Below are 144,179 nucleotides of genomic sequence, written 5' to 3' on the forward strand. Positions count from 1 at the left end.
TAGCAAGCGGGAAACATAAATAACAAGTGGGAAACATAAATAGCAAGTGGGAAACATAAATAGCAAGCAGGACACATAAATAGCAAGTGGGACACATAAATAGCAAGCGGGAAACATAAATAACAAGTGGGAAACATAAATAGCAAGCAGGACACATAAATAACAAGTGGGAAACATAAATAGCAAGCAGGACACATAAATAGCAAGTGGGAAACATAAATAGCAAGCGGGAAACATAAATAGAAAGTGGGACACATAAATAGCAAGTGGGAAACATAATTAGCAAGTGGGAAACATAAATAGCAAGCAGGACACATAAATAGCAAGTGGGATACATAAATAGCAAGTGGGACACATAAATAGCAAGTGGGACACATAAATAGCAAGTGGGACACATAGATAGCAAGTGGGAAACATAAATAGCAAGTGGGAAACATAAATAGCAAGTGGGAAACATAAATAGCAAGCAGGACACATAAATAGCAAGTGGGACACATAGATAGCAAGTGGGAAACATAAATAACAAGTGGGAAACATAAATAGCAAGTGGGAAACATAAATAGCAAGCAGGACACATAAATAGCAAGTGGGACACATAAATAGCAAGTGGGTCACATAGATAGCAAGTGGGACACATAAATAGCAAGTTGGTCACATAGATAGCAAGTGGGAAACATAAATAGCAAGTGGGAAACATAAATAGCAAGCGGGAAACATAAATAGCAAGTGGGACACATGAACAGTAAGCGGGAAACATAATAGCAAGTGGGACACATAAATAGCAAGTGGGACACATAAATAGCAAGTGGGACACATGAACAGTAAGCGGGAAACATAAATAGCAAGTGGGACACATAAATAGCAAGTGGGACACATGAACAGTAAGCGGGAAACATAATAGCATGTGGGACACATAAATAGCAAGTGGGACACATAAATAGCAAGTGGGAAACATAAATAGCAAGTGGGACACATAAATAGCAAGTGGGACACATAAATAGCAAGTGGGACACATAAATAGCAAGTGGGAAACATAAATAGCAAGTGGGACACATAAATAGCAAGTGGGACACATGAACAGTAAGCGGGAAACATAATAGCATGTGGGACACATAAATAGCAAGTGGGACACATAAATAGCAAGTGGGATACATAAATAGCAAGTGGGACACATAAATAGCAAGTGGGACACATAAATAGCAAGTGGGACACATAAATAGTAAGTGGGACACATAAATAGCAAGTGGGACACATAAATAGCAAGTGGGACACATAAATAGCAAGTGGGACACATAAATAGCAAGTGGGATACATAAATAGCAAGTGGGACACATAAATCGCAAGTGGGAAACATAAATAGCAAGTGGGACACATAAATAGCAAGTGGGACACATAAATAGCAAGTGGGACACATAAATAACAAGTGGGACACATAAATAGCAAGTGGGACACATAAATAGCAAGTGGGACACATAAATAGCAAGTGGGACACATAAATAGCAAGTGGGACACATAAATAGCAAGTGGGATACATAAATAGCAAGTGGGACACATAAATCGCAAGTGGGAAACATAAATAGCAAGTGGGACACATAAATAGCAAGTGGGACACATAAATAGCAAGTGGGACACATAAATAACAAGTGGGACACATAAATCGCAAGTGGGAAACATAAATAGCAAGTGGGACACATAAATCGCAAGTGGGACACATAAATAGCAAGTGGGACACATAAATAGCAAGTGGGACACATAAATAACAAGTGGGACACATAAATAACAAGTGGGACACATAAATCGCAAGTGGGAAACATAAATAGCAAGTGGGACACATAAATCGCAAGTGGGACACATAAATAGCAAGTGGGACACATAAATCGCAAGTGGGACACATAAATAGCAAGTGGGACACATAAATAGCAAGTGGGACACATAAATAACAAGTGGGACACATAAATAGCAAGTGGGACACATAAATAGCAAGTGGGACACATAAATAGCAAGTGGGAAACAGAAATAGCAAGTGGGACACATAATAGCAAGTGGGACACATAAATAGCAAGTGGGAAACAGAAATAGCAAGTGGGAAACATAAATAGCAAGTGGGAAACATAAATAACAAGTGGGACACATAATTAGCAAGTGGGAAACATAAATAGCAAGCAGGACACATAAATAGCAAGTGGGACACATAAATAGCAAGTGGGACACATAAATAGCAAGTGGGAAACATAATTAGCAAGTGGGAAACATAAATAGCAAGCAGGACACATAAATAGCAAGTGGGACACATAAATAGCAAGCGGGAAACATAAATAGCAAGTGGGACACATAAATAGCAAGTGGGACACATAAATAGCAAGTGGGACACATAGATAGCAAGTGGGAAACATAAATAGCAAGTGGGACACATAAATCGCAAGTGGGACACATAAATAGCAAGTGGGACACATAAATAGCAAGTGGGACACAACAAATAGCAAGTGGGACACATAAATAGCAAGCGGGAAACATAAATAGCAAGTGGGACACATAAATAGCAAGTGGGACACATAATAGCAAGTGGGAAACATAAATAGCAAGTGGGACACATAATAGCAAGTGGGAAACATAAATAGCAAGTGGGAAACATAAATAGCAAGTGGAAAACAGAAATAGCAAGTGGGAAACATAATAGCAAGTGGAAAACATAATAGCAAGTGGGAAACATAATAGCAAGTGGAAAACATAAATAGCAAGTGGGACACATAAATAGCAAGTGGAAAACATAAATAGCAAGCGGGAAACATAAATAGCAAGCTGGACACATAAATAGCAAGTGGGACACATAAATAGCAAGCGGGACACATAAGTAGCAAGTGGGACACATAAATAGCAAGTGGGAAACATAAATAGCAAGTGGGACACATAAATAGCAAGTGGGACACATAAATAGCAAGTGGGACACATAAATAGCAAGCGGGAAACATAAATAGCAAGTGGGACACATAAATAGCAAGTGGGACACATAATAGCAAGTGGGAAACATAAATAGCAAGTGGGAAACATAAATAGCAAGTGGGAAACATAAATAGCAAGTGGGACACATAAATAGCAAGTGGGAAACATAAATAGCAAGTGGGACACATAATAGCAAGTGGGAAACATAAATAGCAAGTGGGAAACATAAATAGCAAGCAGGAAACATAAATAGCAAGTGGGACACATAATAGCAAGTGGGAAACATAAATAGCAAGTGGGAAACATAAATAGCAAGTGGGAAACATAAATAGCAAGTGGGACACATAAATAGCAAGCGGGACACATAAATAGCAAGTGGGACACATAAATAGCAAGTGGGAAACATAAATAGCAAGCGGGAAACATAAATAGCAAGCGGGACACATAAATAGCAAGCGGGACACATAAATAGCAAGTGGGACACATAAATAGCAAGTGGGACACATAATAGCAAGTGGGAAACATAAATAGCAAGTGGGACACATAATAGCAAGTGGGAAACATAAATAGCAAGTGGGACACATAAATAGCAAGTGGGAAACATAAATAGCAAGTGGGAAACATAAATAGCAAGTGGGACACATAAATAGCAAGTGGGACACATAAATAGCAAGTGGGAAACAGAAATAGCAAGTGGGACACATAAATAGCAAGCGGGACACATAAATAGCAAGTGGGACACATAAATAGCAAGTGGGACACATAATAGCAAGTGGGAAACATAAATAGCAAGTGGGACACATAATAGCAAGTGGGAAACATAAATAGCAAGTGGGACACATAAATAGCAAGTGGGAAACATAAACAGCAAGTGGGAAACATAAATAGCAAGTGGGACACATAAATAGCAAGTGGGAAACAGAAATAGCAAGTGGGACACATAAATAGCAAGTGGGACACATAAATAGCAAGTGGGACACATAAATAGCAAGTGGGACACATAAATAGCAAGTGGGAAACAGAAATAGCAAGTGGGACACATAAATAGCAAGTGGGACACATAAATAGCAAGTGGGACACATAAATAGCAAGTGGGACACATAAATAGCAAGCGGGAAACATAAATAGCAAGTGGGACACATAAATAGCAAGTGGGACACATAAATAGCAAGCGGGACACATAAATAGCAAGTGGGACACATAAATAGCAAGTGGGAAACAGAAATAGCAAGTGGGACACATAAATAGCAAGTGGGACACAGAAATAGCAAGTGGGACACATAAATAGCAAGTGGGACACATAAATAGCAAGCGGGAAACATAAATAGCAAGTGGGACACATAAATAGCAAGTGGGACACATAAATAGCAAGCGGGACACATAAATAGCAAGCGGGAAACATAAATAGCAAGTGGGAAACATAAATAGCAAGTGGGACACATAAATAGCAAGCGGGACACATAAATAGCAAGTGGGACACATAAATAGCAAGTGGGAAACATAAATAGCAAGTGGGCCACATAAATAGCAAGTGGGAAACATAAATAGCAAGTGGGAAACATAAATAGCAAGTGGGACACATAAATAGCAAGTGGGACACATAAATAGCAAGTGGGAAACAGAAATAGCAAGTGGGACACATAAATAGCAAGTGGGACACATAAATAGCAAGTGGGACACATAAATAGCAAGTGGGACACATAAATAGCAAGCGGAAAACATAAATAGCAAGTGGGACACATAAATAGCAAGTGGGACACATAAATAGCAAGTGGGACACATAAATAGCAAGTGGGACACATAAATAGCAAGTGGGAAACATAAATAGCAAGCGGGACACATAAATAGCAAGTGGGAAACATAAATAGCAAGCAGGACACATAAATAGCAAGTGGTACACATAAATAGCAAGTGGGACACATAAATAGCAAGTGGGACACATAAATAGCAAGCGGGAAACATAAATAGCAAGCGGGACACATAAATAGCAAGTGGGACACATAAATAGCAAGCGGGACACATAAATAGCAAGTGGGACACATAAATAGCAAGTGGGACACATAAATAGCAAGCGGGAAACATAAATAGCAAGTGGGACACATAAATAGCAAGTGGGAAACATAAATAGCAAGCGGGACACATAAATAGCAAGTGGGACACATAAATAGCAAGTGGGACACATAAATAGCAAGTGGGACACATAAATAGCAAGCGGGAAACATAAATAGCAAGTGGGACACATAAATAGCAAGTGGAAAACATAAATAGCAAGTGGGAAACATAAATAGCAAGTGGGAAACATAAATAGCAAGCGGGACACATAAATAGCAAGTGGGACACATAAATAGCAAGTGGGACACATAAATAGCAAGTGGGACACATAAATAGCAAGTGGGACACATAAATAGCAAGTGGGAAACATAAATAGCAAGTGGGACACATAAATAACAAGTGGGAAACATAAATAGCAAGCGGGAAACATAAATAGCAAGTGGGACACAAAAATAGCAAGTGGGACACATAAATAACAAGTGGGACACATAAATAGCAAGCGGGAAACATAAATAGCAAGTGGGACACATAAATAGCAAGTGGGACACATAAATAACAAGTGGGACACATAAATAGCAAGCGGGAAACATAAATAGCAAGTGGGACACATAAATAGCAAGTGGGACACATAAATAACAAGTGGGACACATAAATAGCAAGCGGGAAACATAAATAGCAAGCGGGACACATAAATAGCAAATGGGACACATAAATAGCAAGTCGGACACATAAATAGCAAGCGGGACACATAAATAGCAAATGGGACACATAAATAGCAAGCGGGACACATAAATAGCAAGTGGGACACATAAATAGCAAGTGGGACACATAGATTGCAAGTGGGACACATAAATAGCAAGTGGGACACATAAATAGCAAGTGGGACACATAGATAGCAAGTGGGACACATAAATAGCAAGTGGGACACATAAATAGCAAGTGGGACACATAAATAGCAAGTGGGAAAAATAAATAGCAAGTGGGACACATAAATAGCAAGTGGGACACATAAATAACAAGTGGGAAACATAAATAGCAAGTGGGAAACATAAATAACAAGTGGGAAACATAAATGGCAAGTGGGAAACATAAATAACAAGTGGGAAACATAAATAGCAAGTGGGAAACATAAATAGCAAGTGGGAAACATAAATAGCAAGTGGGAAACATAAATAACAAGTGGGAAACATAAATAGCAAGTGGGAAACATAAATAGCAAGTGGGAAACATAAATAACAAGTGGGAAACATAAATAGCAAGCAGGACACATAAATAGCAAGTGGGACACATAAATAGCAAGTGGGAAACATAAATAGCAAGTGGGACACATAAATAGCAAGCGGGAAACATAAATAGCAAGCGGGAAACATAAATAGCAAGTGGGAAACATAAATAACAAGTGGGAAACATAAATAGCAAGCAGGACACATAAATAGCAAGTGGGACACATAAATAACAAGTGGGAAACATAAATAGCAAGTGGGACACATAAATAGCAAGCGGGAAACATAAATAACAAGCAGGACACATAAATAGCAAGTGGGACACATAAATAGCAAGTGGGAAACATAATTAGCAAGTGGGAAACATAAATAGCAAGCAGGACACATAAATAGCAAGTGGGACACATAAATAGCAAGCGGGAAACATAAATAACAAGTGGGAAACATAAATAGCAAGCGGGACACATAAATAGCAAGTGGGACACATAAATAGCAAGTGGGAAACATAATTAGCAAGTGGGAAACATAAATAGCAAGCAGGACACATAAATAGCAAGTGGGACACATAAATAGCAAGCGGGAAACATAAATAACAAGTGGGAAACATAAATAGCAAGCAGGACACATAAATAGCAAGTGGGAAACATAATTAGCAAGTGGGAAACATAAATAGCAAGCAGGACACATAAATAACAAGTGGGAAACATAAATAGCAAGCAGGACACATAAATAGCAAGTGGGAAACATAAATAGCAAGCGGGAAACATAAATAACAAGTGGGAAACATAAATAGCAAGTGGGAAACATAAATAGCAAGCAGGACACATAAATAGCAAGTGGGACACATAAATAGCAAGCGGGAAACATAAATAACAAGTGGGAAACATAAATAGCAAGCAGGACACATAAATAACAAGTGGGAAACATAAATAGCAAGCAGGACACATAAATAGCAAGTGGGAAACATAAATAGCAAGCGGGAAACATAAATAGAAAGTGGGACACATAAATAGCAAGTGGGAAACATAATTAGCAAGTGGGAAACATAAATAGCAAGCAGGACACATAAATAGCAAGTGGGATACATAAATAGCAAGTGGGACACATAAATAGCAAGTGGGACACATAAATAGCAAGTGGGACACATAGATAGCAAGTGGGAAACATAAATAGCAAGTGGGAAACATAAATAGCAAGTGGGAAACATAAATAGCAAGCAGGACACATAAATAGCAAGTGGGACACATAGATAGCAAGTGGGAAACATAAATAACAAGTGGGAAACATAAATAGCAAGTGGGAAACATAAATAGCAAGCAGGACACATAAATAGCAAGTGGGACACATAGATAGCAAGTGGGAAACATAAATAACAAGTGGGAAACATAAATAGCAAGTGGGAAACATAAATAGCAAGTGGGAAACATAAATAGCAAGCAGGACACATAAATAGCAAGTGGGACACATAAATAGCAAGCGGGAAACATAAATAGCAAGTGGGACACATAAATAGCAAGTGGGAAACATAATTAGCAAGTGGGAAACATAAATAGCAAGCAGGACACATAAATAGCAAGCGGGAAACATAAATAGCAAGTGGGACACATAAATAGCAAGTGGGACACATAAATAGCAAGTGGGACACATAGATAGCAAGTGGGAAACATAAATAGCAAGTGGGACACATAAATAGCAAGTGGGTCACATAGATAGCAAGTGGGAAACATAAATAGCAAGTGGGTCACATAGATAGCAAGTGGGACACAAAAATAGCAAGTGGGTCACATAGATAGCAAGTGGGACACATAAATAGCAAGTGGGTCACATAGATAGCAAGTGGGACACATAAATAGCAAGTGGGTCACATAGATAGCAAGTGGGAAACATAAATAGCAAGTGGGAAACATAAATAGCAAGCGGGAAACATAAATAGCAAGTGGGACACATGAACAGTAAGCGGGAAACATAATAGCAAGTGGGACACATAAATAGCAAGTGGGACACATAAATAGCAAGTGGGACACATGAACAGTAAGCGGGAAACATAAATAGCAAGTGGGACACATAAATAGCAAGTGGGACACATGAACAGTAAGCGGGAAACATAATAGCATGTGGGACACATAAATAGCAAGTGGGACACATAAATAGCAAGTGGGAAACATAAATAGCAAGTGGGACACATAAATAGCAAGTGGGACACATAAATAGCAAGTGGGACACATAAATAGCAAGTGGGAAACATAAATAGCAAGTGGGACACATAAATAGCAAGTGGGACACATGAACAGTAAGCGGGAAACATAATAGCATGTGGGACACATAAATAGCAAGTGGGACACATAAATAGCAAGTGGGAAACATAAATAGCAAGTGGGAAACATAAATAGCAAGCGGGACACATAAATAGCAAGTGGGACACATAAATAGCAAGTGGGACACATAAATAGCAAGTGGGACACATAAATAGCAAGCGGGACACATAAATAGCAAGTGGGACACATAAATAGCAAGTGGGACACATAAATAGCAAGTGGGAAACATAAATAGCAAGTGGGACACATAAATAACAAGTGGGAAACATAAATAGCAAGCGGGAAACATAAATAGCAAGTGGGACACATAAATAGCAAGTGGGACACATAAATAACAAGTGGGACACATAAATAGCAAGCGGGAAACATAAATAGCAAGTGGGACACATAAATAGCAAGTGGGACACATAAATAACAAGTGGGACACATAAATAGCAAGCGGGAAACATAAATAGCAAGTGGGACACATAAATAGCAAGTGGGACACATAAATAACAAGTGGGACACATAAATAGCAAGCGGGAAACATAAATAGCAAGCGGGACACATAAATAGCAAATGGGACACATAAATAGCAAGTCGGACACATAAATAGCAAGCGGGACACATAAATAGCAAATGGGACACATAAATAGCAAGCGGGACACATAAATAGCAAGTGGGACACATAAATAGCAAGTGGGACACATAGATTGCAAGTGGGACACATAAATAGCAAGTGGGACACATAAATAGCTAGTGGGACACATAGATAGCAAGTGGGACACATAAATAGCAAGTGGGACACATAAATAGCAAGTGGGACACATAAATAGCAAGTGGGAAACATAAATAGCAAGTGGGACACATAAATAGCAAGTGGGACACAAAATAACAAGTGGGAAACATAAATAGCAAGTGGGAAACATAAATAACAAGTGGGAAACATAAATGGCAAGTGGGAAACATAAATAACAAGTGGGAAACATAAATAGCAAGTGGGAAACATAAATAGCAAGTGGGAAACATAAATAGCAAGTGGGAAACATAAATAACAAGTGGGAAACATAAATAACAAGTGGGAAACATAAATAGCAAGTGGGAAACATAAATAACAAGTGGGAAACATAAATAGCAAGCAGGACACATAAATAGCAAGTGGGACACATAAATAGCAAGTGGGAAACATAAATAGCAAGTGGGAAACATAAATAACAAGTGGGAAACATAAATAGCAAGCAGGACACATAAATAGCAAGTGGGACACATAAATAGCAAGTGGGAAACATAAATAGCAAGTGGGAAACATAAATAACAAGTGGGAAACATAAATGGCAAGTGGGAAACATAAATAACAAGTGGGAAACATAAATAGCAAGTGGGAAACATAAATAGCAAGTGGGACACATAAATAGCAAGTGGGAAACATAAATAGCAAGTGGGACACATAAATAGCAAGCGGGAAACATAAATAGCAAGTGGGAAACATAAATAGCAAGCAGGACACATAAATAGCAAGTGGGACACATAAATAGCAAGTGGGAAACATAAATAGCAAGTGGGAAACATAAATAACAAGTGGGAAACATAAATAGCAAGCAGGACACATAAATAGCAAGTGGGACACATAAATAACAAGTGGGAAACATAAATAGCAAGTGGGACACATAAATAGCAAGCGGGAAACATAAATAACAAGCAGGACACATAAATAGCAAGTGGGACACATAAATAGCAAGTGGGAAACATAATTAGCAAGTGGGAAACATAAATAGCAAGCAGGACACATAAATAGCAAGTGGGACACATAAATAGCAAGCGGGAAACATAAATAACAAGTGGGAAACATAAATAGCAAGTGGGAAACATAAATAGCAAGCAGGACACATAAATAGCAAGTGGGACACATAAATAGCAAGCGGGAAACATAAATAGCAAGTGGGACACATAAATAGCAAGTGGGAAACATAATTAGCAAGTGGGAAACATAAATAGCAAGCAGGACACATAAATAGCAAGTGGGATACATAAATAGCAAGTGGGACACATAAATAGCAAGTGGGACACATAAATAGCAAGTGGGACACATAGATAGCAAGTGGGAAACATAAATAGCAAGTGGGAAACATAAATAGCAAGTGGGACACATAAATAGCAAGTGGGACACATAGATAGCAAGTGGGAAACATAAATAGCAAGTGGGAAACATAAATAGCAAGCAGGACACATAAATAGCAAGTGGGACACATAGATATCAAGTGGGAAACATAAATAACAAGTGGGAAACATAAATAGCAAGTGGGAAACATAAATAGCAAGCAGGACACATAAATAGCAAGTGGGACACATAAATAGCAAGCGGGAAACATAAATAGCAAGTGGGACACATAAATAGCAAGTGGGAAACATAATTAGCAAGTGGGAAACATAAATAGCAAGCAGGACACATAAATAGCAAGCGGGAAACATAAATAGCAAGTGGGACACATAAATAGCAAGTGGGACACATAAATAGCAAGTGGGACACATAGATAGCAAGTGGGAAACATAAATAGCAAGTGGGACACATAAATAGCAAATGGGTCACATAGATAGCAAGTGGGAAACATAAATAGCAAGTGGGTCACATAGATAGCAAGTGGGACACATAAATAGCAAGTGGGTCACATAGATAGCAAGTGGGACACATAAATAGCAAGTGGGTCACATAGATAGCAAGTGGGACACATAAATAGCAAGTGGGTCACATAGATAGCAAGTGGGAAACATAAATAGCAAGTGGGAAACATAAATAGCAAGCGGGAAACATAAATAGCAAGTGGGACACATGAACAGTAAGCGGGAAACATAATAGCAAGTGGGACACATAAATAGCAAGTGGGACACATAAATAGCAAGTGGGACACATGAACAGTAAGCGGGAAACATAAATAGCAAGTGGGACACATAAATAGCAAGTGGGACACATGAACAGTAAGCGGGAAACATAATAGCATGTGGGACACATAAATAGCAAGTGGGACACATAAATAGCAAGTGGGAAACATAAATAGCAAGTGGGACACATAAATAGCAAGTGGGACACATAAATAGCAAGTGGGAAACATAAATAGCAAGTGGGACACATAAATAGCAAGTGGGACACATGAACAGTAAGCGGGAAACATAATAGCATGTGGGACACATAAATAGCAAGTGGGACACATAAATAGCAAGTGGGAAACATAAATAGCAAGTGGGAAACATAAATAGCAAGTGGGACACATAAATAGCAAGTGGGACACATGAACAGTAAGCGGGAAACATAATAGCATGTGGGACACATAAATAGCAAGTGGGACACATAAATAGCAAGTGGGAAACATAAATAGCAAGTGGGAAACATAAATAGCAAGTGGGACACATGAACAGTAAGCGGGAAACATAATAGCAAGCGGGACACATAAATAGCAAGTGGGAAACATAAATAGCAAGTGGGACACATAAATAGCAAGTGGGACACATGAACAGTAAGCGGGACACATAAATAGCAAGTGGGAAACATAAATAGCAAGTGGAAAACATAAATAGCAAGCGGGACACAGAAATAGCAAGCGGGACACATGAACAGCAAGCGGGAAACATAAATAGCAAGTGGGAAACATAAACAGCAAGTGGGACACATAAATAGCAAGCAGGACACATAAATAACAAGCGGAACCGAACACAATGCTTTGCCAGAGGCTCACTGACAATGTTACCTAGAACAGTAACGAAACATTTGTGAACAAACTTACCTGCTCAATGAGCAACTCAACCACCTGATCCACAACCTGAGCTACAAATCTTTACAAAAGCTTTAAGCTATTTTCATTGATACATTGCTGAAGTTTAGGGATGTCAGCTTGCTCTGCAGAAGCCGAGTTACAGCGAACTCTGTTAGAAATGATAGGCAAGTTCCAATTGTTTAAGATGCAAATTCCAGAACCTGTTTAAAGTTGCTGCCCTGAGCTAATTGAACATTCCCGCCTGTGTCGAACATCCCAGACTTCAAACAAGTAGAGCAACTGGAATATACAAAAGGGGCCATTTCAGTCAGCTCCTGATGGGGAGGTGGGAGCTTCGTTCAGGATCTGTCTCAGAAATTTAACCTGGAGTCAGGTTTGCTGTATCCCAGAAACGGGAATGTACAACCTGTCACACTGTCCTACTGTGGTCTCAAGGCGTGTGATGTCCAAAAATAATAAAAAAAACACCAGCAGTCAATCAGACCTCCTGGATGGAATGATTCACCCCATAGATGTGTGTGTGGGTGTGTGTGTGAAAGAGAGGGAGTGTGTGTGTGAGAGAGGGAGTGTGTGTGCGTGTGAGAGAGGGAGTGTGTGTGTGTGAGAGAGGGCGGGTGTGTGTGTGAGAGAGAGAAAGGGAGGGAGTGTGTATGTATGAGAGAGGGAGGGTGTGTGTGTGAGAGAGAGGGAGTGTATGTGTGAGAGAGGGAGTGTGTGTGCGTGTGAGAGAGGGAGTGTGTGTGTGTGAGAAAGAGAGGGAGAGGGTATGTGTGTGAGAGAGAGAAAGGGAGGGAGTGTGTATATATGAGAGAGGGCGGGTGTGTGTGTGAGAGAGAGGGAGTGTGTGTGAGAGAGGGAGTGTGTGTGCGTGTGAGAGAGGGAGTGTGTGTGTGTGAGAAAGAGAGGGAGAGGGTATGTGTGTGAGAGAGAGAAAGGGAGGGAGTGTGTGTGTGTGAGAGAGGGAGAGGGAGTGTTTGTGTGTGAGAAAGAGAAAGGGAGGGAGTGTGTGTGTGAGAGAAAGGGAGAGGGAGTGTGTGTGTGTGAGAGAGGGAGAGGGAGTGTGTGTGTGTGAGAAAGAGAAAGGGAGGGAGTGTGTGTGTGAGAGAAAGGGAGAGGGAGTGTGTGTGTGTGAGAAAGAGAGGGAGAGGGTATGTGTGTGAGAGAGAGAAAGGGAGAGAGAGCGTGTGTGTAAGAGAGGGAGTGCGTGTGTGTGTTAGCGGGAGAGGGTATGTGGGTGTGTGTGAGAGAAAGGGAGAGGGTATGTGTGTGTGTTAGAGAGAGTGTGTGTGTGAGAGTGTGTGTGTTAGAGGGAGAGGGTATGGGAGAGGGTATGTGGGTGCGTGTGAGAGAGAGTGTGTGTGTGAGAGTGTGTGTTAGAGGGAGAGGGTATGTGAGAGGGTATGTGTGTGTGTGTGTTAGAGAGAGAGTGTGTGTGTGTGTGGGTGGGTGTAAGAGAGGGAAGGAGTTTGTGTGTGTGTGTGTGGTTAGGCCATTTTTGGAATATTGTGGTCAATCCCGGTCTCCCCGCTACAGGAAGGATGCTGTGAAAGGGTTTGGAAAAGATTGACAAGGATGTTGGAGGGTTTGAGCTACAGGGAGAGGCTGGACATGCTGGGGCTATTTTCCCTGGAGCGTCGGAGGCTGAGGGATGACCTTATGATTAGATTAGATTCCCTCCAGTGTCGAAACAAGCCCTTCGGCCCAGCAAGTCCACACCGACCCTCTGAAGTGTGACTCATTTCCCTGCACTTACCCCTGACTGATGCAGTGACACTACGGGCAATTTAGCACGGCCAATTCACCCTAACCTGCACATCTTTTGGACTGTAGGAGGAAACCGGAGCACCCGGAGGGAACCCACACAGACAGTTGCCCGAGGCTGCAATCGAACCACCCATTGTGCTCGTATAGAGATTTATAAAATCACGAGGGGCATCGATAAGGTGAATAGATAAGGTCAGGCATGTTGGCGTGTGTCTCCACATGTGTGTCTCTGTCTATTTGTGTCTCTGGGTCTATCTCTGGCTGCAGTGGGACTCACTGAAGGGAAGTTTGAATGAATGAATCAGTCTCTCTCTCTCTCTCTCTGTCCCTCTTGTGATACAATGCCACCCTCTGGTGGTCTCTCCACGCCACTACATCAGCAACAAGTTTTCTGTTGGATTAAAAATCACACAACACCAGGTTATAGTCCGACAGATTTATTTGGAAGCACTAGCTTTCGGAGCGCTGCTCCTTCATCAGGTGGTTGTGGTGTATCAGATCATAAGACACAGAACTTATAGCAAAAGTTTACAATGTGATGTACCTGAAATTATATATTGAAAAAGACCTGGGTTGTTTAAGTTTCTCATCTTTTAGAATGACCATGTTGGTTTCAGTTCTTTCATGTGTAAAATCCAGAACTTTCTTTAAAAGTTACATTCTCAGGTGAACTTGAACACTTGGTGTCATGTCAGCCCAGGTAAAATGACCAGTGCTGAATCGGTGCTGGGTCCACTACTTTTCATCATTTATATAAACGATTTGGATGTGAGCATAAGAGGTACAGTTAGTAAGTTTGCAGATTACCCCAGAATTGGAGGTGTAGTGGACAGCGAAGAGGGTTACCTCAGATTACAACAGGATCTGGACCAGATGGGCCAATGGGCTGAGAAGTGGCGGATGGAGTTTAATTCAGATAAATGCGAGGGGCTGCATTTTGGGAAAGCAAATCTTAGCAGGACTTATACACTTAATGGGAAGGTGCTGGGGAGTGTTGCTGAACAAAGAGACCTTGGAGTGCAGGTTCATAGCTCCTTGAAAGTGGAGTTGCAGGTCAATAGGAGAGTGAAGGAGGCATTTGGTCTGCTTTCCTTTATTGGTCAGAGTATTGAGTACAGGAGTTGGGAGATCATGTTGCGGCTGTACAGGACATTGGTTAAGGGCCCCTGTTGGAATATTGTGTTCAATCCCCGTCTCCCCGCTACAGGAAGGATGTTGTGAAAGGGTTCGGAAAAGATTGACAAAGATGTTGGAGGGTTTGAGCAACAGGGAGAGGCTGGATAGGCTAGGGCTGTTTTCCCTGGAGCGTCGGAGGCTGAGGGGTGACCTTATAGAGGTTTATAACATCATGAGGGGGCTTAGATGGGATAAATAGACAAGGTCTTTTCCACCTGGAGAGGGGGAGTCCAGAACTAGAGGGGGGTAGGTTTAAGGTGAGAGGGGGAAAGGGACCTGAGGGGTAACTTTTTCCCCCCAGAGGGTGGTGCGTGTGTGGGAGGAGCTGTCAGAGGAAGTGGTGGGGGCTGGTACAATGACAACATTTAAAAGGCACCTGGATGGGGGACAGGAACAGGAAGGGTTTAGAGGGAGATGGGCCGAGTGCTGGGGAATGGGGACTGGATTAGGTTAGGGATATCTGGGTCAGCATGGACGGGTCGGGCCGAAGGGTCTGTCTCTGTGCTGTACATCTCTGTGACTCTATCCCTCGTTTTCTCTTGAGTTTAAAGTGATACAATGCCACCCTCCGGTGGTCTCCCCACGTCACTGCACAAGCGACAGATTTTATTTCTTGGAGGAAGCTGTAAAGGCTGGGAATCTATCAGGCTGCATAATCGTTTCCCTCTTCAAAACAATGTCTTCGGAGACACAGAGCAGTTTTCTCTGATTGATGTTGCCCCTGAGACATGAGCAGAAGCAGATGAACTAACCCAGGGCTGGTTGCCACCCCCCAATCTTCAATTTGTTTCTCAATTCGAGTCTAAGAGAGTCCGTTGCAAAACATTAGAAATTGCAGAAAGTGCCTTAAAGTTGACCCTGTCAGGACGATTCACTCAGAGGTGCCTGGATACTCTATTCAATGTGGATAATGTCCGGAAAATTGTCCAAAGACAATTCATTTCCCTCATTTCAGAGGGGACACTTACATTTCCTGAACACGGTTAAAAATCTTTAACTTTGTCCACCCCAGTCCTACACCAACACCTCCAAGTCATGGCTATTTCTGAACATGAACACGTTTCACTCTGAGGAGCCTCAGTACAATTACAATCCTCTCCAAACTAGCATATGTGTGTGAGTGACTGTGTGTGTGTGTGTGTGAGTGTGTGTGTGTGTGAGTGTGTGTGTGTGTGTGAGTGTGTGTGTGTGAGCGTTTGTGTGTGTGTGTGTGTGTTTGTGTGACTGTGTGTGTGAGTGACTGTGTGTGTGAGTGTTTGTGTGTGAGTGCTTGTGTGTGTGTGAGCGTTTGTGTGTGTGTGTTTGTGTGTGTGTGTGAGTGAGCGAGTGTGTGTGCACGCTTGTGTGCATGCTTGTTTGAGTGAGTTTGTGTGTACGTGTGTGAGTGAGTGTGTGTTTGTGCACTTGTGTGATTGAGTGTGTGTGTATGTGTGTGAGTGAGCGAGAGAATGTGTGTTTGTGTGTGTGTGCGCTTGTGTGAGTGAATGTGTATGAATGTGTGTGTGTGAGTGAGAGAGTGTGTTGTTTGTGCGTGCGCATGTGTCTGCGCTTGTGTGAGTGAGTGAGTGACTGAGTGAGTGAGATTGTGTCTGTGTGTGATCGAGAGAGTGAGTGAGAGTGAGTGCGTGTGTGTGTGTGAGAGTGTATGTGTGTGTGAGTGAATGTGCGTGTGTGAGTGAGTGAGAGTTTGTGTGTGTGAATGAGTGTGTGTGTGAGAGAGTAAGTGTATGTGTGTGAGTGTCTGAGTGAGTAAGTGTATGTGTGAGTGAGTGTGTGTCTGTGAGGGAGAGTGAGTGAAAGTGTGTGTGTGTGTGAGTAAGTGTGTGTATGAGTGAGAGTGTGTGTATGTGCACGTGTGTGTTTGTGTAAGTGTGTCTGTGCATGCCTGTGTGTGTGCATGTGGTATTGTATCGCTTTAAACATAGAAGGGGGCAATTGGGAGGGAGACCTAGGACCTTTCTCTCTGCATGTCTCTCTCTCTCTCTTCCTCAATGTGTATGTATCTGTCTGGAAGGTTAATTTTCAGATGTATCATCCGAGATCCTAGAGGAATGGCATCCAAACTGAAACTAATTCAACAAACTCATTTACCACCCACTGAGAAAAATAACAGGAATTGACGTCACCATAGGAAATGATGTCACCGGCCAATGAAACCTAAACACATAAATAGAAAGTGGGCCATACCACCAGTGCTTCATCCGGAGGCTCACTGAAGATGTTACTTAGTAGTGTGACGAAACGTCTGAAGACGAATCTTCCAGCTCAGTGAGCAAACCTACATCTAGAACCTCAACCTGAGCCACAAGTCTTCGCAATCTATGAGGTGGAACCTTACCAAAGGCCTTACTGAAATCCATATAGACTACATCTACGGCTCTGCCCTCATCAACCTTCCTGGTCACTTCATCAATGAACTCTATCCAGCTCTAAAAATTATCTTTCATTTATTGAAATGAAACTCCATCTGTCACTCCTCAGCCCAGTGGATGATATGACCGCTCCCCCCCATGCCCCTTCAGTGTTAAGAGACACTCCCTCCTCTAGGAGGCCTACTTACTCCCACCTTGATTTTCACAAAACCCTGACTGAGCAAGAGAGAGAAGGAATTGGATGCAGAACCAATCAGTGAGGAGGAGGGGCAGACAATTCATCAGCTGCCTTGTAGTGTTTAATGATTTTCCAAACAGAGCAGTCATACAAAGGACAAGGAACATTACAGCACAGGAACAGGCCCTTCGGCCCTCCAAGCCTATGCCGACCCAGATCCTCTATCTAAACCTGCTGCCTATTTTCTAAGGGTCTGTATCCCTTTGCTTCCTGTCCATCCATGTATCTGTCTAAATACATCTTATTTTATGCTATTGTTCCCACCCCGACCACCTCCGCTGGCAACATGACCTGGCAACACACTCACCACCCTCTGCATAGAGAACCTTCCACACATTTCTCCCCCAACCATTTCCCCTGTCACTTTGAACTCGTGACCCCGAGTAATTGAGTTCCCCACCATGGGAAAAGGCTTCTTGCTATCCACCCTGCCTATACCTCTCACGATTTTGTAGGACTCAATCAGCCCCACCCCCCCCAAACCTCCTTCTTTCCAATGAAAATAATCCTAACCTACTCAACCTTTCCTCATAGCTAGCGCCCTCCATACTAGGCAATGTACGGGCAAACCTCCTCTGCACTCTCTCCAAAACATCCGCATCCTTTTGGTAATGTGGCAACCTGAACTGTACGCAGTATTCCAAATGTGGCTGAACCAAAGTCTTATACAAGTGTAACATGACCTATTAACTCTTGTACTCAATACCCCGTCCGACGAAGGAAAGTATGCCATGTGCCTTCTTGACCACTCTACTGACCTGTGTTGCCATCTTCAGGGAACAATGGCCCTGAACACCCAGATCTCTCTGTACATCAATTTTCCAGGGACTTTTCCATTTACTGTATAGTTCACTCTTGAATTGGATCTTCCAAAATGCATCTCCTCAAATTTGTCTGGCTTGAATTCCATCTGCAATTTCTCTGCATGACTCTTCAATCTATCCTTATTCTGCTGTATTCTCTGACAGTCCCCTTCACTATCTGCAAACTTGCTAATGAGACATCTATACCTTTCTGGAAATCATTTTGTATATCACAAAGAACAGTGGTCCCAATACGGATCCCTGTGGAACCACTGTCACATATCTCCATTTTCAGGAAGTCCCTTCCAACTGCTACTCTCTGTCTCCTGTTGCCCGGCCAGTTCTCTACCGATTTAGCTCAAGCACCCTGGACTCCATGTGACTTCACCTTCTCCATCTGCGTACTTTATCAAAAGCCTGGCTAAAGTTCATGCATTCTTCCCCTCATCAATCAACTTTGTCACCTTTTCAAAAAATTCTATTCGGTTTGTAAGACATGACCTTCCCTGCACAAAACCATGTTGCCTCTCACTGATTAGCCCATTTTCTTCCAAATGGAAATATATCCTAATCCTCAGTATCTTCTCCAGTAACTTCCCTGTCACTGACAACAGACTCACAGGTCTGTAATTACTGGATTATTCCTGCTAACCTGCTTAAACAAGGGGAAATCATTAGCAATTCTCCAGTACTCCAGGTCCTCACCCGTGTTCAATGATGTTGGAAAGGTATTTGTTAAAACCTCGGTTATTTCCTCTCTCACTTCCCTCAGAAACCTGGGATAGATCCGATCCAGACCTGGAGACTAACCCACCTTTCTGCCTTTTTGAATACCCAACACTTCCTCCCTCCTTATGCCAGCTTGACCTAGAGTAATAAAACATCTATCCCTAACTTTTACATCCACCATATCCCTATCCTTGGTGAACAGCAATGCCAGGTACTCAATAAGAATTTCACCCATTTTCCCTGACTGCACGCAACAGGTTCCTCCTTTGTCCTGAGTGGGCCAATACTTTGTCTAGTACCCTCTTGCTCATTATATCTGAATGAAGGCACTTTCCTTAACCCTGCTCACTGAGGATATCTCATGACCCCTTTTAGGCCTCTTAACTCATCGTTTCAGATTGGCAGTACATTCCTGATGTTCTTTCAAAAGTTTGTCTGTCTTCAGTTACCTGGACCTTAAGTACGCATCCCTTTTCCTCTTAGCTAGGCTGGCATTTCACCTGGCAGCCATGGTTCCCTGGTCTTTCCATTTCTATCGCTCATTTTCCAGGAACATCCTCTCTCCTGAACGCTAATCAACCTTTCTTTAAAAACCACCCACATATTGAATATGGATATACGTTCAAAACACCTGTTCCCAGTCTGCATTCCCCAGCTACAGCCTAATGTTGACATAGTTGGCCTTCCACCAATTTAGCCCTCTTCCTTTCGGACCACTCTTGTCTTTCGTGAGAAGTCGACCAAATCTGTCGCATTTACTCTCAATGAAACTGCTTCTGCATTTTTATTTTTGATCTTTTCATCTGAAGAGTAGTTTCTACTTGCATTCGAGCATTCACAGAGTGCAAAAAGACCTTTCAGCCCATCATTCAGTGCGGCTCATCAGGCATCCATCTAGACTAGTCCCAGATACCAGCTTTGACACATAACCTTGTGTGTTCTGATGCTCCCAGTGTAAATGTCAATGTGATTCTCCTTGTCATCTTAAATGACACAGAAATGGAACCGACGTTTGGCCTGTTCACACTGTGTTGTAACCCCATTGACGAACACATCTCCTTTTTCACCCACAGAGGGAGACAAACAGACACGTTCCCTGTGAGGGTCAAAGGTTTCAGGATTATATCCGCTCTTTGTGCTTCACTTGAGCCCTTTGTCTTCACAGACAAGGTTCTCTGACAAAAGGCAGCTTTAGGTGGAACACAAGCCAGTTGCACAGTCAATGAGAGACGTTGAGGTGAGCTGGAATTGAAAATGGGCAATGGGTCCAGGTGCAACTTTCAAATTCAAAAGCACAGTGATCCAATCGCTGCAGCTCCTCAGAACCTGACATAACATCACCTGTCACAAACCTCTCTGACAATGAGCTGCAATGGACCCAAAGGCAACATTCAAATTCAAAAACACTTGGATGGAATCCGTGCAGCTCCTCAGAACCAGGCAAATCAGGACGTGTTACACCTCTCTGGCAATGAGCTGCAATGGACCCAACTGCAATTTTCAAATTCAAAAAAAAAACCCACTGATCCCATTCCTACAGATCCTCAGAAGCTGACATAACAGGACCTACCATCCACTTACCTGGCAATGAAATGCAATGGGCCCAAATGCAACTTCCAATTTCAAAAGCACGCCAATGAATCCCTGCACCTCCTGGAGAACACAGACAAGGTAAGGGCATGCAACAGGGTAAAAACAATGACTGCAGATGCTGGAAACTAGACGGTAGATCAGAGTGGTACTGGAAAAGCACAACAGTTCAGGCTGCATCCGAGGAGCAGGAAAAATCGACGTGTCGGGCAAAAGTCTTTCATCAGGAATACAGGCAGAGTGCCTGAAGGGGTGGAGAGGTGAGACATGCCACAGGGAACCCGCACAACTCGAGCCGACAACTTCCTGATCCGAAGTCAGGGCGCGTTATCCATTACGCCACTAGACCAATGAACGTGCAATGAGCCCACAGCTTGTCAACATGGAATGTAAACACGGACATTGGGGAGAGAAAGCATTCACAAGGTGAACAACCCGCTGAGATAATCCCCGTCACTGCTTCACTTGGAAGTCCCCACTTTGTGAAGCAGTGCCTTTCAGTGCAAAAGGAAAGACATCTGTTCACAGGCGCCTACTTCGGGGTCGCCTGCTCCTCTGCTGGACGTTTCCAGCGTTTTATTCACAAGTCACTGCGCGATTTCACGATCCACTCCAGTGAAATGTACTTTCATACTTGGCGTCATGGTCTCTTCCAGTCGTGAAGAAATTCCGCGAGAAAGCTCCAGTTATTTCTAGCCCCGGGATCTGGAATCAGACGAGTTGAATGACGCGTTTATAGATGGCGCCACTTCACCCCCACCCATCGCCTGAGAACGAGCCCTTGTTCTGTACCTTCCGTCAGTGCTACTCCTGAACAACACCAATTTATCAAAATCCACTTTCCTCACGTTGAAACCCAGGGCGATAACATGAACTGTTTGGAAACTTGGAGAGAGAAGCATTGCTGCCGAAGGTGGGTATAACCCAAAGGACAGAGACAGGGTGCTCCAGTTTCCTCCCACAATCTAAAGATGTGCAGGTCAGGTGAATTGGCAGTGCTAACTTTCACACAGTGTTAGGTGCGTTAGGCAGGTGTAAATATAGGGTAGGGGAATGGGTTTGGGAGGGTTTCTCTTCGGAGGGGCAGTGTGGACTTGTTGGGCCGAAGGGCATGTTTCCACACTGTAGGGAATCTAAACTAAAAAAAAGACTGTGTGTAAGTCAGGTCAGAAAGGTTACAGTAAGCAGCACGGGGGTGGGGTGGGGTGGGGTGGGGTGGTGGGTGCGGTGGGGTGGGGGGTGGGGGGGATCCCTGCTTAAGAGTCCGAATTTGCATCGCCCAGACTTGGATACGATTCCCAGTCAGGGAAGGAACATTTATCTCTCTTTGTGTGAATTACCTGAATGAGAATGCGTTCCTCGTTGCGCATAGAAGACGCATGTGGTTTCTGCCAGAATCAGTCCAGTGATTGTTTGCATCGATCTATAGAACATAGAACATAGAAAAATACAGCGCAGTACAGGCCCTTTGGCCCTCGATGTTGCGCCGATCCAAGCCCACCTAACCTACACCAGCCCACTATCCTCCATATGACTATCCAATGCCCGTTTAAATGCCCATAATGAGGGAGAGTCCACCACTGCTACTGGCAGGGCATTCCATGAACTCACGACTCGCTGAGTAAAGAATCCACCCCTAACATCTGTCCTATACCTACCCCCCCACCTTAATTTAAAGCTATGCCCCCTCGTAATAGCTGACTCCATACATGGAAAAAGGTTCTCATTGTCAACCCTATCTAAACCCCTAATCATCTTGTACACCTCTATCAAGTCACCCCTAAACCTTCTTTTCTCCAATGAAAACAGCCTCAAGTGCCTCAGCCTTTCCTCATACGATCTTCCCACCATACCAGGCAACATCCTGGTAAACCTCCTCTGCACCCGTTCCAGATGCCTCCACATCCTTCCGAAAGTGTGGCGACCAAAACTGCACACAATACTCCAGATGCGGCCGCACCAGAGTCTTATACAACTGCAACATGACCTCAGGGCTCCGGAACTCAATTCCTCTACCAATAAAAGCCAGTACGCCATATGCTTTCTTCATCGCACTATTTACCTGGGTGGCAACTTTCAGAGATCTGTGTACATGGACACCAAGATCCCTCTGCTCATCCACACTACCAAGTCTCCGACCATTAGCCCAGTACCCCGTCTTTTTGTTACTCTTACCAAAGTGAATCACCTCATACTTACTTACATTGAACTCCATTTGCCAATTTTCTGCCCAGCTCTGCAACTTATCTATATCCTGCTGTAACTTGACACATCCTTCCTCACTGTCAACAACTCCACTGACTTTCGTATCATCCGCAAACTTGCTCAGCCAACCTTCTAGCCCCTCCTCCAGGTCATTTATAAAAATGACAAACAGCAATGGTCCCAAAACAGATCATTGCGGAACACCGCTAGTAACTGCACTCCAAGATGAACCTTTACCATCAACTACTACCCTCTGTCTTCTTCCAGCCGGCCAATTCCTAATCCAAACCTCCAACTCACCCTCAATGCCATACCTCCGTATTTTGTGCAGTAGCCAACCATGGGGAACCTTATCAAACGCCTTACTAAAATCCATATACACCACATCTACCGCTTTACCCTCGTCTACCTCCTTAGTCACCTTCTCAAAGAATTCAATAAGGTTTGTGAGGCACGACCTGCCCTTCACAAAACCATGCTGACTATCCTTGATCACATTATTCCTATCCAGATGTTCATAAATCCTATCCCTTACAATTCTCTCTAAGACTTTGCCCACAACAGAAGTGAGACACACCGGCCTATAGTTACTAGGGTTATCCTTACTCCCCTTCTTGAACAAGGGAACCACATTTGCTATCCTCCAGTCTACTGGCATTATTCCTGTAGACAATGAGGACATAAAAATCGAGGCCAATGGCTCTGCAATCTCCTCCTTTGCTTCCCAGAGAATCCTAGGATAAATGCCATCAGGCCCAGGGGACTTATCTATTTTCACCCTTTCCAGAATTTCCAACACCTCTTCCCTACATACCTCAAAGCCATCCATTCTAATTAATTGTGACTCAGTATTCACATCGGCAACAATGTCCTGTTCCTGAGTGAATACTGACGAAAAGTATTCATTCAGTGTCTCCCCAATCTCTTCAGCCTCCACACGCAACTTCCCCCTACTATCCTTGACTGGACCTATTCCTACCCTAGTCATTCTTTTATTCCTGACATACCTATAGAAAGCCTTAGGGTTTTGCCTAATCCTACCAACTAAGGACCTTGCTGCTCTTAGCTCTCTCTTCAGTTCCTTCCTGGCTACCTTATAACTCTCAATTGCCCCAACTGAACCTTCACGCCTCATCTTTACATAGGCCGCCCTCTTCCCTTTAACAAGGGATTCCAATTCCTTATTAAACCACGGCTCCCTCACACGACCCTTTCCTCCCTGCCTGACAGGTACATACTTATCAAGGACACTCAATAGTTGCTCCTTGAACAAGCTCCACATATCAATTACGCCCTTGTCTTGAAGCCTACTTTTCCAAGCCACGCATCCTAGGTCGTGCCTCACAGCATCATAATTTCCCTGCCCCCAGCTATAACTCTTGCCCTGCAGTGCACACTTATCCCTCTCCATCACTAGAGTAAAACTCACAGAATTGTGGTCACTGTCCCCAAAGTGCTCACCTACCTCCAATTCTAACACCTGGCCTGGAATCTCGAAGGACACTGGCAGCAGATACAGGGGGAACCTATCACCGGAAGCCCCCTTCCAATCATCTCACCGTTCTGAGTTGGAAATGTACCGATGTCCCTTCAGTGTCGCTGGTTCTAAATCCTGGACCTCCCTCCCTCCCGAGCGGTATCATGGCTGCACAACCCCGCTGAGGAATTCAAGTGTTCGGGAAAGTAAGGCATTACCTGCATCTCTGGAGTAATTAGGGATGGGCAGTGAGTCCCATCCCATTGAGTGACAGCGATATCCCAGGAATGCGTTTCTAATAGTGATAGGGTCTATTTGGACACCTGCAATCGGCCGGGTTTAAGTTGAGAAGTGGAGTGGGGAAGTGAAATAAAAATGCACCGTGCTATGGACTAGGCCAGACTGCTCAAAACGTTCTTAAGCAGGCAGCCCAGTCCATAACTTTGCAATTTGTATCGGTAAGTGTACAGTTACAATTACCCAGATTAAGTTAGCGAAGTTGACTACCAGGTTTAAATCAGAGAATCAAATAATTCTCAAAATTACACAATGAAACACGAACAACACAATTAGGAACCCCTACAGAACTCAGTGTATTCCAAATTTGACCTAAGTGTGCAGTTCCGAATATCCACAACAGTCCCAATAAGCAGACCCCCTTTACAACAGAGTACACAAAAAGGTCAAATGCTTCCAGGTTGAGGTTAGAAGGGCAGAAGAGAGAGTTTCCACTCAGCTCACTGTTGAACTTCCAACCAGTTCTGGACTGCACTGTACTGCTCAGCGAGAACTCACCACATCCACGGATGACTTCTCAGACATGACCACTTTGGCCTGAAGTCTCATCTGTTTATATATAAACAAATGGCTTCTCAAAACCCTTTAAATCCCTATACCAACCCGGTCTCATCGTAAGCCTGACCTGCTTTGTTATCCATCTGAAAAAATAAATCATGGACAGGGTATGCTTGAGAGAAGGAACAACTTTTGGCAAAAAAGGGACCAGGTTTATGACAACAGCAAAGATGACTGGGAGGCATGAGGCAGGATGGGAGGTGGAGCTGGTGGTACAAGGCTCAGTGTCTGTGTTCATGGGTCAGCCTTCACTGCACACTGTTTACACTGACTCAAACACCAGCCCTGGCCAATTCACCTCAATGACCCTGTTCCTCTTGGTGTGAGGTTCCTGAGTGTGTATTAATATGATTAAGGGAGGCCAAGAGGTTGAAGACATCCTCTTTCCCCTATCAGTTTAGACAGATCGAAAGAATCATGTTGAAGCCAATGCAAAAGGAGATTGTCTTTTTTTCTGTCCATTTTCAGTGGAGAATGTTCAGCTGTGAACTGTTTTTGCAAAAGTGGAGGTTGATTGCAATTCTCACTGAGCAACATTGATACAGAAAACACATTTCGGAGTTAGTGACCAGGTGGTTACAGGACTGCACATATCGGTAAGTGAAGCTGCTCACGTCCCGGTGCTGTGATTTAGTTGGTTAATGCACCTGCGAAGTAGATAGGGGGGTTTTTCCGTTCAGATCTGCGTGGTGATTGCTTATTGTGTTAATGGGTCGCTGTGTCAACTTGTTGCAAGTGTGTGATCTCCGATCACAAACAATTCCGCATCCTGTTTGAGTCGGTGATCCGGCTTATGTTTCCTGGTTTAATTCAACGAGTGAATTTTATTTCTCTCGAACTATTAATTCAACCTGGAGTTTATTTCAGTTGTTTCACAAGCATTTCTGCTTCCGCTCCTCTTTTCCTCCGCCCCACCCCCAGCCCCGCTTCATTCCCAGTTTGGTGGAAATGACGAGGTGAGGCAGGAGACACTGCAGACTTGCTGGGGAATGATCTGGTAATGGCACAAACACCTCCAGCCGATCCCCCCGATTCTCTGCTGTCACCGTTCATTCATTTCACACCCACAGTAAATACATCATTGTGCTCCGATAGTTGGCCTGTAATTATGCTCGTTTTCCTGATAGATTACGAATTCTATTTTGATTTCGAAAGGGTCATAAGATATTGAGGAGGAAATGTCTCCTGACCTCAGGTCGGCGGGACAGACATATTAATCGGAGAACGTGAGTTCAGTTCTACACAGTCCAGCTAGGGTGGGGAAAGACACTCAGCAGCTCCACTCTCAAACTGTCTCCTAATGTCAGGCTTGTGAAGAACAGAGATGGGAAATGAGGGATATGGACAGACAGAGAGTCGGAGAATGTGGAAGAGGGTCAGGTGGATACACAGAGGAAGAGACACAAATGGAGACACATGTTGACGTAAACCATGAAGGGACTAATTCTCCTTTTGACATAGTTAAAAATCACACAACACCAGGTTATAGTCCAACAAGTTTAATTAGAAGCACTAGCTTTCGGAGCGACGCTCTTTCATCAGGTGACATGGCTGCGAACTGACAGAAACGAAACGACAAAAAAGGTAAACATTTAAGCACAATCTTTCAGCAGCTCAGGGCAATGGAAACAGCATTACAGCCGATAGAGTCCTTTTGAATTTGTAACGCTGTAAGCTCATGAGAGATTTTGATAAACATTCTGACAGATAAATCTGATCATTTTCCCGGCAATATTACATAGAAATGTAAAACTAACCTGGTTCTGTCGGCTCTGAAACACTAACCCTGCTTCTCTCCACAGATGTTGCCGGGCCTGCTGAGTTTCTCTATCATTTCTTGTTTTTTTTTATTTCGGATTTCCAGCATCTGCAGCTCTTTGTTTTATGTTAACCTTATTAACGTTTCGGACAAATCCAATGAACTTGCAGGTTTGGAAAATTGGTCAGAAATACTGTTACCACGATATGTTTACGGAACAAAACACCCATTCCCTGACAGGGAATAGAACCGGTGCTGCGGCGGTGAGAGCACCGAATCTGAACCAAGAGGTGACATGAGAAGGTGGGAGAAGCATTCGCATTTATTCTCAGTGAAACCGCTTTTGTCTTTTTCTTTATGATTTTTTTTATCTGCCCATTAGTTTAAATTTGTCTTTGAACTTTTGCAGAATGGGAAACGACCATTCAGTCCATCGAGCAGTGCGGCTCAAAGACATCAATCTATTCTGGCCCCAGTTTCCAGGTCTTGACCCATAACATTGCTGTGATCTTACATGGCACAACAATGGGACTGAAGTTTGAAATGGTCACACTGTGTTGTGCCCCCCTTGACGAACACTTACTTATTTTCACCCACAGAGAGAGACACACAAACTCATACCCTGGGGGGTGGGGCAAAGATGTCAGGATTATACTCGCCCCTTGTGCTTCACTGTTGTCCTCCAACCCCACATACATGCTTCTCCACTTTTAGGTGTAACTCAAGCCAGTTGGACAGACAATGAGAGATGCTGCGGTGAGCTGGAATTTAAAACGGTCAACAGACTCAGTTGCAGCTTTTAAATATCAAAACGTACTGTTCCAATCCCTGCAGCTCCACAGACCCTGACATAACAGGAGCTGTCATACATCGGTCTGACAATGAGCTGCATCGGGATGAAATGCAACTTTCAAATTCAAAAAAGCAAGAATATAATCCCAGCCCCTCCAAACAACTCAGAAACGGAAATGCAACAGGAAACATGCGCTCGAGCCAGGTAGGACTCGAACCTACAATCTTCTGATCCGAAGTCAGACGCGTTATCCATTACGCCACTGGCCCAACACACAACACGCAAAGGAGGAGATTCTGGAAAGGGTGAAAATAGATAAGTCCCCTGGGCCTGATGGCATTTATCCTAGGATTCTCTGGGAAGCAAAGGAGGAGATTGCAGAGCCATTGGCCTTGATTTTTATGTCCTCCTTGTCTACAGGAATAGTGCCAGTAGACTGGAGGATAGCAAATGTGGTTCCCTTGTTCAAGAAGGGGAGTAGGAATAACCCTAGTAACTATAGGCCGGTGTGTCTCACTTCTGTTGTGGGCAAAGTCTTAGAGAGAATTGTAATGGATAGGATTTATGAACATCTGGATAGGAATAATGTGATCAAGGATAGTCAGCATGGTTTTGTGAAGGGCAGGTCGTGCCTCACAAACCTTATTGAATTCTTTGAGAAGGTGACTAAGGAGGTAGACGAGGGTAAAGCGGTAGATGTGGTGTATATGGATTTTAGTAAGGCGTTTGATAAGGTTCCCCATGGTTGGCTACTGCACAAAATACGGAGGTATGGCATTGAGGGTGAGTTGGAGGTTTGGATTAGGAATTGGCCGGCTGGAAGAAGACAGAGGGTAGTAGTTCATGGTAAAGTTTCATCTTGGAGTGCAGTTACTAGCGGACACATAAATAACAGAAGTCTCATCTGTTTATATATAAACAAAAGGCTTCTCAAAACCCTTTTCATCCCTGTAACAACCGGGTCTCATCGTAAGCCTGACCTGCTTTGTTATCCATCTGAAAAAATAAATCATGGACAGGGTATGCTTGAGAGAAGGAACAACTTTTGGCAAAAAAGGGACCAGGTTTATGACAACAGCAAAGATGACTGGGAGGCATGAGGCAGGATGTGAGGTGGAGCTGGTGGTACAAGGCTCAGTGTCGGTGTTCATGGGACAGCCTTCACTGCACACTGTTTACACTGACTCAAACACCACCCCTGGCCAATTCACCTCAATGACCCTGTTCCTCTTGGTGTGAGGTTCCTGAGTGTGTATTAATATGATTAAGGGAGGCCAAGAGGTTGAACACATCCTCTTTACCCTGTCAGTTTAGACAGTTGGAAACAATCATGTTGAAGCCAATGCAAAAGGAGATTGTCTTTTTTTCTGTCCATTTTCAGTGGAGAATGTTCAGCTGTGAACTGTTTTTTGCAAAAGTGTAGGTTGATTGCAATTCTCACTGAGCAACATTGATACAGAAAACACATTTCGGAGTTAGTGACCAGGTGGTTACAGGACTGCACCTATCGGTAAGTGAAGCTGCTCACGTCCCGGTGCTGTGATTTAGTTGGTTAATGCACCTGCGAAGTAGATAGGGGGGTTTTTCCGTTCAGATCTGCGTGGTGATTGCTTATTGTGTTAATGGGTCGCTGTGTCAACTTGTTGCAAGTGTGTGATCTCCGATCACAAACAATTCCGCATCCTGTTTGAGTCGGTGATCCGGCTTATGTTTCCTGGTTTAATTCAACGAGTGAATTTTATTTCTCTCGAACTATTAATTCAACCTGGAGTTTATTTCAGTTGTTTCACAAGCATTTCTGCTTCCGCTCCTCTTTTACTCCGCCCCACCCCCAGCCCCGCTTCATTCCCAGTTTGGTGGAAATGACGAGGTGAGGCTGGAGACACTGCAGACTTGCTGGGGAATGATCTGGTAATGGCACAGACACCTCCAGCCGATCCCCCCGATTCTCTGCTGTCACCGTTCATTCATTTCACACCCACAGTAAATACATCATTGTGCTCCCATAGTTGGCCTGTAATTATGCTCGTTTTCCTGATAGATTACGAATTCTATTTTGATTTCGAAAGGGTCATAAGATATTGAGGAGGAAATGTCTCCTGACCTCAGGTCGGCGGGACAGACATATTAATCGGAGAACGTGAGTTCAGTTCTACACAGTCCAGCTAGGGTGGGGAAAGACACTCAGCAGCTCCACTCTCAAACTGTCTCCTAATGTCAGGCTTGTGAAGAACAGAGATGGGAAATGAGGGATATGGACAGACAGAGAGTCGGAGAATGTGGAAGAGAGTCAGGTGGATACACAGAGAAAGAGACACAAATGGAGACACATGTTGACGTAAACCATGAAGGGACTAATTCTCCTTTTGACATAGTTAAAAATCACACAACACCTGGTTATAGTCCAACAAGTTTAATTAGAAGCACTAGCTTTCGGAGCGACGCTCTTTCATCAGGTGACATGGCTGCGAACTGACAGAAACGAAACGACAAAAAAGGTAAACATTTAAGCACAATCTTTCAGCAGCTCAGGGCAATGGAAACAGCATTACAGCCGATAGAGTCCTTTTGAATTTGTAACGCTGTAAGCTCATGAGAGATTTTGATAAACATTCTGACAGATAAATCTGATCATTTTCCCGGCAATATTACATAGAAATGTAAAACTAACCTGGTTCTGTCGGCTCTGAAACACTAACCCTGCTTCTCTCCACAGATGTTGCCGGGCCTGCTGAGTTTCTCTATCATTTCTTGTTTTTTTTTATTTCGGATTTCCAGCATCTGCAGCTCTTTGTTTTATGTTAACCTTATTAACGTTTCGGACAAATCCAATGAACTTGCAGGTTTGGAAAATTGGTCAGAAATACTGTTACCACGATATGTTTACGGAACAAAACACCCATTCCCTGACAGGGAATAGAACCGGTGCTGCGGCGGTGAGAGCACCGAATCTGAACCAAGAGGTGACATGAGAAGGTGGGAGAAGCATTCGCATTTATTCTCAGTGAAACCGCTTTTGTCTTTTTCTTTATGATTTTTTTTATCTGCCCATTAGTTTAAATTTGTCTTTGAACTTTTGCAGAATGGGAAACGACCATTCAGTCCATCGAGCAGTGCGGCTCAAAGACATCAATCTATTCTGGCCCCAGTTTCCAGGTCTTGACCCATAACATTGCTGTGATCTTACATGGCACAACAATGGGACTGAAGTTTGAAATGGTCACACTGTGTTGTGCCCCCCTTGACGAACACTTACTTATTTTCACCCACAGAGAGAGACACACAAACTCATACCCTGGGGGGTGGGGCAAAGATGTCAGGATTATACTCGCCCCTTGTGCTTCACTGTTGTCCTCCAACCCCACATACATGCTTCTCCACTTTTAGGTGTAACTCAAGCCAGTTGGACAGACAATGAGAGATGCTGCGGTGAGCTGGAATTTAAAACGGTCAACAGACTCAGTTGCAGCTTTTAAATATCAAAACGTACTGTTCCAATCCCTGCAGCTCCACAGACCCTGACATAACAGGAGCTGTCATACATCGGTCTGACAATGAGCTGCATCGGGATGAAATGCAACTTTCAAATTCAAAAAAGCAAGAATATAATCCCAGCCCCTCCAAACAACTCAGAAACGGAAATGCAACAGGAAACATGCGCTCGAGCCAGGTAGGACTCGAACCTACAATCTTCTGATCCGAAGTCAGACGCGTTATCCATTACGCCACTGGCCCAACACACAACACGCAAAGGAGGAGATTCTGGAAAGGGTGAAAATAGATAAGTCCCCTGGGCCTGATGGCATTTATCCTAGGATTCTCTGGGAAGCAAAGGAGGAGATTGCAGAGCCATTGGCCTTGATTTTTATGTCCTCCTTGTCTACAGGAATAGTGCCAGTAGACTGGAGGATAGCAAATGTGGTTCCCTTGTTCAAGAAGGGGAGTAGGAATAACCCTAGTAACTATAGGCCGGTGTGTCTCACTTCTGTTGTGGGCAAAGTCTTAGAGAGAATTGTAATGGATAGGATTTATGAACATCTGGATAGGAATAATGTGATCAAGGATAGTCAGCATGGTTTTGTGAAGGGCAGGTCGTGCCTCACAAACCTTATTGAATTCTTTGAGAAGGTGACTAAGGAGGTAGACGAGGGTAAAGCGGTAGATGTGGTGTATATGGATTTTAGTAAGGCGTTTGATAAGGTTCCCCATGGTTGGCTACTGCACAAAATACGGAGGTATGGCATTGAGGGTGAGTTGGAGGTTTGGATTAGGAATTGGCCGGCTGGAAGAAGACAGAGGGTAGTAGTTCATGGTAAAGTTTCATCTTGGAGTGCAGTTACTAGCGGACACATAAATAACAGAAGTCTCATCTGTTTATATATAAACAAAAGGCTTCTCAAAACCCTTTTCATCCCTGTAACAACCGGGTCTCATCGTAAGCCTGACCTGCTTTGTTATCCATCTGAAAAAATAAATCATGGACAGGGTATGCTTGAGAGAAGGAACAACTTTTGGCAAAAAAGGGACCAGGTTTATGACAACAGCAAAGATGACTGGGAGGCATGAGGCAGGATGTGAGGTGGAGCTGGTGGTACAAGGCTCAGTGTCGGTGTTCATGGGACAGCCTTCACTGCACACTGTTTACACTGACTCAAACACCACCCCTGGCCAATTCACCTCAATGACCCTGTTCCTCTTGGTGTGAGGTTCCTGAGTGTGTATTAATATGATTAAGGGAGGCCAAGAGGTTGAACACATCCTCTTTACCCTGTCAGTTTAGACAGTTGGAAACAATCATGTTGAAGCCAATGCAAAAGGAGATTGTCTTTTTTTCTGTCCATTTTCAGTGGAGAATGTTCAGCTGTGAACTGTTTTTTGCAAAAGTGTAGGTTGATTGCAATTCTCACTGAGCAACATTGATACAGAAAACACATTTCGGAGTTAGTGACCAGGTGGTTACAGGACTGCACCTATCGGTAAGTGAAGCTGCTCACGTCCCGGTGCTGTGATTTAGTTGGTTAATGCACCTGCGAAGTAGATAGGGGGGTTTTTCCGTTCAGATCTGCGTGGTGATTGCTTATTGTGTTAATGGGTCGCTGTGTCAACTTGTTGCAAGTGTGTGATCTCCGATCACAAACAATTCCGCATCCTGTTTGAGTCGGTGATCCGGCTTATGTTTCCTGGTTTAATTCAACGAGTGAATTTTATTTCTCTCGAACTATTAATTCAACCTGGAGTTTATTTCAGTTGTTTCACAAGCATTTCTGCTTCCGCTCCTCTTTTACTCCGCCCCACCCCCAGCCCCGCTTCATTCCCAGTTTGGTGGAAATGACGAGGTGAGGCAGGAGACACTGCAGACTTGCTGGGGAATGATCTGGTAATGGCACAGACACCTCCAGCCGATCCCCCCGATTCTCTGCTGTCACCGTTCATTCATTTCACACCCACAGTAAATACATCATTGTGCTCCCATAGTTGGCCTGTAATTATGCTCGTTTTCCTGATAGATTACGAATTCTATTTTGATTTCGAAAGGGTCATAAGATATTGAGGAGGAAATGTCTCCTGACCTCAGGTCGGCGGGACAGACATATTAATCGGAGAACGTGAGTTCAGTTCTACACAGTCCAGCTAGGGTGGGGAAAGACACTCAGCAGCTCCACTCTCAAACTGTCTCCTAATGTCAGGCTTGTGAAGAACAGAGATGGGAAATGAGGGATATGGACAGACAGAGAGTCGGAGAATGTGGAAGAGGGTCAGGTGGATACACAGAGAAAGAGACACAAATGGATGCACATGTTGACGTAAACACTGAAAGGACTAATTCTCCTTTTGACATAGTTAAAAATCACACAACACCAGGTTATAGTCCAACAAGTTTAATTAGAAGCACACCAGCTTTCGGAACGACGCTCTTTCATCAGGTGACATGGCTGCGAACTGACAGAAACGAAACGACAAAAAAGGTAAACATTTAAGCACAATCTTTCAGCAGCTCAGGGCAATGGAAACAGCATTACAGCCGATAGAGTCCTTTTGAATTTGTAACGCTGTAAGCTCATGAGAGATTTTGATAAACATTCTGACAGATAAATCTGATCATTTTCCCGGCAATATTACATAGAAATGTAAAACTAATCTGGTTCTGTCGGCTCTGAAACACTAACCCTGCTTCTCTCCACAGATGTTGCCGGGCCTGCTGAGTTTCTCTATCATTTCTTGTTTTTTTTTATTTCGGATTTCCAGCATCTGCAGCTCTTTGTTTTATGTTAACCTTATTAACGTTTGGGACAAATCCAATGAACTTGCAGGTTTGGAAAATTGGTCAGAAATACTGTTACCACGATATGTTTACGGAACAAAACACCCATTCCCTGACAGGGATTAGAACCGGTGCTGCGGCGGTGAGAGCACCGAATCTGAACCAGGAGGTAACATGAGAAGGTGAGAGAAGCATTCGCATTTATTCTCAGTGAAACCGCTTTTGTCTTTTTCTTTATGATTTTTTTTATCTGCCCATTAGTTTAAATTTGTCTTTGAACTTTTGCAGAATGGGAAACGACCATTCAGTGCATCGTGCAGTGCGGCTCAAAGACATCCATCTATTCTGGCCCCAGTTTCCAGGTCTTGACCCATAACATTGCTGTGATCTTACATGGCACAACAATGGGACTGAAGTTTGAAATGGTCACACTGTGTTGTGCCCCCCTTGACGAACACTTACTTATTTTCACCCACAGAGAGAGACACACAAACTCATACCCTGGGGGGTGGGGCAAAGATGTCAGGATTATAACCGCCCCTTGTGCTTCACTGTTGTCCTCCAACCCCACATACATGCTTCTAGACTTTTAGGTGTAACTCAAACCAGTTGGACAGACAATGAGAGATGCTGCGGTGAGCTGGAATTTAAAACGGTCAACAGACCCAGTTGCAGCTTTTAAATATCAAAACGTACTGATCCAATCCCTGCAGCTCCACAGACCCTGACATAACAGGAGCTGTCATACATCGGTCTGACAATGAGCTGCATCGGGATGAAATGCAACTTTCAAATTCAAAAAAGCAAGAATATAATCCCAGCCCCTCCAAACAACTCAGAAACGGAAACATGCGCTCGAGCCAGGTAGGACTCGAACCTACAATCTTCTGATCCGAAGTCAGACGCGTTATCCATTACGCCACTGGCCCAACACGCACTCACTGCCCTCCCAGGTTGTCAGTATGTAATGTAAACATGGACTTCGGGCGGAAAGGGCATTCCCAAGCAGAAAGATGTGAAACAACCTCCATCTTACCCTGCCCTTAGCCGTAGTCAGCAGGATTCGGAACCCCAAATATAAACGCCCCAGGATGTCAAGTTCCTGAAGAAGGGCTCATGCTCGAAACGTCGATTCTCCTGCTCCTTGGATGCTGCCTGACCTGCTCTGCTTTTCCAGCGACACATTTTCAGCATCGATGTAATCACTCAGCTACGACTATCGTACCACGTCACGTGGTTGCCTTTCCGGGTCGCTCTGTCTGTGGAGCTGAGGGACAGTGAAAAATTATTGCATGTGTTTGAATTCAATGACCTAAGCTTCCAAAAGGTGTAAATATCGATGCATTGTGTGTGTGAGTGTATCATCCTGATAGATGGAATATACATTCAGATAAAAACCAAATCATAAGTAGCAGGAAAAATTCAGCAGGTCTGGCAGCATCTGCACAGATTGAACCAGAGACATGGGTTCGGAATTTCGCCAGAACTTTCCGAGAATTCCGTTTTCTCCCACAGTTTCTCCCACACCTGCTGAGTTTCCTCAGCATTTCCTGTTATTGTTTCAGATTCCCAACATCCACAGTCATTTGCGTTAGCCATAAAAACAACACACAAACACATATTTTTCTGGCCCCATTAAAAACCCGGCGTTGTGCAGGAAAGTGAGAGCAGTGACAGCTTCGACCGTGAGGGATCTGCGCAGCAAACGTACGAATCCAATCCCTGCACCTCCGCGCAAATGAAAATGCCGCACAAGCCAGAGAATGCCAAGCGAGCCAGGTAGGACTCGAACCTACAATCTTCTGATCCGAAGTCAGACGCGTTATCCATTACGCCACTGGCCCAATACGCTTAATCGTGCTCAACAGCTTGTGAACAATCAGTAGAGATTATCACATTCACTGCTTCACTTCGTTGGCTCCCCTTTGGGAAGCAGTGCCTTTCACTGACAAAGGAAAGATATTTGTCCTCACGTGTCTGCTTCAGGGTCTCTTGCTCCTGTGCTGGAAGTTTCCACTGTTTTATTCACAGTCACTGTGCGGGTTTCGGTTCCACCCCAGTGAAATGTACTTTCATACATTGAATCATGGTCTATTCCAGTCGAGGCATTGACCAAATTCAGCGAGAAAGCTCTGGCCAGGGATCTGGAAACACACGAGATCCCTCTGCTCATCCACACTACCAAGTATCCGACCATTAGCCCAGTACCCCGTCTTTTTGTTACTCTTACCAAAGTGAATCACCTCACACTTACCTACATTGAACTCCATTTGCCACCTTTCTGCCCAGCTCTGCAACTTATCTATATCCTGCTGTAACCTGACACATCCTTCCTCACTGTCAACAACTCCACTGACTTTCGTATCATCCGCAAACTTGCTCACCCAACATTCTAGCCCCTCCTCCAGGTCATTTATAAAAATGACAAACAGCAATGGTCCCAAAACAGATCCTTGCGGAACACCGCTAGTAACTGCACTCCAAGATGAACCTTTACCATCAACTACTACCCTCTGTCTTCTTCCAGCCAGCCAATTCCTAATCCAAACCTCCAATTCACCCTCAATGCCATACCTGCGCATTTTTTGCAGTAGCCTACCATGGGGAACCTGATCAAACGCCTTACTAAAATCCATATACACCACATCCACTGCTTTACCCTCGTCTACCTCCTTAGTCACCTTCTCAAAGAATTCAATAAGGTTTGTGAGGCACGACCTGCCCTTCACAAAACCATGCTGACTATCCTTGATCACATTATTCCTATCCAGATGTTCATAAATCCTATCCCTTACAATTCTCTCTAAGACTTTGCCCACAACAGAAGTGAGACTCACCGGCCTATAGTTACTAGGGTTATCCCTACTCCTCTTCTTGAACAAGGGAACCACATTTGCTATCCTCCAGTCTTCCGGCACTGTTCCTGTAGACAATGAGGACATAAAAATCAAGGCCAATGGCTCTGCAATCTCCTCCTTTGCTTCCCAGAGAATCCTAGGATAAATGCCATCAGGCCCAGGGGACTTATCTATTTTCACCCTTTCCAGAATTTCCAACACCTCAAAGCCGTCCATTCTAATTAATTCTGACTCAATATTCACATCGGCAACAATGTCCTGTTCCTGAGTGAATACTGACGAAAAGTATTCATTCAGTGTCTCCCCAATCTCTTCAGCCTCCACACGCAACTTCTCACTACTATCCTTGACTAAACCTATTCCTACCCTAGTCATTCTTTTATTCCTGACATACCTATAGAAATCCTTAGGGTTTTGCCTAATCCTACCAACTAAGGACCTTGCTGCTCTTAGCTCTCTCTTCAGGTCCTTCCTGGCTACCTTATAACTCTCAATCGCCCCAACTGAACCTTCACGCCTCATCTTTACATAGGCCGCCCTCTTCCATTTAACAAGGGATTCCAATTCCTTATTAAACCATGGCTCCCTCACACGACCCTTTCTTCCCTGCCTGACAGGTACATACTTATCAAGGACACTCAATAATTGTTCCTTGAACAAGCTCCACATATCAATTGTGCCCTTGTCTTGAAGCCTACTTTTCCAAGCCACGCATCCTAGGTCGTGCCTCACCGCATCATAATTTCCCTGCCCCCAGCTATAACTCTTGCCCTGCAGTGCACACTTATCCCTCTCCATCACTAGAGTAAAACTCACCGAATTGTGGTCACTGTCCCCAAAGTGCTCACCTACCTCCAATTCTAACACCTGGCCTGGAATCTCGAAGGACACTGGCAGCAGATACAGGGGGAACCTATCAGTGGAAACCCCCTTCCAATCATCTCACCGTTCTGAGTTGGAAATGTATCGATGTCCCTTCAGTGTCGCTGGTTCTATATCCTGGACCTCCCTCCCTCCCGAGCGGTATCATGGCTGCACAACCCCGCTGAGGAATTCAAGTGTTCGGGAAAGTAAGGCATTACCTGCATCCCTGGGGTAACTAGGGATGGGCAGTGAGTCCCATCCCATTGAGTGACAGCGACATCCCAGGAATGTGTTTCTAATAGTGATCGGGTCTATTTGGACACCTGCAATCGGCCGGGTTTAAGTTGAGAAGTGGAGCGGGGAAGTGAAATAAAAATGCACCGTGCTATGGACTAGGCCAGACTGCTCAAAACGTTCTTAAGCAGGCAGCCCAGTCCATAACTTTGCAATTTGTATCGGTAAGTGTACAGTTACAATTACCCAGATTAAGTTAGCGAAGTTGACTACCAGGTTTAATTCACAAAATTACGCAATGAAACACGAACAACACAATTAGGAACCCCTACAGAACTCAGTGTATTCCAAATTTGACCGAAGTGTGCAGTTCCGAATATCCACAACAGTCCTAATAAGCAGACCCCCTTTAAAACAGAGTACAAAAACAGGTCAAATGCTTCCAGGTTGAGGTTAGAAGGGCAGAAGAGAGAGTTTCCACACAGCTCACTGTTGAACTTCCAACCAGTTCTGGACTGCACTGTACTGCTCAGCGAGAACTCACCACATCCACGGATGACTTCTCAGACATGACCACTTTGGCCTGAAGTCTCATCTGTGTATATATAAACAAATGGCTTCTCAAAACCCTTTAAATCCCTATACCAACCCGGTCTCATCGTAAGCCTGACCTGCTTTGTTATCCATCTGAAAAAAAATCAAGGACAGAGTATGCTTGAGAGAAGGAACAACTTTTGGCAAAAAAGGGACCAGGTTTATGACAACAGCAAAGATGACTGGGAGGCATGAGGCAGGATGTGAGGTGGAGCTGGTGGTACAAGGCTCAGTGTCGGTGTTCATGGGACAGCCTTCACTGCACACTGTTTACACTGACTCAAACACCACCCCTGGCCAATTCACCTCAATGACCCTGTTCCTCTTGGTGTGAGGTTCCTGAGTGTGTATTAATATGATTAAGGGAGGCCAAGAGGTTGAACACATCCTCTTTCCCCTGTCAGTTTAGACAGTTGGAAACAATCATGTTGAAGCCAATGCAAAAGGAGATTGTCTTTTTTTCTGTCCATTTTCAGTGGAGAATGTTCAGCTGTGAACTGTTTTTTGCAAAAGTGTAGGTTGATTGCAATTCTCACTGAGCAACATTGATACAGAAAACACATTTCGGAGTTAGTGACCAGGTGGTTACAGGACTGCACCTATCGGTAAGTGAAGCTGCTCACGTCCCGGTGCTGTGATTTAGTTGGTTAATGCACCTGCGAAGTAGATAGGGGGGTTTTTCCGTTCAGATCTGCGTGGTGATTGCTTATTGTGTTAATGGGTCGCTGTGTCAACTTGTTGCAAGTGTGTGATCTCCGATCACAAACAATTCCGCATCCTGTTTGAGTCGGTGATCCGGCTTATGTTTCCTGGTTTAATTCAACGAGTGAATTTTATTTCTCTCGAACTATTAATTCAACCTGGAGTTTATTTCAGTTGTTTCACAAGCATTTCTGCTTCCGCTCCTCTTTTACTCCGCCTCCCCCCCCTTCATTCCCAGTTTGGTGGAAATGACGAGGTGAGGCAGGAGACACTGCAGACTTGCTGGGGAATGATCTGGTAATGGCACAGACACCTCCAGCCGATCCCCCCGATTCTCTGCTGTCACCGTTCATTCATTTCACACCCACAGTAAATACATCATTGTGCTCCCATAGTTGGCCTGTAATTATGCTCGTTTTCCTGATAGATTACGAATTCTATTTTGATTTCGAAAGGGTCATAAGATATTGAGGAGGAAATGTCTCCTGACCTCAGGTCGGCGGGACAGACATATTAATCGGAGAACGTGAGTTCAGTTCTACACAGTCCAGCTAGGGTGGGGAAAGACACTCAGCAGCTCCACTCTCAAACTGTCTCCTAATGTCAGGCTTGTGAAGAACAGAGATGGGAAATGAGGGATATGGACAGACAGAGAGTCGGAGAATGTGGAAGAGGGTCAGGTGGATACACAGAGGAAGAGACACAAATGGAGACACATGTTGACGTAAACCATGAAGGGACTAATTCTCCTTTTGACATAGTTAAAAATCACACAACACCAGGTTATAGTCCAACAAGTTTAATTAGAAGCACACCAGCTTTCGGAACGACGCTCTTTCATCAGGTGACATGGCTGCGAACTGACAGAAACGAAACGACAAAAAAGGTAAACATTTAAGCACAATCTTTCAGCAGCTCAGGGCAATGGAAACAGCATTACAGCCGATAGAGTCCTTTTGAATTTGTAACGCTGTAAGCTCATGAGAGATTTTGATAAACATTCTGACAGATAAATCTGATCATTTTCCCGGCAATATTACATAGAAATGTAAAACTAACCTGGTTCTGTCGGCTCTGAAACACTAACCCTGCTTCTCTCCACTGATGTTGCCGGGCCTGCTGAGTTTCTCTATCATTTCTTGTTTTTTTTTATTTCGGATTTCCAGCATCTGCAGCTCTTTGTTTTATGTTAACCTTATTAACGTTTCGGACAAATCCAATGAACTTGCAGGTTTGGAAAATTGGTCAGAAATACTGTTACCACGATATGTTTACGGAACAAAACACCCATTCCCTGACAGGGATTAGAACCGGTGCGGCGGTGAGAGCACCGAATCTGAACCAGGAGGTAACATGAGAAGGTGGGAGAAGCATTCGCATTTATTCTCAGTGAAACCGCTTTTGTCTTTTTCTTTATGATTTTTTTTGTCTGCCCATTAGTTTAAATTTGTCTTTGAACTTTTGCAGAATGGGAAACGACCATTCAGTCCATCGTGCAGTGCGGCTCAAAGACATCCATCTATTCTGGCCCCAGTTTCCAGGTCTTGACCCATAACATTGCTGTGATCTTACATGGCACAACAATGGGACTGAAGTTTGAAATGGTCACACTGTGTTGTGCCCCCCTTGACGAACACTTACTTATTTTCACCCACAGAGAGAGACACACAGACTCATACCCTGGGGGGTGGGGCAAAGATGTCAGGATTATACTCGCCCCTTGTGCTTCACTGTTGTCCTCCAACCCCACATACATGCTTCTCCACTTTTAGGTGTAACTCAAACCAGTTGGACAGACAATGAGAGATGCTGCGGTGAGCTGGAATTTAAAACGGTCAACAGACTCAGTTGCAGCTTTTAAATATCAAAACGTACTGTTCCAATCCCTGCAGCTCCACAGACCCTGACATAACAGGAGCTGGCATACATCGGTCTGACAATGAGCTGCATCGGGATGAAATGCAACTTTCAAATTCAAAAAAGCAAGAATATAATCCCAGCCCCTCCAAACAACTCAGAAACGGAAATGCAACAGGAAACATGTGCTCGAGCCAGGTAGGACTCGAACCTACAATCTTCTGATCCGAAGTCAGACGCGTTATCCATTACGCCACTGGCCCAACACACACACTTTGCCCTCCCAGGTTGTCAGTATGTAATGTAAACATGGACTTCGGGCGGAAAGGGCATTCCCAAGCAGAAAGATGTGAAACAACCTCCATCTTCCCCTGCCCTTAGCCGTAGTCAGCAGGATTCGGAACCCCAAATATAAACGCCCCAGGATGTCAAGTTCCTGAAGAAGGGCTCATGCCCGAAACGTCGATTCTCCTGCTCCTTGGATGCTGCCTGACCTGCTGTGCTTTTCCAGCGACACATTTTCAACATCGATGTAATCACTCAGCTACGACTATCGTACCACGTCACGTGGTTGCCTTTCCGGGTCGCTCTGTCTGTGGAGCTGAGGAACAGTGAAAAATTATTGCATGTGTTTGAATTCAATGACCTAAGCTTCCAAAAGGTGTAAATATCGATGCATTGTGTGTGTGAGTGTATCATCCTGATAGATGGAATATACATTCAGATAAAAACCAAATCATAAGTAGCAGGAAAAATTCAGCAGGTCTGGCAGCATCTGCACAGATTGAAACAGAGACATGGGTTCGGAATTTCGCCAGAACTTTCCGAGAATTCCGTTTTCTCCCACAGTTTCTCCCACACCTGCTGAGTTTCCTCAGCATTTCCTGTTATTGTTTCAGATTCCCAACATCCACAGTCATTTGCGTTAGCCATAAAAACAACACACAAACACATATTTTTCTGGCCCCATTAAAAACCCGGCGCTGTGCAGGAAAGTGAGAGCAGTGACAGCTTCGACCGTGAGGAATCTGCGCAGCAAACGTACGAATCCAATCCCTGCACCTCCGCACAAATGAAAATGAGTGCACAAGCCAGAGAATGCCAAAGCGAGCCAGGTAGGACTCGAACCTACAATCTTCTGATCCGAAGTCAGACGCGTTATCCATTACGCCACTGGCCCAATCCACTTAAACGTGCTCAACAGCTTGTGAACAATCAGTAGAGGTTATCACATTCACTTCTTCACTTCGATGGCTCCCCTTTGGGAAGCAGTGCCTTTCACTGACAAAGGAAAGATATTTGTCCTCACGTGTCTGCTTCAGGGTCTCTTGCTCCTGTGCTGGAAGTTTCCACTGTTTTATTCACAGTCACTGTGCGGGTTTCGGTTCCACCCCAGTGAAATGTACTTTCAGACATTGAATCATGGTCGATTCCAGTCGAGGCGTTGACCAAATTCAGCGAGAAAGCTCCAGCCAGGGATCTGGAAACACACGGATATAACCTGGTGTTGTGTGATTGTTAACTTTATACACTCCAGTTCAACACCGGCATCTCCAAATCATGAGTTCAAACAAAGTTGGCAAAGCAAGTGTGAATCCGAGCTGTTCAGTGAGTGTATCGAAGATTGACACCACTTCTGACCTGAAAGAAGTGTTTCCCCGCCGGGATTAGAATTCCAAACAAAGAGATACGAAACAAACTCCCTCTTGCTCTGCCTTCAGCCAGAGGCAGCAGGATTCGAAACCGCAAAGAGAAACCGGAGCTCCCGGTGAGGGGTGCAATCACTCAGCTATACCTATAGAACCATGTCCCGCCGCTGCTTTTCTGAGTTTCGCTGTCTGCGGAGCGGAGGGAAGTGCATCGTTCTGCATTTGTTTGAATTCAATTACCTAAGCCTTTGAAAGATTTAAATATCGGTACAAGGTGTGTCTGGGTGTATCATTCCGGTCAATGGAATAGACATTCAGCTAAAAGCAAAAGCAGAAACTGCAGGAAAAAAATCATCCGGTCTGGCAGCATCTGTGGAGAGAGAATCAGAGACACCGTTTCAGAATTTCTCCAGAGTTCAGACGGATGAGGAGGGAGTCTCATAGAGACTTATGAAATCTTAACAGGACTAGACAGGATAGATAACACATTCCTCAGAAAAGGAGACCAAAACTGCACACAATATTCTAGGTGTGGCCTCACCAAGGCGACAACGCATCCCTGCTCCTGGACTCAACCTCTCACAATGAAGGCTAATATACCATCTCTTCATCAAGCAGTAAAGCTACATTGCATGAAAGCACATTACCTGAAATGCACTTGAGCATCTTCCAACGACCAGAGCATGCTGGTGACCTCTGACAACCAAAGTGGTTTCAAGGCAATGTGATGCGCTTCCATGGCAATAGACGCAGAAATGTATATGCAGTTACATAATTAAACACACGCGCTGCTGTAGAAAATCACTGCAAGCAGACCGCGAGCATTAATCAGTTTATTGCACGATGCACCGTGGGGACACACTCCGTCCGAAGAGAGGCTCAGTAGAACTCCGGACATACCGCAGGAAATTACAGGATTATAGAGAAAACAAAGACAATGTCTCCAATTTTGAATATTCGAGTGATATCAGCTGCTCTCCAGTCTGCAGGGACTGTATCGGAATGTTTACAATCCTGACAGTGAATGCATTCTCTCCTGCTGGAACCACTTTGTGAAGTACGCTTGGATGTAGATTATCAGGCTCTGGAGGTTGATCCACCGTCCATCCCCGCAATTTTCAAAGCAACATTTCTTTACTAATATTGATCAGCCTCAGTTCTCCCACTCAGTAAAATTTGCATTCTCCAACATTTCTGGTATCTGATTTGTGTCCGAGAGGGTTAGAGTTGCACATCACAGAGACAGGGCTTTGGCCCAAACTGATCCATGCCAAACAAATTATCCTTCCACGATAATCTTATTTCCCTGCACTTGACCCTTTATCCTTCTGAACCATTCCTGTGCATGTATTTGTCCAAATACCTTTTAAATATGGTTAATGTTTCTCCCTCAAACACTTCCACTGGCAGCTCATTCCATATGCTTAACAGTCTTAGTGTATAAAAGTTGGCCCTCAGGTTCCCTTATATTATTACCATCCTAACCTTAGACTGATTCCTTCCAGTCCTGGATTACCCAACGCTGGGAAACTACTGAGTGCATGCCTCTCATGGTCGTTTACATTTCTATAAGATACCCCGTAAATCTCCTACCCTTTAAATGTAAATTTAAAGTTTCAGCAACCGAGTCTCCACATCAACGATCTCACTCCCAATTTTGATTAAAAAGTTCTAGCGTGTCCTGGTTGCTCGTCCCCAAGGGATCTGCTCCAGTTAGATTAGCAATGATTAACTTCCCATTACACAGCATCCAGTATAAGATGGCCTGCTTTCTAGTTGGTTTCCACATGTATTGGTCAAGGAAACCATCCCACATACAATCCAGAAATTCCTCCTCTCCACCATTGTAACTACATTGATTAGTCCAGTCGATGTGCATTTAACATCATGCATGATCTCCAAAATACCCGCATCACATGCATCTCTAATTTCCTGTTTACTGCCATTCCCAACATCACTCCTGCAGTTTGGGGGTGTGCATGTGACAGAGCTGGTATCTTTAAAAGAGATGAGCATATCTACACGACAAGGAATGGAGACATTTCGCTCAAATGTTGACCTTGATTTGATGCTAATTAGTCTTATCCGCTTTCAATGAGTTGTTTCATAATGCTACAGCTGCCAGTTTAAGGTGATGAGCTAGAATAAGCGTGCACTTGCTTTCTCAATAGATTGATATCAGACGGGTATTGTTGACGTTTTCACCATCAGTGTAATGTCAGTGCTTCTCCAGCAGATGGCAGTGAGGACTGATAGTCGCTTCTCCGATCAACATATTCAGGCCTGTTGTGACACACTGCTGGTACAATTGAGACTTAATTGCCGGTTTTCCTAGTCACGTCACAACCATTGCACAAAGCGGTATTAGATGTTTTTGAAAGACATGACGTAAAGCAGGCATGCTTAAGTATTACTGAGTCATAGGCTTTATCATTAGTCGATATAGAATCCATGTAGGTGAAGGTCAGAAATACCATCGGAAAGACAACTTTGCTGGAATAAATGTTAGAATCATGGAATTATTTAGAAAGCATGACAGAGATCAGAAGCTAATGAAGCATGGAAAGAAAGGCAGTGTATTAATCATAGGCAAATTAATCTTCACATCAATTGACAGACAGACAGAAAGACTTTTACACTTAATAGTAAGGTCCTAGCGAGTGTTGCTGAACAAGGAGACTTGGAGTGCTGGTTCATAGCTCCTTGAAGATGGAGTCGCAGGTAGATAGGATAGTGAAGAAGGCGTTTGGTATGTTTTCCTTTATTGGTCAGAGTATTGAATGCAGGAGTTGGGAGGTCATGTTGCGGCTGTACAGGGCATTGGTTAGGCCACTGTTGGAATATTGTGTGCAATTCTGGTCTCCTTTCCATCGGAATGATGCTGTGAAACTTGAAAGGGGTTAGAAAAGATTTACAAGTATGCTGCCAGGGTTGGAGGATTTGAGAGGTTGAATAGGCTGGGGCAGTTTCCCTTGGAGCATCGGAGGCTGAGGGGTGACCTTATCGAGGTTTCCAAAATCATGAGGGGTATAGATAGGTTAAATAAACAAAGACTTTTCTCTGGGGTGGGGGAGTCCAGAACTAGAAGGCATAAGTTTATGGTGAGAGGGGAAAGATATAAAGGACACCGAAGGGGCAACTTTTTTCATGCAGAGGGTGGTACGTGTATGGAATTAGCTGCCAGAGGAAGTGGTGGAGGCTGGTACAATTGCAACGTTTAAAGGACATCTGGATAGGCATATGAATAAGGAAGCGTTTGGAGGGGGGTGGGTCAGGTACTGGCAGGTAGGACTAGATTGGGTTGGGATATCTGATCGGCATGGACGGGTTGGACCAAAGTGTCTGTTTCTGTGCTGTACATTCCTATAACTCTATCAGCAAAGGTAGTCACAAAGAAGAATTCAGATAGATTCCTGAAACAGTATGTCGTGGTTCAACCCGGAATCTTGATGGACTGAATCTGGTAATGTGCAATGAGTCAGATTTTATGCATGGTGACAGACTGAAAGATTGCCTCGGAACAGCAAAGTTTGAGCATTCATTTGGAGAGGGAGAATCTGACATCCGAAACAAACGTGCTCAGCTTATATAAGTGTAAATTGTAAACAGATGAGGGAAGAGCTTGCTGGAGTGGACCAGAAAACGGGTTTAGCAGCAAAACCCTGTGAAGAACAATGGCAATCCATTCAGAAAAACAGTTCAACGCTCACATTAATGACATAATTCAAGTGAGAAGGATAAAATCTAGGAAGGGGACGAGTGTATTATGTTTACGGAGAAAAGTTGGAAATAGCAACAAATTGAATTAAAAGGAAAACATAAAATGTGGGAAATATTTTCGGTGAGCAGGAATTCGGAATGTTTACAGAAATATCAATAAGCCAGCAAATTGGACAGGCAAATGGACGTACAAGGAATAGTGTAGGTGGGATAGGCTTCCGATCAGTTTGACAGGGCGGCGCAACATCGAGGGCCCAAGAGCCTGTACTGCGCTGTAACGTCCTATGTTCTATGTAAAGATTAATAAGGAGGGAGAAGGTAAACATCGAAAGCGAAACTACAGCTGATATTAAAGTGGACAGCAAGAGCATCCTTAAATAGAAAGAACTGAAGAGAAAAGCCAACGTGAATATAGGCGCATATCGAATGAAGCTGGGAATTCGTGACTGGGAACCACGAAATGACAGAAAAGATGAATAAATAGTCTGCACCTGCTGTGAAAGTCGCAGGCAAAGAACATTCTATAATTACGAAATAATGAAGGGCAAAAGAAACGGCGAGCAATGCAACTCAATGATTTTCACTACAAAGAAAACGTCAGAGAAATTTGCTGGAGTATTTACCGCAAAATGCACTGGAACTTATGAGGCGCAATCCAAGATAGAAAAATAAATAAGAAAAAAATGTGTTGGATGCAATAGTTGTAACTTTCCAATAATCATTAGGTTTCAGAAAAGTATTACTGGATTGGCAAAGTGACAAGGTAACATCTTTACTCAAAAAAAGTATGGACACAAAAAAGTCTGACTGAGGCCATTATTGGCAAATTAACATAATTTATTGGAAAAATTGCGTCGTCTTTAATAAAGCACGTAACACCCGAGCATTTAGAAGTACATGACATGATCAAGAGGACTGACAATGGATTTACAAAAGGGAAATCTCGCTTGATAAATGTATTAGAATTCTTTGAGAATAAGGAGGAAATAGTGATTTTTTTTGTTTTCTGAAGACATTTGATAAGGTACCACACATAAGATTATTTAACAAGATAACAGCCTGTGGTTTCGGAGGTATTGTGTTGCCACGGAGAGAAGATTGTGGAAATCACAATCGTAAGAGTGCTTGATTACACATTTAACTTTACAGGATGTCAATCTGTAGTTGGTGGATACCACATAAATCAGGTTCAGGGGACACAAATATTTACAAAATATTTTAACGACTTAGATGAGGGAAGTGAATGTACTGCAGATAAGTTGGCAAATGACAAAAAAGTTGTAGAGGAGGTAATTGGTGGGTATGAAGCAAAACAGTTTGCAGAGGGCTATAGATTGGAAAAGAGAGGGAACAAGAAACTTTGCATATTAATATAACGTGGTGAAGTAAATGAGAAATGCCATAATAAATGAAGGTATGAATTTTAGCAGGAACGGTAGAGCAACTGAATATTATTTACATAGAGATTGAATTCTGAAATCTACAGAACAGATTTGGGAATCGTCATCACAGAATGACGAGAAGCTAGCTTTTAATTTTAACTGCAACAAAGGCAAACATAATGCTGGGCTTTGTTTAAAAACTAATGGGATATTGAGAGTTGGAACAAAAAGAAAGACCGAGCAGATAAATGCGTGGCTGAGGAGCTGTCGCAGGGGCTAGGATTCACATTTTCCGATCATTGAGGTCTCTTCACCAACAGAAATGACATGTATAAGAGGGACAGGTTTCACTTGAATTGGAAAGGGACCAATACACTTGCAGGAAATCTTCCTCGTGGTACCCTGAAGGCTTCAACCTGGTAAGGGTGATGGTGAGACTCAACACAATAGTGAGAAAAAGGAAAAGGTTGACGATGGTAAAATAGACACGGTGAACCATTCTAAGAGTCAAGGCAGGCAACAGTTTGGCATAAATGAGGTAAGACTGAAAAGCAGCATTTACTTGAGTGCAAGATGCCTGATACATGGGACATGTGAACTTAGGACATGAATGGGAATGTGGGGTGGGGATATCATAACCATTACAGAAAGGTGGCTCAGGGATGAACAGGACTGGCCACTTAATCTTCAGGGGTGCAGATGCTATATAAAGAACAGTCGGGGTGAGGGGGGAAACAAGAGAGGAGGAGGAATGGTACTTCTGGTTCAGAAGCACATTATGGCTGGATGTTGCGAGGAAATTCCTGGGAGACTGCCCAGTGACGTTACATGGATGGAACCTAATTTTGAGAAAGGGGTGATCACCTTTCTGGGAGTGTAATATAGTCCTCTCAATAGTCAATTGGAAATTCGCAAGTGAATATGTAAGGAGGTCTCAGCTATGTCTAAGCACAATCGGATTATGGTCGGTGATTTTTAACTTTTCAAACATATTTTGGGACTGTCATAGTGTTAAGGTCTTGGATGGGGAGTAATTGATGAGGTTTATGCAAGGAAAATTTCGTATTCAATATATGGAAGCACCGACTAGAGGTTGTGGAATGCTTGAACCTCTGTTGTGAAACGGAGCAGGACAATTGACTGAGATGTCCTGGGGCGCAGACGTCGGAGCAAGTAATCGTAATTGTATTAGTTTGAAAACCGTTATGAAAAAGGGTAGAATTGATTAAAAAAATGAATGTTTCAAAGTGGAGTGAGGCCAGGTTTGACGGTGTCTGACAGGAACTTTGAAAATCTGGTTGGGGTGGAGATAGCGGGCTATTCGCTGGAAAAGGGACGGTTGGGAATTGGGAAGCACTTAAACATGAGATCATGAGAGTTCAGTGATGGTATGTTCCTGTTTGTGTGAAGGGCAAATCTCGTCGGTGCAGGGAAAGCAGTATGACAAGAGAAATCGAGACTCTGTCAAGAAATAGGAGATATATATATCAGGTGTAGACAGCTGGGATCGAGTGAATCCGGAAAAGGATATAAGGGCAGTCGGAAATCACGAGGGTCAAAAATGGGCATGAAGTCACTTTGTCAAATAGAGTTAACGAAAATCCCAAACGATTCCATTAATGCAGTAAGGGTACAAAAATAACCAAGGAGACAATGCAGCCGCTTAAAGACCAACATAGCTGTCTATGTGTGAGACCACAAGAGATGGATGAGACACTGAGCAAATATTTTGCATTAATAGGTGTATGGAAACTAAGGAAATTGGGAAATACATGGCGATGCCTTAAAAAGAGTTCATCTCAGAGTAGAGGAGGCACTGCATATCTAGAAACCAAAAACAGAGAGAAATCTCTGAAATCCCTGAGATCTGATCAGGTGTTTCCCAGAACTTAGTGGGAAGCTTAGGAGGAGATTCCTGAGCCCCTTGCTGAGATATTTGTATCATTGATAATCATGGATGAGGTGCCGGAAGATCGGAGATTGGCTAATGTGGTGGCATTACGTAAGTTGGCTCTAAAGGAAAACCAGGACATCATGGAGATTTGAGCTTTCTCGCCACAGATGCTGCCAGAGCCTCTGAGTTTTTCCACAATTTCCGTTTTCTTTTGTTTCAGGTACACGGCATCTGCAGTTGTTTTGATTTTTCTTTAGTGGTCGTGGAGTGTTGTCTTTTGGATTGGAGGTCTGCAAAAACATAACAATACCAGAACGTAAGAAATGTGAGAAGGATTCAGCCATCTGACCCTACGATGGGGTTCAACAAGACCATGGATGATCATCCCATGGACTGAGCTCCACTTACCCACCTGGAGGCTCCCTGCCTCCATTCCTCATGAAGGGCTTTTGCCCGAAACGTCGAATATCCTGCTCCTCGGATGCTGCCTGACTCGCAGTGCTTTCCCAGAAACAAACTCTCAGCGTTTAATCTCTAAGGTGACCCTGAATAGGTTGGGGCTTTTCTTTTTCCTGCAGCACGAGGAAAGGGGGCTGAGGGTTGGTCTGAACAAGATCCAGAAATCATGAGGGGCATTGTTATGATGAATAGCCAGGGTCTTTTTCAGAGTGTTGGGGAGTCCAAAAGTATAAGACAGAGGATTATGGCGAGAGGAGAAACGTTGGAAAAGGTCCTGAAGGTAACGTTTTCACACAGATGGTGGTGTATACACAGAAAAATCTGCTAAAGGAAGTGGTGGAGGCGAGTATAAGTTTAAAATTTAAAAGGCAGCTGGATGTGTGTACGAGAAGGAAACATTTAGAGAGATATGGGTCACCTGTTTACCATATTGGGATTTTAGTTCAGCACAGATGAGTTGGAACGAAGGATCTGCTTCCGTGCTGTATAACTGTATGACTGTAAGTTTTGTTAAAACTTAGAAGAAGCTCTCGTCATATCACAGCTGAATACTATCAACTATTGCGGGACTCGTATTAAAGGAAAGATACTCTGGAATCCGAGGCAATCCACATGAGGTTCAATAGACTGATCTTGAGGATGGAGGGACTGTCTTGAGAACAGAGATTGAGTAGTTTGAGCTTGTACCAATTGGAACATAGATTATTCAGTGGTGACATTCTGAAATTTCAGGAAACATGGTGCTTCAAATGCAGAAATGTTGTTTCCACTTTTGGGAGAGTTCAGGACCAGGGAGTGTAATCTCTGGCTTAAAGGTCACAGATTTAAGGCAGAAGAGAAATTCTTCTCCAAAAATGAAGTGAATCTGTAGAATTCTTTACTACAGGACACCGAGGTTGGGCCATTGGGTACTTTCAAATGTAACTGGGCAGATTTTGAATCTTTAATGGAATCAGTGCTGATTGGGAAAAGGTTGAAAAGCGGAGGTGAGGATTATCAATCCAACCACAACGTCATTGACTGGAAGACAAAACTCCATTGACAAAATTGCCCGCTTCCGATTCCTCATAATTGACCTTGAAACACATAAAAGTGGATAAATCCCCAGGACCTGATCATGTGTAGGTTAGAACTCTATGGGACGCTAAGGAAGTGATTGCTGGTCCCCTTGCTGAGGTACTTGTGTAATCAAGAGTCATAGGTGAGGTGCTGGGAGACTGGAGGTTGGCTGACGTGGATCCACTGTTTAAGAAACGGTAAGGACAAGCCAGGGAACTATAGACCAGTGCGCGTGACGTTTGTGGTGGGAAGGGTTTTGGAGGGAATTATGAGTGACAGGATGTACATGTATTTGGAAAGGTAAGGACTGATTCGGGATCGTCAACATCGCTTCGTGCGTGGGAAGTCATGTCTCACAAACTTGATTGAGTTTTTTGAAGAAGTTACCAAGAGGATTGATGAGATGAGAGCAGTGGATATGATCTATATGGACTTCAGTAAGGCGTTCAACAAGGTTCCCCAAGGGAGATTGGTTAGCAAGGGGAGATCTCACAGAATAGAGGCAGAACTGACCATATGGATACAGAACTGGCTCAAAGGTAGAAGACAGACGGTGGTGGTAGAGGGTTGTTTTTCAGACTGTAGGCTTCTGACCAATGGAGTGCCACAAGGATCGGTGTTGGGTCCACTACTTTTCATCATTGATATAAATGAATTGGATGCGAACATAAGAGGTATAGTTAGTAAGTTTGCAAATGACACCAATATTGGATTTGTAGTGGACAATGAAGACGCTTATCTCAGATTTCAATGGGATCTTGATCAGATGGGCCAATAGGTTGAGAAGTGGCAGATGGATTTTAATTCAGATAAATGCGAAGTGCTGCATTTTGGGAAAACAAATCATAGCAGGTCTTATACACTTAATGGTAAGGTCTTAGAGAGCGTTGCTGAACAAAGAGACCTTGGAGTGCATTTTCATAGCTCCATGAAAGCAGAGTCGCAAATCGATAGGATTGTGAAGAAGGCGATTGGTATACTTTCCTTTATTGGTGAGAGTATTGAGTACAGGAGTTGGGAGGTCACGTTGCAGCTGTACAGGACATTGATTCGGGTCACTGTTGGAATATTTAATGCAATTCTGGTCTCTGTCCTTTGGGAAGGATATTGTGAAACTTGAAAAAGGTTCAAAAAGGATTTACAAGAATGTTGCTAGAATTAGAGGATTTGTGCTACAGGGAGAGATTGAATAGGTTATGGCTGTTCTCCCTGGAGCGTCAGAGGCTGAGGGGTGACATCATCGAGTTTTATAAAATCATGAGGGGCATAGATAAGATAAATAGAGAAAGTCTTTTCCCTGGGTGGGTGAGTCCAGAACTAGATGGCGTAGGTTGAGGGTGTGCGGGGAAAGATGTAAAAGAGACCTAAGGTACAACATTTTCACACAGAGGGTGGTACGTGTATGGAATGAGCTGCCACAGGAAGTGGTGGAGGCAAGTACAATTGCAACATTTAAAAGGCATCAACAGAGATTTATAGGAAGGGTTTGGAGGGATATGGGTCGGGTGCTGGCAGCTGGGATTAGATTGGGTTGGGATATTTGGTCTGCATGGACGAGTCTGACAAAAGGGTCTGTTTCCACGCTGGACATCGCTATGACTCTATGAGCCAATATATTGGTAAGGCGTTGACTTCATGTTATTTAAGAAAACATTGTCTGATTGTGGAAATGCAAAACACGGCATCAGATATAAAAAATGGGGGAAGGCAGGAGTGGAAAAGCGAAAGAGAGACAGAGAAAGAAACGTTAGCTGTACCAATCAATCTCGAAATTGTAGTTTTTTTTGGACTAAACTTGGAAATTGATATCACTGTGATTTTTAGAATCAGACAACTTGTATATTTAAAGGGACTAACATCAATTAGTATGGAAATTCCCTGCTTACCGGCATAATGGGTCAATCCACAACAGCGATTCAAGAAGGCAGCTGACCATTACCTTCTCGAGGGCAAGTAGGGATCAATGCCAGCCAGCCAAGAGATGCCTAGGTCCTACAAATGAATAATACTTTTTAAAAATCCGTTGTTTTATTTGCATATTTGACATTATTTGTGTGCTGTGCTTGTGGGGAAATATAACCTGGGGTTTTGTTGTTCTGTCATCTATTCTGAGAGTTCTATTTCTGTGTTTATTTACATAAACGTTTCACTGGTTTCAAAGCAGAGTTGATGACAGTAAAGCCAGATGAACGGAGTTTCAAATGATAAGTTTCAAATCAAACCAAGTTTATTTGAAGAATGTTGACAGTTTGCAGAAGTGAATGCAAATTTCATGACTATCGATTGCTACAGATATTATTTATATCTGGAAGATGAACATAATTTAACATTTGAATTTAGCTTAATATTTGAATTCTGGAAGTTCATGCAATGAAACATTTCTCTCCAATTGGATCCACTTTGAACATTGATTTATATTGTCGTCCTTTTATACAGTAAAATTTCCAACAATGCAACATAGCTCAAAGTGCGTTTTAGAATATTAATATAAAATAGTTGAAATGAAATCAAGAACCGCCACAGCCATTTCACCTAATCGATGTTGTTGTTGCGAGGTTTAGTCACGCTTATATTTTCTTTTAATCTTTCATAACATGTTGATGTTGCTGGCTCAGTCATCGATGGGACCCTCTCCCTAATTACACACTGTGCCACTTCAGAAATCATCAATTACCTGACAGTGGTTGCGGATTCTGATGATTAGATTCTCTACAGTGTGGAAGCAGAGCCTTTGGCCCAACAAGTCCAGGCCGCCCCTCCGAAGAGAAACCCATCTCCCTACCCTTTATTACCCCTGACTAGGGCACGTAACACTGTGGGCAATTTAACATGGCCAATTTGGATTGTGGGAGGAAACCCACGCAGACACAGGGAGAATGTGCAAACTCCAAACAGAAGGAGGGGGGAAATAGAACACAAGACCCTGGCGCTGTGAGGCAGCTGTGCTAACAACTGAGCCACAGTACCATCCATGATGTTGGCTGATGAGGTCAAGGCGATAGACGGATTTTCTAATGGTGATTAGTAAACCAGCTGTTTTAGTATTTTTCCATTGACTGTGGTTACCTTGTCACCACTTTTTTCCTTGATTCCAGGATTACTTTGAATTCAAATTTCCCCTTGGCAAATGGTGTATTCCACCTCCTGTCCACACAAAGTCCAACTGGAGTTTGAAATACTCTTCTAGTGATATTACCACTCTGATCATAATGTTGGGAATGCAGTGAGAAAGCTCTCACAAACAGAAATGCAATAAATCTGACACTTTATATCACGAATAAATATTGGAATGAAATGCTGGCAGCATCACAGGAGACTTTGCATCCAATACTCAATCTAAAATCTGTATCTGATGCTCTGGCTGCAGAACCTGATTCACCTGGTACATAATTCCCAAATTTCTGTTCTGTTTTCCTTTCAGATTTCCATGCTCCCCCATAATTTGCACGTGTTGAGTTCTTGGTTGAAATATGAAAATGTTAGTCGCATATCCCAATGTTGTCGTCAGCTATCTTTTCGAAAGTCTGCTATCTTGCTAGACTAATTATGGTGCATCTTTCTGAAGAAGCTTTAATACAAATGTTTAGCTTCTGAGTCACGTTCGTCACATGCAAGGAACAAGCGCCTTATTTTTGAATAGATTCGATTAGATTAGATTACAGTGTGGAAACAGGCCCTTCGGCCCAACAAGTCCACACCGACCCGCCGAAGCGAAACCCACCCATACCCCTACATTTACCCCTTACCTAACACTACGGGCAATTTAGTATGGCCAATTCACCTGACCCTGCACACCTTTGGACTGTTGGAGGAAACCGGAGCACCCGGAGGAAACCCACGCAGACACGGGGAGAACGTGCAAACTCCACACAGTCAGTCGCCTGAGGCGGGAATTGAACCCGGGTCTCTGGCGCTGTGAGGCAGCAGTGCTAACCACTGTGCCACCGTGCCGCCCACATAGGGTGGGGAGATCAGGTCGGAAGGGCAGGCGTCCCCTGAAGGACAGTATGAGCCATGGAACTTGCTTGAGAACTTTGGAAAGTCCATGATCATCGTTCATTACACCAGAATTTTCATTTCATATCCTTCAATGAATTGAAGCTACCATGGTAGAGATTGAACTCTGAATCTAGATCTTTCGATTGCTTATCACGTATTCATAATGCCTGCTTAACCGCTTTATTGAACTGATATGTTCACTTCAAGGATTTTTTACTGACCTATGCGACACAGTGAGCGATATTGCCCGTCTGTATGTGTCCTTCAGAAGATCAAAACAAACTGCCTTTTTGAAATGCTGTGGTCCAAAATGTTCTTAAGAAGGGAATTCCTGGAGTTTTGATCCAGTCGCAGTGAAGGATCGATTAACTATTTCCATGTCAGGATGCTGAGTGGTTTAGAGATGAGCTTACAAGTATTGCTGTTCTCATATATCTGCTGCTCTTGTCCTTCGAGATGGACGTGGTCATGGGAAGGTACTGTCTAAGGATGTTGGTCAATTACTGCAGTGTATTTTTTATATACTGAATCCTGATTGTACTGAGTATCAGATTTGGAGGCAATGTGTGCTTGTGAAGTGCTACAACTGAAGTGGGATGCTTTGTCCTGGATGATGTCAAGCTTCTTGAGTGTAGCTGAAGCTGCACCCATCCAGTCAAGTGGGGAGTTGTGCCATCACACTCCTAACTTCTGCCTTTTAGAGAGTCAATTAGCTTTGGGGGTCAGGAGGGTGAATTAGTTGCCACAGTATTCCTAGCCTCTGGCCTGCTATTCTAACCGTTGTGCTTATATGGAATGTCCAGTTAAGTTTCTAGTTAACGATAATACCCAGCATGTTGATAGTTGGGGTTCAATGATGGTAACACCATTGAATGTCAAGACGTTTTGCTAGATTATCCCTTAAGGTCTGGAAGTTGTGTCAATGCCACTCGTCAGTCCAATTCCGGATATTGTCCTTATATTGTTACATTTGAATGTGGACTGCTTCCATGTACGAGGTGTCATAAAAAGTGCTATCATCTGCGCAGATTTCAATTCTGGTCTTATGATGAAAGGAAGATGATTGATGACACAGCTGAAGATGCTTTGGCCAAGGATACTTCCTTCAGGAACTCTAATGGAGATGCCCTTGAGCAGAGACGATTGACCTCCAACAATCAGATCCATCTTTCAATGTACGAGGTGCGACTCTAGGCAGTACAGAGTTTGTCACCTGATACTCACTGATTCCAGTTCTCGTCGGGCCCTGTAATATCAATCTCGGGCGAATGTGACCTTTACGTCAAGTGCTGTCTCTCTGCCCACACTTCAGGAACTCAGTTCTTTGTCTATGCTTAAATCAAGTGTGGAATTCGGTCAGGAGCTGAGTGGAGGTTGTGCAACCCACATTTCATGTCACTGAGCAGGTTATTGCTGAGCCAGTGCTGCTTGATTGCTCTGTTGATGGCATTTTCACAGACCCAACTCATGACTGAGCATGGGAGCAGAAATTTGTCAGTTTGGATTGTCCTGTTTTCTGTGCTCAAGACGTGCCTTGCCTATTTCCTACACTGGGAGAAAGTGAGGACTGCAGATGCTGGAGACCAGAGTTGAAAAGTGTGGTGCTGGAAAAGTGCAGCAGGCGAGGCAGCATCCGAGGAGCAGAAGAATCGACATTTTGGGCATAAGCCCTTTTCAGGAGTCCTGATTCCTGAAGAAGGGCTTATGTCCAAAACGTCGATTCTCCTGCTCCTCGGATGCTGCATGACCTGCTGCGCTTTTCCAGCACCACACTTTTCAACTATTTCACACACTGTCGGATTTTGGCCAGTGTTGCAGCTACACTGGAAGTGTTTGCCTCGCTCAAGCCATCAGTATTTTTGTCGGCTACATAATGTTTGAGTAAGCAGTGCTCCCCAGAGTATCTTGTTATCACGTGGAGAGAAGCGAATTGGCTGAAAACATATATCTGTAATATTGCTGATAATTGGACGAAGCCGAGATGGATCGTAAAATTGGCACTTCTGACGATAGATTGCTGTGAATGCTTCAGCCTTAACTTTTACACTGATATGTTGTGCTCTCCATCAGGGACGATAGAAATATCTGTGGAGCCTACCCCTCCGATGAGTTGTTTAATTATCCACCAGAAAAAATGTTTGATGTGACCCTTTACTCAATGCACATTTGGAAGATTGAAGGAATGTTAGCCCTTACTACAAGATAATTTGAACACTGGAGCAATGAAGCTTTGCTTTAGTTGCATAGCAGTTTGGGTAGACCATAATTGGTGAACGGTGTGCAATTAAGTTTTCCTTATGTCTGGAAAGCTATTATCACCATAGAGGCAGTGCTGTGAAAGTTCATTGGCCTTTTATTAGCCCTGATTGTATTGAATCACAGGACAAGCTTGGTGATGTGTATAGCCTACTCGTGGTCAATATTTTTATGTTTCAATGACTCCTGTATCTAAATACATTACATGAACTGCTACTCCTTTATCAACTGCACACGCTGAAATTTGTCAGAAATCTGCAATGAACTGCAGGCATGATTTTTCCATTACAAAGTCACATTGATTCCATCTGATTAACTTGACCGTTCCTGATAATAGTTTCTATTTTACTCCTTATGCAAGAAGCTGACTTAACTGTCAAGTAGCTTCTGCTTTCTGTATCTCCCCCTTTTAATGAAGGATTTCAATTGACAATTTTCCAATCTCATAGAACATTCCCTGATTTTGGAAACTAAAAACTAATGCATGAAACATTTTGCGGGTCACTTTTCTGTTAATTTTCCGAGCATGAAGTTGAACCCCTATCTGGGCTTCAACTATTTTATCAGGAACGCTTCACTGGCGATTGTAATTTTAATTCTATCTCAACCTTCTTTGGTTTTCCTGATTTTCCACCTATTTCTGATGTGGAGGACTGTCGCAATGTACCTATACAATGAATTGATCATTTCCTTTTTGTTGCTAGTTTCACTGACTCAATGTCCACAACACCAACGTCCATATTGTTAATTATATTTTAAAACATGTCAGTAATATCTCTGTCTATTTAATCTAACTAGCTAACCCTAACTTTTAGTCTGATACTTGTTTCTTTATTAAACTTATATTCTTCCACTTTCCTATATCTGTCAAATCTTCTGGACTAGCCCCTATCAGTGTGCAATAATATAGATTTATACTCAGTTTAGTGCCGGTATTTTATTTTGAAACATGGATTGTGATTGTTTTCTTTGGGTTTTGTTTTCTTACGCTGCAGAAATGATCTCTGCGGCATATTCTGAAATATCTACTTTAATGTCCATTACTACACAAGGAAGAACAATGAACAAAGTAGATTAACAGCCCAGGAACAGGCCCTTCCGCCCTCCAAGCCTGTGCTGATCTAAATTCACTATCTAAACCTATCGCTCAATTCCTAAGAATCTGTGTCCTACTCATGTATCTGTTCAGACCCACCGTAAATGAATCTACCGTGCCTGCCTTTACTATCTCTGCTGGCAACGCCTTCCAGGCACCGAGCACATTCTGTGTAAAGGACTTCCCGCGTGTATCCCCCTTAACCTTTTCACCTCTCACCTTGAATGCGTCATCTCTCGTTATTGAATCCCTCACCCTGGGAAAAAGCTTATCTCTATCCACCGTGAGTGCACTTTCCATGATTTTGTAGACCACAATCAGGTACCGACCCCCCCCCCCCCCCCCGATCTTCTGTTCTCTAATGAAAACAACTTCAACCTATTCCACCAGGCAACATCCTCGTAAACCTTCTCTGCACCCCCGACAAAGTGTCCACGTCCTTTTGGTAATGTGGCGACTAGAACTGTACACTGCATTCTAAACACGGCCGAACCAAAGTTTTGTACAATTTTAATAAGACCTACCAGCTATAATACTCAATGCCTCATCAGATGAAGACAAGCAAATTATATGCCTTCTTGACAACTCTATCCACCTGTGCAGCCAGCTTCAGGGTACAACCTAACTCCCAAATCTCCCTGATCATCAATTTTCCCCAAGACTCTTCCGTTTTCAGTATCGTTTGTTCTAGAATTAGACTTCCCAAAATGCATCACCTCACATTTGCCTGGATTAAACTCCAACTGTCACATCTCCACCCAACTCTCCAGTCTAACTGTATTCTTCTGTATTCTTTGACAGTCCCCTATGCTTTCTGCTACTCCACCAATCTTCCAGCCATTTGCAAACTTACTGATCGGAACAGCAATGCCCTCTTCCAGATCATTTTGTATATCACAAACAACAGTTTCCCCAGCACTGATCCCTGTGGAACACCACTGACCGACTTTCTCCATTTCGAGAAGCTTCCTTCAACTATTGCTTCCTGTCTCCTGTTGCTCAACCAGTTCTTTATCCACCTAACTAGAACACCCTGCACACCATGTGACTTCACTTTCGCCATTAGTTTACCATTGGAAACCTGATCAAACTCCTTACTAAAGTCCATGTATATGACATCTACAGCCTTTCCTTCATCTATCAATTTGGTCACTTCCTCAACAACTCTATTAAATTGGTAAGGCACAATCTCCCCCACAGAAAACCACATTGTCTATCACTGATAATCCCATTCCTTTCCAAAGATAAATGGATTTCATCCCTCAGTACATTCATAGCAATTTTCCCAGCACTGACATCAAGCTCACTGGTCTGGAATATCCCTACAACCCTTCTTATGCAGGGGAAACAACATGAGCAACCCTCCAGTCCACCAGCACCTCACCTGTGTTTAAGGATGCTACCAAGATATCTGTCAGGGCCCCAGCTATTCTCTCGCTTCCCTCAACAACCTGGGATAGATCCCTCCTCTCCTGGTGCTTTATCCACCTTAACACCATTTAGGCTACCCAACGCATCTTCCCCCCTAATGTCAATGTGATCCAGAGTAAACAAGCTTCTATCTCTAACCTCAACATTCAACATGTCCGTCTCCTCAGTGAACACTGATGCACAGTAATCATTGAGAATCTCACCCATTTTCTCAGGTTCAACACACAACCTTACTTCCTTATCCTTTAGAGGACCAACACTTTCTATAGTTACCCTTTTGTTTCTAATATATGAATAAAATACCTTGGGATTTTCCTTAATTCTGTTCACTAAAGTTATTTCATGACCCCTTTTAGCCCACTTCATTCCTCATTTAAGATTGGTTCTACTCTCCTGATATTCCACCAAGGCCCATTCCGTTCTTAGTTGCCTGAACTTAATGTACACTTCCTTTTTTCTCTTGGCTAGTCGCACAATTACTCCTGTCTTCCAAGGTTCACGAATCTTGCGTTTCCTATCCCTTGTTTTCAAAGGGACATGCCTGTCCTGCACTATCTTCAACTTATCTTTGAAAGCCTCCCACATGTCAAATGTGGACTTCCCTTCAAATATCGACTCCCAATCCACATTTCACAACCCCTGCCGAGTTTTGATATAATTGGCATTGGCCAAGTTTAGTTCTCTTCCCTGAGGGCAACTCTCATCTTTGTCTACCAGTATTTTAGAACTTACAGAATTGTGGTCACTGTTCCCAGAGAAATCCCCCACTGCAACGGCTACCACCTGGCCTGGATCTTTCCCCAACATCAGGTCCAATATGGCCTCTTCCCGCGTTGGACTATTGACATACTGCTCGAGAAACCTTTACTGGATGCTCCTTCAAATTGTGGCCCATCCAGACCTCTGTCACTAAGTGTATCCCAGTCAATGTTGGGAAAATTAAAATTTCCCTTCGCCAGCAACCTGTTGTCTCTACATTTTTCCATGATCTGTTTACTTATTTGTTCTTCTACCTCACGGTCACTGTTGGGGAGCCTGTAGTTCAGCCCCAAAAACGAAATTGCACACTTCGTATTCCTCAGCTCTACCCACAATGCCTCACTGCTCAAGTTCTCCTTTAGCACAAACGTGATATCATCCCTAGCCAGCAAAGCAACACCTTCCCCTCCCCCACCCCCCGCCCGCAGTATGTAGTTTTCACCTCACTGTCTACTCGTCTTCTTTTGTTGTTCCCAGCCCCTGCCACATTAGTTTAAAGCCTCCTCACCAGCAGTAACAAAAGCTCCCCAAAGGACATTAGTTTCTGGCTGGTTCAGGTGAAGACCTGAATTTGTGATAGTCCTACCTTTCCGAGATCTGGCCCCAATGTCCGACAAATCAGAACCTCTCCCTCCATCGCCATCTCTCAAGCCACGTGTTCATGCTATCTATTCTTTCATTTCTATCCTGGCCATTACGTGGGATTTGTAGCAATCCTGAGATCACTACCTTCGAGGTCCTCATCTTTAACTTCTCTCTTGTCTCCCTGAGTTCTGCTTTCAGGACCTCATCACAATTTTTACTTATATCATTGGTGCCTATATGCACCACGATAGCTGGCTGTTCACGCTCCACTTTCAGAATGCTCTGCAACAGATCGGTGACATCCCTGACCCGAGTTCCAGGGAAACAACATTCTATCCAGGAATCTCGTTTTTGGCGTTAATAATTAGCACACCGTTATTAGTTATTCCTTTGAATGATTTACCAACTCATTTTAATTAGTTCTGTTTTTATACCTTCATAGTTGTCCTTATTTAATTAAATAATACTAGTCTTAGCCCACTGTTTGTGACCTCAGAACAAAGAGAAAATTCGCAACAAGATCGCTCCTGCCTCGGGTCATTATTTAATCAAATCTCATGGCGTAACATCAGAAGCGCTTAATCTCTACTCTTTCTCTTAAAAATACCTGTTATTCACTAACTAAAATCTTATATTGCTTCTTGATATCTTACATGAATGAAAATAAAAAGAGAACAGCAAATACAACTGAAGATAGGTACAAGGTAGAAATACCTGTGCATTGATGCAAACTCTCCTTGCCTTTGACCTGAGATATCGCCGAAGTTTGCGAAAGGTTTCCGTGTTTAAACAGAGAATTGCAAATGGAACTAATAATTGTCCTTTGGCATGTTTCGCCCAGTGATAACTCTCGGCTGACAGTTAATGTACTTTAGCTAAAATAATCTTGGGTGCTTTATGTTTCATTCTGGAACCTGGGAATGGAATTGAATACAATGTTGAAACCAACTGTAATCTGCCTATTTGGTTTTGATGCTGTCAGTGTGCGTTCACCCTCACAGGCAGGAAGACTGCTTGCATTGATAACAGGGAATTGTTGCCCCGTGTGTCATTCTCAGCTGACACAAAACTTCCTGTTTCTGTGTGCCACACATTTCACTTCTGATCAGAAAATAAAAACCCAGGGGAAACAGTCTGAGGAAACATCTGCCAATGTGGCCTATATCTGGTAACAGGTTCATGGGGCAATTACGTTGAAGTAACATTTACAAATCAACCTGTCGAACTCGGTTTAACAGTCCGATTCCAGGACGTTGTTGGACGAATCTCCAAACCATCTAACAAGATCATTCAATTCTCAAAATCTGGAACACTTCGACTGTACCTTTTAATAATTCTGATCTTGCACTTTTTGTTACTTTTTCTTATGATATAAAGTTTTTTAAAATCAGTTTTAGATTCTATATTCTGCAGCCATCATCTCCCCAGCAGTGTGGGGAGGTGTAGAGGGAGACGACAAACTCTAGGGAGTGGGGATGGAGATGTGGGGGCCAGGGAGACACACAGACTCCGGGAGTGCAAATGGCAGTGTGGGGTGAGAGGGAGACACAGTCTTTGGGAGTCAGGATTGAGGTGTGTGGGGAGGGTGTTAAGCAGACTCTGCGGAGTGGGGATGGGGTTGTGGGGTAAAGGGGAGCACACAGACTCTGGGAGTGGGGATGGAGTTGTGGGGTAAAGGAGAGCACACAGACTCTGGGAGTGGGGATGGGGGTATGGGGAGTGGAGGGAGACAGAGAAACCTGGGGAGTGGAGATGGGGCATTGGGGAGCAGGGAGACACACAGACGCTAGGAGTGGCGATGGGGATATGGAGGGAGGGAGACTCACAGACCTTGGGAGTGGAGATGGGGGTGTGAGGGGAGATAAACACAGAGACTCTGAGAGTGGGGATGGAGGTGTAAGGGGAGGGCGACACGGTCTGTGGCAGCGGGGATGGGGATGCAAAGGGAGGTAGACACACAGTCTCAGGTTGTGGGGATGGGAGTGTGGGAGTGGGGAGAAGTACAGACTTTGGGAGTGGGGATGGAGGTGTTGCAGGAGGGAGACACACAGACTGCGGAGTGGGGATGGGTGTGTGAGGGAGAGGGAGACACATAGACTCTGCGAGGGGGATGGAGATGTTGCGGGAGGGATATACACAGACTGTGGAAGTGTGGATGAGCATGGGTGAAGAGACGCACAGATTCTGTGGAGTGGGGATTGGGGTGTAGGGGAGGGAGTCACATGGACTCTGGGAGTAAAGATGGGGGTGAGAGACACACAGACTCTGGGAGTGGGGATGGAGATGTAGGGGGGGTTGTGACAATAGACTCTGGGAGTGGGGATGAAGGTGTGGTGGGAGGGAGATGCACAGACTCTGGGGAGTGGGAATGGGGTGTGCGGTGTGGGAGAAACTCGAACTCTGGGGACTGGGAATGGGGACATGGGGGGAGGGAGTCACCCTGACTGTGGGAGTGGGACTGTGGTGTTGGGGGGAGGGAGACACGCAGACCCTTGGGTGTGGGAATGAGAAGACATGCAGACTCCGTGAAGTGAGGAGGGGGATGTGGGGTGTAGGGAGACACACAGATTCTGGGGAGTGGGGATAAATTTTCTGGGGCTGTTTTCCCCGAAGAGTTGGAAGCCTAGGGGTGATCTTATAGAAGTTTGTAAAAGAATGATGAACATGGTTACGATAAATAGACAAGGGATTTTCCCTGGTGTTTGGGAGTCCCGAACTACTGGGCATAGATTTAAGGTGAGAGGGGTAAGACATAGAAGGGTCCTAAGGGAACAAGGTTTGACGCAGAGGGTGGTACGTGCATGGATTGAGCTGCCAGAGGAAATAGTGGAGGCTGGTCCAATTGCAACATTTAAAAAGAATCTGGGTGGTTACATGAGTACGAAGATTTCAGAGAGATATGGGGTAAATGCTGGCATATGGGGCGAATTAGGTTCAGATAACTGTTCAACATGAATGAGTTGAACCGAAAAGTCTGGTTTAGAACTGCATAACTCTATGACTTGATGACTCTAGTGAACAGTAGTCCCAGTCCACAGCGACAGGGATTGAACTCGGGTCTCTTATATTGTAAGGCAGCAGTGCTAACCACTGTGCCACCATGCATCCAAAACGAAAGTGACACCAACATGTTCATTCTAAAATATGAGAGACTTAACAAACAATCCATGTCTTTTTCAAAATATAATTTCAGTTTGGTCACACTGCAAACTTTTGCGATAAATTCTGTGTCTTATGGTCTTATACTCTAAAACCACCCAATGAAGGAGCAGGTCTCCGAAAGCTAGTGCTTCCAAATGAACCTATTGTGTGATTTTTAACTTTGTAAATCACAGTCCAACACCAGCATCTCCAAATCAAGGAGAGATTGAATTGCTGAAAAAGCACATCCAGTGATATAAGCTGACACGAGTTGGGTCATTACTGAGAGAAAGTCCAGCGTAATTTAGATAGAGTCTTGTATTCAATAAATAAATGAACTATCTTAGCCCAGGAGAAGACATGGTGTATTAACTACAAACAGACAAAGACACCAGTATTTTAGAATATAATAGAAAAGTAATTTATAGTGTATGGAAATGCAAACAGAGACATGAATTTGTGTTTCTGTGTCCTTCCTTGCTAAATTCATTACGTCAAAAATCCCTGTGCTAAATGTCATTGTCACCTCATCGTCCCATCTGCAAACCTCGCTCGGTCCTTAATAAATTTTCTATTACCGTCTTCCTGGATCCCAATGGTTGGTAGGTTCGTGTGAGAGCAACTTGAGAAGCGGTTCATTGTTTGCCAAGAGCTTAGTCAAAACTATAAATGAAAGCAGTCACAGGTCCAAACACTTCCACCAGCAAACCATCCTTATGGATCTTCCTTGAGTCGAAAAAAAACAACTGCCCATTTTGATCCATAATTTCTAGACTTTGCTGGCATGTCAGTTGTAAAGAACGTTTTCAAATAACTTTAAACGTGTAAATGGTTCACATCAATCGGATTAAAGTAACATCTCGTGTGTTACCCGGCAAAAAAATTAAACAAGTTGGTTCGCAGGAATTACTCTAAGCATGTCTACGATGGATTGTTTTATCAAACAAAATAATTTCCGGTGTTATGAGGGCTCATCTTTCTTCATTACAATGTTCTGAATTTTAAGTTGTGTCTACTGAGACATGAAACTGTCTGATCTGCCTAAATGTATGGAGTGTGCTTTTCAGTTTGTTAATTTAATTTATTGACCTTAGATGAATAAACTTAAAAATCACACAGCTCCAGGTTATAGTCCAACAAGTCTTATTTGGTAGCACGAGTTTTCGGAGCGCAGCTCCTTTATCAGATGGTTGTGGAGTATAAGATCGCAAGACACAGAATTTATAGCAAAATTTTACAGTGTGATATAATTGAAATTATGTCATGAAAAATACCTGGATTGTTTGCTAAATCTCTAATCTTTTAGAATGATCATATTGCTTTCAATTCTTTCATATGTAAATCGCCAAACTTTTCACAGTTACATTCTCAAGTGAACTTTAACAATTGGTATCATGTCGGCCCAGATAATGCGGTTAAGGTGTGACGGGCCCTGTGCGAGACTGTCCATGAGAGTGATTCTAATCTTTAAAAAAAATCTGATTCTCATCTTAAAAAATAACTGATTTACAGAATCTTACATGGATTCAGGCAATTTTTGAGCAAAATAAAATCTAATTCTGCAAGTACAAATTCAACTCACAAACTTCTTTGTGTTTGTGTGTGTGTGTGTGTGTCACGGAGGGGTGGAGAGTGTGAGAGAGTGTGCATATGTGTGTAAGTATGAGTGTGAGTGGAAGGGGTAAAAGTCTGTGAGTGGATGCATGTGAATGTGGGAGTGTACATGTGACCGTATGAGAGAGAGCTTGTGTTATGAGAGAGCCCGTGTGAGTAATAGACAACAGGCAATAGACAATAGGTGGAGGAGTAGGCCATTCTGCCCTTCGAGCCAGCATAACCATTCATTATGATCATGGCTGATCATCCTCAATCAGTATCCTGTTCTTGCCTTATCCCCATAACCCTTGGTTCCACTATCCTTACGAGCTCTATTCAACTCTTTCTTGAAAGTATCCAGAGACTTGGCCTCCACTCCCTTCTGGGGCAGAGCATTCCACACACACACCACTCTCTGGGTGAAGACGTTTCTCCTCAACTCTGTTCTAACTGGCCTACCCCTTATTTTTAAACTGTGACCTCTGGTTCGTGACTCAGCGGAAACATGCTTCCTGCCTCCAGAGTGTCCAATCCTTTAGTGATCTTATACATCTCAATCAGATCCCCTTCTAAACACAAGCGGAGAAAAGCCCAGTCGCTCCAATCTTTCAGCGTAATATAGTCCCGCTATTCTGGGAATTGACCTCGTGAACCTACGCTGCACTCCCTCAATAGCCAGAATGTCTTTCCTCAAATTGTGTATCTGTAGGAATGTTTGGTGGTCTGTAGGAGTGTATGTGTGCATCTGTATCTGTGTGTGTGTGCCTGTGTGTGTGTCTGTGTCTGGGTATGTATCTGGTTTTCTCTCTTTGTGTGTGTACATGGCAGGCACGCATGTGACTCATCCAACGTTGTCTATCTCATACACTGTAGGCAAGGATGCTATGCGGCATAGTACTTTGGCGGGAATGAGCAGAAGCTATTGCAACATATGAATGGACACCACACAACAATTAACAGACAGGAGTGTTCCCTTCCAGACGGTGAACCCTTCAGTGGTCCAGGACATTCGACCTTGGATCTTCGTGTGATTGCCCTCCAAGGTGAACTCCAGGATGGGCACCAAAGCAAAGTGGCCAAGCAGATGCTTATAGTCAAGTTCGGTACCTGTGCGGATGGCCTCAAACGGGTCTTTGGGTTCATGTCACACTACACACTGCACTACACACACACACACACACACACACACACACACACACACACACACACACACACACACACACACACGCGCACACACACACACACACACACACACTCTCTCATCACCTCTCCCATTCACACACTCACACACACACACAAACAGACGTAAACCCAGATAAAGACATGCGCATACATTCAGATGCATGCACAGACACAGACACACCACACACATTCCTAGAGGCACGCTCCTACATACACACACACAATCCTACAAATACACTCATGTGGGTCCTCTCATGCACAAGATCTCTCTCTCATACACACACACTCACATGGTCAGACGTGCAGCCTCTCACAATCACACACATACACATACGCTCATAACCTCCCCCCATACACACACACACACAAACACACACACACCCACACACAAACACACAGACACACACAAGTAAATTTGTCGGGTGAATTTGTACTTGCAGAATTACATTTTATTTTTCTCAAAAACTGCACGAATCCATGTTAGATTCTGTAAGTCCTTTTCCTAGATCAGAATCAGCCTGAACATTGTGCCACAGACAGTCTCACAGAGGACACCTCACAACTTAAATGCATTATCTGGGCCGATATTAGACTAATTGTTAAAGTTCACTTGAGAATGTAACTTTAAGAATGTCCTATGATTAACATATGAAAGAACTGAAACCAACATGTTCATTCTAAAAGATGAGAAACGTAAATTAAATATTTAACTGGATTGTCTTAATATTCTCATCTTTTAGAATGAACATGTTGGTTTCAGTTCTTTCATATGTAAATCGCAGAACATTTGAGTTTTCCTGCATCGACTATCCTTTCAGGTTGTGAATTTCCCGAATCTTCCCCGTGAGTTTGCTGTCTATCACTTGAGTCTAAGCACCTTAGTTATCGAACTCGCCACCGCCCCACCCCCTACCGAGCCCTGCTAAGGAGGCTTTTCCCATCTATTTTATCCATGCATAACATTTGAATGTTTCTTAAGAAAAATATCCCTCAACCTCCTCTGCTCCAAATGAACAGCCCCAGCTGAACCCGAATTTCGTTATTACTGCTTTCTTCCAGTCTCAGCAGCATCCTCCGAGACTCATTCGAAAATACTTCCATTCTGATAGTAATGAAGTGATCAGATGAGTGTGTGTGCCCACGAGTATGTCTGCATGGATGTCGTAATTTTTGTTTCAATTGTCATTGTTCTTCTGTTTTGTTTCATTAACGTTAACTGATATTGTGTAAACTATCACTTCACCAGCAACTGTGGAAAGTACTTGTATTCACGTCAAAATATGTTGGAAATAGTGCAAACGGCAATGCGGAGCCATTACAGTCGGGATCATTGTGTAAGGTCAAATCCATTGTCCACACAGACATGATATCTAATGCTATTAAATACTGGCTTATGGGAAAACTGTAGTCAGAACTATATCAGTATTCAAACAGTTAGTGCAGCCCTGAGAATCCGAATGACCCGTTTCTCATCGTCGTTTCTCGAGTTATTCTAACTGATCTTGACTTACTTATTAAATTTAAGTTAACATGAAAATTAATGCACACATTATCCCCCAGAAATGCTGACAACAACATCCCTTTTTTCAGCCAAGATCAGCAACATGAATTAAGAAAGTTAAAACAAAATATATTTATTTTACTTAATACTGACAATACGGTTTTCACAAAGGGCAAAGGGGAAGGTGTGGCGGCGTGCAGAAAGGGTATTCACTGTTCCCTGGTGTCTAATTGCGTTTGTGAACAAGAGGTGCACTTGTGAAGTACATTCAGGATGGTAATGTAGTTATCTCAGTAGACATTGTGCGCACAGAGATCTCCCTTGAATCAGCAATGACATGGACAACTGATTTTGTGATGATGTTTGGAGCAAAATAAAATTGAACAATACAGGAAGGACAAGTCCCTTTCAATTCTTTGAAATAATATCAAGGAATGTAATATATTGGGGATGCAGGAGGATCACTAATTTAGACACACGGGAAAATGTGAGGCACAGATCCACCGTTGGAAATCCAGGTAGTTGGAACTTCTTTCACTGGAGCGTAAGAGTTCGAGAGGTGACCTTGTACAAGTTTATAAAAGTCATGAGTGGTAAGGAAAATGGCAAATGTCTCTTCCCTAGGTTGGGGGATTTCAAGAGAAGAGAACTTTTTTTAAGGTGAGAGGAGAAAAGTTTTAAAATGATATCAGCGGCAACTTTTACACAGAGAATGGTTCGTGTGAGGAATTATCTTCCAGAAGAAGAGTTCGATACGAATACTGTTATAACTTTTAAAAAACTTTTAGTTAAGTCCATGAATACGAGATGTTTGGGAGGATATGGGCCAATACAGGTGGGATTAGTTTAATTTGGGATTATGGTTGCCCATGGACTGTTTGGACCGAAGGGTCTGTTTCGAAGTGATTTCTCTCCATGACTCCATGAACAGCTATCTGTCTGTTTTTTCTCAATTTCATAGAATGCTGGAGTGATCCTCCAGTGAAAAGTTGATTTTTCGGTTGTGACTGAGACTCTGTGAATATTTGTTTTAATGAGAGAAGGGACCCGTTCTCCAAATTGCACAGCTGAAAATTAATATTTCCTGTCGCATTGCTGCTGAGTAGATTTATTTATGCCGAGGCACTGGTTATAGTTTGACGTTGGCTTTCTGGCAAGTGGTCAACAGTGAGACAAAATATCTTTGATCAACTGCAGAGACTCCAGATGCTTCCGGTAAATGAAACTGGAAGCTCGAGAACCATTTCTGCAGTCGGCTTAATTGCTGCCAACTACTGTATCTGGTAGATTAAAGGCAGTATGAATCAACTAAAACAAAATCTAACCAAGCAAACTGTATTTTCCCGTTTACCCAAAATGGACACACTTCACTTGGCATTTCTTCTTTAACAAGGATGGCCACTCAACACATCATTCACTGTGTGACAATCAGAAAACAGGAAATCGACTGCATGACAGACATTTATATTAACTCCGGCTGAACATCAGCCTAGTTAGTAAACCGTTTGTATTGAGGATTTTTAATGTTCTTGAATATGACGTTAATGGACCCAAACTCCCACATGGCACTAACATTTGTCATTTTCTCAAAGTAAGTTGATAAACTTGAATTGGCTTGAACTCGCATAACCAGTTGCACCATTCTCTGATTAATGCATCTCATTAAAACCGAGTGTGCCATTTACACATAGTGAGCACCGGTGCAGTGTAATGCATAGTTTTCGCTGATTTCTACTCGTTGAAAGTCCCGTGTCACAGTTACCAATGCGCGGAGAAATGTGCTGTTTATGACCTACATCCGTGGCAGTTATTGATGTAATACTCTGTAACTTGCCAGACACTCCTGATGTACACAAACAGTTACCTGCAATGGTTTAGATGTTGAGAAATATTTTCAAACTTCTCACCAGCCTGCTCCACTTTATTAGATTCTCTTTCAAAGGTTTACCTGAGTGTTACGTATCACTGTCAATTCCCTTTTTATTTCTCGGGCACACATCTTTCCTTTACAATACGTTTTCAAATATCTATCTTGTGGTCGGTGCATGTTAAAAAAAGATACAAGGAGAGAGATTCTGTAATATGGTGAGGTTCTTCTAATCTCCGTATCCAAACAGTTTAGTGACATACACACACATTCTTAACATATTCATTTTAGACATGCTGGATATTAGCTTGCCTAAATTGAATTTAGAAATGCCAAATACAAATGATATCTTATTTTGTAATTTGAGAGAAACTTGAGTGGTTGCAGAAATAAAGTCAGTAATTGTATTGTCTGACAATGGTATTGAACTTCGTTTTAGCTTTTTCTGCTTGTGGTTGAATGTAGAATTAAAGGGAGTTAATTTCCAATTGAATATTCTATACATAATCACTTTGAACACGCTCTGTATTCAGTTGCATAAAGTGAATTTAGAAACTTCTGGTATGATTTACAAGTTATTCGGAGACTTGGAGTGTCCAGAAAAAAATATGGCCAGTTAATTATTTGGCTGGTAATATCTTCGAACTTTGGTTTTAGTTTTATTTACTCGTGAATGCATGTTAAAATACAGAGAGCCAACTTCCAATTGAATTTGTTTTGTTGTTTTAAACAAAATATCTGAAAACTTCATTTGAAAAATACTTCAAGCTGTTAAATTTCACTTTCCCCATTCAAAAAACACTTCCTAGCAGGCTAATCAGCAAAACAATATCCCAAGGTGTGTATATTTCCATGTTTAAGAATAATCTCGTGTAAATATGAACCTATCTGTAAGGGCTGTGCAAGGTGATACGAGGATCCAGTCTCAGCCTCCGGCAGGAAACCAATAGGCGGAACCTGTAAACCTGCCCCTTCTGATGACCATATAAATCCGGGTCACTGTACTTTAGTTCAACACTCCTGGATCTGGTTTGTTTAGAAAGCTCTTGACAGAACCGTTTTCCACAAGTTATCAGAATGATTAAGTCAACAATTTTTCTCAGTTTGTTACTGACGTTCTTATCATGTGAGTGTTTTTTTGTTCATGTCTCTCTTTGTTACTGTCTCAATGTTAGTCTGCCTCAGGAATGTAAAAGACTCAGGCATCATTGTATCAGCATTAATTCTCATGGGTTCTTTACTTTTTTCATTTTTAAAGGTGTCCAGTCGGAGATTGTTTTAACTCAACCAGAGGCACAAAGTGGCCATCCCGGAGCCACCCTGAGACTGACCTGTAAAACCAGCGGCTTCGATCTTACCAGTTACTGGATGAGCTGGGTCCGACAGGTTCCCGGACAGGGGCTGGAGTGGCTGCTTGAATACAAAAGTTCATCCAGCAGTAACTATGCCCCAGCGATTAAGAATCGATTTACTGCGTCCAAAGACACTTCAAACAACATCTTTGCGTTGGAGATGACGAACCTGAAGATCGAAGACACCGCCATCTATTACTGTGCAAGATACCACAGCGAGAGGAACCAGGGCTGGACCCGTTCAAAAAACAGCTCAAGGGGACATTTTGCCAATTTCATCGTTAACTGACGGTCAGTACCCGTTTTAAATTCAGTTCAACCAACTGCGATCTGAAGCCCACCTCGGGCTGCCTTTTACAACCCTATCATAGAGGAAACATACCATTGAAACTAACAAACTCGGTGATATCATGGGACAATGTTTTTGGCATGTCGTATGTACTGCTTACTCTTCCACCATTTAAATGCTTGGACATAATGTTAGTTTTAATGTATCTGACATTTCGGGAAATGTTTGCTAATCGTGTTCTGTAAACCATGCCGTTAATTCTAAACACTATCAGCGCTAAATGTCTATTTCATATGAAAATTGAGACCCAGAGTGTATTACAGAAAATGTACAGGTGTAAATCGCTGTGATACTACAGTGGGTCACAGTGATGTGCACAGTGACATGCTCATACAAAAATCACTGACAAAGGTCTATTTCAAGCTGGCGATAATTATCATTGAAGGACAGGGAAAATAATGTGAGACTTAATTTAAATCCCATCCAGGAGTGACTCGTTTGGACAAATGTATAAAAATATTCTACTTTCCTCATGTTGATGGCCACATTAAATGCACGCTAAACTTGTAAAAATATTCCGACCTTTTAAAATACAGTGAATAGGAAAAGCTAAAATACTCCACGAAATCATTTTTAGAGGAGTCTGAATCACTTCTTTCCAGGAGTTGATGAAATTAAGTATCTACATTTTACAGTTTGCAGCCCGCTGTAGTATTTGACACAATGTGTCTCACAGTGACATACTGGGGTGACACTGCAATTATAATCAATACAAAAACCCGTCCAGCACCCATTGTTTGAAACGAGTCAATGTTTACCTGTACAGACTACCTAAACTCGCATTTCAGTATTAGTTCTCTGGGCTATTGTGCAATTATCATTGTTTAAATTGTAAATTTAATACGCAAAAGTGGTGATTATTATTGTAGCAGTTCGTGGTTTTGAGAATCAACTCTGTGTTACTCTGTGAAGTATAAAACATTATAGTAATTTAATACGAATGATCAGTATCCACTGTACAATTATAATGAGATGAAGATTTATCGCGACTTCATTTTGACAGTGGTTCTGAATATTTAGAATAATGCAGGTTTTTGTTTGTTTTTATGCAAAGTCAGTTATTGTGTGACCCAGTCCAGAGAATGTAACGCTGTGATTATCTTGGTTACTGGGGCCAAGGGACCATGGTGACGGTGACTTCAGGTAAGAATGTGAACTTTCTCAGTGACTTTATTTTTTGCTAACGTTCCATTCATGTGAATAATTCCTGAATTAAATGAAACTTAGATCCTGTGCTGAGCTTGGTTTGGTTCAGTTTGATTTTTGTTAAAACTGACAATAGACTTACTTTCAATCTCAGAAAATGACTGAAGTAGTGGTGGCGGATTCAGATACTCAGTGTATATATTTTTAAAAATCAGATGGGCATTCTGTGTGGCTGACCTACTTGAAACACCTAAAGTCTCTCAATTAGTCAGGTATAAGCAAAGTTTAATGACACCCACTATCTGTGAGTTTTATTATCGACAACAAATGGCAAGAACTTAAAGGTGTTGGAAATATCACTAAACAGGATGAAAATATGTTAATTTATTGAATATATTCCCTGGGTGCACAATGCTCTTACCATGATTGCATTTTGTCATTTGAGTTGTTAATTTTGTTGATGACAAGCACGTTGGATACTGTCATGGAATCTTCTAGCGGTGCTGCATTTCATTCTTTTGACTGGATGCTGAATGTGTTTTATTTGCTTCTGTTGAAAAGTTGATTGGGTTCTGACTTTGCTTTATTTGATTCTGTTGAATTGAGTTGTTCCATCTTGTGGAATTGAACTGCGTTTTCATGCTTTCAGTAATCGGTGTTTTCTATCAGCAAAAGAGATTGTCTCTCTGGATGACTCTCAATTACGAATATCTGTGAAGTTCTTTGTTTGTACTGAATCGTTTCTGCATTTGTTAAACGCGAGGCAATAGTTTTTCTGATTGATTGAAAACACTACATCCGTTTGTAACTGTCTGAAGACCAACTTAAGGCAAAAACACGGAAGTGTGAGAAATGAAAAAAAAGACGACTTTTTAGAGCTTTTTTTATATACACAATCTCAGTTCTCATTTTAAACTAGTTAAAGTCTGTTTTGAGTAGCCTCATTCAAAATAAAATTTGGGACTAAAATCTTAAGCTACCGAATTCATCAGATTTCATGATTGAGACTAACTTATCATAACATTCAATTATAATGTTTATCCATTGAACTAATTTTATTTTGACCTTAAGGCGATTAATCAATAGATGCCTTCAGCTGCTCTACTGTGCAGTGCACAAGATTGACATGATCAGAAATACTATATAGGTTGATAACAAATTGACTTGTTGCCGAAAATGTTAAAGCTTTAAGCTTTGTTCAATAAGTTATCTCAGAACCAAGGCAACTGTTATGACTTTTTATTTCTATTTGATTTAATTATTCGCTTGTGTGATGGTGAGCAGTTTTGATGGTTTCCAATTTGGGATATTTGTTGTGAGATTATGTTCTTGGTTCTGTTGAAAATGTTTGCAAAGAGACAATTTTGCTGCAAACACATCATTGATCCTCAGTGTTGTGATTTGGTAATCGTTGTTCAGTTGATGAGAGAATGTGCTTAGGTAAAATTAAGCTAATATATTGTTGAAGCTGTTTTTGATTTCTACATTGCTTTAGAAATGTTTGCATGGTTGTTGATAGTGAACTGCTCCAGTTTCCTCATTCATTGCAATCAGCATTGCAGTTGAACTTAACCTAGTATTAAGTGAAAGGCAAATCGCAAAGGATTTGGAAATGAAGGGAAACCAGATCCGTTAGGGCGCGAATTTTATTTGAAAGTAACAATTGGGACTGGTCTAATCCAAACCTTAAATTCGAAACTCAGAACTCAATTTTCTACTTAAATCACAAAGTCTGTCTTGAAACAGTTGACAAGTCACAAGAAATATAAATAGAATTTCAAAAATATAATGTTCTAATTTTTCTTGCGATTGAGCAAAAATGCCATTACTGTGATATCATTAATCAAGAATTACCTTTCAATTCCGCTGTACCCGACACACAAGTTTCCTGGCTGGAAGAGATCGTTGGAAAAGACGATTAAGAAATTCTGCTCCAAATATTTCGATGCAGAACAAATTGATTTCACTGAATTGATCAGTTTTTCAGTTTAACTTGAAATAATTAATTCTTTTCGATCTGATTAAATTAGATTTACAGGATTAAAAAATGTAACATTAACTGAGTGATTTAATCCATGCCATGCTTTAGATGTTCCCAATCCGTGTGTTTTAAGTAAGTAGATACATTTTGCAACAACATATCAACTGAAGAGTCATTCATTAGGAAACAGCTGCTATAGTCGATTATGTCACCAAGTCTAGATTTCGAATCAACTAAAATAATCCATCATCAACTCACCATGGGAATAAATGATGCAAAACCGGAGATTTTAAAGATTCCGTTCGGCCCAACAAGTCCAAACCTACGCGGAGCAACCACCCAGACACGTTCCCCGACATTTACCCCTAACACTATGGACAATTCAGCTTATACACATCGCCTGACCTGTACATCTTTGGACTGTGGGAGGAAACCAGAGCATCCACAGGAATGCCACCCAGACACGGGGAGAATGTGCAAACTCCATGCAGACAGATGCGCGAGGCGGGAGTTGAACCCGGATCCTCTGGTACTGTGAGAACCACTGAGTCACCGTGCCGCCCCCTTAATGTGCCTGTCCATGCTTTCCGACAGTTGCAGAATTCACAAATTTAGAGAAGACAGGAACTGGAGGGCAGTAGAGCACATTGTTTATTTAGGCACTGAGAATAGAGTAAGATTCATTTCAATTAATATACTGACGCGATTTTTGGAATGTAGCAATCTGAATGAGATTGCTCACATTAGTTAAGTGTTGATGATCATTTATTTCGACATCAGTTAAAGCGGGGAATGCAGACAGAAACTGTTTTCAATTCATACATTTGCTTTTTAAAAAAATCACTTTTTAGAAAGAGCGATCAAGGAAATAACTTGCCATTGCCAAGCACATCTGAGAGTAAATACTTGCCCTAATGTATCCAACAGACATGCATTTACAGAATGGAATGCAGTATTGGTTTTGAGTAGTGCGTGCAAAATTTCCAGAGTTCAAGAAATATTTTAAGAATATGCAGAAATAATTTGGAGAATATTCTATTTCCACCGGAACTGTGCTTCAATTGGTGAAATGGTACACCTCAATAATTTTCTTATTTACAATCACGATTAAGTTTATTAAATCAGTAGGTAATCTTACTTCACTGTGAAAACGTTCTGAGAAGCATTGATGCTTTCTCTCTGGCTCGTCCCTATTATGAAAGTTAAATTACAGTGAATACATTTGATGTGACTAATTGAGCAGATATATCTGCTCAGATCAAAACTGTTGTACAGTGTGTTCCCGTGTTACTCGACCGAGTTGTCAGCTGTTCCTGACCAGTTGTAAATCGACCCGTTCGGACACCTGAATCTCAGACATTTGAATTACATGCGGCGCTTCAAAACCACTTTTGTCTGCCAGAAATTAGGCACCACAGAATTGAGAGACCTGACTGAATTGTTACAATCAGAATAAACACTTCAGTAACAAATTGTAAGACCCCTGAAGTCAGGTGTTAGCAATGAAGGATATATCATTCAGTGAGACAGAGGGAAATATGCTGCATATTTTCTTTGCGCCTCTCTTGTCAGTGACGCATTTAGTAGCACAATGTAGAATCAAATTATTAAGAACTTATTGTCAGCATGTAATGTTACTGGCAAAGGTGATGTTACACTTCAAAAGCTTCTAATCCATTTCAACCTAAGCAGACCATCTGGTGCAGCAACATACATAGGATGAAGGGGAAGGGAGTTCTCAGTTGAAATCCAGTGACAGTAAATTTATGGCAGAGCAAATCCTAGTTTTATTCCTCTACAGTTCCCATAGAGCTTGAACAATTCGGAATTGCTATCAAACCATTCTTGGATAATTGTTGAAATGCTACTTTCATCGTGTAAGCATTTTGTAACAATCCCTGGTTGCTGAAATCCTTGGTTAATTATTAACAAATTTGTGCACTCTCAAACCGGTGGTCTGTGTTGTCGGAGATTGTGTTCAGATCTGGTATAATGTAGTGGTAGTGTCTCTGACTCTGAGACATGTGAATTGTGTACATTTACAATGTGTTGGAGAGGAATGTAATACCATGTCTTATCCGGTTAATTGGGGGGAAAAACATTGAGTTCTTTGAGTTCTGTTGGAAGTCCACTCACAGAGGCCTGTGAAATCGATTTAATCGCTGTCCAGACTTGGGCCTCAGGTATTAGACAGAGGTTTGGCGATTTGCAGCCTGTTTCAACTCAATATTTGTTCCCTGGCTTTTGGGAATTGTTAGCTGGGTTAATAGTGTAATTCCTCAAAGAAATCCGGGATCTTGACTTGCTGTTCTATCAATACCATTTATAACTAACCCACAATTAATTATTCCCAAAGCATATTTGATGACATTAAGTTGGAGCAGTTTTCGTTTGTATCAAACCATTACTGTTCAGTCCGGTGGGATTTTGGTTGAATCCAACACTTTGGTGTTAGCTTTTCAACCAGTCTTCAACGGATATCTCAGATCATCCAGTACACCTTCTTATAATGCTTTTCCAACAGAAGTCAGGTAAACTTAATCACTGTCTAAATCAATAGGTATAATTTCTCGTGCGGGAGAATATGAAAACAATTTGCTGAAGAAGGATCACTGCATTTGAAATGATAAGCTTCCTTTCTCTACACAGGAGCTGCCAGACCTGCCGCATTTCTTCAGAGAATTCTGTTTTTATTTCGGATTTCAAGCATTCAAAGTTTGTTGTTTCATATAAAATGTACTTTATATGAAACAAGTTGTTCAGAGAGAAAATATATTTTACCAAATTGTGAATTGTCAAAAATATTTAATATCACGTCATCGTTGAAAGTGAGTGATCTCATGTAGAGCCATAATTTCAGAAGAAACTGTATGATGAAGTAACAACCTGTTCCAGAGGGCAATGGCTGCTGTATAGAATTATAGAATCTCTATAGTGTTGAAACAGGCCATTTGCTCCAACAAGTCCATACCTACCCTTTGAAGAGTAACCCACCCAGACCCATTTCCCTACCCTATAGACCGTACATTTAACGCTAACAAATACATCTAAATTAGATATCCCTGAACACCACGTGCAATTTAGCATGGCCAATTCACCTGACCTTCGCATCTTTGGAGTGTACTTGGGTGGGAGTTATTCTGACCACTCAAATAGAGAATATCAATGTTCCTGTTCCAAATAATCAACACGAATTTTTAAAGAATGTTTTTAACAATTAATTTGTTGATATATCGTATTGAAAAGTGTCCAGCACCTTTGCTAGCTGAATGAATGACACAATAATAGGAATACATGATCAGGAATAAAGCACTCAGCCCCACTTAAAACATGGTACATCTGCGAGCTAACCTTTGACTAAAACTCTTTAACACATCTGATTAACAAGCAATAACTATCCCAGATTTAATGATTCAACTGCACATAACAAAGAGAGACACCATTTCTGAAAGATATTTGTGTGAGTATGCAATGTGACACAATGAGGCTGTAATTAATTGCTCGTGAAAATAAGTTTTAAGTTCCTGACAATTTCCAACTCAATCATTCCAGTCGTCAGATCCCTTTAATTTAACATTATTTTTCTTTATTCCAGGGAAATATAATGTATGCTTGCCGTTCTAAAAATGAGGAAAGTTCCTTGCCCATTAAATGATTAAGAAGTAGTTCACTGGAAATACAATCAAACGACACAAAATGAAACTATTAAGCACGTCATCTTTGTGTGGACATGCAAGCGCCAGAATAATCTTCATTTTTTCTAGTAGTTATTTGCATCTGTAGATAGGCGTGGAAATGTTAGGCATTTTACATCTCCTTGAGAGATCAGTCGACTTTGACCTCCTTGACTTTCTGACATTTGTGTGGTATTAACATTTTCACCGCTCTGTCAGGAAGTGAGTTCCATGGCTGTGATACAGAAAGAGTAAAGGGGCAATGAAAGAACTGCCAGTCAAAATGTAGTAATGTTTGGAGGAACAGTCAACAGTCTTACCCATACGCGATAAGATTGAACCCTTTTGTGTACTGTTCAACTAAAGAATGAACCTTTGGATTTCTCTGTCACAGAAAGGGTTTGAGGTCAAAACATCAAATGATTTCAAGAAGGTGATAGCTTTTTCAAGGGTTGAAGGAAACAATATGTATGTGGGGATAAAAAGTTGAACCGTGTACAATATTGGTTGAAAATTGTGAAAAAATTGAATGGGGCATGGTTGTTAAGTTTTCACATAACAGCAAAATTGGGTCTATAATTGACAATAAAAGTTATCTAAAAGTACAACGAGATCATGATCAGCTGGGCAAATGGGCAGAGGAGGGGCAGATAGAGTTCAGTTTCAACTGAATATGACTCATTGCATTTTGGGAACAGAAATCAGGAAACAACTTAAAGTGAATGGTAGTGCATTGGGTCGTGATATCGAACAGAAGCACCTGGGGATTCAGATACATAGATTCGTACAGAGTTAATGATATGGCAATGGGCAGCTTTGTCGAATATAGGGACCTGAGAGATCAGATACATATATTGTTAAAAGTGGTGTCTCAAGTAGCTGGCGTGTTGAAGAATGTGTTTGCAAAATGTGTTCTCATTGCACAGAGCATTGAGTATAAAGGTTGGGAGTTTGTGTTGCAACTGTACCTGACATTGGAATGAACTGTCGGAGGAAGTGGCAAATGCAGATCCAGTTACAAAATTTCCAAGACATTTGGACAGGTACAGGAACTGAATAGATCTGGATAGATATGGGCCAAATGCCAGCTAATAGAATTTGTTTAATTTGGGAACCCTGGTTGTCATGGACGAGCTGGGCCGAACGGCCTGTTTCTGTGTTGTATGACTCTCTAAATCTCTGACTTTATGGTGGAGTAGGCTGAAAGTTGGAAGCTGGTGATCTCGTGAGGAGGTAGGTTGGTGATGTGGTAGATTTTGAGCTGATAGGCCGTGAGGTGTTGGGTGGCTGCTGGGTAAGCTTGCATGCACCTAGTCTGGCAGGGTGGCATCAAAGCAAATCATAATGGTCACAAGGAAATAACTTGGTTACATTGTGCTTAGTAGGTGAGGGGTCGTTTGAGCAGCAATGTAGGGTGTCTCCCTGGTGCCAAGATGGTTAATTGAGTGGCCAGCAGGCTGCAGGGCTGGTTAGTTGAGAGCTGAGGAGGGTGCGGGGCTGGTTAGTTGGAGGTGGGCAGGGTGCCAGGCCAATTTGTTGAGAGGTCAACAGGGTGCAGGGCTGGTCAGTTGTGAGGTGGGGAGGGAGTCATGTTGGTTAGTTGAGTGGTAAACAGGGTGTCAGACTGGTTAGTTCAGACATTGGCAAGACGTCAGACTGGTTAGTTAAGAGGTGGGCAGGCTGCCGGGCTGGTTAGGTGAGAGGTGGGCAGGGTATCGGGAAGTTTAGTTGATCGGCTTAGCAGAGTGCTGGGCTGTACTGATGTGACAAGCGGATATGATGTCAAAATGTAAAGGTCGGAGTGTAGCGAAGGGCAGATGGGAACGGAGCTAGGATGCAATATGCACAGGTTGACTTGGGTAAAATGAGAGGTCAGTGGTGAAGGTCTGAGGTCATATCTGGTGGAGTGGCATCCTGTCAGGGGTTGTGAAAAGTCTGATTTCAGGACTAGATTCACCAAGGACCAGGTGCAGTGTAGCAGGAGTGGAATTGAGTGAAAAGAATCGAGATTACATTCTCGTCCAGAATATGGATTGCCTTGAATGTGTGTTATCTCTTGCGATGAAGGTCATGTGTTCCGAGGGTGAATGAAAGTGTAACAGTGTAGGGGTTGTCAATGTGAGTGGAAATTGAGGTTTAGAGAGAGAGTCAGAGCGGTGGTTAGTCTGAGAGATTAGAGGTTTACCATGAACTGCTTGTAAGTTTAATAGTTATTGAAGTAAAAGAGTACTTGCTCATCTCTCGAATCATATTCACATAAATGCTCAGTTCAGCTAGCTGTCACACTCCAAAGTCTCTGAACATTAATGGTCCTCTAAGTTTCAGCGGCCTCCAGAATTCAGATAATTGTCAAGTCGATCATTGAGCTTCCAGATAATTGGCATGATATCAGCTGTGACAGACATTCTCTCAGTCCCAGTGCCCTGCAACTGCCTTCTTCACAGAGAGGAGATTCTGACTGACATTGATAAGCGAGGAAGGGATACTGGACTCGAAACGTTCACTCTGGTTTCTCTCCACTGATGCTGCCAGTTGTTGGGTTTCTCCAGCAACTTCGGTTTTTATTTCCAATTCCAACTTCCACGTTTTCTTGGTTTGCATTTTGTGAAACGACTGTGCTTGTCACCTGCAATCCAATGAAAGTGTTAGTTGGGGAGATTTTCTAACAGTTACTTTTCGTGGGATCAGGGCGTTCTTATTTCTAAGTTATATAGTAATGGTCAAGGTCGAGGGCATGTTTCTGAAGAGGGAACCAATAGATCATGATCAACGACTGATTGGAAACAAAAATAAACTCAAGGTATGCTGTAGATTTTAGCAGGAACACACTGGCATACATTTACAGCTGAGGAAACATTTGGGTAACCAATAAGGTCGTATTAACCGAAAGTAACTTGCTCAATTGTTCATTCTATCCTAGAGACTGTATCTACCCCCACACTTTATGGACTTGTCTCCTCCTGTCAGCAACACAACGCCGACGGTTCAGTGATCTTTGGTTGTTTGGCCATGGACTATTCCCCTGACGTTACCAAGGTGACCTGGAAGAAAGGTGGGCAGCCAATCACGACTGCATTGAAGACTTATCCATCCGTGAGAAACAAGAAGGGAACTTACACCCTGAGCAGCCAGTTAACCCTGCCTGAGTCGGAAGCGGATTGCAGCAAAATCTCCTGTGAGGTTCAACACAGCGGGTCAAAGCAGAGCACTGGAATGCCATGTAAGTCTTGTGGGAACTGAGGTGAACAGTACATCTGTGGTTAACATGAATAGGGCATTAGTTATAATACATTTGACATAGCCATAGAGATATACAGCACAGGAAAAGGTCATTCGGCCCATCCAGTCCAAGCCAATCAATAACAGTTCCCTCACTATTCCAGTTCAATATGTCCGCAATTGATCCATTGCTTTGTGTGACTTGGCATTTCTTATATGCATCTAAATATTTCTCACATATTATGCGGGGCTAAGCTTCGACATGACTTACTGGCACTGAGCTACAGATTCACACCCTCTGTGTGATTTTGTTCTCCCCGATATCCTCCTGTCCTTACCTTAACCCTATGCCCTTGAGACATTGCTCCATCCATTAAGGGAAAAGGTTTTGTTCTGTTTACTCTGTGTATGTCTACCATAATTCCAAACATCACAATCATCTTCTCTCTCAATCTTCTCTGCTCCAAGGAAAATCCCAGTTTGGCGAATCACATTTCATAATTAAAAACTTCCAGCCCAGGAAAAATCCTGGAATATCTCAACAATGCTGCCTTCTGTCTAATCACATTCCTTCCATAACATGGAGTCCTATACTACGCACGATGCTTCATGTCTGGCTTAACCAGTATTTCATTAATTTCCAGTATCATCTCCCAACACCTAATGTAAATGTCTTGGCTCATAAAAGCAAATATCCTTCACACATCCTTAGCCTTTTTATCCCCCTGCCACATTACTATAAGGGATCGATGGGCATGCAATCTTTTTCAGGGTTCCACCATTCAAAACATAATACCTCTTAGTTTCTTCTGACCAAGTGCATCACCTTACAGTTATCCATAATGATTTCAATTTGCCATTTCTCAGCACAAGTGGCCAACCCTTCTGTATCTTGCTGCAATCTAAAGCTATCATGGTCACTACCTGCCAACACGGCAATTTTCGCTTCATCTGTGAACTTACTAGCCAAATCTCCTGCAGTATATTCTAAATCACTTTTACATAATAGAGACAACAATAAATCAACACTGAATCCTGCAGAACACCGCTAGACATATACTTCCAGCCACACAAACATCCTACGGCCATTATCCTCTGCACTCCGCCACTCAGCTACCTCAGGATTCAATTCGTCAAATTGACTTGATCACACCTGGCTCTGATCTTTACGATTATCTGGACATCGACTTATTTCTGCGAAAACTACCATCAAATTGGTCAGACATGACTTCCTCACAATAAATTCGTGCTGAGAATTGTTGATTACTCTTCCAGATGAAGGTTAATTCCCCTCTCCATAGTTACAATGTCTTCCCTACTACTGAATCTAGATTGAGCCGAGCCTGTGGTTTCATTGTTTTTCCCTTCATCCGTCCTGCATAACAATACCACACTGGCAGTTTTGCCATATCCCCTGTGGCCAGGAATTATAAATTATTGCCAGCGACCCACTATTTCATCCTTTACCTGGCATACATTTTATTTGCCCTGGAAATATAACTATTTTTCATCCAGCAAGGCAGCACATCACATCATCTATCCTAATTCCTGAAAAAAAACATCACAACACTTCACCATGTTTTCGATACCCACATATTCCCTCACACTGGTGAACATCAACAATCTTTACCGCCCTTCTACATCTTTCCCTGTCTCGCTTGAAGGCATTATATTTGGAATATTGAACTGCCACGCCTGCCCCTCTCTCAACATGTCTCCATGATATCAACACTTCCTCCTTTATGCCGTTTCCTCATCTGCCTTGTTTATCATACTCCTTTCATTGAAATGAATACCATCCAACCTTACTACCTCACCCTCTGATTTAACTGGCCTATCATTTCTGTGCCTTCTTGACTTCCTTGCTGTGACCTGTAGTTTTAGCATTACATTGTCATTATCACATCGTCCTGCTAATTGTAATGTGTTGATCTCAGCTTCTATAACACTCTGCATAATTATGATACTTGTAATATCAAGGTTAGTATCAATTAGCCATAATAAACTTTGTTATAATAGAAGTGAATGTATTTGTTATCAAATTTGTCAGATAATTTATGCAATGTTTTCCATAAAGGTCCACTTCTCCAGCCAACTCTTCTTCTCACCGTGAGTCCCAGTGAAGAAATCGCAAGCAGCAGGTTTGCAACCATCGTGTGTTCAATCATGGATTTCCATCCGAAGGAAATCTCCGTGACATGGTTGAAAAATGGCCAATCCGTGGATTCTGTTGTCTTCACATCTCCTGTGTGTGAGGCGGATGGGAACTTCTCGGTGATGAGTCGGCTGACAGTCCCTTATGGTGAATGGTTCAACAGCGCAGTGTATACCTGCCAGGTCACTCATGGAGAGAACACTCAAAGTCAAAACATCACCACACCCCAGGGTAAGACATACATACGAGAGAACTAGAAATCATTTTGAACTCCGATGTTAATCAGATACACACATTTATCAAATTTAGTGAACAGCACTAAGGTGTACAGCATCCCATTCACAAACGTGTCATGTATTTCAGTTTGAGTGTTACATTGGCGTTGCTCATAATTCAACATTATGTCAAATCAGAAAAGCATGTTTCTCTCTATATTCAAGACATATAGACAGTGAGCTGGATTAACCGTCTTTTTTTAAAGTAGTTTGTTGGCAGACCACATTTGGAGCGGCAGAGTGCCGAATCCATACCTGGTGACTTGCTTAAGGATAAAGGGGTTGGGAATGGGGGAGGGGTCCGTGTCTTGTGGGGGCCGGGCAGCAGGGTCAGAGAAGTATTTCTTTGAAACATAGAACATGCTGAGCGGCCGAGATTGGGTGAAAGTTGAGTAAATGTTTTGGCCAGTAGGCTAGAGTAGGACATGGTGGCATATCCTCGGAGTCATAGGGTGCACCATTTGGCACTGAGATGGGGAAGAATTTCTTCAGCTAGAGGGGGGTGCATGTGTGGAATTCATTGCTGCAGAGGGTTATGGAGGCCAAGTCAGTGACTGTATTTAAGGTGGCGATAGATCGGTTAGTACATGGAGAAGGCTGGAGAATGGGGTAGAAGAACATACCAGCTATGATCGAATGGCAGGGCAGACTCGATTGGCCGAACTGCCTCATTCTGCACCTTTATCTTACTATCTTGTGGTCTCAAAATGACATGATTGAAATGTGCAGCGACCCTTTTTTCAAAGTAGATAAAAATGTGTTCAGTGCTTCATTTCCAGCACAGGAATGACCTGTTGTCCTTGGGCATTGTACGTCATAGATTTTATCTGGTACTGAGCTCTTCAACTTCATTCATGGGACCAGATCGCAGACCAAGTTTGTATCACATTTGATTAATCTGGATAAACATGACCTAATTAAGCCTCTTTAAGATACTCTCTGCAATTAGTGGATGTGGCAGGAGAATACATTTTAGTGGTAAGGCGACAGTAGGGATGAACGATCTAGGAATTTGAGTCAGGCTGATAGAGCCCAGGGTGAGGATGGAAATGTTCATGCAGTAAGCAGTGGAAGTCTGAATAATACTCGTGCAAATTTCCATCAAGTTGGTAGAATAATTTAAGACACGTATTTGTTTAGTCTTTGTTCTACTAAGAAATTCACTGTTTTGTTTTTAGATCAACTCCAAATTTGATAGGAGTAATAATATCTCATGGTATGTTTTAGAGAATGATCTCACACCAATAATGTCAATTATTTTCAATAACGTTAAACATATTGAATAGAATTTCTGTGACTGATCACTGCCCCGTAACACCTTATATCCTCTGCAAATGCATGAGAACAAAGACAATAATTATGGTTGTTTACAGTTTGCCCAAAATTGGGGATATAATGTGGCATTCAGAATGCCCAGCAACATTTGCAAGTAAGTTTCATGAACATAGAAATGAAGTCGTTATGTTCAGATTACTCTTGTCACAAGTATCAATGGATGGTCGTAAGTGAGAGAAGAAGTCTGGAAGGAAGGTAATTCCATGTGTTACGCCATGGTATCTTTGATTTTACTTTTTCAAAGGTTTCACTTGTTACAAATCCAGTGTTCTTTATGAATGATTACACGGGGCATGTTATAGATAATAACAAATGTTTTCACAAATCAAAATATCTCAACAACAGGAACCATCATTTTAGCAATAGTTGGAAGCTGCCATGTCAAAGGTGGTTTCTTCACTTCATGTGGGAGTAGCCTGAAGGCTCGGTGTTTTGATTCTAAAGAGGCATTTTTCATTGATTTGATTTTTGTTTCATAGGAGGTAATGAGTGCCACGATTACACAGTTAAAATCCTACCACCGCCAGTAGAACAGGTCTTACTGGAGGCGACGGTGACATTAACCTGTGTTGTGTCCAATCTTCCTTCTGGAGTCAATGTCACCTGGATACAAGAAAAGAAGACTCTGAAATCAGAGATTGCTAACCAGCCTGGAGAAGATCCCGACAGCGTGATCAGCAAATTGAGCATTTCTACTCAAACCTGGCTGAGTCACGTTAGTTTTGAATGTGTGGTGAACCATCCGTATCTACCGACTCCTCTGAGAGACTCCATCCGCAAGGGAAATGGTGAGCGGTGAGATGAAAGAACAAAGTATTCCATGTGTAATCTAGATCCAGTTACATACATGGCATGCTTAGATTGGCTCCAAATAACGTTGGGAGCATGAAAGATGTGTCTGATAGCAGGATAGCTAAATATCTGATCGAGAACAGAATGGACCAAAGGTTGATCTTTTATGATCATAAGTCAAATGAAGTGGGAAGAAACCTGGTTTGTGTTTTTAACATCAGCAATGACAAATGGACAGGATGTCTTAGAAACATGGTGTCGACTTTCGAATTAAACTCTTTACTCTTAATGAACAGAATGGATATCATTCTGCTGGTTTAGAAAATGAGAGTGTATAAAGCCCAAATTTAAAAACAAAACTGGCATATTTTAATATGTAGTGAAATTGCAATATTGATTCTGGATTTTTATAGTTAATTTATATTTGTTTCAAATATTCTTCAGGAGAAAAGCTACTGGAGCCTTCAGTGTCTATCCTACTGCCACCAACAGAAGACGTTTCCGCTCAGAGGTTTCTCTCCCTCACCTGTTTAGTGAGAGGCTTCTACCCCCGAGAGATCTTCATCAAGTGGACAAACAATGACAAGCCAGTGAATCCCAGTAACTACAAGAACACCGAGGTGATGGCGGAGAGCGAGAACACCTCCTTCTTCATGTACAGCCTGTTATCCATTACAGCAGAGGAGTGGGCCAGCGGTGCTTCTTACTCCTGTGTGGTGGGACATGAAGCGATTCCATTGAAGATCATCAACAGAACAGTCGATAAATCCAGCGGTAAACCAAGTTTTGTGAACATTTCACTTGCACTGATGGACACTATTAATTCATGTCAATAAAAAACTCAAAGTTGCTTTTAATAATTCAACAAAAGTAATAAAGCTTTTTCCTCAAATTGTGATTTAAATATACAACCGTTTAATTAATTGTGTTTCCCACTTTTACTTATATTCCACCTGTAAAGTTAAGTTGGATTATTAACAGGTCTAGGACTCGTGTCTTGTGCAGTTAATGTCCCCTGCTCAGGTAAACTTAGGATCGGAGGCAGAGTAAAGCTCACTCAATGCCAGATTCTGCAAAGTACCTTAACCATCTTAAATTCCATTAAAACGAAATCTGAAAATGCCCAATTTCTCTCAAGTAAAGACCACGAACTTTGAACTTTGTTTTCCTGATTCCCCGATTGCACATTCTCACAAAATTCATGTCGGCTTTAAACTGCCACAATGCAACAATTGCGAACGCAATCTTAAGAGACATTTGGAATTAGTTTTGATTGGAAAATGCCAATCGCAAACAGTGCAGAGTAAGTTGAATATAATCCTTGTTTCTGTGGAACGAGGGATCTTGTACCAGTGCAGTGGTTGACAGAATGCATCTTTATTTCCACACCAAAGAGACCCGAATGGAAGGTTATTGTTGTTGAGCCGAGGTAGGGGGAGAGGGGAATTATTAATGGTCTGTACTCTTACTCACTCTGCAGAGTTTTCAAGACAGAAGTCCTCTGAAATGTAACCCAGTTGCTGACAGTAACAGCCAGCTTCTTATTTACTGTCCGAAGATTCCATGTTTCCATATAAAATAATACCATTTTGTCTGCCGAATTCGATTGACCCTATTAATCGTTTGTTAACATTGACTCCCCTTAATCCAAAACTGGTATTTACATTATCCCAGTTTGTCATCCATAGTTTTGTCTCAGTTTTCTGGAGCACATGGGGATAAATTCTGGTATTCGAACATCTGACATAATTTTGCTTCACGTACAGAACATTTGTAGATATTTTGTAATCAGCATGTTCAGAAATGCAATTCTGCATATCTGGAGTAGTGGGGATTTGAGATCAGGTCTCTGGTCTCAGAGACAGAAATTCTTTCGCTGTAACAAAAGAGTTGCTCACATCGAGGGCCGAAGGGCCTGTTCTGCGCAGTATTGTTCTATGTTCTAAAGCATTTATCTCTCCACGACGATCAGAAATGTTCCTGACAACATCAGAGTCAGATATAAATGTTGACAATCCATAAAAACTGGAACAATAATTCAAATTACAGTCTAGTATAACAACTGAAACAGTTTCAGAGAAATGCTCACAAATACACACATAAAAACACATACACAGGCTCTCACCTAAAAGCACATGCTTATGCACAACATAAACGTGCACACAGATGAACTGTCACACACTCTTACATACACAGAGCCACACATGCAAATGGTACTTGAACACTCATCTAAGCTCCCACAAAAACGCACATACACAGAAAGAATAGCACGTGCACAAGTGAACAAGGATATCCACACATAATTACGAAAAGCATAGACGCAAATTAATACACAAATGGACATGACTGCATTTCTATTCATGCAGCATAATGCTGACAGACATACATTCGTACGCACACAGATACAACATCTGAAAAATGTCCTCCCACATGTAAACTCACACAGACACATATGAGCACAGAGTTAGACATTAATATTATTATTTTTTAATTTTCATAATCACAAACATATGATTGCAGAGGCAGCTTAATTTATTTTTAAACCACTTTGATCAGCACTTATACATGGTCACACACACACATAAATTCAGAGTCTCACATGCAGACGCGCAAGTAATGGGGCGTTTATTAAACAAGGAGAATGGCACAAGCGTCAGCAAACATCCACACATAATAACACAAACAAGCACATCAGACAGTGGTTTAGGATAGATTGCCACACAAACAGAGATCATCACGCAAAGATAAACATCCACCAAACATGACGTTGCATGCTCACATTTATTGAGCACAAAAATGAAAATAACCTAATGTAGGTAGGACCTGAAATAGACAGATCCTACTGTCTATTGGTAGCATGGCACTAACGAAAACTAAACACGCACAAGGACATTAAAAGATTAACATAGGCGTCAACGAAGTGCCATTTTAGCATGATGATGCTTACACATTGTGAAGGGAACAAGATTTACATACAAAATACACGTGAGCACATCAGCAGTGAAGAATATGAGTATGTTTATTCATGCACACACTCCAAAATGGGCAAGTGCAAAGTAAGAGACACGCCCACGAACACAAGGAAAGATATACACATCAAACAGTAGAAAAAATAAATTAAGAGAGACATGGACAAAAACTTAATCCTAAATATGCAGATCCTACAAACAAAAATATGAAGCAATGTTTTTACTGTGGATGAAATTTATAATCATGATTTGCCAAGCAATTGGTCACCAATATATCATGAAGATGAGAACCATATTTGAACCTTTATCCAGTGATGGCCAAAACTTTGAACTAAACTGCGATCACAGCCCATATTTAAAGTATAACGATAAAATTAAAATATTTGTTCTCAGTAAGTATTCCTCAAATGATAATATTCTTCAATGATAGATTAAAAGGCAAAGTAATTCAAAGTTTTCTGGCACGGACAGTAAGGAAAAATGTACAGTTAGTATTAGTAATTTCTTGCTGAGAGTCAGTAATGCATTACTACATGCAGATAGAGTCAAACCTGAGAAACACCTGACTGCCTGAAGAAGATGCAACGGTCTCTAATTACAATACTTAGGTGCAGATAGATCAGTCAGGATCAAGAAACAATCTGAATACGTTCTCTCGGCTTTATATTCATAGATTCAATAGATCGCACTTGGATTGAAGACTATGAGGATGATAATGGCAACATCTGGACAACTGCTTCCACATTCATCACCCTGTTCTTCCTGAGTATTTTCTACAGTGCTGCCGTCACTCTGGTGAAGGTGAGAGTAATCAAATATTTCACACAGCAAGGAGCCAAAGATGTCTTGTGAAATATCAAAGTGTGCCACTGAATACAACTGAGAACCTGAATGCATCTGATCATAAACATCTGCATCATGACTTTATCTCTCTTTTCCAGGTTAAGTGAATGAGTTGTGGACACCGTAGATTTTCCTCATCTATTTATCAAGGCTTCTGAATTCCCAATCCACAATCTGTCCTGTTGCTGACTCGAACAGTGAGTTCACTTAAGTTTGTCAGTGTGTAACTGTAATAAATATTGATGGCCTTTCACTTTCACTTTGATATCTTTGAGATTATTATAGTTGGAATAATTTATAGCTTCCCAATTCAACTTGTTTTTTTTTACTTGTTCCTTATTCAGAATGGTTGACTCCCTTATATGTTGAGCCCTTGTATTCTCTTTCTGGCGAATGTTACAGATGTACATAAAATTCACGGCTCATAGTGCATGCAATCGCGTCTCAATGTAGCATCCAGTCAATATATTCACTTCTATTAACTTTAACATAAGCTTTTCGATAAAAATGCTTCTGAAATGGTTAATAAATCTTGAATGAAATGCACTAACTTTGAGTTTGCTTGATTCTTTCTTCAAGTCCAATAAGTAAAAATATATTTTCCCAAGGATCCACGTCCCATTCCCTTCCCAGCAAACACTTTTCACTTGATCTGTCCAGTTGTGTTTCATCCAGTCATAAGGTTAATGCTGCGCCACCAAGTGGACCACTAATATAAATGCATCTTTCGCACTGTCTGTCTAATAGAATTCTCCAGAGGCAGAATGATGAGACACCGTTTCCTCTTAAGCACAAATCGTCACACCCACGGGTCATGTGATAATAAAAATCAGGAACATTGCTCCACAGAAACGTATAAGAGGCAGGCAATGGAATTAGAAAGTTGAATCTGGTTAAAAACTAAAACTAAAAGTACTCCCAATGTCAGGACAGCCTGGGTTAGTAATGCATAACTCGACACCCCAAATGTCCAACTAAACGTTCATCAGCCAAAAATGTCAACGTTCAGTCACATATGCAGGCACAACACATGAACAAACCAGGGCTGGATTCTCTCAACTAAAGTTTTTCTCACACATACGACTCATGGAGCATAAATTCTAGGATCTATTTGACACACCACACCTCTCAAATCACATTAAGTGAGGCTGTGATATGTTTTATACAGGAATATTACTGAACAGAAACCCTCAAAAATTATAAATCACAGCTCGATTTCGATCAGGCAAGGCAGAAATCAGATGTACAGTCGGAATTCAGCACCAATCATTGAAACTGTTTGCAGAGTCTGGATCCGATCTGGTCTAGAGACTCTGAAGACGTCTCTACTGATCATAGTTTTTTTAGTTCGGGAAGCTATATATGTAGTATGAATCCCTTATGAAAACAATTGTAGATTTTTCAAATAATCCATCAATTTAGATTTGTCTCTGCCAAATCTGATATCTAGAACACCCAACGATCTGTGACTACTCGAGACCTGATAAGAAATCCACAAAACGAAGCTTTTCCATGTATTTTAATTTATCATTTCATCGTTAAACATGAAATTTATACCTCTGCAAGGGACAAATGATCAACTTAAATACAGACATTTACCTTCTCAAATTTGAAATGAATTGGTCATTTGAAGAAAATCGGCACACACAGAGGCTCTCCCTAAAACGTTCGAACATTAGTCGCATATGTTGTGGTTCTGTTCGCCGAGCTGGGAATTTGTGTTGCAGACGTTTCGTCCCCTGTCTAGGTGACATCCTCAGTGCTTGGGAGCCTCCTGTGAAGCGCTTCTGTGATGTTTCCTCCGGCATTTATAGTGGTTTGAATCTGCCGCTTCCGGTTGTCAGTTCCAGCTGTCCGCTGCAGTGGTCGGCATATTGGGTCCAGGTCGATGTGCTTATCCACAGATCAATCACAACTGCTGTTTCAAAGCATCACGCCAGGCAAAATGCGAATGCACCTTGAATGTCATAATTAATCCTGAGTCCGCTGCACATTTTACAGGAGTAGAAATTATCTAAAGCATTCGCTGCATTCACGTAAGTTTCACTTTATCTTGTTTTGTGATATTTCGATTGCCAATTATATTTAGAAAGTGCCTGAATGCTCTGAATTCTTCTTCAGCGGGAACAGTTTCTCTCTAAGCGAATCTACCAAAATGTATCAGGGATTTAAGGGTTCAATCAAATTAAAAATTCCTGTTCAGCAGAGAACAGTCCTAATTTCTCAAAGTCGATGAGATGGATCATCCCAGGAACACTGTTGCGAATCAGTCATGCACCCTCTCTCATGACTTTGCATTGTTTTTCAAAAACGTAGCACCTGAAACTGGATGCAATATTCCATGTGAGACAACAGACTGTTTTATTTCAGTTTAACAGAATTCCTTTGTACTTGTTGTCTGCAGCACTCTTTATGAAGTTGGTATTTATTTGTTCTTCTGTCGACATGTCATGGTACATTCCCTGATTTGAGCACACATACACCGATGATCCTCTCCTTCTGCTCACCTTTGGATTTACACTTTTACTATTATATGTTCTTCTGAGTTCATCACAAAATAAAGAAGCACGTCATACCTTCACGAGACTGAGATATATCTGACACAAGGAGGTCGTTACTGGAACTTCTGCTACTTTCCATTTGATGTCCTTCCCTGCAACATCTGTAAAAATTTGAAGTTCTATCTTGTTCTTCCAACATCGCAATAAATGACCTTAAATTGTTATTCATGTCTCTTCTTTAATTGCGTCTATTGGACCGAGGCAGAGGTTGTATCAACAAGTACACCAAACATTGAACTCCGAGGATGTCGATGAAAAGGCAACTTACATCCTGAAAAAGCAAACCTCTGGTAACAAATGTTTGGCTACTACAAAACAGCGAATGGAATGAGTTTGATTTCATCAAAAAAGCAAGTACAAAATACTCTGAAGGTACAGCAGCCCAGACAAGACCTGAGCATCTTGTCTTATGATATAAAGCAGGGCATGTGATTGAAGTGTTTGTAGCGGAGCAGTTTGGGGCCAGTGACTATAATTCAATTAGTTCCAAAATACTTATGGAAATGATAGGTCTTGTGTAAAAATTAACGTTTCTCAGTGGATTAGGGAAACTTTGATAGTATGAAACAAAAACTACCAAGAGTTAATTAGAGTAAACTGTTTGCAGGTAAAGGGAGAGCGAACAAGTGCGAGGCTTTCATAAGTGAGATAACGAAACTTCAGCGGCATTGCGTTCCTGTTAGAGTGAAGGTAAGGCTGGAAACACGAGGAAACAATGGAGAAATAAAGATGCTAATGTTCTGGTTAAGAATAAAAATGAGTTGTATATTAGATATAGACAAATGAGATCAAGTGAATTTCTTGAAGAATATAAGAGTTGTAGGGACATTTTTAAAAAGAGAAATCAGGAGGGAGAAAAGTGATATGATACGATATATAATATATGAAGGTTGTACCAACCTTCACCACTTCCTCTGGCAGCTCATTCCATACATGCAACATCCTCTGCACTAAAAAGTTGCCCATTAAGGCCTTTTCATTTTTTTTCCTCTCTCACCCTAAACCTACACCCTCTAGTTCTGGACTCCCTCAATCCAGGAAAGAAATCCTGTCTATCCACTATATTCTACGCCACTCAAAATGTTATACTCCTCGCCCTCAGATGCTCCAGGGAAAACAAGCAGCTTATTAAGCCTCTTATTATATTACTGAATGTGGCCGTGAAGATGTAGAAACCGGGAGGGAGTCCTTCATAAATCATGCTGCATTTTACATGAATGATATCATTGTTTTAATATCAGTTAGTTTGAAATCGCGGATGGGTGCCTTTTCAATTTCTAGAGCTTGCTGTTAATAGAACCTATAAATTATTTCTGTATTTGTAATAACTTTTATCAACCGGTCATTTTACATTTAGTTGTTACAGTTATCATGTGAATTACTGCACTTCACTGAGTACTTAACCAAAAAAAATCCCCAAAGCACAATAAAGTATAACTGCAAATTAAATACTGTCTCTAATTATTACAAAATAAAAGTATTTAGCAATTCAATGACATCAAATTGCTGGGAATGTGGTAAACAAGTCAGATCTGAGGTCGGCAAAAATTTACAGAATGTCATTAATAAATTTACAGTGTGGTGAAATAATTGGCAAACGAAGTTCGATACAGATTAATGTAACGTGATGTATCTTGGTAGGAATAGTGTAGCAGGTCACTTATTCGAATTTGCACGTCTAAGTAGGAGAGACAGATAAAGAGATCTCACACATTTACATCAGTCACTAAAAAAATTGCCAAAGGAAAACTAAGACCATCAAAACACAAACAAAGCTCTAAGCTTTATGTATAAATGGAGAGATTTGAAAGTAGGGATATCTTGCTCAATACCTATTAAAACTGGTTTCGACTATAATTAAAAGTATTGCCTGCAGTTCCTGCTGCCACGTTATAGAATGGACACACAAGCAGTGGAGAGGATGAAGAGAGATTTAAAAGAGTGAAACACAAATTCATAGGTGTGTATATTTTTGGAGGAGTTGTTGTGCCGTTCACTTCATTCTTGAAAAGAAAAACAGGCTGAGGGGTCAAAAATTATGAAAGGTTTTGATAAGAGCAGGTGCAGAGAAAACATTTCCTCCATGGAGTAGAGCAGAAGTAGAGGTTGTCAATAAAAAAAAGGAAGCACATGTCAGCTATAGACAGGATAGATCGAGTGAATACTTAGAAGAGTATAAAGGCAGTTAGTGTGTACTTAAGTGAGAAATCAGGCGGGTAAAAAAGGGGACAGGAGATGGCTTTGGCAAACTGAGTTAAGGAGAATCCAAAGGGCTTTGTCAAATACGTTAAGGACAACAGGGTAACTAGGGAGAGTATAGGGCCCCTCAAAGATCAGCAAGGCAGCCTTTGTGTGGAAACGCAGAAGATGGGGCAGATACTGAACAAGTATTTTGCATTAGTGTTTACTGTGGAAAAGTGCATGGAAGATATAGAATGTAAGGAAATACATGGTGACATCTTGAAAAATGTCCATATTACAGAGGGCGAAGTGCTGGATGTCTTGAAACGCATAAAAGTTATAAATCCCCAGGAGCTGATCAGGTGTACCCTAGAACTCTGTGGAAAGCTAGGAAAGTGATTGCAGGGCCTCTTACTGAGATATCTGTATCATTGATAGTCACAGGTGAGGTGCCCGAAGCCTGGATGTTGGCTAACGTGGTGCCACTGATTAAGAAAGGTGGTAAGGACAAATCAGGGAGCTACGGACCAGATAGTTTGATGCCAGTAGTGGGCACGTTGTTGGAGGGAATCTTGAGGGGCAGGATGTACATGTAATTGGAAAGGCAAGGACTTATTAGGGATAATCAACATGGCTTTATGCGTGGGAAGTCATGTCTCAAAAACTTGATTGAGTTTTTTTGAAGAAGTAACAAAGAGGATTGATGAGGGCAGAGTGGTAGACCTTATCTATATGGACATCAGTAAGGTGCGCAATAAGGTTCCCCATGAGAGACTGGTGAGCAAGGTTAGATTTCATGGAATACTGTGGCTACTCACCATTTGGATACAGAACTGACTCAAAGGTAGAAGACAGAGGGTGGGAGTGGAGGGTTGTTTTTCAGACTGGAGGCCTGTGACCAGTGGAGTGCCAAAAAGATCGTTGCTAGGTCCATTACATTTCATCATTTATGTAAATGATTTGGATGTGAGAATAAGAAGTATAGTTGGTCCGTTTACAGATGACACCAAAATTGGAGATGAAGTGGACAGCGAAGGTTACTCCAGATTATAATGGGATCTTTTTCAGATGGGACAATGAGCTGAGAAGTGACAGATGGAGTTTAATTTAGATAAATGTGAGGTGCTGCACTTCGGGAAAGCAAATTTTAGCAGGACTTATGGTAAGGTCCGAGGGAGTGTTACTGAACTAAAAGACCTTGAAGTACAGGTTCATAGCTCCTTGAAAGCGGAGTCGCAGGCAGATAGGATAGTGAAGAAGACGTTTTGTATGCTTTCCTTTATTGGTCAGAGTACTGAGTACAGGAGTTGGGAGATCATGGTGCAGCTGTACGGGACATTGATTAGGCACTTTTGGAATATTGCGCACATTCTGGTCTCCTTCCTATCAGAAAAGATGTTGCGAATCTTGGAAGTGTTCAGAAAACATTTACAAGGATATTGCCAGGATTGAAAGATTTCACCCATCGGGAGAGGTTGAAACGGCTAGGGCTATTTTCCCTGGAGCATCAGAGACTGAAGGGTGACCTTATAGAGGTTTATAAAATCATGAGGGGCTTGAATAGGATAAATAGACAATGTATTTTCCCTGGGATGGGGGAGTCCAGAACGAGAGGGCATAGATTTAGGGTGGGAGGGGAAAGATATAAAAGAGACCTAAGAGGCAACATTTTCACTCAGAGGGTGGTATATGTATGGAGTGAGCTGCCAGAGGAAGTGGTGACGGCTAGTACAATTGCAACATTTAAAAGACATTTGGATAGGTATATGAATAGGAAGGGTTGGAGGGATATGGGCCGTGTGCTGGCAGATGGGAATAGACTGGGTTGGGATATATGGTCGGAATGGATGAGTTGGACCCAAGGGACTATTTCCGTACTGTACATCTCGATGACTCTATGAGTCCCCACGAAATCCAAAAGGGAATTAAGATGAACTTGCGCTCCAAGGTCTCTTTGTTCAGCAACACTCCCTAGGACCTTCCCATTAACTGCCTAAATCCTGCTAAGATTTGCTTTCCCAAAATGCAGCACCTTGCATTTATTTGAATTCAACTCCATCTGCCACTTCTCAGCCCATTGGTCGAACTGGTAAAGATCCTGTTGTAATCTGAGGTAACCTTCTTCGCTGTCCACTGCACCTCCAATTTTGGTGTCATCTGCAAGCTTACTAACTGTAACTCTTAAGCTCGGTTCCAAATCATTTATATAACTGACAAAAAGTATAGGTCCCAGCACCAATCCTTGTGGCACTCCACTGGTCACAGTCCTCCAGTCTGAAAAACAATCTTCCACCATCACGTTCTGTCTTCTGCCTTTGAGCCAGTTCTGTATCCAAATGGTTGGTTCACCCTGTATTTAAGATCTAACCTTGCTGACCAGTCTCCTCTGGGGAGCTTTGCTGAAGTCCATATAGATCACCGGCACCGCTCTGTCCTCATCAATCCTCTTTATTATTTCTTCAAAAAAGCTCAGTCAGGTTTGTGAGACATGATTTCCCACGCACCAAGTCACGTTGACTATCCCTAATAAGTCCTTGCCTTTTGAAATACATGCACATCCTGTCCCTCAGGATTCCCTGCATCTTTGTGCGTTTCAAGACATCCAGCACTTCCTTCTCTGTAATATGCACATTTTGCAAGGTGTCACCATCTATTTCCCTACAATCTATATCTTCTATATCCTTTTCCACAGTAAATACTGATGCAAAATACTCGTTTGGCATCTCCCCATTTTCTGCAGCTCCACACAAAGGCCGCTTTGTCGATCTCTGAGGGGTCCTATTCTCTCCCGACTTCCCCTTTTGTTCTTAATGTATTTGTGAAAACCTTTTGGATTCTCCTTAATTCTATTTGCGAAAGCTATCTCTTAAATATACTCCTCCTGCCATTATACTCTTTTTAGGATGCACTCGATCTATCCCGTCTATACCTTACATATTCTTCCTTCGTTTCCTTAACTAAACCTTCAATTTCTTACCTGGATAGGTGCAACTCTGACAACCCTGAACAAGCTAAACACAAAGCTGCCCGCCTGTTTGGCACCACATCCACAAACATTCAGTCCCTCCATCACCAGCACTCAGTGGCAGCAGTTATTACACTCTACATGGTGCACTGCGGAAATTAACCAAAGATTCCAAGACAGCATCTTCCAAACACACAGCCACTTCCATCCAGAAAGACAAGGGGAGCAGGTACTTGAGAACACCACCATCTGCAAGTCCCCTCCAAGCCACTCACCATCCTGACTTGGAAATATATCGCCATTCCTTCACAGTCGTTGGGTCAAAACCCTGAAATTCCCTCCCTACTGGCATTGTGGGTCAATCCACAGCACGTGGACTGCAGCAATTCAAGAAGGCAGCTCACCACGACCTTCTCGAGGGCAATTAGGGATGGGCTATCAATGCTGGACAGCCAGCGACTCCCAAGTCCCACAAATGAATAAACAATAATCACGATTGTATGAAACGAATTGAGTATTAACAATATTCCAAATCCTTTCACACAAACACACACAGAAACGTCTCAAGTGTAAAGCACTGAACATGAATATTTTTTCTCGCATGGCCGCTGTTCAATTTTAGCTTGACAGCACTGAAATAGCTGTGTTCATAATACTGCCGCTTGGTGAAGTTCCATGCGCCAACTGGGGGGATGTTAAATGAATCATTAATGGCCTCAGCAGAACCTGCCAACCTGGTCCTGGCAACATTGTGTACACTCCGCCGCCCATGGCCTCTTCTACTCATTTGCTTGGATTTCCAGTTCCAGTAATGACTGCGATCATGGACAGGAGGCTGTTCCAGTATGCAGTTGGGATACGCTGCTGTTAGCTATATGGTCTTGTTTAGGTGGGACATCCTAAGTCTTCAGGCGTGCCTCTTGCATTCCGGATATGGTATCCCACACAATGGTGGACGCACCTACTGCTAATAAAACGCTAGCATTGATGGGAACAGACTCCACATTGTCCAACTGAGTGGCCATCCTTTCCCTGTTTTGAAATCAATAAAATACCATTCAGATGGAAATATAAGAGGCACTGCAACTCCTTCCTTCCCTAGGGTGAAAGTGTGGACTGCAGATGCTGGAGATTTGAGTCAAGATTAGAGTGATTCGGGGAAAGCAGAGCAGGTCAGGCAGCATCCAATGAGCAGGCTTCACCATTCCTGATGAAAGGCTCTTGCCTGCTGAGTCTGTATTGTCTGCACTTTTGTATGTAACAGTACTGTCTAATGTACAACTGTCATTGCTGTTGTCTCTTTATATCTTTGTGAAACTGGGATTTGAGGTTTGTCCTCATGTCCCTGTAAACTGTTTGAATGGTAGGGTTTGGGGCCTGGCTTTGCTCCTCTCCCTTGTAAAATTGCTGTCTCTTGTTTGCAGCTGTAAATGTAACTTTGTTGTTAAAAAAAATGAAAGGCTCTTGCCTAAAGCGTCGATTTTCCTGCTCCTCAGATGCTGCCTTACCTGCTGTATTTTTCCAGCACCACTCTAAACTTGACTCTTTCCTTCCCTTGAAATTTTACGTCCATTTATTCACTGAACGACCTTGCAGCCTGTCCCGTTGCGGGTACGTTGCGGTTCGAGTCTGTTTGTATTTCATCATTCTTTACACAATATGTCGACAAGTAAATAAGGGTCGAGGACACATTGAATTTGGAACTGGGGAATGAACCCGGCCAGTTTTTAGATTTGAAGGAGGGTGAGCACATTGCTGACAGTTCCCACAATTCGGTTATGTTTACTTTAGCGCTGGAAACGGATGTGCATATACCGCAGGGCAGGAGTTATAGCTGGGGGAAAGTCTATTATGATGTGATTAGGCAAGATTTAGGATGCATAGGATGTGGGAGGAAACTGTAGGCATGGCACAATTGAAATGCAAAGCTTATTCGAGGAACAGCCACTGCGTGTCTTTGATAAGTATATGACTGTAAGGCAGGGATGAGGCTGTCGAGTGAAGGGACCATGGTTTCTCAAGAAGTTGAACCTCTTGTCAAGAGGAAGAAGAAGGTTTATGTTAGGATGAGATGTGATGCCTCAGTTAGGGTGCTTGAGAAGTACAGGTTAACTAGGAAAGACCGAGATCGAGAGCTGAGGAGATCCCAGGTGTGGACACGAGAATCCATTGGCGGATAGTATCAAGGAAAACTCGGAAGGTTTATCAGGAATAAAAGAATGGCTCTAGTAAGATTAGGGGAGAAAGTGAGGTCTGCAGATGCTGGAGATCAGAGCTGAAAATGTGTTGCTGGAACAGCGCAGCAGGTCAGGCAGCATCCAGGGAACAGGAGAATCTTCAGAAGGGCTTATGCCCGAAACGTCGATTCTCCTGTTCCCTGGATGCTGCCTGACCTGCTGCGCTGTTCCAGCAACACATTTTCAGCTCTAGTAAGATTAGGTCCAATCAAGGATAGTATTAGGAAGTGTGTGTGGAGTCAGAGGAGATAGTTTAAGCACGAAGTGAATGTTTTTATCAGCATACGTGATGGAAAACGACAATGTTATCGAGGAGAATATTGAGATACGGGCTACCAGACTAGATTGGAGTAGGGTTCACAACGAGGTGGTGTTAGCAATTCTCGAACGTGTGAAAGTAGATAAGACTCCTGGCACAGATGGGATTTATCCGAGGATTCTCTAGGAAGCCAAGGAGGAGATTGCAGAGCCTTTGGTTTTGGTCTTTATTTTGTTATTGTTTACAGGAATAGTGCCAGAAAGCTGGAGGATGGAAAATGTTGCTCCCTTGTTCAAGAAGGGGAGTTGAGACAACTCTAGCAATTATAGGCCAATGAGCCTTACTTTGGTTGTGCGTAAAATGTTGGACAGGGTTGTAAGAGATAGGATTTATAACGATTGAGAAAAGAATATGTTAATTATGGATAGTCAACACGCTTTTGTGAAGGGTAAATTGTGCCTCACAAAACTTACTGAATTGTTTGAGAAGGTGATGAAACAGGTGGCTGAGGGTAAAGCGGTTGATGTGATGAACATGGATTTCAGTAAGGCGTTTTATAAAGTTCCCTACGGTAGGCTATTGCACAAAATATGGAGGCATGGGATTGAGGGTGATTTAGCGGTTCAGGTCAGAACTTGGCGAGCTGAAAGAAGACTAAGAGTTGTGGCTGAATGGAAGTGTTCATCCTGGAGTTCATTAACTCGTGTTGGACCACAAGGATCTCATTTGGGGCCACTGGTGTGTGTCATTTTTACGAGTAATTGGGATGAGGTGTAGAAGGATGGTTTAGTGAATTTGCGAATGACATGAAGGTCGGTAGAGTTGTGGATAGTGCCAAAGGATGTTGTTGGTTCCAGGAGGACATAGATAAGCTGCAGAGCTCGGCTGACAGGTGGCAAATGGAGTTTAATGTTGAAAACTGTGAGGTGATTCACTTTGGAAGGAGTAACAGGAATGCAGAGGACTGGGCTAGTGTTAAGTGTCTTGGTAGTGTAGATAGACAGAGAGATGTCGGTGTCCATGCACAGAAAGTTGCCATCCAGGTTAATAAAGGTATTAAGACGCCCTACGTTGTTTTAGCTTTTATTAATAGAGGAATTGTGTTTCGGAGCCATGAGGTCATGCTGCATCTGCGCAAATCTCTGGTGAGGCTGGTGTTGGAGTATTGCACATAGTTCCAATCGCTACATTATAGGAAGGATGTGGATGCTTTGGAAAGAGTTCACAAGATATTTACTGGGATGTTTACTGGTATGGAGGGGAGGTCATATGAAGGAAGGCTGAGGGACTTGAAGCTGTTGTCATTAGAGAGAAGAAGGTTGAGTGGAGTCTTAATTGAAACATATGAGATGATCAGAGGTTTAGATAGGGTGGACGATGAGAGCGTTTTTCCTCGGATGGTGATGGCTCGCACGATGGGACATAGCTTTAAATTCGGTCGTGATAGAAATAAGACAGATGTCAGAGGTAGTTTCAAATATGTGGAGAAATAAGCGAGACGAGAAAGTTACAACGTTGGTAACTGTTATAGGAGTTAGAATGATTGAAGACACTGGTCGACAAAATGTGCCACAGATACTGTTTCAGAGAGGGAACACAGAACACAAGGATCCCAGGAAGCATTGCCACCGTCTCTTGGTAGAGCTGCTTTCACCTGTGTTGTACTGATGCCCACTTGACAGTACAGGACTGGATTGATGACTGTGTTCTCCTTTTGCTATCTTACTACAACATACATTAAATTAGGGATGGTGATTAAGCTTGGAGTGTGTCCGTACTGTGCTCCACCTCCAGAAATGTATCTACGCCACACTTTGTTAGCTGATGATTGGAGCCCTCCTATTGATCTCTGCTCTGTTCACAGTGAGTGATCTTACCTCACTGCAGGATTTATTGAAAGCTCCAGGCCTCCATTAACGTTTGTCTCCCTGGATAACAAACCATCTTCAATGACGCGATGGACGAGACACTCAGCAACTGTGAGATCTATGGAGACAGGAACTTCCTGAAAACATACAGGAGACAGGGAGATAGACAGAATGGGAAATTAGACTGGTGAAGTAAGGCTGACATATAGATAATGGCACTGAGTACCACAGAGACCCTGATAGACAGAAGTAAGTTTGGAAACAGATTTGTTAGGAGTTATCAGTTATCTGTAAGAATAATAGGATGGTTATGGTAGGGGATTTCCAACCATTGACTGGGACTGCCAAAGTGTTAAGGGTTTAAATGGAGAGGAAATTATTAAGTATGTACTAGAAAACTTTCCGATTAACTATGTGGATGCACATATTACAGAAGGTGTAAAGCTTGACCGAATGTTGGGAAATAAGGCAGGGCAAGCGACTTGGCTGTCAGTGGGGGAGCACTTTGGGGCCAGTAATCATAATATTATTAGTTTTAAAATAGTGGTGGAAAAGGGTAGACCAGATCTAAAAGTTGAAGTTCTAAACTGGAGGAAGGCTAATTATGATGATATTGGGCACACACTTTCAAAAGCTAATTGGGGCAGATATTCACAGGTGAAAGAATGGCTGGAAAATGGGAAGCCTTCAGAAATGAGATAACGAGAGTCCAGAGACAGCATATTCCTGTCAGGTTGGGAGGAAAGATTGGTAGGTGAAGGAAATGCTGGATGAGTAAAGAAATCGTGGATTTGGTTAACAAAGCGAAGGTAGCATATGTCAGGTACAGACAAGATAGATCGAATGAATCCTTGGAAGAGAACAAAGGCAATAGGAGTACACTTAAGAAGGAAATCAGGAGGGCAAAAAGGGGGCATGAGAGAGATTTGGCAAACAGAGTTAAGGAGAATCCAAATGCAAAACATGAAATGTATGCAGTATGAAGCAGAGCGGGCACAGTCTCGGACGAGAAACAGAGTTCAGGTTTCAAATCAAATCAAAAATGTGTTCATTTCATTTTGCTGGGTCTCTATCAATACTTTTCACACGACTTCCAGGGGAATGAATTCGCTGGTTCAACTCTCATGCATCAACATTGGAGTTATCATATGACCCTCTCACCCTGTTAGCAACGTGCGCAGCAATATCATAGAGCCATTAGATATGGACAGCAGGGAAAACACAGACTTCAGTCCAACTCGTCCATGTCCAACAGATCTCCTAAACCGATCCTGCCGCGATTGCAAGCACTTGACCCATGTCTCTCTAAACCCTTGCTATTCAAATACACGTCCAGATTCCTTAAAAGTACTGCAATTGTACCAGCCGCCAACAACTCATCTGGCAACATATTCCAGACACTCACCACCCTGGGCGTGAAGCCGTTGCCCCTCACTGCCTTTCGAATTTTCACCCTCACACACCAGATCTATACCCTTTATTTCTGCACTGCCCCACCTGATCGGAAGGAACTTGTGTAGTTACCCTATTCATGCCCCTCATGATTGAAAAACATCTATAAGATCAGCTCCCAGCCTCTGACGCACCCGGGAAGATAGTGACAGGCTATTCAGCCTAAAATGTTTCCATCTTTTCCATTTTCAAATGTAGGATGTAGCAAGTGGGACACATAAATAGCAAGCGGGAAACATAAATAGTAAGTAGGACACATAAATAGCAAGTGGGAAACATAAATAGAAAGTGGGAAACATAAATAGCAAGTGGGACACATAAATAGCAAGTGGGACACATAAATAGCAAGTGGGACACATAAATAGCAAGCAGGACACATAAATAGCAAGTGGGACACATAAATAGCAAGCAGGACACATAAATAGCAAGTGGGACACATAATTAGCAAGCGGGACACATAAATCGCAAGTGGGACACCTAAAGAGCAAGTGGGACACATAAATAGCAAGTGGGACACATAAGAGCAAGTGGGAAACATAAATAGCAAGTGGGACACATAAATAGCAAGTGGAAAACATAAATAGCAAGTGGGAAACATAAATCGCAAGTGGGACACATAAATAGCAAGTGGGACACATAAATAGCAAGTGGGACACATAAATAGCAAGTGGAAAACATAAATAGCAAGTGGGAAACATAAATAGCAAGTGGGACACATAAATAGCAAGCGGGACACATAAATAGCAAGCGGGACACATAAATTGCAAGTGGAAAACATAAATAGCAAGTGGGAAACATAAATAGCAAGTGGGAAACATAAATAGCAAGTGGGACACATAAATAGCAAAACGGGATACATAAATAGCAAGTGGGAAACATAAATAGCAAGCGAGAAACATAAATAGCAAGTGGGACACATAAATAGCAAGCGGGAGACATAAATAGCAAGTGGGACACATAAATATCAAGCGGGACACATAAATAGCAAGCAGGAAACATAAATAGCAAGTGGGAAACATAAATAGCAAGTGGGAAACATAAATAGCAAGTGGAACACATAAATAGCAAGTGGGAAACATAAATAGCAAGTGGGAAACATAAATAGAAAGTGGGAAACATAAATAGCAAGTGGGACACATAAATAGCAAGTGGGACACATAAATAGCAAGTGGGACACATACATAGCAAGCAGGACACATAAATAGCAAGTGGGACACATAAATAGCAAGCAGGACACATAAATAGCAAGTGGGACACATAATTAGCAAGTGGGAAACATAAATAGCAAGTGGGACACATAAATAGCAAGCGGGAAACATAAATAGCAAGCGGGACACATAAATTGCAAGTGGAAAACATAAATAGCAAGTGGGAAACATAAATAGCAAGTGGGAAACATAAATAGCAAGTGGGACACATAAATAGCAAAACGGGATACATAAATAGCAAGTGGGAAACATAAATAGCAAGCGAGAAACATAAATAGCAAGTGGGACACATAAATAGCAAGCGGGAGACATAAATAGCAAGCAGGAAACATAAATAGCAAGTGGGAAACATAAATAGCAAGTGGGAAACATAAATAGCAAGTGGAACACATAAATAGCAAGTGGGAAACATAAATAGCAAGTGGGAAACATAAATAGCAAGTGGGAAACATAAATAGCAAGTGGAACACATAAATAGCAAGTGGGAAACATAAATAGCAAGTGGGAAACATAAATAGCAAGTGGGGCACATAAATAGCAAGTGGGAAACATAAATAGCAAGTGGGAAACATAATAAGCAAGTGGGAAACATAAATATCAAGTTGGAAACATAAATAGCAAGTGGAAAACATAAATAGCAAGTGGGAAACATAAATAGCAAGTGGGACACATAAATAGGAAGTGGAAAACATAAATAGCAAAACGTGATACATAAATAGCAAGTGGGACACATAAATAGCAAGCGGGAAACATAAATTTGCAAGTGGGACACATAAATAGCAAGTGGGATACATAAATAGCAAGCGGGACACATAAATTGCAAGCGGGAAACATAAATAGCAATTGGGAAACATAAATAGCAAGTGGGAAACATAAATAGCAAGTGGGACACATAAATAGCAAGTGGGACACATAAATAGCAAGTGGGAAACATAAATAGCAAGTGGGACACATAAATAGCAAGTGGGACACATAAATAGCAAGTGGGAAACATAAATAGCAAGTGGAACACATAAAAAGCAAGTGGAAAACATAAATAGCAAGTGGGAAACATAAATAGCAAGTGGGAAACATAAATAGCAAGTGGGAAACATAAATAGCAAGCGGGACACATAAATAGCAAGCGGGACACATGAACAGCAAGTGGGACACATAAATAGCAATTGGGACACATAAATAGCAAGTGGGAAACATAAATCGCAAGTGGGACACATGAACAGCAAGTGGGACACATAAATAGCAAGTGGAAAACATAAATAGCAAGTGGGACACATAAATAGCAAGTGGAAAACATAAATAGCAAGTGGGAAACATAAATAGCAAGTGGGAAACATAAATAGCAAGCGGGACACAGAAATAGCAAGCGGGACACATGAACAGCAAGTGGGACACATAAATAGCAAGTGGGAAACATAAATAGCAAGTGGGACACATGAACAGCAAGTGGGACACATAAATAGCAAGCGGGAAACATAAATAGCAAGTGGGAAACATAAATAGCAAGTGGGAAACATAAACAGCAATTGGGACACATAAATAGCAAGCAGGACACATAAATAGCAAAGCGGAACCGAACACCAATGCTTTGCCAGAGGCTCACTGACAATGTTACCTAGAACAGTAACGAAACATTTGTGAACAAACTTACCTGCTCAATGAGCAACTCAACCACCTGATCCACAGCCTGAGCTACAAATCTTTACAAAAGCTTTAAGCTGTTTTCATTGATACATTGCTGAAGTTTAGGAATGTCAGCTTCCTCTGCAGAAGCCGAGTTACAGCGAACTCTGTTAGAAATGATAGGCAAGTTCCAATTGTTTAAGATGCAAATTCCAGAACCTGTTTGAAGTTGCTGCCCTGAGCTAATTAAACATTCCCGTCTGTGTCGAACATCCCAGAATTCCATCAAGTAGAGCAACAGGAATATACAAAAGGGGCCATTTCAGTCAGCTCCTGATGGGGAGGTGGGAGCTTCGTTCAGGATCTGTCTCAGAAATTTAACCTGGAGTCAGGTTTGCTGTATCCCAGAAACGGGAATGTACAACCTGTCACACTGTCCTACTGTGGTCTCAAGGTGTGTGATGTCCAAAAATAATCAAAAAACACCAGCAGTCAATCAGACCTCCTGGATGGAATGATTCACCCCATAGATGTGTGTGTGTGTGTGTGTGAAAGAGAGGGAGTGTGTGTGTGAGAGAGGGAGTGTGTGTGCGTGTGAGAGAGGGAGTGTGTGTGTGAGAGAGGGAGTGTGTGTGTGTGAGAGGGAGTGTGTGTGCGTGTGAGAGAGGGAGTGTGTGTGCGAGAGAGGGAGTGTGTGTGCGTGTGAGAGAGGGAGCGTGTGTGTGTGAGGAAGAGAGGGAGAGGGTATGTGTGTATGAGAGAGAAAGGGAGGGAGTGTGTGTGTGAGAGAGAGGGAGAGGGAGTGTGTGTGTGTGAGAAAGAGAGGGAGAGGGTATGTGTGTGAGAGAGAGAAAGGGAGGGAGTGTGTATGTATGAGAGAGGGCGGGTGTGTGTGTGAGAGAGAGCATGTGTAAGAGAGGGAGTGCGTGTGTGTGTTAGCGGGAGAGGGTATGTGGATGTGTGTGAGAGAAAGGGAGAGGGTATGTGTGTGTGTGTTAGAGAGAGTGTGTGTGTGAGAGTGTGTGTGTTAGAGGGAGAGGGTATGGGAGAGGGTATGTGGGTGCGTGTGAGAGAGAGTGTGTGTGTGAGAGTGTGTGTGTTAGAGGGAGAGGGTATGGGAGAGGGTATGTGGGTGTGTGTGAGAGAGAGTGTGTGTGTGAAAGTGTGTGTGTTAGAGGGAGAGGGTATGTGAGAGGGTATGTGTGTGTGTGTGTTAGAGAGAGAGTGTGTGTGTGTGCGTGTGTGTGTGTGTGTGTGGGTGGGTGTAAGAGAGGGAAGGAGTTTGTGTGTGTGTGTGTGGTTAGGCCATTTTTGGAATATTGTGGTCAATCCCGGTCTCCCCGCTACAGGAAGGATATTGTGAAAGGGTTTGGAAAAGATTGACAAGGATGTTGGAGGGTTTGAGCTACACGAAGAGGCTGGACAGGCTGGGGCTGTTTTCCCTGGAGCGTCGGAGGCTGAGGGATGACCTTATGATGAGATTAGATTCCCTCCAGTGTGGAAACAAGCCCTTCGGCCCAGCAAGTCCACACCGACCGTCTGAAGTGTGACTCATTTCCCTGCACTTACCCCTGACTGATGCAGTGACACTATGGGGCAATTTAGCACGGCCAATTCACCCTAACCTGCACATCTTTTGGACTGTAGTAGGAAACCGGACCACCCGGTGGGAACCCACACAGACAGTCGCCCGAGGCTGCAATCGAACCACCAATTGTGCTCATCTAGAGATTTATAAAATCACGAGGGGCATCGATAAGGTGAATAGATAAGGTCAGGCATGTTGGCGTGTGTCTCCACATGTGTGTCTCTGTCTATTTGTGTCTCTGGGTCTATCTCTGGCTGCAGTGGGACTCACTGAAGGGAAGTTTGAATGAATGAATCAGTCTCTCTCTCTCTGTCCCTCTTGTGATACAATGCCACCCTCTGGTGGTCTCTCCACGCCACTACATCAGCAACAAGTTTTCTATTGGATTAAAAATCACACAACACCAGGTTATAGTCCGACAGATTTATTTGGAAGCATTAGCTTTCGGAGCGCTGCTTCTTCATCAGGTGGTTGTGGTGTATCAGATCATAAGACACAGAACTTATAGCAAAAGTTTACAATGTGATGTACCTGAAATTATATATTGAAAAAGACCTGGGTTGTTTAAGTTTCTCATCTTTTAGAATGACTATGTTGGTTTCAGTTCTTTCATGTGTAAAATCCAGAACTTTCTTTAAAAGTTACATTCTCAGGTGAACTTTAACAATTGGTGTCATGTCGGCCCAGGTAATATGACCAGTGCTGAATCGGTGCTGGGTCCACTACTTTTCATCATTTATATAAACGATTTGGATGCGAGCATAAGAGGTACAGTTAGTAAGTTTGCAGATGACCCCAGAATTGGAGGTGTAGTGGACAGCAAAGAGGGTTACGTCAGATTACAACAGGATCTAGACCAGATGGGCCAATGGGCTGAGAAGTGGCAGATGGAGTTTAATTCAGATAAATGCGAGGGGCTGCATTTTGGGAAGGCAAATCTAAGCAGGACTTATACACTTAATGGAAAGGTCCTGGGGAGTGTTGCTGAACAAAGAGACCTTGGAGTGCAGGTTCATAGCTCCTTGAAAGTGGAGTCGCAGGTAGATAGGAGAGTGAAGGAGGCGTTTGGTCTGCTTTCCTTAATTGGTCAGAGTATTGAGTACAGGAGTTGGGAGGTCATGTTGTGGCTGTACAGGACATTGGTTAGGGGCCCCTGTTAGAATATTGTGTTCAATCCCGGTCTCCCCGCTCCAGGAAGGATATTGTGAAAGGGTTCGGAAAAGATTGACAAAGATGTTGGAGGGTTTGAGCAACAGGGAGAGGCTGGATAGGCTAGGGCTGTTTTCCCTGGAGCGTCGGAGGCTGAGGGATGACCTTATGATTAGATTAGATTCCCTCCAGTGTCGAAACAAGCCCTTCGGCCCAGCAAGTCCACACCGACCGTCTGAAGTGTGACTCATTTCCCTGCACTTACCCCTGACTGATGCAGTGACACTATGGGGCAATTTAGCACGGCCAATTCACCCTAACCTGCACATCTTTTGGACTGTAGGAGGAAACCGGAGCACCGGGAGGGAACCCACACGGACAGTCGCCCGAGGCTGCAATCGAGCATTGTGCTCGTATAGAGATTTATAAAATCACGAGGGGCATCGATAAGGTGAATAGATAAGGTCAGGCATGTTGGCGTGTGTCTCCACATGTGTGTCTCTGTCTATTTGTGTCTCTGGGTCTATCTCTGGCTGCAGTGGGACTCACTGAAGGGAAGTTTGAATGAATGAATCAGTCTCTCTCTCTCTGTGTCCCTCTTGTGATACAATGCCACCCTCTGGTGGTCTCTCCACGCCACTACATCAGCAACAAGTTTTCTATTGGATTAAAAATCACACAACACCAGGTTATAGTCCGACAGATTTATTTGGAAGCATTAGCTTTCGGAGCGCTGCTCCTTCATCAGGTGGTTGTGGTGTATCAGATCATAAGACACAGAACTTATAGCAAAAGTTTACAATGTGATGTACCTGAAATTATATATTGAAAAATACCTGGGTTGTTTAAGTTTCTCATCTTTTAGAATGACCATGTTGGTTTCAGTTCTTTCATGTGCAAAATCCAGAACTTTCTTTAAAAGTTACATTCTCAGGTGAACTTGAACACTTGGTGTCATGTCGGCCCAGGTAATATGACCAGTGCTGAATCGGTGCTGGGTCCACTACTTTTCATCATTTATATAAACGATTTGGATGTGAGCATAAGAGGTACAGTTAGTAAGTTTGCAGATGACCCCAGAATTGGAGGTGTAGTGGACAGCGAAGAGGGTTACCTCAGATTACAACAGGATCTGGACCTGATGGGCCAATGGGCTGAGAAGTGGCAGATGGAGTTTAATTCAGATAAATGCAATGTGCTGCATTTTGGGAAAGCAAATCTAAGCAGGACTTATACACTTAATGGGAAGGTGCTGGGGAGTGTTGCTGAACAAAGAGACCTTGGAGTGCAGGTTCATAGCTCCTTGAAAGTGGAGTTGCAGGTCAATAGGAGAGTGAAGGAGGCGTTTGGTATGCTTTCCTTTATTGGTCAGAGTATTGAGTACAGGAGTTGGGAGGTCATGTTGCGGCTGTACAGGACATTGGTTAGGGGCCACTGTTGGAATATTGTGTTCAATCCCGGTCTCCCCGCTACAGGAAGGATGTTGTGAAAGGGTTCGGAAAACATTTCTTGGAGGAAGCTATAAAGGCTGGGAATCTCTGAGGCTGCATAATCGTTTCCCTCTTCAAAACAATGTCTTTGGAGACACAGAGCAGTTTTCTCTGATTGATGTTGCCCCTGAGACATGAGCAGAAGCAGATGAACTAACCCAGGGCTGGTTGCCACCCCCCCCCCCCCCAATCTTCAATTTGTTTCTCAATTCGAGTCTGAGAGAGTCCGTTGCAAAACATTAGAAATTGCAGAAAGTGCCTTAAAGTTGACCCTGTCAGGACGATTCACTCAGAGGTGCCTGGATACTCTATTCAATGTGGATAATGTCTGGAAAATTGTCCAAAGACAATTCATTTCCCTCATTTCAGAGGGGACACTTACATTTCCTGAACACGATTAAAAATCTTTAACTTTGTCCACCCCAGTCCTACACCAACACCTCCAAGTCATGGCTATTTCTGCACATGAACACGTTTCACTCTGAGGATCCTCAGTACAATTACAATCCTCTCCAAACTAGCATATGTGTGTGAGTGACTGTGTGTGTGTGTGTGTGTGTCTGTGTGTGAGTGTGTGTGTGTGTGAGTGTGTGTGTGAGTGCTTGTGTGTGTGTGAGCGTTTGTGTGAGTGTGCGTGTGTTTGTGTGTGTGTGAGTGAGCGAGTGTGTGTGCACGCTTGTGTGCATGCTTGTTTGAGTGAGTTTGTGTGTATGTGTGTGAGTGAGTGTGTGTTTGTGCACTTGTGTGATTGAGTGTGTGTGTATGTGTGTGAGTGAGCGAGAGAATGTGTGTTTGTGTGTGTGTGCGCTTGTGTGAGTGAATGTGTATGAATGTGTGTGTATGTGAGTGAGAGAGTGTGTTGTTTGTGCGTGCGCATGTGTCTGCGCTTGTGTGAGTGAGTGAGTGACTGAGTGAGTGAGATTGTGTCTATGTGTGATAGAGAGAGTGAGTGAGAGTGAGTGCGTGTGTGTGTGAGAGAGTGTATGTGTGTGTGAATGAATGTGCGTGTGTGAGTGAGTGAGAGTTTGTGTGTGTGAATGAGTGTGTGTGTGAGAGAGTAAGTGTATGTGTGTGAGTGTCTGAGTGAGTAAGTGTATGTGTGAGTGAGTGTGTGTCTGTGAGGGAGAGTGAGTGAAAGTGTGTGTGAGTAAGTGTGTGTATGAGTGAGAGTGTGTGTATGTGCACGTGTGTGTTTGTGTAAGTGTGTCTGTGCATGCCTGTGTGTGTGCATGTGGCATTGTATCGCTTTAAACATAGAAGTGGGGAATTGGGAGGGAGACCTAGGACCTTTCTCTCTGCATGTCTCTCTCTCTCTCTTCCTCAATGTGTATGTATCTGTCTGGAAGGTTAATTTTCAGATGTATCATCCGAGATCCTAGAGGAATGGCATCCAAACTGGAACTAATTCAACAAACTCATTGACTTGGATTCCATTTACCACCCACTGAGAAAAATAACAGGAATTGACGTCACCATAGGAAATGATGTCACCGGCCAATGGAACCTAAACACATAAATAGAAAGTGCGCCATACCACCAGTGCTTCATCCGGAGGCTCACTGAAGATGTTACTTTGTAGCGTGACGAAACATCTGAAGACGAATCTTCCAGCTCAGTGAGCAAACCTACATCTAGAACCTCAACCTGAGCCACAACTCTTCGCAATCTATGAGGTGGAACCTTACCAAAGGCCTTACTGAAATCCATATAGACTACATCTGCAGCTCTGCCCTCATCAACCTTCCTGGTCACTTCATCAATGAACTCTATCCAGTTCTAAAAATTATCTTTCATTTATTGAAATGAAACTCCATCTGTCACTCCTCAGCCCAGTGGATGATATGACCGCTCCCCCCCCCATGCCCCTTCAGTGTTGAGAGACCCTCCCTCCTCTAGGAGGCCTACTTACTCCCACCTTGATTTTCACAAAACCCTGACTGAGCAAGAGAGAGAAGGAATGGGATGCAGAACCAATCAGTGAGGAGGAGAGGCTGACAATTCATCAGCTGCCTTGTATTGTTTAATGATTTTCCAAACAGAGCAGTCATACAAAGGACAGGGAATATTACAGCACAGGAACAGGCCCTTCGGCCCTCCAAGCCTATGACGACCCAGATCCTCTATCTAAACCTGCTGCCTATTGTCTAAGGGTCTGTATCCCTTTGCTTCCTGTCCATCCATGTATCTGTCTAGATACATCTTATTTTATGCTATTGTTCCCACCCCGACCACCTCCGCTGGCAACACACTCACCACCCTCTGCATAGAGAACCTTCCACACATTTCTCCCCCAACCATTTCCCCTGTCACTTTGAACTCGTGACCCCGAGTAATTGAGTTCCCCACCATGGGAAAAGGCTTCTTGCTATCCACCCTGCCTATACCTCTCACAATTTTGTAGGACTCAATCAGCCCCACCCCCCCAAACCTCCTTCTTTCCAATGAAAATAATCCTAACCTACTCAACCTTTCCTCATAGCTAGCGCCCTCCATACTAGGCAATGTACTGGCGAACCTCCTCTGCACTCTCTCCAAAACATCCGCATCCTTTTGGTAATGTGGCAACCTGAACTGTACGCAGTATTCCAAATGTGGCTGAACCAAAGTCTTATACAAGTGTAACATGACCTATTAACTCTTGTACTCAATACCCCGTCCGACGAAGGAAAGTATGCCATGTGCCTTCTTGACCACTCTACTGACCTGTGTTGCCATCTACAGGGAACAATGGCCCTGAACACCCAGATCTCTCTGTACATCAATTTTCCAGGGACTTTTCCATTTACTGTATAGTTCGCTCTTGAATTGGATCTTCCAAAATGCATCTCCTCAAATTTGTCTGGCTTGAATTCCATCTGCAATTTCTCTGCATGACTCTTCAATCGATCCTTATTCTGCTGTATTCTCTGACAGTCCCCTTCACTATCTGCAAACTTGCTAATGAGACATCTATACCTTCCTGGAAATCATTTTGTATATCACAAAGAACAGTGGTCCCAATACGGATCCCTGTGGAACCACTGTCACATATCTCCATTTTCAGGAAGTCCCTTCCAACTGCTACTCTCTGTCTCCTGTTGCCCGGCCAGTTCTGTACCGATTTAGCTCAAGCACCCTGGACTCCATGTGACTTCACCTTCTCCATCTGCGTACTTTATCAAAAGCCTGGCTAAAGTTCATGTCCATAGCATCTGCATTCTTCCCCTCATCAATCAACTTTGTCACCTTTTCAAAAAATTCTATTCGGTTTGTAAGACATGACCTTCCCTGCACAAAACCATGTTGCCTCTCACTGATTAGCCCATTTTCTTCCAAATGGAAATATATCCTAATCCTCAGTATCTTCTCCAGTAACTTCCCTGTCACTAACAACAGACTCACAGGTCTGTAATTACTGGATTATTCCTGCTAACCTGCTTAAACAAGGGGAAATCATTAGCAATTCTCCAGTACTCTAGGTCCTCACCCGTGTTCAATGATGTTGCAAAGGTATTTGTTAAAACCTCGGTTATTTCCTCTCTCACTTCCCTCAGAAACCTGGGATTGATCCGATCCAGATCTGGAGACTAACCCACCTTTATGCCTTTTTGAATACCCAACACTTCCTCCCTCCTTATGCCAGCTTGACCTAGAGTAATAAAACATCTATCCCTAACTTTTACATCCACCATATCCCTATCCTTCGTTAACAGCAATGCCAGGTACTCAATAAGAATCTCACCCATTTTCACTGACTGCACGCAAAAGGTTCGTCCTTTGTCCTGAGTGTGCCAATACTTTGTCTAGTACCCTCTTGCTCATTATATCTGAATGAAGGCACTTTCCTTAACCCTGCTCACTTAGGATATCTCATGACCCCTCTTAGGCCTCTTAACTCATCGTTTCAGATTGGCAGTACATTACTGATGTTCTTTCAAAAGTTCGTCTGTCTTCAGTTACCTGGACCTTAAGTACGCATCCCTTTTCCTCTTAGCTAGGCTGGCATTTCACCTGGCAGCCATGGTTCCCTGGTCTTGCCATTTCTATCGCTCATTTTCCAGGAACATCCTCTCTCCTGAACGCTAATGAACCTTTCTTTAAAAACCACCCACATATTGAATATGGATATACGTTCAAAACACCTGTTCCCAGTCTGCATTCCCCAGTTACAGCCTAATGTTTATATAGTTGGCCTTCCACCAATTTAGTCCTCTTCCTTTAGAACCCCTCTTGTCTTTCGTGAGAAGTCGACCGAATCTGTCGCATTTACTCTCAATGAAACTGCTTCTGCATTTTTATTTTTGATCTTTTCATCTGAAGAGTAGTTTCTATTTGCATTCGAGCATTCACAGAGTGCAAAAAGACCTTTCAGCCCATCATTCAGTGCGGCTCATCAGGCATCCATCTAGACTAGCCCCAGATACCAGCTTTGACACATAACCTTGTGTGTTCTGATGCTCCCAGTGTAAATGTCAATGAGATTCTCCTTGTCATCTTAAATGACACAGAAATGGAACCGACGTTTGGCCTGTTCACACTGTGTTGTAACCCCATTGACGAACACATCTCCTTTTTCACCCACAGAGGGAGACAAACAGACACATTCCCTGTGAGGGTCAAAGGTTTCAGGATTATATCCGCTCTTTGTGCTTCACTTGAGCCCTTTGTCTTCACACACAAGGTTCTCTGACAAAAGGCAGCTTTAGGTGGAACACAAGCCAGTTGCACAGACAATGAGAGACGTTGAGGTGAGCTGGAATTGAAAATGGGCAATGGGTCCAGGTGCAACTTTCAAATTCAAAAGCACAGTGATCCAATCGCTGCAGCTCCTCAGAACCTGACATAACATGACCTGTCACAAACCTCTCTGGCAATGAGCTGCAATGGACCCAACTGCAATTTTCAAATTCGAAAAAAAACCCCACTGATCCCATTCCTACAGATCCTCAGAACCTGACATAACAGGACCTACCATCCACTTACCTGGCAATGAAATGCAATGGGCCCAAATGCAACTTCCAATTTCAAAAGCACGCCAATGAATCCCTGCACCTCCTGGAGAACACAGACAAGGTAAGGGCATGCAACAGGGTAAAAACAATGACTGCAGATGCTGGAAACCAGACGGTAGTTCAGAGTGGTGCTGGAAAAGCACAACAGTTCAGGCTGCATCCGAGAAGCAGGAAAAATCGACGTGTCGGGCAAAAGGCCTTCATCAGGAATACAGGCAGAGTGCCTGAAGGGGTGGAGAGATGAGACATGCCACAGGGAACCCGCACAACTCGAGCCGACAGCCTCCTGATCCGAAGTCAGGGCGCGTTATCCATTACGCCACTAGACCAATGAACGCGCCATGAGCCCACAGCTTGCCAACATGGAATGTAAACACGGACATTGGGGAAAGAAAGCATTCACATGGTGAACAACCCGCTGAGATAATCCCCGTCACTGCTTCACTTGGAAGTCCCCACTTTGTGTAGCAGTGCCTTTTAGTGGAAAAGGAAAGACATTTGTTCACAGGTGCCTACTTCGGTGTCGCCTGCCCCTCTGCTGGACGTTTCCAGCGTTTTATTCACAAGTCACTGCGCGATTTCACGATCCACTCCAGTGAAATGTACTTCCATACTTGGCGTCATGGTCTCTTCCAGTCGTGAAGAAATTCCACGAGAAAGCTCCAGTTATTTCTAGCCCCGGGATCTAGAATCAGACGAGTTGAATGACGCGTTTATAGATGGCGCCACTTCACCCCCACCCATCGCCTGAGAACGAGCCCTTGTTCTGTACCTTCCGTCAGTGCTACTCCTGAACAACACCAATTTATCAAAGCTCCACTTTCCTCACGTTGAAATCCAGGGCGATAACATGAACTGTTTGGAAACTTGGAGAGAGAAGCATTGCTGCCGAAGGTGGGTATAACCCAAAGGACAGTGACTGGGTGCGCCGGTTTCCTCCCACAATCTAAAGATGTGCAGGTCAGGTGAATTGGCAGTACTAACTTTCACACAGTGTTAGGTGCGTTAGTCAGGTGTAAATATAAGGTAGAGGAATAGGTTTGGGAGGGTTTCTCTTCGGAGGGGCAGTGTGGACTTGTTTGGCCGAAGGGCATGTTTCCACACTGTAGGGAATCTAAACTAAAAAAAAGACTGTGTGTAAGTCAGGTCAGAAAGGTTACAGTAAGCAGCACGGGGGTGGGGTGGGGTGGGGTGGGGTGGTGGGTGCGGTGGCGGGTGGGGTGGGGTGGGGGTTGGGGGGGATCCCTGCTTAAGAGTCCGAATTTGCATCGCCCAGACTTGGATACGATTCCCAGTCAGGGAAGGAACATTTATCTCTCTTTGTGTGAATTACCTGAATGAGAATGCGTTCCTCGTTGCGCATAGAAGACGCATGTGGTTTCTGCCAGTGATTGTTTGCATCGATCTATAGAACATAGAACATAGAAAAATACAGCGCAGTACAGGCCCTTTGGCCCTCGATGTTGCGCCAATCCAAGCCCACCTAACCTACACCAGCCCACTATCCTCCATATGCCTATCCAATGCCCGTTTAAATGCCCATAATGAGGGAGAGTCCACCACTGCTACTGGCAGGGCATTCCATGAACTCACGACTCGCTGAGTAAAGAATCTACCCCGAACATCTGTCCTATACCTACCACCCCTTAATTTAAAGCTATGCCCCCTCGTAATAGCTGACTCTATACGTGGAAAAAGGTTCTCATGGTCAACCCTATCTAAACCCCTAATCATCTTGTACACCTCTATCAAGTCACCCCTAAACCTTCTTTTCTCCAATGAAAGCAGCCTCAAGTGCCTCAGCCTTTCCTCATACGATCTTCCACCATAGCAGGCAACATCCTGGTAAACCTCCTCTGCACCGGTTCCAGATGCCTCCACTTCCTTCCGAAAGTGTGGCGACCAAAACTGCACACAATACTCCAGATGCGGCCGCACCAGAGTCTTATACAACTGCAACATGACCTCAGGGCTCCGGAACTCAATTCCTCTACCAATAAAAGCCAGTACGCCATATGCTTTCTTCACCGCACGATTTACCTGGGTGACAACTTTCAGAGATCTGTGTACATGGACACCAAGATCCCTCTGCTCATCCACACTACCAAGTATCCGACCATTAGCCCAGTACCCCGTCTTTTTGTTACTCTTACCAAAGTGAATCACCTCACACTTAGCTACATTGAATTCCATTTGCCACCTTTCTGCCCAGCTCTGCAACTTATCTATATCCTGCTGTAACCTGGCACATCCTTCCTCACTGTCAACAACTCCACTGACTTTCGTATCATCTGCAAACTTGCTCAGCCAACCTTCTAGCCCCTCCTCCAGGTCATTTATAAAAATGACAAACAGCAATGGTCCCAAAACAGATCCTTGCGGAACACCGCTAGTTCTGCACTCCAAGATGAACCTTTACCATCGACGACTACCCTCTGTCTTCTTCCAGCCAGCCAATTCCTAATCCAAACCTCCAACTCACCCTCAATGCCATACCTCCGTATTTTTTGCAGTAGCCTACCATGGGGAACCTTATCAAACGCCTTACTAAAATCCATATACACCACATCTACTGCTTTACCCTCGTCTCCCTCCTTAGTCACCTTCTCAAAGAATTCAATAAGGTTTGTGAGGCACGACCTGCCCTTCACAAAACCATGCTGACTATCCTTGATCACATTATTCCTATCCAGATGTTCATAAATCCTATCCCTTACAATTCTCTCTAAGACTTTGCCCACAACAGAAGTGAGACTCATCGGCCTATAGTTACTAGGGTTATCCCTACTCCCCTTCTTGTACAAGGGAACCACATTTGCTATCCTCCAGTCTTCCGGCACTATTCCTGTAGACAATGAGGACATAAAAATCAAGGCCAATGGCTCTGCAATCTCCTCCTTTGCTTCCCAGAGAATCCTAGGATAAATGCCATCAGGCCCAGGGGACTTATCTATTTTCACCCTTTCCAGAATTTCCAACACCTCTTCCCTACATACCTCAAAGCCGTCCATTCTAATTAATTGTGAGTCAATATTCACATCGGCAACAATGTCCTGTTCCTGAGTGAATACTGACGAAAAGTATTCATTCAGTGTCTCCCCAATCTCTTCAGCCTCCACACGCAACTTCCCACTACTATACTTGACTGGACCTATTCCTACCCTAGTCATTCTTTTATTCCTGACATACCTATAGAAATCCTTAGGGTTTTGCCTAATCCTACCAACTAAGGACCTTGCTGCTCTTAGCTCTCTCTTCAGGTCCTTCCTGTCTCCCTTATAACTCTCAATCGCCCCAACTGAACCTTCACGACTCATCTTTACATAGGCCGCCCTCTTCCATTTAACAAAGGATTCCAATGCCTTATTAAACCACGGCTCCCTCCTCCCTGCCTGACAGGTACATACTTATCAAGGACACTCAGTAGTTGCTCCCTGAACAAGCGCCACATATCAATTACGCCCTTGCCTTGAAGCCTACTTTTCCAAGCCACACATCCTAGGTCGTGCCTCACCGCATCATAATTTCCCTGCCCCCAGCTATACCTCTTGCCCTGCAGAGCACACTTATCCCTCTCCATCACTAGAGTAAAACTCACCGAATTGTGGTCACTGTCCCCAAAGTGCTCACCTACCTCCAATTCTAACACCTGGCCTGGAATCTCGAAGGACACTGGCAGCAGATACAGGGGGAACCTATCAGTGGAAACCCCCTTCCAATCATCTCACCGTTCTGAGTTGGAAATGTATCGATGTCCCTTCAGTGTCGCTGGTTCTAAATCCTGGACCTCCCTCCCTCCCGAGCGGTATCATGGCTGCACAACCCCGCTGAGGAATTCAAGTGTTCGGGAAAGTAAGGCATTACCTGCATCTCTGGGGTAATTAGGGATGGGCAGTGAGTCCCATCCCATTGAGTGACAGCGATATCCCAGGAATGCGTTTCTAATAGTGATAGGGTCTATTTGGACACCTGCAATCGGCCGGGTTTAAGTTGAGAAGTGGAGCGGGGAAGTGAAATAAAAATGCACCGTGCTATGGACTAGGCCAGACTGCTCAAAACGTTCTTAAGCAGGCAGCCCAGTCCATAACTTTGCAATTTGTATCGGTAAGTGTACAGTTACAATTACCCAGATTAAGTTAGCGAAGTTGACTACCAGGTTTAAATCAGAGAATCAAATAATTCTCAAAATTACACAATAAAACACGAACAACACAATTAGGAACCCCTACAGAACTCAGTCTATCCAAATGTGACCTAAGTGTGCAGTTCCGAATATCTACAACAGTCCCAATAAGCAGACCCCCTTTAAAACAGAGTACAAAAACAGGTCAAATGCTTCCAGGTTGAGGTTAGAAGGGCAGAAGAGAGAGTTTCCACACAGCTCACAGTTGAACTTCCAACCAGTTCTGGACTGCACTGTACTGCTCAGCGAGAACTCACCATTTCCACGGATGACTTCTCAGATATGACCACTTTGGCCTGAAGTCTCATCTGTGTATATATAAACAAATGGCTTCTCAAAACCCTTTAAATCCCTATACCAAACCGGTCTCATCGTAAGCCTGACCTGCTTTGTTATCCATCTGAAAAAAAAATCAAGGACAGGGTATGCTTGAGAGAAGGAACAACTTTTGGCAAAAAAGGGACCAGGTTTATGACAACAGCAAAGATGACTGGGAGGCATGAGGCAGGATGTGAGGTGGAGCTGGTGGTACAAGGCTCAGTGTCGGTGTTCATGGGTCAGCCTTCACTGCACACTGTTTACACTGACTCAAACACCACCCCTGGCCAATTCACCTCAATGACCCTGTTCCTCTTGGTGTGAAGTTCCCAGAGTGTGTATTAATATGATTAAGGGAGGCCAATAGGTTGAAGACATCCTCTTTAACCTGTCAGTTTAGACAGATCGAAAGAATCATGTTGAAGCCAATGCAAAAGGAGATTGTCTTTTTTTCTGCCCATTTTCAGTGGAGAATGTTCAGCTGTGAACTGTTTTTTGCAAAAGTGGAGGTTGATTGCAATTCTCACTGAGCAACATTGATACAGAAAACACATTTCGGCGTTAGTGACCAGGTGGTTACAGGACTGCACATATCGGTAAGTGAAGCTGCTCACGTCCCGGTGCTGTGATTTAGTTGGTTAATGCACCTGCGAAGTAGATAGGGGGGTTTTTCCGTTCAGATCTGCGTGGTGATTGCTTATTGTGTTAATGGGTCGCTGTGTCAACTTGTTGCAAGTGTGTGATCTCCGATCACAAACAATTCCGCATCCTGTTTGAGTCGGTGATCCGGCTTATGTTTCCTGGTTTAATTCCACGAGAGAATTTTATTTCTCTATAACTATTAATTCAACCTGGAGTTTATTTCAGTTGTTTCACAAGCATTTCTGCTTCCGCTCCTCTTTTCCTCCGCCCCACCCCCAGCCCCGCTTCATTCCCAGTTTGGTGGAAATGACGAGGTGAGGCAGGAGACACTGCAGACTTGCTGGGGAATGATCTGGTAATGGCACAGACACCTCGAGCCGATCCCCCCGATTCTCTGCTGTCACCGTTCATTCATTTCACACCCACATTAAATACATCATTGTGCTCCGATAGTTGGCCTCTAATTATGCTCGTTTTCCTGATAGATTAGGAATTCTATTTTGATTTCGAAAGAGTCATAAGATATTGAGGAGGAAATGTCTCCTGACCTCAGGTCGGCGGGACAGACATATTAATCGGGGAACGTGAGTTCAGTTCTACACAGTCCAGCCAGGGTGGAGAAAGACACTCAGCAGCTCCACTCTCAAACTGTCTCCTAATGTCAGGCTTGTGAAGAACAGAGATGGGAAATGAGGGATATGGACAGACAGAGAGTCGGGGAATGTGGAAGAGGGTCAGGTGGTTACACAGAGGAAGAGACACAAATGGAGACACATGTTGACGTAAACCATGAAAGGACTAATTCTCCTTTTGACATAGTTAAAAATCACACAACACCAGGTTATAGTCCAACAGGTTTAATTAGAAGCACTAGCTTTCGGAACGACGCTCTTTCATCAGGTGACATGGCTGCGAACTGACAGAAACGAAACGACAAAAAAGGTAAACATTTAAGCACAATCTTTCAGCAGCTCAGGGCAATGGAAACAGCATTACAGCCGATAGAGTCCTTTTGAATTTGTAACGCTGTAAGCTCATGAGAGATTTTGATAAACATTCTGACAGATAAATCTGATCATTTTCCCGGCAATATTACATAGAAATGTAAAACTAACCTGGTTCTGTCGGCTCTGAAACACTAACCCTGCTTCTCTCCACAGATGTTGCCGGGCCTGCTGAGTTTCTCTATCATTTCTTGTTTTTTTTTATTTCGGATTTTCTGCATCTGCAGCTCTTTGTTTTATGTTAACCTTATTAACGTTTGGGGCAAATCCAATGAACTTGCAGGTTTGGAAAATTGGTCAGAAATACTGTTACCACGATATGTTTACGGAACAAAACACCCATTCCCTGACAGGGATTAGAACCAGTGCTGCGGCGGTGAGAGCACCGAATCTGAACCAAGAGGTAACGTGAGAAGGTGAGAGAAGCATTCGCATATATTCTCAGTGAAACCGCTTTTGTCTTTTTCTTTCTGATTATTTTTTATCTGCCCATTTGTTTAAATTTGTCTTTGAACTTTTGCAGAATGGGAAACGACCATTCAGTCCATCGTGCAGTGCGTCTCAAAGACATCCATCTATTCTGGCCCCAGTTTCCAGGTCTTGACCCATAACATCGCATGTTCTGATGCTAGCAGTGCAAATGTCAAAGAGACTCTCCCTGTGATCTTACATGGCACAACAATGGGACTGAAGTTTGAAATGGTCACACTGTGTTGTGCCCCCCTTGACGAACACTTACTTATTTTCACCCACAGAGAGAGACACACAGACTCATACCCTGGGGGGTGGGGCAAAGATGTCAGGATTATACTCGCCCCTTGTGCTTCACTGTTGTCCTCCAACCCCACATACATGCTTCTCCACTTTTAGGTGTAACTCAAGCCAGTTGGACAGACAATGAGTGATGCTGCGGTGAGCTGGAATTTAAAACGGTCAACAGACCCAGTTGCAGCTTTTAAATATCAAAACGTACTGATCCAATCCCTGCAGCTCCACAGACACTGACATAACAGGAGCTGTCATACATCGGTCTGACAATGAGCTGCATCGGGATGAAATGCAACTTTCAAATTCAAAAAAGCACGAATATAATCCCAGCCCCTCCAAACAACTCAGAAACGGAAATGCAACAGGAAACATGCGCTCGAGCCAGGTAGGACTCGAACCTACAATCTTCTGATCCGAATTCAGACGCGTTATCCATTACGCCACTGGCCCAACACGCACTCACAGCCCTCCCAGGTTGTCAATATGTAATGTAAACATGGACTTCGGGCGGAAAGGGCATTCCCAAGCAGAAAGATGTGAAGGAACCTCCAGTTTCCTCAGCATTTCCTGTTATTGTTTCAGATTCCCAACATCCACAGTCATTTGCGTTAGCCATAAAAACAACACACAAACACATAGTTTTCTGGCCTCATTAAAAACCCGGCGCTGTGCAGGAAAGTGAGAGCAGTGACAGCTCCGACCGTGAGGGATCTGCACAGCAAACGTACGAATCCAATCCCTGCACCTCCGCGCAAATGAAAATGCTGCACAAGCCAGCGAATGCCAAGCGAGCCAGGTAGGACTCGAACCTACAATCTTCTGATCCGAAGTCAGACGCGTTATCCATTACGCCACTGGCCCAATCCACTTAAACGTGCTCAACAGCTTGTGAACAATCAGAAGAGATTATCACATTCACTGCTTCACTTCGATGGCTCCCCTTTGGGAAGCAGTGCCTTTCACTGACAAAGGAAAGATATTTGCCCTCACGTGTCTGCTTCAGGGTCTCTTGCTCCTGTGCTGGAAGTTTCCACTGTTTTATTCACAGTCACTGTGCGGGTTTCGGTTCCACCCCAGTGAAATGTACTTTCATACATTGAATCATGGTCTATTCCAGTCGAGGCATTGACCAAATTCAGCGAGAAAGCTCTGGCCAGGGATCTGCAAACACACGAATTCAAACAAAGTTGGCAAAGCAAGTGTGAATCCGAGCTGTTCAGTGAGTGTATCGAAGATTGACACCACTTCTGACCTGAAAGAAGTGTTTCCCCGCCGGGATTGGAATCCCAAACAAAGAGATGCGAAACAAACTCCCTCTTGCTCTGCCTTCAGCCATAGGCAGCAGGATTCGAAAACGCAAAGAGAAACCGGAGCTCCCGGTCAGCGGTGCAATCACTCAGCTATACCTATAGAACCATATAACGCCTCTGCTTTTCTGAGTTTCTCTGTCTGTGGAGCTGAGGGAAGTGCATCGTTCTGCATTTGTTTGAATTCAATTACCTAAGCTTTTGAAAGATTTAAATATCGGTACAAGGTGTGTCTGGGTGTATCATTCCGGTCAATGGAATAGACATTCAGCTAAAAGCAAAAGCAGAAACTGCAGGAAAAAGATCATCCGGTCTGGCAGCATCTGTGGAGAGAGAATCAGAGACACCGTTTCAGAATTTCTACAGAACTTTATGAGAATTCCGTTTCCTCCCTCAGGTCCTGCCGCACCTGCTGAGTTTCCCTCAGCAATTCCAACAGCAGAACTTGTCATAACAATTCTCTTTATTTCAATCCGGACAACCGAGAGGCACAGATGTGCTTGCAAGGAATTATACGATCCTGGAAGGTGAAGAGGGAGGAGTGAAAGACATGTTGGGTTTAATTGAGATGTGGACCAGAGTACCCCAGTTGCTATGCTGAGGTTTGGAGGTGACATGAAAAATTCTCACATTCTGCGTCCTCTCAAATGCAGAGTCCCTAAATCATCAAACAAGTGTGTCTGGACATGAGTACGGAATGGCTGCATATGACTTGTGAATTTACTTTTTGCATGGTGAGATTTCTACAGTAAGGCAAAGGATCCGCTTCAAGAATGATTAAGAATAATATGGTCTTGCTCTTGAGGGAGTGCAGTGAAGGTTTACCAGGCTGTTTCCGGGGATGGTGGGGCTGGCGTATGAGGAGAGATTAACTGCGTTAGGAATGTTACCTCCAGTGTTCAGACGGATGAGGAGGGAGTCTTATAGAGACTTATAAAATATAAACAGGACTAGACAGGATAGATAACACATTCCTCAGAAAAGGAGACCAAAACTGCACACAATATTCTAGGTGTGGCCTCACCAAGGCGACAACGCATCCCTGCTCCTGGACTCAACCTCTCACAATGAAGGCTAATATACCATCTCTTCGTCAAGCAGTAAAGCTACATTGCATGAAAGCACATTACCTGAAATGCACTTGAGCATCTTCCAACGACCAGAGCATGCTGGTGACATCTGACAACCAAAGTGGTTTCAAGGCAATATGATGTGCTTACATGGCAATAGACGCAGAAATGTATATGCAGTTACATAATTAAACACACGCGCTGCTGTAGAAAATCACTGCAGGCAGACCTAGAGCATTAATCAGTTTATTGCACGATGCACCATGGGGACACACTCCTTCCGAAGAGAGGCTCAGTAGAACTCCGAACTACTGCAGGAAATTACAGGATTATAGAGAAAACAAAGACAATGTCTCCAATTTTGAATATTCGAGTGATATCAGCTGCTCTCCAGTCTGCAGGGACTGTATCGGAATGTTTACAATCCTGACAGTGAATGCATTCTCTACTGCTGGAACCACTTTGTGAAGTACGCTTGGATGTCGATTATCAGGCTCTGGGGGTTGATCCACCGTCCATCCCCGCAATTTTCAAAGCAACATTTCTTTACTAATATTGATCAGCCTCAGTTCTCCCACTCAGTAAAATTTGCATTCTCCAACATTTCTGGTATCTGATTTGTGTCCGAGAGGGTTAGAGTTGCACATCACAGAGACAGGGCTTTGGCCCAAACAGATCCATGCCAAACAAATTATCCTACCACGATAATCTTATTTCCCTGCACTTGACCCTTTATTCATCTGAACCATTCCTGCGCATGTATTTGTCCAAATACCTTTTAAATATGGTTAATGTTTCTCCCTCAACCACTTCCACTGGCAGCTCATTCCATATGCTTAACAGTCTTAGTGTATAAAAGTTGGCCCTCAGGTTCCCTTATATTATTACCATCCTAACCTTAGACTGATTCCTTCCAGTCCTGGCATACCCAACGCTGGGAAACTACTGAGTGCATGCCTCTCATGGTCGTTTACATTTCTATAAGATACCCCGTAAATCTCCTACCCTTTAAATGTAAATTTAAAGTTTCAGCAACCGAGTCTCCGCATCAACGATCTCACTCCCCATTTTGATTAAAAAGTTCTAGCGTGTCCTGGTTGCTCGTCCCCAAGGGATCTGCTCCAGTTAGATTAGCAATGATTAACTTCCCATTACACAGCATCCAGTGTAAGATGGCCTTCTTTCTAGTTGGTTTCCGCACGTATTGGTCAAGGAAACCATCCCACATACAATCCAGAAATTCCTCCTCTCCACCATTGTAACTACATTGATCAGTCCAGTCGATGTGCAGTTAACATCATGCATGATCACCAAAATACCCTTATCACATGCATCTCTAATTTCCTGTTTACTGCCATTCCCAACATCACTCCTGCAGTTTGGGGGTGTGCATGTGACAGAGCTGGTATCCTTAAAAGAGATGAACATACCTACACGACAAGGAATGGAGACATTTCGCTCAAATGTTGACCTTGATTTGATGCTAATTAGTCTTATCCGCTTTCAATGAGTTGTTTCATAATGCTACAGCTGCCAGTTTAAGGTGATGAGCTAGAATAAGCGTGCACTTGCTTTCTCAATAGATTGATATCAGACGCGTATTGTTGACGTTTTCACCATCAGTGTAATGTCAGTGCTTCTCCAGCAGATGGCAGTGAGGACTGATAGTCGCTTCTCCGATCAACATATTCAGGCCTGTTGTGACACACTGCTGGTCCAATTGAGACTTAATTGCCGGTTTTCTTAGTCACGTCACAACCATTGCACAAAGCGGTATTAGATGTTTTTGAAAGACATGACGTAAAGCAGGCATGCTTAAGTATTACTGACCCATAGGCTTTATCATTAGTCGGTATAGAATCCATGTAGGTGAAGGTCAGAAATACCATGGGAAAGACATCTCTGCTGGAATATATGTTAGAATCATGGAATCATGAAGAAAGCATGACAGAGATCAGAAGATAATGAAGCATGGAAAGAAAGGCAGTGTATTAATCATAGGCAAATTAATCTTCACATCAATTGACAGACAGACAGAAAGACTTTTACACTTCATAGTAAGGTCCTAGCGAGTGTTGCTGAACAAGGAGACTTGGAGTGCTGGTTCATTGCTCCTTGAAGATGGAGTCGCAGGTAGATAGGATAGTGAAGAAGGCGTTTGGTATGTTTTCCTTTATTGGTCAGAGTATTGAATGCAAGAGTTGGGAGGTCATGTTGCGGCTGTACAGGGCATTGGTTAGGCCACTGTTGGAATATTGTGTGCAATTCTGGTCTCCTTTCCATCGGAATGATGCTGTGAAACTTGAAAGGGGTTAGAAAAGATTTACAAGTATGCTGCCAGGGTTGGAGGATTTGAGAGGTTGAATAGGCTGGGGCAGTTTCCCTTGGAGCATCGGAGGCTGAGGGGTGACCTTATCGAGGTTTCCAAAATCATGAGGGGTATAGATAGGTTAAATAAACAAAGTCTTTTCTCTGGGGTTGGGAGTCCAGAACTGGAAGGCATAAGTTTATGGTGAGAGGGGAAAGATATAAAGGACACCGAAGGGGCAACTTTTTTCATGCAGAGGGTGGTACGTGTTTGGAATTAGCTGCCAGAGGAAGTGGTGGAGGCTGGTACAATTGCAATATTTAAAGGATATCTGGATAGGCATATGAATAGGAAGCGTTTGGAGGGGGATGGGTCAGGTACTGGCAGGTAGGACTAGATTGGGTTGGGATATCTGATCGGCATGGACGGGTTGGACCGAAGTGTCTGTTTCTGTGCTGTACATTCCTATGACTCTATCAGCAAAGGTAGTCACAAAGAAGAATTCAGATAGATTCCTGAAACAGTATGTCGTGGTTCAACCTGGAATCTTGATGTACTGAATCTGGTATTGTACAATGAGTCAGATTTTATACATGGTGACAGACTGAAAGATTGCCTCGGAACAGCAAAGTTTGAGCATTCATTTGGAGAGGGAGAATCTGACATCCGAAACAAACGTGCTCAGCTTATATAAGTGTAAATTGTAAACGGATGAGGGAAGAGCTTGCTGGAGTGGACCAGAAAACGGGTTTAGCAGCAAAACCCTGTGAAGAACAATGGCAATCCATTCAGAAAAACAGTTCAACGCTCACATTAATGACATAATTCAAGTGAGAAGGATAAAATCTAGGAAGGGGACGAGTGTATTATGTTTACGGAGAAAAGTTGGAAATAGCAACAAATTGAATTAAAAGGAAAACATAAAATGTGGGAAATATTTTCGGTGAGCAGGACATTCGGAATGTTTACAGAAATATCAATAAGCCAGCAAATTGGACAGGCAAATGGACATACAAGGAATAGTGTAGGTGGGATAGGCTTCCGATCAGTCTGACAGGGCGGCGCAACATCGAGGGCCCAAGAGCCTGTACTGCGCTGTAACGTCCTATGTTCTATGTAAAGATTAATAAGGAGGGAGAAGGTAAACATCGAAAGCGAAACTACAGCTGATATTAAAGTGGACAGCAAGAGCATCCTTAAATAGAAAGAACTGAAGAGAAAAGCCAACGTGAATATAGGCCCATATCGAATGAAGCTGGGAATTCGTGACTGGGAACCACGAAATGACAGAAAAGATGAATAAATAGTCTGCACCTGCTGTGAAAGTCGCAGGCAAAGAACATTCTATAATTACGAAATAATGAAGGGCAAAAGAAACGGCGAGCAATGCAACTCAATGATTTTCACTACAAAGAAAACGTCAGAGAAATTTGCTGGAGTATTTACCGCAAAATGCACTGGAACTTATGAGGCGCAATCCAAGATAGAAAAATAAATAAGAAAAAAATGTGTTGGATGCAATAGTTGTAACTTTCCAATAATCATGAGGTTTCAGAAAAGTATTACTGGATTGGCAAAGTGACAAGGTAACACCTTTACTCAAAAAAAGTATGGACACAAAAATGTCTGACTGAGGCCATTATTGGCAAATTAACATAATTTATTGGAAAAATTGCGTCGTCTTTAATAAAGCACGTAACACCCGAGCATTTAGAAGTACATGACATGATCAAGAGGACTGAGAATGGATTTACAAAAGGGAAATATCGCTTGATAAATGTATTAGAATTCTTTGAGAAAAAGGAGGAAATAGTGATTTTTTTTGTTTTCTGAAGACATTTGATAAGGTACCACACATAAGATTATTTAACAAGATAACAGCCTGTGGTTTCGGAGGTATTGTGTTGCCACGGAGAGAAGATTGTGGAAATCACAATCGTAAGAGTGCTTGATTACACATTTAACTTTACAGGATGTCAATCTGTAGTTGGTGGATACCACATAAGTCAGGTTCAGGGGACACAAATATTTACAAAATATTTTAACGACTTAGATGAGGGAAGTGAATGTACTGCAGATAAGTTGGCAAATGACAAAAAAGTTGTAGAGGAGGTAATTAGTGGGTATGAAGCAAAACAGTTTGCAGAGGGCTATAGATTGGAAAAGAGAGGGAACAAGAAACTTTGCATATTAATATAACGTGGTGAAGTAAATGAGAAATGCCATAATAAATGAAGGTATGAATTTTAGCAGGAACGGTAGAGCAACTGAATATTATTTACATAGAGATTGAATTCTGAAATCTACAGAACAGATTTGGGAATCGTCATCACAGAATGACGAGAAGCTAGCTTTTAATTTTAACTGCAACAAAGGCAAACATAATGCTGGGCTTTGTTTAAAAACTAATGGGATATTGAGAGTTGGAACAAAAAGAAAGACCGAGCAGATAAATGCGTGGCTGAGGAGCTGTCGCAGGGGCTAGGATTCTCATTTTCCGATCATTGAGGTCTCTTCACCAACAGAAATGACATGTATAAGAGGGACAGGTTTCACTTGAATTGGAAAGGGACCAATACACTTGCAGGAAATCTTCCTCGTGGTACCCTGAAGGCTTCAACCTGGTAAGGGTGATGGTGAGACTCAACACAATAGTGAGAAAAAGGAAAAGGTTGAGGATGGTAAAATAGACACGGTGAACCATTCTAAGAGTCAAGGCAGGCAACAGTTTGGCATAAATGAGGTAAGCCTGAAAAGCAGCATTTACTTGAGTGCAAGATGCCTGATAGATGGGGCAGGTGAACCTTGGAAATGGATGGGAATGTGGGATGGGGATATCATAACCATTACAGAAAGGTGGCTCAGGGATGAACAGGACTGGCCACTTAATCTTCAGGGGTGCAGATGCTATATAAAGAACAGTCGGGGTGAGGGGGGAAACAAGAGAGGAGGAGGAATGGTACTTCTGGTTCAGAAGCACATTATGGCTGGATGTTGCGAGGAAATTCCTGGGAGACTGCCCAGTGACGTTACATGGATGGAACCTAATTTTGAGAAAGGGGTGATCACCTTACTGGGAGTGTAATATAGTCCTCTCAATAGTCAATTGGAAATTCGCAAGTGAATATGTAAGGAGGTCTCAGCTATGTCTAAGCACAATCGGATTATGGTCGGCGATTTTTAACTTTTCAAACATATTTTGGGACTGTCATAGTGTTAAGGTCTTGGATGGGGAGTAATTGATGAGGTTTATGCAAGGAAAATTTCGTATTCAATATATGGAAGCACCTACTAGAGGTTGTGGAATGCTTGAACATCTGTTGCGATACGGAGCAGGATAATTGACTGAGATGTCCTGGGGGGCAGACGTCGGAGCAAGTAATCGTAATCGCATTAGTTTGAAAACCGTTATGAAAAAGGGTAGAATTGATTAAAAAATGAATGTTTCAAAGTGGAGTGAGGCCAGGTTTGACGGTGTCTGACAGGAACTTTGAAAATCTGGTTGGGGTGGAGATAGCGGGCTATTCGCTGGAAAAGGGACGGTTGGGAATTGGGAAGCACTTAAACATGAGATCATGAGAGTTCAGTGATGGTATGTTCCTGTTTGTGTGAAGGGCAAATCTCGTCGGTGCAGGGAAAGCAGTATGACAAGAGAAATCGAGACTCTGGTCATGAAATAGGAGATATATATATCAGGTGTAAACAGCTGGGATCGAGTGAATCCGGAAAAGGATATAAGGGCAGTCGGAAATCACGAGGGTCAAAAATGGGCATGAAGTCACTTTGTCAAATAGAGTTAACAAAAATCCCAAACGATTCCATTAATGCAGTAAGGGTACAAAAATAACCAAGGAGACAATGCAGCCGCTTAAAGACCAACATAGCTGTCTATGTGTGAGACCACAAGAGATGGATGAGACACTGAGCAAATATTTTGCATTAATAGGTGTATGGAAACTAAGGAAATTGGGAAATACATGGCGATGCCTTAAAAAGAGTTCATCTCAGAGTAGAGGAGGCACTGCATATCTAGAAACCAAAAACAGAGAGAAATCTCTGAAATCCCTGAGATCTGATCAGGTATTTCCCAGAACTTAGTGGGAAGCTTAGGAGCCCCTTGCTGAGATATTTGTATCATTGATAATCATGGATGAGGTGCTGGAAGATTGGAGATTGGCTAATGTGGTGGCATTACGTAAGTTGGCTCTAAAGGAAAACCAGGACATCATGGAGAGTTGAGCTTTCTCTCCACAGATGCTGCCAGAGCCTCTGAGATTTTCCACAATTTCCGTTTTCTTTTGTTTCAGATACACGACATCTGCAGTTGTTTTGATTTTTATTTAGTGGTCGTGGAGTGTTGTCTTTTGGATTGGAGGTCTGTAAAAACATAACAATACCAGAACGTAAGAAATGTGAGAAGGATTCAGCCATCTGACCCTACGATGGGGTTCAACAATACCATGAATGATCATCCCATGGACTGAGCTCCACTTACCCACCTGGAGGTTCCCTGCCTCCATTCCTGATGAAGGGCTTTTGCCCGAAACGTCGAATATCCTGCTCCTCGGATGCTGCCTGACTCGCAGTGCATTCCCAGAAACAAGCTCTCAGTGTTTAATCTATAAGGTAACCCTGAATAGTCTGGGGCTTTTCTTTTTCCTGCAGCACGAGGAAAGGGGGCTGAGGGTTGGTCTGAACAAGATCCAGAAATCATGAGGGGCATTGTTATGATGAATAGCCAGGGTCTTTTTCAGAGTGTTGGGGAGTCCAAAAGTATAAGACAGAGGATTATGGCGAGAGGAGAAACGTTGGAAAAGGTCCTGAAGGGTAACGTTTTCACATAGATGGTGGTGTATACACAGAAAAATCTGCTAAAGGAAGTGGTGGAGGCGAGTATAAGTTTAAAATTTAAAAGGCAGCTGGATGTGTGTACGAGAATGAAACATTTAGAGAAATATGGGTCACCTGTTTGCCATATGATACTCGGTCAAATTGGGATATTAGTTCAGCACAGATGAGTTGGAACGAAGGATCTGCTTCCGTGCTGTATAACTGTATGACTGTAAGTTTTGTTAAAACTTAGAAGAAGCTCTCGTCATATCACAGCTGAATACTGGCAACTGAGGGACTGTCTTGAGAACAGAGATTGAGTAGTTTGAGCTTGTACCAATTGGAACATAGATTATTCAGTGGTGACATTCTGAAATTTCAGGAAACATGGTGCTTCAAATGCAGAAATGTTGTTTCCACTTTTGGGAGATTTCAGGACCAGGGAGTGTAATCTCTGGCTTAAAGGTCACAGGTTTAAGGCAGAAGAGAAATTCTTCTCCCAAAATGAAGTGAATCTGTAGAATTCTTTACTACAGGACACCGAGGTTGGGCCATTGGGTACTTTCAAATGTAACTGGGCAGATTTTGAATCTTTAATGGAATCAGTGCTGATTGGGAAAAGGTTGAAAAGCGGAGGTGAGGATTATCAGTCCAACCACAACGTCATTGAATAGAAGACAACACTTCATTGACAAAATCGCCCGCTTCCGGTTCCTCATAATTGACCTTGAAACACATAAAAGTGGATAACTCCCCAGGACCTGATCATGTGTAGGTTAGAACTCTATGGGACGCTAAGGAAGTGATTGCTGGTCCCCTTGCTGAGGTACTTGTGTAATCAAGAGTCATAGTTGAGTTGCTGGGAGACTGGAGGTTGGCTGACGTGGATCCACTGTTTAAGAAACGGTAAGGACAAGCCAAGGGAACTATAGACCAGTGCGCGTGACGTTGGTGGTGGGAAGGGTTTTGGAGGGAATTATGAGTGACAGGATGTACATGTATTTGGAAAGGTAAGGACTGATTCGGGATCGTCAACATGGCTTTGTGCGTGGGAAGTCATGTCTCACAAACTTGATTGAGTTTTTTGAAGAAGTTACCAAGAGGATTGATGAGATGAGAGCAGTGGATGTGATCTATATGGAATTCAGTAAGGCGTTCAACAAGGCTCCCCAAGGGAGATTGGTTAGCAAGGTGAGATCTCACAGAATAGAGGCAGAACTGACCATATGGATACAGAACTGGCTCAAAGGTAGAAGACAGAGGGTGGTGGTAGAGGGTTGTTTTTCAGACTGGAGGCCTGTGACCAGTGGAGTGCCACAAGGATCGGTGTTGGGTCCACTACTTTTCATCATTGATATAAATGAATTGGATGCGAGCATAAGAGGTATAGTTAGTAAGTTTGCAAATGACACCAATATTGGATTTGTAGTGGACAATGAAGACGCTTATCTCAGATTTCGATGGGATCTTGATCAGATGGGCCAATGGGCTGAGAAGTGGCAGATGGATTTTAATTCAGATAAATGCAAAGTGCTGCATTTTGGGAAAACAAATCATAGCAGGTCTTATACACTTAATGGTAAGGTCTTAGAGAGCGTTGCTGAACAAAGAGACCTTGGAGTGCAGTTTCATAGCTCCATGAAAGCAGAGTCGCAAATCGATAGGATTGTGAAGAAGGCGATTGGTATACTTTCCTTTATTGGTAAGAGTATTGAGTACAGGAGTTGGGAGGTCACGTTGCAGCTGTACAGGACATTGATTAGGGAATATTTAATGTAATTCTGGTCTCTGTCCTTTGGGAAGGATATTGTGAAACTTGAAAAAGGTTCAAAAAGGATTTACAAGAATGTTGCTAGAATTGGAGGATTTGTGCTACAGGGAGAGATTGAATAGGTTATGGCTGTTCTCCCTGGAGCGTCAGAGGCTGAGGGGTGACATCATCGAGTTTTATAAAATCATGAGGGGCATAGATAAGATAAATAGAGAAAGTCTTTTCCCTCGGGTGGGTGAGTCCAGAACTAGATGGCGTAGGTTGAGGGTGTGCGGGGAAAGATGTAAAAGAGACCTAAGGGACAACATTTTCACACAGAGGGTGGTACGTTTATGGAATGAGCTGCCACAGGAAGTGGTGGAGGCAAGTACAATTGCAACATTTAAAAGGCATCAACAGAGATTTATAGGAAGGGTTTGGAGGGATATGGGTCGCGTGCTGGCAGCTGGGATTAGATTGGGTTGGGATATTTGGTCTGCATGGACGAGTCTGACAAAAGGGTCTGTTTCCACGCTGGACATCGCTATGACTCTATGAGCCAATATATTGGTAAGGCGTTGACTTCATGTTATTTAAGAAAACATTGTCTGATTGTGGAAATGCAAAACACGGCATCAGATATAAAAAATGGGGGAAGGCAGGAGTGGAAAAGCGAAAGAGAGACAGAGAAAGAAACGTTAGCTGTACCAATCAATCTCGAAATTGTAGTTTTTTTTGGACTAAACTTGGAAATTGATATCACTGTGATTTTTAGAATCAGACAACTTGTATATTTAAAGGGACTAACATCAATTAGTATGGAAATTCCCTGCTTACCGGCATAATGGGTCAATCCACAACAGTGATTCAAGAAGGCAGCTGACCATTACCTTCTCGAGGGCAATTAGGGATCAATGCCAGCCAGCCAAGAGATGCCCTAGGTCCTACAAATGAATAATAATTTTTAAAAATCCGTTGTTTTATTTGCATATTTGACATTATTTGTGTGCTGTGCTTGTGGGGAAATATAACCTGGGGTTTTGTTGTTCTGTCATCTATTCTGAGAGTTCTATTTCTGTGTTTATTTACATAAACGTTTCACTGGTTTCAAAGCAGAGTTGATGACAGTAAAGCCAGATGAACGGAGTTTCAAATGATAAGTTTCAAATCAAACCAAGTTTATTTGAAGAATGTTGACAGTTTGCAGAAGTGAATGCAAATTTCATGACTATCGATTGCTACAGATATTATTTATATCTGGAAGATGAACATAATTTAACATTTGAATTTAGCTTAATATTTGAATTCTGGAAGTTCATGCAATGAAACATTTCTCTCCAATTGGATCCACTTTGAACATTGATTTATATTGTCGTCCTTTTATACAGTAAAATTTCCAACAATGCAACATAGCTCAAAGTGCGTTTTAGAATATTAATATAAAATAGTTGAAATGAAATCAAGAACCGCCACAGCCATTTCACCTAATCGATGTTGTTGTTGCGAGGTTTAGTCACGCTTATATTTTCTTTTAATCTTTCATAACATGTTGATGTTGCTGGCTCAGTCATCGATGGGACCCTCTCCCTAATTACACACTGTGCCACTTCAGAAATCATCAATTACCTGACAGTGGTTGCGGATTCTGATGATTAGATTCTCTACAGTGTGGAAGCAGAGCCTTTGGCCCAACAAGTCCAGGCCGCCCCTCCGAAGAGAAACCCATCTCCCTACCCTTTATTACCCCTGACTAGGGCACGTAACACTGTGGGCAATTTAACATGGCCAATTTGGATTGTGGGAGGAAACCCACGCAGACACAGGGAGAATGTGCAAACTCCAAACAGAAGGAGGGGGGAAATAGAACACAAGACCCTGGCGCTGTGAGGCAGCTGTGCTAACAACTGAGCCACAGTACCATCCATGATGTTGGCTGATGAGGTCAAGGCGATAGACGGATTTTCTAATGGTGATTAGTAAACCAGCTGTTTTAGTATTTTTCCATTGACTGTGGTTACCTTGTCACCACTTTTTTCCTTGATTCCAGGATTACTTTGAATTCAAATTTCCCCTTGGCAAATGGTGTATTCCACCTCCTGTCCACACAAAGTCCAACTGGAGTTTGAAATACTCTTCCAGTGATATTACCACTCTGATCATAATGTTGGGAATGCAGTGAGAAAGCTCTCACAAACAGAAATGCAATAAATCTGACACTTTATATCACGAATAAACATTGGAATGAAATGCTGGCAGCATCACAGGAGACTTTGCATCCAATACTCAATCTAAAATCTGTATCTGATGCTCTGGCTGCAGAACCTGATTCACCTGGTACATAATTCCCAAATTTCTGTTCTGTTTTTCTTTCAGATTTCCATGCTCCCCCATAATTTGCACGTGTTGAGTTCTTGGTTGAAATATGAAAATGTTAGTCGCATATCCCAATGTTGTCGTCAGCTATCTTTTCGAAAGTCTGCTATCTTGCTAGACTAATTATGGTGCATCTTTCTGAAGAAGCTTTAATACAAATGTTTAGCTTCTGAGTCACGTTCGTCACATGCAAGGAACAAGCGCCTTATTTTTGAATAGATTCGATTAGATTAGATTACAGTGTGGAAACAGGCCCTTCGGCCCAACAAGTCCACACCGACCCGCCGAAGCGAAACCCACCCATACCCCTACATTTACCCCTTACCTAACACTACGGGCAATTTAGTATGGCCAATTCACCTGACCCTGCACACCTTTGGACTGTTGGAGGAAACCGGAGCACCCGGAGGAAACCCACGCAGACACGGGGAGAACGTGCAAACTCCACACAGTCAGTCGCCTGAGGCGGGAATTGAACCCGGGTCTCTGGCGCTGTGAGGCAGCAGTGCTAACCACTGTGCCACCGTGCCGCCCACATAGGGTGGGGAGATCAGGTCGGAAGGGCAGGCGTCCCCTGAAGGACAGTATGAGCCATGGAACTTGCTTGAGAACTTTGGAAAGTCCATGATCATCGTTCATTACACCAGAATTTTCATTTCATATCCTTCAATGAATTGAAGCTACCATGGTAGAGATTGAACTCTGAATCTAGATCTTTCGATCGCTTATCACGTATTCATAATGCCTGCTTAACCGCTTTATTGAACTGATATGTTCACTTCAAGGATTTTTTACTGACCTATGCGACACAATGAGCGATATTGCCCGTCTGTATGTGTCCTTCAGAAGATCAAAACAATCTGCCTTTTTGAAATGCTGTGGTCCAAAATGTTCTTAAGAAGGGAATTCCTGGAGTTTTGATCCAGTCGCAGTGAAGGATCGATTAACTATTTCCATGTCAGGATGCTGAGTGGTTTAGAGATGAGCTTACAAGTATTGCTGTTCTCATATATCTGCTGCTCTTGTCCTTCGAGATGGACGTGGTCATGGGAAGGTACTGTCTAAGGATGTTGGTCAATTACTGCAGTGTATTTTTTATATACTGAATCCTGATTGTACTGAGTATCAGATTTGGAGGCAATGTGTGCTTGTGAAGTGCTACAACTGAAGTGGGATGCTTTGTCCTGGATGATGTCAAGCTTCTTGAGTGTAGCTGAAGCTGCACCCATCCAGTCAAGTGGGGAGTTGTGCCATCACACTCCTAACTTCTGCCTTTTAGAGAGTCAATTAGCTTTGGGGGTCAGGAGGGTGAATTAGTTGCCACAGTATTCCTAGCCTCTGGCCTGCTATTCTAACCGTTGTGCTTATATGGAATGTCCAGTTAAGTTTCTAGTTAACGATAATACCCAGCATGTTGATAGTTGGGGTTCAATGATGGTAACACCATTGAATGTCAAGACGTTTTGCTAGATTATCCCTTAAGGTCTGGAAGTTGTGTCAATGCCACTCGTCAGTCCAATTCCGGATATTGTCCTTATATTGTTACATTTGAATGTGGACTGCTTCCATGTACGAGGTGTCATAAAAAGTGCTATCATCTGCGCAGATTTCAATTCTGGTCTTATGATGAAAGGAAGATGATTGATGACACAGCTGAAGATGCTTTGGCCAAGGATACTTCCTTCAGGAACTCTAATGGAGATGCCCTTGAGCAGAGACGATTGACCTCCAACAATCAGATCCATCTTTCAATGTACGAGGTGCGACTCCAGGCAGTAGAGAGTTTGTCACCTGATACTCACTGATTCCAGTTCTCGTCGGGCCCTGTAATATCAATCTCGGGCGAATGTGACCTTTACGTCAAGTGCTGTCTCTCTGCCCACACTTCAGGAACTCAGTTCTTTGTCTATGCTTAAATCAAGTGTGGAATTCGGTCAGGAGCTGAGTGGAGGTTGTGCAACCAACATTTCATGTCACTGAGCAGGTTATTGCTGAGCCAGTGCTGCTTGATTGCTCTGTTGATGGCATTTTCACAGACCCAACTCATGACTGAGCATGGGAGCAGAAATTTGTCAGTTTGGATTGTCCTGTTTTCTGTGCTCAAGACGTGCCTTGCCTATTTCCTACACTGGGAGAAAGTGAGGACTGCAGATGCTGGAGACCAGAGTTGAAAAGTGTGGTGCTGGAAAAGTGCAGCAGGCGAGGCAGCATCCGAGGAGCAGAAGAATCGACATTTTGGGCATAAGCCCTTTTCAGGAGTCCTGATTCCTGAAGAAGGGCTTATGTCCAAAACGTCGATTCTCCTGCTCCTCGGATGCTGCATGACCTGCTGCGCTTTTCCAGCACCACACTTTTCAACTATTTCACACACTGTCGGATTTTGGCCAGTGTTGCAGCTACACTGGAAGTGTTTGCCTCGCTCAAGCCATCAGTATTTTTGTCGGCTACATAATGTTTGAGTAAGCAGTGCTCCCCAGAGTATCTTGTTATCACGTGGAGAGAAGCGAATTGGCTGAAAACATATATCTGCAATATTGCTGATAATTGGACGAAGCCGAGATGGATCGTAAAATTGGCACTTCTGACGATAGATTGCTGTGAATGCTTCAGCCTTAACTTTTACACTGATATGTTGTGCTCTCCATCAGGGACGATAGAAATATCTGTGGAGCCTACCCCTCCGATGAGTTGTTTAATTATCCACCAGAAAAAATGTTTGATGTGACCCTTTACTCATTGCACATTTGGAAGATTGATGGAATGTGAGCCCTTACTACAAGATAATTTGAACACTGGAGCAATGAAGCTTTGCTTTAGTTGCATAGCAGTTTGGGTAGACCATAATTGGTGAACGGTGTGCAATTAAGTTTTCCTTATGTCTGGAAAGCTATTATCACCATAGAGGCAGTGCTGTGAAAGTTCATTGGCCTTTTATTAGCCCTGATTGTATTGAATCACAGGACAAGCTTGGTGATGTGTATAGCCTACTCGTGGTCAATATTTTTATGTTTCAATGACTCCTGTATCTAAATACATTACATGAACTGCTACTCCTTTATCAACTGCACACGCTGAAATTTGTCAGAAATCTGCAATGAACTGCAGGCATGATTTTTCCATTACAAAGTCACATTGATTCCATCTGATTAACTTGACCGTTCCTGATAATAGTTTCTATTTTACTCCTTATGCAAGAAGCTGACTTAACTGTCAAGTAGCTTCTGCTTTCTGTATCTCCCCCTTTTAATGAAGGATTTCAATTGACAATTTTCCAATCTCATAGAACATTCCCTGATTTTGGAAACTAAAAACTAATGCATGAAACATTTTGCGGGTCACTTTTCTGTTAATTTTCCGAGCATGAAGTTGAACCCCTATCTGGGCTTCAACTATTTTATCAGGAACGCTTCACTGGCGATTGTAATTTTAATTCTATCTCAACCTTCTTTGGTTTTCCTGATTTTCCACCTATTTCTGATGTGGAGGACTGTCGCAATGTACCTATACAATGAATTGATCATTTCCTTTTTGTTGCTAGTTTCACTGACTCAATGTCCACAACACCAACGTCCATATTGTTAATTATATTTTAAAACATGTCAGTAATATCTCTGTCTATTTAATCTAACTAGCTAACCCTAACTTTTAGTCTGATACTTGTTTCTTTATTAAACTTATATTCTTCCACTTTCCTATATCTGTCAAATCTTTTGGACTAGCCCCTATCAGTGTGCAATAATATAGATTTATACTCAGTTTAGTGCCGGTATTTTATTTTGAAACATGGATTGTGATTGTTTTCTTTGGGTTTTGTTTTCTTACGCTGCAGAAATGATCTCTGCGGCATATTCTGAAATATCTACTTTAATGTCCATTACTACACAAGGAAGAACAATGAACAAAGTAGATTAACAGCCCAGGAACAGGCCCTTCCGCTCTCCAAGCCTGTGCTGATCTAAATTCACTATCTAAACCTATCGCTCAATTCCTAAGAATCTGTGTCCTACTCATGTATCTGTTCAGACCCACCGTAAATGAATCTACCGTGCCTGCCTTTACTATCTCTGCTGGCAACGCCTTCCAGGCACCGAGCACATTCTGTGTAAAGGACTTCCCGCGTGTATCCCCCTTAACCTTTTCACCTCTCACCTTGAATGCGTCATCTCTCGTTATTGAATCCCTCACCCTGGGAAAAAGCTTATCTCTATCCACCGTGAGTGCACTTTCCATGATTTTGTAGACCACAATCAGGTACCGACCCCCCCCCCCCCCCCGATCTTCTGTTCTCTAATGAAAACAACTTCAACCTATTCCACCAGGCAACATCCTCGTAAACCTTCTCTGCACCCCCGACAAAGTGTCCACGTCCTTTTGGTAATGTGGCGACTAGAACTGTACACTGCATTCTAAACACGGCCGAACCAAGGTTTTGTACAATTTTAATAAGACCTACCAGCTTTTATACTCAATGCCCCATCCGATGAAGACAAGCAAATTATATGCCTTCTTGACAACTCTATCCACCTGTGCAGCCAGCTTCAGGGTACAACCTAACTCCCAAATCTCCCTGATCATCAATTTTCCCCAAGACTCTTCCGTTTTCAGTATCGTTTGTTCTAGAATTAGACTTCCCAAAATGCATCACCTCACATTTGCCTGGATTAAACTCCAACTGTCACATCTCCACCCAACTCTCCAGTCTAACTGTATTCTTCTGTATTCTTTGACAGTCCCCTATGCTTTCTGCTACTCCACCAATCTTCCAGCCATTTGCAAACTTACTGATCGGAACAGCAATGCCCTCTTCCAGATCATTTTGTATATCACAAACAACAGTTTCCCCAGCACTGATCCCTGTGGAACACCACTGACCGACTTTCTCCATTTCGAGAAGCTTCCTTCAACTATTGCTTCCTGTCTCCTGTTGCTCAACCAGTTCTTTATCCACCTAACTAGAACACCCTGCACACCATGTGACTTCACTTTCGCCATTAGTTTACCATTGGAAACCTGATCAAACTCCTTACTAAAGTCCATGTATATGACATCTACAGCCTTTCCTTCATCTATCAATTTGGTCACTTCCTCAACAACTCTATTAAATTGGTAAGGCACAATCTCCCCCACAGAAAACCACATTGTCTATCACTGATAATCCCATTCCTTTCCAAAGATAAATGGATTTCATCCGTCAGTACATTCATAGCAATTTTCCCAGCACTGACATCAAGCTCACTGGTCTGGAATATCCCTACAACCCTTCTTGTGCAGGGGAAACAACATGAGCAACCCTCCAGTCCACCAGCACCTCACCTGTGTTTAAGGATGCTACCAAGATATCTGTCAGGGCCCCAGCTATTCTCTCGCTTCCCTCAACAACCTGGGATAGATCCCTCCTCTCCTGGTGCTTTATCCACCTTAACACCATTTAGGCGACCCAACGCATCTTCCCCCCTAATGTCAATGTGATCCAGAGTAAACAAGCTTCTATCTCTAACCTCAACATTCAACATGTCCGTCTCCTCAGTGAACACTGATGCACAGTAATCATTGAGAATCTCACCCATTTTCTCAGGTTCAACACACAACCTTACTTCCTTATCCTTTAGAGGACCAACACTTTCTATAGTTACCCTTTTGTTTCTAATATATGAATGAAATACCTTGGGATTTTCCTTAATTCTGTTCACTAAAGTTATTTCATGACCCCTTTTAGCCCACTTCATTCCTCATTTAAGATTGGTTCTACTCTCCTGATATTCCACCAAGGCCCATTCCGTTCTTAGTTGCCTGAACTTAATGTACACTTCCTTTTTTCTCTTGGCTAGTCGCACAATTACTCCTGTCTTCCAAGGTTCACGAATCTTGCGTTTCCTATCCCTTGTTTTCAAAGGGACATGCCTGTCCTGCACTATCTTCAACTTATCTTTGAAAGCCTCCCACATGTCAAATGTGGACTTCCCTTCAAATATCGACTCCCAATCCACATTTCACAACCCCTGCCGAGTTTTGATATAATTGGCATTGGCCAAGTTTAGTTCTCTTCCCTGAGGGCAACTCTCATCTTTGTCTACCAGTATTTTAGAACTTACAGAATTGTGGTCACTGTTCCCAGAGAAATCCCCCACTGCAACGGCTACCACCTGGCCTGGATCTTTCCCCAACATCAGGTCCAATATGGCCTCTTCCCGCGTTGGACTATTGACATACTGCTCGAGAAACCTTTACTGGATGCTCCTTCAAATTGTGGCCCATCCAGACCTCTGTCACTAAGTGTATCCCAGTCAATGTTGGGAAAATTAAAATTTCCCTTCGCCAGCAACCTGTTGTCTCTACATTTTTCCATGATCTGTTTACTTATTTGTTCTTCTACCTCACGGTCACTGTTGGGGAGCCTGTAGTTCAGCCCCAAAAACGAAATTGCACACTTCGTATTCCTCAGCTCTACCCACAATGCCTCAGTGCTCAAGTTCTCCTTTAGCACAAACGTGATATCATCCCTAGCCAGCAAAGCAACACCTTCCCCTCCCCCACCCCCCGCCCGCAGTATGTAGTTTTCACCTCACTGTCTACTCGTCTTCTTTTGTTGTTCCCAGCCCCTGCCACATTAGTTTAAAGCCTCCTCACCAGCAGTAACAAAAGCTCCCCAAAGGACATTAGTTTCTGGCTGGTTCAGGTGAAGACCTGAATTTGTGATAGTCCTACCTTTCCGAGATCTGGCCCCAATGTCCGACAAATCAGAACCTCTCCCTCCATCGCCATCTCTCAAGCCACGTGTTCATGCTATCTATTCTTTCATTTCTATCCTGGCCATTACGTGGGATTTGTAGCAATCCTGAGATCACTACCTTCGAGGTCCTCATCTTTAACTTCTCTCTTGTCTCCCTGAGTTCTGCTTTCAGGACCTCATCACAATTTTTACTTATATCATTGGTGCCTATATGCACCACGATAGCTGGCTGTTCACGCTCGACTTTCAGAAT

The 144,179-nt window shown here is 42.8% G+C and overlaps 1 long non-coding RNA gene, 8 other non-coding genes and 1 pseudogene across 10 annotated transcripts; 1 reads left to right on the top strand and 9 right to left on the bottom strand.

Annotated features, from left to right (window-relative positions):
- Nucleotides 1-28,233: 28,233 nt before the first annotated feature.
- On the bottom strand, nucleotides 28,234-28,306 carry trnar-ucg (transfer RNA arginine (anticodon UCG)). Its single transcript has one exon. It is a non-coding gene; the product is annotated as a tRNA-Arg (tRNA).
- Nucleotides 28,307-31,699: 3,393 nt separating this feature from the next.
- On the bottom strand, nucleotides 31,700-31,772 carry trnar-ucg (transfer RNA arginine (anticodon UCG)). The gene has a single exon. It is a non-coding gene; the product is annotated as a tRNA-Arg (tRNA).
- A 3,383-nt stretch (nucleotides 31,773-35,155) lies between these two features.
- trnar-ucg (transfer RNA arginine (anticodon UCG)) lies at nucleotides 35,156-35,228 on the bottom strand. Its single transcript has one exon. It is a non-coding gene; the product is annotated as a tRNA-Arg (tRNA).
- Nucleotides 35,229-36,070: 842 nt separating this feature from the next.
- On the bottom strand, nucleotides 36,071-36,143 carry trnar-ucg (transfer RNA arginine (anticodon UCG)). The gene has a single exon. It is a non-coding gene; the product is annotated as a tRNA-Arg (tRNA).
- A 5,455-nt stretch (nucleotides 36,144-41,598) lies between these two features.
- On the bottom strand, nucleotides 41,599-41,671 carry trnar-ucg (transfer RNA arginine (anticodon UCG)). Its single transcript has one exon. It is a non-coding gene; the product is annotated as a tRNA-Arg (tRNA).
- An 844-nt stretch (nucleotides 41,672-42,515) lies between these two features.
- Nucleotides 42,516-42,588, bottom strand: trnar-ucg (transfer RNA arginine (anticodon UCG)). Its single transcript has one exon. It is a non-coding gene; the product is annotated as a tRNA-Arg (tRNA).
- A 5,023-nt stretch (nucleotides 42,589-47,611) lies between these two features.
- Nucleotides 47,612-62,685, bottom strand: LOC148134707 (uncharacterized). The gene is made up of 3 exons (XR_015755688.1): nucleotides 62,412-62,685; nucleotides 53,458-53,563; nucleotides 47,612-50,343 (listed from the first exon to the last, which is right to left on the bottom strand). It is a non-coding gene; the product is annotated as an uncharacterized LOC148134707 (long non-coding RNA).
- Nucleotides 62,686-71,992: 9,307 nt separating this feature from the next.
- On the top strand, nucleotides 71,993-91,508 carry LOC122545175 (Ig heavy chain C region, membrane-bound form-like; annotated as a pseudogene). Its single transcript, XR_015755682.1, has 9 exons — nucleotides 71,993-72,110; nucleotides 72,243-72,551; nucleotides 73,760-73,828; nucleotides 82,407-82,706; nucleotides 84,783-85,091; nucleotides 86,950-87,258; nucleotides 87,707-88,036; nucleotides 90,905-91,032; nucleotides 91,173-91,508. The product of XR_015755682.1 is annotated as an Ig heavy chain C region, membrane-bound form-like (transcript).
- A 32,427-nt stretch (nucleotides 91,509-123,935) lies between these two features.
- On the bottom strand, nucleotides 123,936-124,008 carry trnar-ucg (transfer RNA arginine (anticodon UCG)). Its single transcript has one exon. It is a non-coding gene; the product is annotated as a tRNA-Arg (tRNA).
- A 338-nt stretch (nucleotides 124,009-124,346) lies between these two features.
- trnar-ucg (transfer RNA arginine (anticodon UCG)) lies at nucleotides 124,347-124,419 on the bottom strand. Its single transcript has one exon. It is a non-coding gene; the product is annotated as a tRNA-Arg (tRNA).
- Between the last annotated feature and the right edge of the window lie 19,760 nt (nucleotides 124,420-144,179).

The sequence above is a fragment of the Chiloscyllium plagiosum genome, unplaced genomic scaffold (assembly GCF_037043375.1).
Source record: "Chiloscyllium plagiosum isolate Xiang-an unplaced genomic scaffold, Cpla_swu_hap1 HiC_scaffold_53X, whole genome shotgun sequence".
Taxonomy (NCBI): Eukaryota; Metazoa; Chordata; class Chondrichthyes; order Orectolobiformes; family Hemiscylliidae; genus Chiloscyllium; species Chiloscyllium plagiosum.